This window comes from Alnus glutinosa, chromosome 2, assembly GCF_958979055.1.
Source record: "Alnus glutinosa chromosome 2, dhAlnGlut1.1, whole genome shotgun sequence".
In the NCBI taxonomy this organism is placed as follows: Eukaryota; Viridiplantae; Streptophyta; class Magnoliopsida; order Fagales; family Betulaceae; genus Alnus; species Alnus glutinosa.
The window spans coordinates 7,488,691-7,632,869 of NC_084887.1; the positions used below are offsets into that span (position 1 = coordinate 7,488,691).

The 144,179-nt window shown below is 36.7% G+C and overlaps 9 protein-coding genes and 1 long non-coding RNA gene across 19 annotated transcripts; 6 read left to right on the top strand and 4 right to left on the bottom strand.

Moving 5' to 3' along the window:
• Window positions 1–2,076: 2,076 nt before the first annotated feature.
• Window positions 2,077–9,121, bottom strand: LOC133859591 (uncharacterized). Of its 9 annotated transcripts, none has more exons than XM_062295038.1 (10): window positions 8,971–9,121; window positions 7,471–7,573; window positions 6,251–6,354; window positions 5,797–5,865; window positions 5,195–5,310; window positions 4,453–4,507; window positions 4,166–4,286; window positions 3,540–3,587; window positions 3,317–3,411; window positions 2,077–2,476 (listed from the first exon to the last, which is right to left on the bottom strand). In XM_062295038.1, exons 3-10 carry the CDS (start codon window positions 6,344–6,346, stop codon window positions 2,375–2,377), a joined length of 702 nt encoding a protein of 233 aa, XP_062151022.1. In that variant the 5' UTR covers window positions 6,347–6,354; window positions 7,471–7,573; window positions 8,971–9,121; the 3' UTR covers window positions 2,077–2,374. The 9 variants fall into 9 exon arrangements, with proteins under 9 accessions (XP_062151022.1, XP_062151025.1, XP_062151019.1 ...); XM_062295041.1 differs by having other exon boundaries at window positions 6,251–6,370; XM_062295035.1 differs by lacking the exon at window positions 8,971–9,121 and adding an exon at window positions 8,403–8,637.
• Window positions 9,122–16,611: 7,490 nt separating this feature from the next.
• Window positions 16,612–17,610, bottom strand: LOC133859275 (uncharacterized). Its single transcript, XM_062294615.1, has 2 exons — window positions 17,290–17,610; window positions 16,612–17,085 (listed from the first exon to the last, which is right to left on the bottom strand). Exons 1-2 carry the CDS (start codon window positions 17,381–17,383, stop codon window positions 16,802–16,804), a joined length of 378 nt encoding a protein of 125 aa, XP_062150599.1. The 5' UTR covers window positions 17,384–17,610; the 3' UTR covers window positions 16,612–16,801.
• Window positions 17,611–27,096: 9,486 nt separating this feature from the next.
• Window positions 27,097–28,104, top strand: LOC133860814 (NDR1/HIN1-like protein 6). Its single transcript, XM_062296439.1, has one exon. The coding sequence runs from the start codon at window positions 27,392–27,394 to the stop codon at window positions 28,091–28,093; it is 702 nt and encodes a 233-aa protein (XP_062152423.1). The 5' UTR covers window positions 27,097–27,391; the 3' UTR covers window positions 28,094–28,104.
• A 2,802-nt stretch (window positions 28,105–30,906) lies between these two features.
• Window positions 30,907–39,486, bottom strand: LOC133860815 (uncharacterized). 2 transcript variants are annotated; one of them, XR_009898934.1, is made up of 6 exons: window positions 39,381–39,486; window positions 37,375–37,575; window positions 36,635–37,068; window positions 34,941–36,160; window positions 34,585–34,788; window positions 30,909–32,657 (listed from the first exon to the last, which is right to left on the bottom strand). It is a non-coding gene; the product is annotated as an uncharacterized LOC133860815 (long non-coding RNA). The 2 variants fall into 2 exon arrangements; XR_009898935.1 differs by lacking the exon at window positions 37,375–37,575 and having other exon boundaries at window positions 30,907–32,657; window positions 39,381–39,469.
• Window positions 34,360–37,916, top strand: LOC133860813 (uncharacterized protein At4g04980-like). Its single transcript, XM_062296438.1, has 8 exons — window positions 34,360–34,639; window positions 34,729–34,824; window positions 34,929–35,058; window positions 35,367–36,285; window positions 36,666–36,831; window positions 36,917–37,081; window positions 37,179–37,331; window positions 37,416–37,916. Exons 1-8 carry the CDS (start codon window positions 34,502–34,504, stop codon window positions 37,581–37,583), a joined length of 1,935 nt encoding a protein of 644 aa, XP_062152422.1. The 5' UTR covers window positions 34,360–34,501; the 3' UTR covers window positions 37,584–37,916.
• A 20,516-nt stretch (window positions 39,487–60,002) lies between the features above and the next one.
• On the top strand, window positions 60,003–63,745 carry LOC133861016 (uncharacterized). The gene is made up of 6 exons (XM_062296711.1): window positions 60,003–60,486; window positions 60,570–60,702; window positions 61,566–61,669; window positions 61,806–61,977; window positions 62,090–62,224; window positions 62,351–63,745. The coding sequence occupies exons 1-6, from the start codon at window positions 60,446–60,448 to the stop codon at window positions 63,674–63,676; spliced, it is 1,911 nt and encodes a 636-aa protein (XP_062152695.1). The 5' UTR covers window positions 60,003–60,445; the 3' UTR covers window positions 63,677–63,745.
• A 12,294-nt stretch (window positions 63,746–76,039) lies between these two features.
• Window positions 76,040–78,543, top strand: LOC133861151 (ethylene-responsive transcription factor ERF053). Its single transcript, XM_062296868.1, has one exon. It carries the CDS (start codon window positions 76,582–76,584, stop codon window positions 77,983–77,985), a length of 1,404 nt encoding a protein of 467 aa, XP_062152852.1. The 5' UTR covers window positions 76,040–76,581; the 3' UTR covers window positions 77,986–78,543.
• A 6,135-nt stretch (window positions 78,544–84,678) lies between these two features.
• On the top strand, window positions 84,679–87,440 carry LOC133861170 (protochlorophyllide reductase). The gene is made up of 5 exons (XM_062296890.1): window positions 84,679–84,839; window positions 84,953–85,048; window positions 85,909–86,443; window positions 86,538–86,896; window positions 87,020–87,440. The coding sequence occupies exons 1-5, from the start codon at window positions 84,786–84,788 to the stop codon at window positions 87,173–87,175; spliced, it is 1,200 nt and encodes a 399-aa protein (XP_062152874.1). The 5' UTR covers window positions 84,679–84,785; the 3' UTR covers window positions 87,176–87,440.
• A 2,418-nt stretch (window positions 87,441–89,858) lies between these two features.
• On the bottom strand, window positions 89,859–93,293 carry LOC133860816 (protein STABILIZED1). The gene has a single exon (XM_062296441.1). It carries the CDS (start codon window positions 93,091–93,093, stop codon window positions 90,013–90,015), a length of 3,081 nt encoding a protein of 1,026 aa, XP_062152425.1. The 5' UTR covers window positions 93,094–93,293; the 3' UTR covers window positions 89,859–90,012.
• A 23,331-nt stretch (window positions 93,294–116,624) lies between these two features.
• LOC133861313 (probable polyol transporter 4) lies at window positions 116,625–120,568 on the top strand. The gene is made up of 2 exons (XM_062297063.1): window positions 116,625–117,045; window positions 118,141–120,568. The coding sequence occupies exons 1-2, from the start codon at window positions 116,823–116,825 to the stop codon at window positions 119,502–119,504; spliced, it is 1,587 nt and encodes a 528-aa protein (XP_062153047.1). The 5' UTR covers window positions 116,625–116,822; the 3' UTR covers window positions 119,505–120,568.
• The last annotated feature ends 23,611 nt before the right edge of the window (window positions 120,569–144,179 follow it).

Here is a 144,179-nt window from a genome sequence, read left to right on the forward strand (position 1 = left end):
CATCATAAGTGCACAGTTTTAACTGTGAGCTGATTTTAAAGAGTGCAACTTCAGGTGCATCCAACAATAATGAGCTTTTTGGGAGGATAACTGTCTTCTGGTACTTGTATCTCTCCCTCAAATTATTCCACAAGGTCAATGAATCTTTTATTATAAGGTACTCATTTTTATTTAATTCATCATGTAGATGATGGCGAAGAAAAATTATTGCTTTAGCGCAATCCTGCAGGGATGCTTGATTTTCATTCATTGCTTTATCACGATCCTGCTGGGATGTTTGATTTTCATTCTTAATAGTATTTCCAAAATTCATAACATCAATATTCATAGCATTATAAAATGATAACATTTTAGTTCATATTAATCGCACATGGATCATAAGATTCATATGTTTTAATATGATTCTTAAAACAATAAAAATTTCTAAGTATATGTTAGAATGTTAATTAACAAAATAGATAATAAGATTACTAAATCTTAAAGAGGCTTACAATGATTGAAGAATATCCCACGGATAGCTTTTGATGTTGAAGATCAAAAGAACACAACAACTGGCTAGAGCTTCGTGCTGATAACGTGTTGTAAAATTAATGAAAATAACAAGACAAGATAAAGAGATTGTAAATATGAAATTAGTTCTTCAGGAACTATGTATGATTCTTCTCTATAATTGTGTGTTTTACAAAGTATCCAATACTCCCTTTTATAGACATAGAATCATAGTGGGAGGTTAAGGAATAGGAAAGGATAGGACATGAATTAAAAGGCTACATCAATGTATTACATGAATGTTATGGAATTCTAAAAAATGACATGAATGTGTAGAATTCCAATAGATGAAACTAAATGGTCATCCACCAAATGCATGAATGCATTCATAACATAAAACATAATTTTATTATTTTAATTTTTATATATTTAAACCTAAACGTAATATATATTTAAATATATATTTTTATTATTTTATATATATACTCGGTTACTTATTATAATCGGGTATATATAATTGTTAAAACTACTAACCGCTCCGGGAGAGCCGGTTATAGGTTATTTCTAACTGGGTACCAAATCAGTTTCCTGGTTACCTGCCGGTTATAACCGACCGGATTTACACCCCTAGAAGCTGGTGTCTCGCGATGAGAAGGAGAGGAAGAGATCGAAGAAGAGAGAGAGAAAAAAGAAATAATAAAAAAGTAGAACAACAATATTTAATATTAAAATAAGGGTTAAAAACTTTTTTGGTACCTGTGATTTGAAAACTTTATTTTTTTATACTTCAGTTTCAATTTCCATCATAGACAGTACCTAAGTTTTGGAAAAAGGCTAAATTGATACCTCCGTTAATTTTTCCGTTAAAAAACAAACGGTTTGCCACGTGTCAACCTCTAAAAGTAGACATGTGTCATAATGAAAAAAAAAAAATGAAAAAAAAAAAAAAGGAGGTGGCCGAACCACCCTTATGGTCATTGAGGGTGGTTCACCCCCAAGGGCCAAAGGGCAAGAAAAAAAAAACAATATGTATTAAGGTGTTTTAGTCCTTGGGGTGGCCTAACCACCCCTCTGATTTTTTTTCTTTTCTTTTTTTTTTTAAAAAAAAATTCGTACTTTTTTTTTAAGCTTTATTATTTTTAATTTTTCAATTTTTTTATTAATTTTTAAAGTTTTTTTTTCCCGATACGTGTCTACTCTCAGGAGTTGACATGTGGCATACCGTTAGTTTTTAGACAGAAAAACTGAAGGAAGTACCAAATCCGCCTTTTCCCAAGACTCAAGTACTATTTGCAATGGGAATTGAAACTAAGGTATCAAAAAATAAAGTTTCCAAACCACAGGTACCAAAAGGTCTTTAACCCATAAAATAAATGATAGAATAGACAATCTGTTGAAAAGTATATAGAAAATATAATAGCTAAAGTAGAAATTTGTACTTTTTTAATAGCCATTTTAACTATTATTGCTGGAGATGCTCCGAGGTAGCAAAAGTTTAACATGACCTAGAATTCCAGTTTGTCTTGAGATGGAACCTCCCATGCTTAATGCAGCAGTGCCAAGGAAAATTACTCCAGGGAGACTAAATTAGACTGTCATCTCTTGTCCATTGCTGACCTAGAAATAAAGAATTACTACAATTTACGGAGTTACAATGTTCATTATAAATCCAGCCAACTCATTTAAAGTCCATTTAGAGTACAAATTTCAGCTATGAAACCTCCAAAAATGGCATGTATAAGGTGTACAGACTGAGATAGAAAACATCAGGGGAATATCTACTCGTTGTTCAATAAGCCTCAAGTGAACCCTTATCTGCATTCATAACAAATCTATCAAAGTCTGTGTAATATTTCTGTTCCTTTTGGAGGGCTGAAATGCATAATTACTGATACAACAAGTTGTAAGCTGGAAGATCTTGTATCCTGTTAACGTCTTCTAAAGACAGCTCTCTTTCCAACTGTGTCCTTGTTACTTGTAATACCTCCTGAAGAAGTGGAAACAACAAATAATTACTACACTGAGGTGCCAAGCAAAAAGAAACAAATGAAACTAGTCTAAAATTATTCCAGGATGTTGCTTATATTTGGAACTATTCCTTTGTAAAACACGACATAGACAAATGCTGAGAAGCAAGTTGCTTGGATAAAAAGGGCACTTAAGGACATACTGGACCTTGTTTGGGGTGAAAGAGGCAATGCCTGTTAGGGGCAAAGGGTAGAGGCATTTTCGCCATTGTGAAATTTATAAAACAAAAAAGTAGGCATTTGCTTTGGGGATCTTCTCAGACAGCTCATGCAGCATTACTTTATATGCCAGATATATTGTTCTAAACACTTGATTTGGTTGACATACTTCCACAACATGCCATGCTTTCTTCTCCTACTCGTCCGTTTTCCCATTTTTGTCTTTTATTTCCTTTTCATGCACCTCTAGATATGCATGTCTCAGGCTGTGCATACTGTCGTGCTGTTGTCAAACTCTATGAGTATGCATAAAATGATAAAAACTCCTATGTAGTGTATAAAGGGCTGTACACGTTTGCAATAGGAAGCTACATTTAAGGTTCCCAGAAACGATTTCCAGAAAAAGAGAGTTGTGCTTCTGGTTCCCAAGAAGACACAGGGAAAGAAAAGAGTACTTGGTTATTCCCATTCTGTTTTTTCTGCAAACCTGAGTAGTAGTATCTCAAATTGTTGGGAATGACATTGAACTTCTTAAATATTAAGAATTTCATTGCAGTGTGGGTGGGTGTGCGTGTGTTTGAAAGAGAGAGAGAGAGAGAGAGAGAGAGAGAGAGAGAGAGAGAGAGAGGGAGAGGTTGTACATTAAATTCCATGTAGGAAGCATGCATCGCAAGCCATTGAGCATCCATCATTTCAAAAGCAATACAGTATAGTACATCAAAGGCTTCTGCATCTTCTGCAATTGAGAACATGCAAATCATGAGTGGAACTCATTTGAATGTCAGAATAAAAAACCTGAAGGCAGACTTTTTCCAACTGTTAGGACCTTTGAGTGCCACCTAATCCGACCTATAGTAGATTTACCTCCTAATAATTTAACGAAATTGATTCCTGGAAGACATCGTGGTTTTACTGCAAAAGAGAACAGAAGAATGATTATAAAACAACATTATTTTCCCAGTTTTAAAATGTCGCAAAGAATGAGTGTGCTCAAACTTGATGAAGCTGTAGATTGCTTTTAAAGGAATCAGGAAGTCAAAATACTGATCCAGTATAGGCTGTGACCACCATTGAGAATTTTTAATAAATGCTTTTTTTGGTACAATTATTATATGATCAGGCTTCAGAGAAAGAATGACTTGTGAAGATGAGATTAATCAAAGATTTGAACAACCATAATATTTCTTCTAAATTTCTAGTGTCATTGAACACACAGGTACTTTGACCAAAAAAATAAAAATGAAGAATGCACGGTTCATCATGTGAATTAGTGGCAAAACAAATACCAAATGGTGAAAAAATGGTCATTTATCAAAGTCCTAAACCTACATGATTAAACCGAGTGTTAGGAAAATATACTCAATTAAATGCTATTAATGATGGAAGATATAGCATTTTCTTTTATGCTGTACACAAATGAGCACAATTAAATTTGAGGCATAAAAATGAAAGAAAATGGTATCAAATGATAATTAAATTTGTGTAAGAACCTGAGCATAGATCCAACATCTGAATCAACATGAATGATACATTAATGCCAGCGACAGCAAATGGATATTCCCAGTCTGATCGCCTCCCTTCTTGCTTGAACAATAACCTGTGGAAAGATGCCTTCATTTTGATGTGTCATATGATCAGTAATAACTCAGCTTTAGTGCAAAGACACAACTCAGAAACTACAATGGAACACAGAGAATAAACAAGAGGTGAGAGAAACAACAGGACATAGTTTTATGGTAAAATTTTCAGGAGCCAAATAATAGAATAGAAGGCATACCGGATAAGTCCTGGAAAAAAACAGCAAATTCTCAAGGGAAATAAAACCGCAACCCCTAGGAAGAGCAGGTCACTATGAGCCAAAATACTTTTGAATGGGAAAAGAACAGTAAGAGCAAGGATAAAGCATAGAGCTACTGTCTTAAATAATTTCATTATTCATTTATTTATTGATTTATTTATTGATTTATCTGCAACAAAACAGTTACAGTTAAAAGAAGCCAACAGGGAGCCAGCAAAATTTTCATTTTATTTCATGTCTATTAATTTCACCTCTCTTATGATTAACTTCTTGGATATCGACACAACCAAGAGCTACACATCAAGATTTTTTTAATATCTCCAGCAAAAACCACATGGATTTTAAAGCCAATGCCAACATTGATTATAAAAGATGAAATATTGTATCATGAAATTAATCCAAAAAAAATAAAAATAAAATCATACAAATATCTCAACAGCAGCAAGGAATTAGATGGACTCAAGTGCCACTTAGAAACACAATGGAGCTAATCCATCTTCATGTGCTGTCTATTCATGCAATGAAAGATGCTTCCTATTCTCTTGTTAATACAATGGTTATCCGTAAAAATTAATTAAAACATGAATGACAACATTTCTTTCCATCTTGCATGATTCTCAACCCAATTCATATGCTTAATAGTTGCTTCATCAATAAGAGATGGAAAAAGGTCCAGCAAAAATGCAAGGCAAACTACTATTAAAAGAGATATTAACTCTACCTAAAGTCAGTTGATGGATTAGGACCTTGCCACCCCATCTCTTTCCATTGCTCCGAAATCAAGCCTTTGAGAGCAATATTTGGAAAGGCAGCATGCCACAATGCCTGGAGGGCTTCCTGTTGATATGAAAGGATAATGAGATTATGGACATGGCATTGAAAACAGTGATAAGAGGCTAAAACTTATAACCATTTGCTTTCCATTAAAGAAAGCACGTGAGAAGGCAAAATATGTGGACATGAGATTGTGAAGTAATTACAGCTGAAGTCACTCCAGAAACAGCAGGAAAAATTTTAAAAAGGAAAAATGAGAAATTGATTTGCTGATTGTACGTCCTTGAGATGAAAATCTATGTGCATCATGGATTTTTAAACCTAATTCTAGAAACAGTAAATGAAGATGAGAGAGAGAGAGAGAGATAGTTTTGCCTATGCAGGTCAACTTTCTTGTTGATGGAGCAGAAAGGAAGATGATACCTAAAACAAATCGTAAAGTCTCATCGGAATTATTTGTATTTTGCATTCATTGAACCCATCAACAAGATAAAATTAGTAGAAAGCACTTAGAAGAAAATGAAATAGCCACAGCATGAAGAGAGATACTTGATGATCAGGGCGAGTCTCGTCAAATGGTACTTGTAATCGTTCTTGGAACCTCTGAAGTCTTCGTTCCTGTTAAGAAGTTCAAATACAAACTGCAGTTTAGTGAAGCTGAAAATGCCAGCTAAAGTTATATCAGCTCACATCATGGCAATGACCATACTTGACAAGTATGAATTAATATTTTAATGAACGCAAAACCAATTCCATTAATTCTTTCAGTGTGATGTTTTCAAACTAAAGTCGTCATGCAAGGACAGCAAAAGGATTTCGAAAAGTCAAAAGTGCAGAGGATGCAGAAATCATGCTAGAACCTCCACAATCTATAAGCAATTTCACATCATGTACAGAGAGAGAGAGATGGAACAGATGGAGCTGCCTTTGTTAATAAACACAAGATCAAAGCAAAGGTTGGCTAATCACAAAATGCAGAAAACAACTTCAGTCTCTCATCTACCTGAAGAGGACTCAAAGGGTAGTCAATAAACTTCTCATTACGCTTGTTGCCTGAGCGGGTAAAGAGTCCTCCTACCCACGATCGTGGTCCAACCATAGCATTAGCTACAACCACCAAATGCTGATCAGTGCAAGAAGAGAATTTTTGTCAAATGGAATGATATAGGTCAGTCACATCATATCATAATGACAGAAATACTATAAGGTGGTCTTGGACCCTTGACCTTAGTAACTTCAGATTCTATAATTTGTTCCAAGCTATATACTCTGAGACAGAGAAGGGAAGTGCAGAAATTGATTATATCGTGTTTCAACTTGCAAGCAAGCAATGAAAATAAAAGTCGCTTGCTGAAATAGTTGATAAGCCCACCAGAGGCTGAGCTACACAACAGAGGTAGCCCTCTCACTACACATAAGCCCACCAAACCATGGGCAGGTATAACAAAAGAATCATCAATAGAAACAAATTGAGATTTGGTTTGTCAAGAACACCTGTGAAACAATTTAAACTAATCATGCATACGATTGCACCCAAATTATGTGAGTTGAACTATCAAGAACAATTCAGAAACTCAAACTATTTCCAAAAGTTGGACTATAAAGAACAATCGTAAGACTTCAATCAAAGGTATATTTCCATTGCTTAGTTAGCAATAAGAAATAGGCTTTCCACAAAGGAGAGACAAGTTGAATGGGGCTACACTGGTTATGTCAAATACATGTTCTTCAGAACAGCAATTGTTAACAAAACCCACATATTCTGCTCTGACAAATTTTAAGTAATTACTTGCATTACCTGATTAATATAAAAGATTCTTACAAACCAAATTGGTCATACATTACAAAATCATTTGTGGCCCCTGAGTTCATTTTGAATGCCACATTACCTTCTAGTCAAATGAAATCCACTTTCAAGAGCCCCGAATGCGTGAGGTCAAGATTTCAAGCCAGCATGCATTACCTTAGAAGAATAAGGCTCCAGGACTTTTGCTAAGTACAAATTCTGATTACCAGGACAAATCATTTTAAAGTTATAGTACAATCTTAGTGATATTAACCTCTGCATATTGGAATTAACCTAGCATGTATTGGTAATCAAAAGCAGGAATTTATTAGATATTTAAATTATATGACATTGTTAAGACAAATTATAGACAACTAGTTCATTAACTAAAGGAAATTTAAAACAAAAACAGGAAGAGTAAAGCAAATCCTACTCACCAAAACATTGAGTCAACTGTGATATTAGATGAGTGGAACTATGTGACCATTCCAACTCTCCATCACCCTTCTTTTGTCTCCAGTAGATTTCATCCTCGTCAACCTACATTTCAAATTTGAAACCACCTTTCAGGATAAAGTTCATGCATAATCAAAATAATTAGATATAACAGAGTGACTAGCCCAACTCACAGACAGCTCTCGTGCAATAGGTTGAGATTCATTATCTAAATTTGCTAAATTTTAACAATCATGAGCCAAATAGTATGAAGAAAACAAATTTAGTAGTCTTATGCAAGGTTAAGAAACATTGTGTATATATGCGCTGTACAGTGAATAGAGCTCACAAACGCAAAGGATAATTGAGCTCATGACAAAGAAAAATGGCTTCAAAACTTCTAAGAATACTGAATTTCTAGAATTTCAATAAAAAAATAAATAAAAAAGCAACTCAAAACTCCCACAAGAAGAAAAAGCAAACCAAAACTAAGCCATGACGTGAAGTAAATGCCAAATGAGAAAACCCAGTTGGTATTAAAGGCAGAAAGCTAGCAACAACAGAAGGCAATGTCAACTTCTATCAATATGTTCATTTCAGGGTGCAAAATTTCTCCATTAAATTAGCAAGAGAGATCGTGTATCAATAGGAGTCTCAACATAACAATCGTATCATAGTAAGAAAAAATCAAAGAGGCTCATGCATGAACTGCAAAGCTGTAAGCAAAAAAGCAAGCAACAAACAAGTGGAAAGCTGATTATTGTAATTAAGAACTATTTTAATCAGAGGGCACAAAAGCATTACTAAGAGACATTATTAACAAGGGCACATCTTAAGCAAATGGTAACTTCTAAGAGGCTTCTAAACCATCAACGTTGGCCTGAAAATTTAATCTTGATAGACAGATAGCGTGAGAAATGTGGTGTGGGTTTACTCTGTGAAGAGATGAACAAGAAGGAAAGCATTGCCTACGCCTCCTTAATCTCATGAGGGGACCAAAATCAAGAATGAGTCTTTCACCCTTTTTAACCGAAAGCAAAAGGCATAAAGATAAATATGTTTTTTGAAGAAATGGGTGACATATCATTGCACCCAACTCATGCTCTCCTATTTTTCAACCCCCATCATTTAAGCTTCCCCCCTTTCTCCCTCACTCTTCCTCTCTACCCATTGAGAGAGAGAGAGAGAGAGAGAGAGAGAGATTCAAGAAAATTGAAATATTGTATAAATACAGGCGTACCCAGAAGCTATAAAGAAAGTTTTTTTTTTTTTTTTTGTTAAAAGGAAAAAAAAATTAAAACCGCAATTAGAGGACTACTTTTACTGTTTTACATCACTTTTGCTGCCGTAAAAAGTTTGAAAAAGTGTAAGGTGGGTGTCTCTGCTCTACAGAACATACATACAAGACAAAACTAACATCCCCACAATCCCACACGCCGACACGAACAAAGCTAGAGAGAGAAGGAATATAATACAAGACAGAAAGGCACACAGAAAAGTACCTGTTATGGCGTCTAAGGAGACATCTTGATGGTGGTGCTTTTCTTGATGAGGTGGGGTCCACTTGGAGAAAGTGGTGGGGCCAGAAGTGGTACAGGAAGATGAAGAAGAAGAAGAAGATGGAGGAGGATGAAGAGGAAGGGTTGAAGGAGAAGAAGAATGACATTTTTCTTTCTTTTCTTTCCTTTTTTTTTTTTTCTTTTTTTCCAGAGTGATTCTGGCATACAAAACAAAGACAACCGTTCAGATGGATTGAGTTTGGAATGAATGTCGAGGGGATGCTTTGTCTTTCTTTGTCTAATGGCATTGAAAACCAACCAATTTCCTATAAACCTGGCTGAACCGTAGCGCTCGGGGGTTGCTTCTTAATTTGGTTGTTTGTTTCTTTCTCCCTGGCCCATGCATCCGCGTGCCAATAGAGTGCACATGCATTAGAGCTGATTGTTTAACATTAGAGAAATGATATTTTTAAATTTATCTTTACATTTATGGGATCTAGATTGGACTCACAAATTCAATAATGAGTTTAAATCTTAGTTGTATGTAGATGTACAAAAGATATATAAGAAATATAAGTGTATCTCTTAACATTATTATATAATTTATATGTTTGAGTTTAAGATAAGATACTAATCAAAATTAGTGACAAATTCATGAATCATGATGGGTATTTATAACTTATAAGAACAGTAATATTATTCTTTTATATAATATATCATCCTTTCACGTCCCGTAATATTTATTTATTTAGGTGGTTTGGAAAGATTGGCTTAATGAACCGGCCAGCAGCACATTCACAATCACATGCAGCTTGACCTATTGCCATTTTAGCAAATACATTGATTGTATCCAACGTACCTAGTTACCATCTATATCATATCAGAGCCTTAAGAACGACAAATTAACGCTGTCTTTTGTTTTGTTTTTGTCTAACCACCACTCTTTGAAGCTTTTTGTCAAACAACTTAGCTTCTCCCTTTACCGCTGCTCATCGAACACCTTATTATAGCATGGATATAGCATGGATGCAGTTACTGGCAATAACTACATCTACATCCCCATTATGTAGTAATCAATTTCAAATAACCACGTTTGCATCACGTGGTTATTAACCATTATCCGCATAATTTTTGAAATTCGGTTGGTAATTATTATTTGAATATCAAATAATAGGCATTTGGAGCCTATATTAGTCTTTCGGGCCTTCTTTGGACCTCTATTAGGTCATATTTTAAACAATTGAGGTTTGTAGTGTTTAAGGCTTGTTTTAGGGCTTTTTTTTTTTTTTTTAAGCATTAGTGTTTTAGATAAAATTTATATCTCGATTCCACATTACAACTTAAAAATAACAAAGAAATTACAAACACTCCATGATGAGCTCATCGAGAAAATAGAAACATGCACAGAGAGAGTGGTTGAGATAGTGAGAGATTTGCAGCGCAGTGTGAGTGTGAGAACTGCCAAAGGTCCAGAACGAAGTCGTTTTGGTGAATTTGTTTTAAGTGTTTGTGTCTATACATGTGTCTACATATATGTATGTACTGCCAAAGGTCCAGAACGAAGTCGTTTTGGTGAATTTGTTTTAAGTGTTTGTGTCTATACATGTGTCTACATATATGTATGTATTGTTTGTGTGTGTGTGTGTGTATATATTTTAAAAGGATATGTGGATGTGGTTATTAACCGCATTCTTATTCTAAAACTTTTATCCGCATTCGCATACGGTATTGCAGAAAGCAGTCAATTGTGGTTAATAACCGTCCACTTGTACAACCCTACAGTATCGCCCTATGGCCAGTGCATCTTCCTCCTCCGTTTCACCCACAACATCAACAACCCAACCACACCACAACACCAAAATCTCATCCCAAATATTTTTGTTAGGTTCTAGAAATTAGCTTCATTTGGAGTGCAAAATCTTATGTATAATTCATTTCATTACCAAGTGTTTCGGTATGAAAATATAAAGGGTTTGGGGGTGTTTTGAAGAGTTACTGGGTTGTCCTGTTCAAAGCCTGTCACGGCAACCAAGTGACGAAGAGCCATAGAGAGGTCTCAGCCTTCTTCCGTGCAAAGTCCGTCACAATGGGAACGTGACGTGAAGCTCTAGTGATGTCTCAGGTTGATTATGTTGGAAGCCAATCAAGACGGAAACGTGAGAAGAAGTTCCAGTGAAGCCCCTGCCTTCTTGTGCAAAGCTCGTCACAACTAGAACATGATGAGAGATCCTAATGAAGCTATTGCCTTGTCCCGTTGGATGCCCATCATGACGTAACCAAGCAACATGCCTATCTTAGTTTCATCCCATGAATTTTCTTCCCATTGCTCTTAAAATGGGCTTGAACATGCTTACAAAAGTGTTGCAGAGAGATACAATATTTGGACATCACCTAGCCATCACTTGGGGATCATCTGGAAGTCTTGGCATCATTTAGGAATGTTCTTCGCGTTATGTGAGCGTCACGACGCGCTTTGAATGCAGCTAGGCAGTAAGTTTCTGCCTTAGGGCTTTACAACGGGCTTGATTCACGTCACGACACATGCGCCTCTGCATCTACAAAATCTTGTAAGCCGTTTTTGACATAGCAAACATCCGAATTTAAAAAAGCTTGTGGAAAACAAAGTTTTAGATCTAGGCATGCGATTTTCAATGCTGTTGAGTTTGCATCAATTGAAGTTCGGGATACAAAGTTATAACCAAGATACCCTGATTGGTTTGTATTCCATAACAGCTTTTCAGCCTCTTTTCAACTTATCGTTCCCCTTCCTATAAATAGAATAGGTGCCCCCTTTGTTTATTTGGACCACTAACGTAGCAGAAAAGACTTGATAACAACAATTAGAAGCATCTGCGTCTTCTAATCAAAAGATAAAACAAGCTCTCATGCTTAAAGGAATAATAAACTCAGCAGAATGTTGAGAAATTCTCAAGTTTGATTAATAAATAGAGTTGAGTTTACATGCTACTAACTCTTATATTTATACTAAAACATTACTTGAAGACAAAGTAAACCTACTCCTAATAGTAATAATAAACCTAGTTTTAGTAAAATACGAAGACCTAATCCTAGTAAGGAAAATAAATTATTACAATCCCAAAAGGAAATAAAGTGTTGAATTATAAAAGCAAATAAAATCTTCACCTTGGCGGGCACGGATTCCCCTTCTAGAATATTCATCATTAATGCACTATTAATGCGTTAGTTGTATACGATCTACTTGTATCTTTCTTCTCAGTCTCGATCGCCTTTCAGGATTGCTTGCACTTGGCGATCGTCTCTTATGTGAACCCTCGAAAAAAAAGCTCTTGGGAATCGCTACTCGGATAAACACCACTCGGGAATGGGCTATCGGTCTGACGATTTAGCAATTACCTCTCATAATTTAATTTGGTGATCACCTATCGAAGCGTCCTACATCAACCACCAAGAACAAAATTAAAAGGGGAAAGGCTCTAGAGACGTTCCCTGCTTCTCCGTTGTGAGCCGAAAGGGTTGTCGTTGAGAGCCATAGATTTTCCCCCTCTTGATTTTTGTGAAGACTTCCTTCCTTCACCATTGTTATTCCAAGAGACGATGTGGAAAAAGCCTTGAGTTATGCCTCTCTTAATATGTTGATTTTGTTTTTGATTTCAAACCACACCCATACACATTCTTCGTCTGCCAAAGAGTCTACCGATAAATAGATGAGGAAAGACACTTGAAGAAGATTGTCGAACTTAAAGGCAAGCAGGTTATAACTTGTTGTCATATAGAGTCTAGGATTTACAACGGGTTGTAAGTATTCCTGTTGTCTATAAACTAGATCTTCTTTGCTAGTAATTTTTTGGGTTTAAATGCCACGGAGTGATTTTTCTCTTCAAGGTGCTCAAAGGGTTTCCACTTAGTCAATAAAATCTTGTGTTGTGGATGTTCAATTGATTTTATCATTATGTGCTTTATCTTTCAACAATCTTATCTTGTGATAATTATTGCTTTTGGGTGTGTTGCTTATATTCTCTACTTCAATAATTTTAATTTGATATTGCTTGGATTGTTGATTTGAGGTAGAACCAGTCCTTCTGCATCTTTGTAGTAAACTTCATAGTTCGATCAATAAACTTGTTTGAAAAAGTCCAAAATTAGTTGTTGTCTGCCTGTCTCGTGACTCTTTTCAATACGCATTAAAGAAAAGATAATGCTATAGAAATATAAAATGAAAAGCGGAATAAAGAAAATAAGAACAAAGATTTTATGTGGTTCGGTCTATAACTTACGTCTACAGGGTAAAGCCCAAAAATGGTTACATTGTTGTTCTTATTCCTTAATGAGTTTGCAATACAAAATACTCTATTTATAGAACTTACAAATGAAATATAATCCTATTCAAATCCCTTAATTTAGGGTAATTCAATATCATCAAATCCCTAAATTCAAGGTAATCTAATTTTTATCAAAGGCAATACAATTCTCATCAAATCCCTAACTTCATGGTAATATAAATATACTCTAACATCCCCCCTCAAACTCAAGGTACAAAGATTTTGGAAGCTTGATTTTGTTATAAGTTCTTCTTCTTCTTCTTCTTCTGGAGATGACAAAGATCGATGATGGTCGATGGTCGATGGCTATGACTAGAGGTGGTTGGCGATGGTGATTGGAGATGCACTTTAAATTTTAAGGGCATAGGTTTTAAACAAGGCCAAAAGATGGGCCAACTATAAGCCAAAATAGAGCCAACTATGAGCTGAAATAAGAGTCAACTATGGGCTGAAATTGGCCTAGGTTTTAAACAATATCACAAAGGCCAGATTTGGATCTTTAAACAATTAATATTACAAAGACCAAAAGAATGGGCCAACTATAAACCAAAATAAGAGTCAACTATAGAATGAAATGAGAGCCACTAATGGTTGAAATGGACAACTTAGCATCTTTTGATTTTAATTTTTTTTTTCTTTTGCTTTCCAACTTCGTCCTACGCATGCAGCCAAGAGAACTACAAAGGAAAATAGACATTATTGAGAGACAACTAATGGATACAAAGCAAAATATAAGAAATTTTGCATGTCAATGCTGCCGCAAGGTGTAATTGTTATATTAATAGCAATCAAATCTTCATCCTTGATGAGCATTCCCTATTTTGCTGGATCACGTTGAATGCTTGCATGTGCTTTGCGGTTTGTAACCAAATCTGCATTATGTTTTTCTTCACTAAAGAGGTCGCGACAAAAGCAGCAACTCTGCAAGAAATCTACTCCGAAAGAATTTAACTCATTGATTTGACAAGCAACCTTGATGGAGTCCCTAAACGTACAACTAGTAGTTTAGGACCTCCTTTTTTTTTTTTTTTTTTTTTTTTTTTTCTTTTTTTTTCTTTTTTTTTTTTTTGTGTGTCTATGGTCTCCAATCGAAAAGGACTACAGTAGGCAAAAAGACAAAAATTTGTGGACTCATAGATGGATTTGTTATCTAATAATATATGTGAAGATCAGACATAGATGATGAGGAAAAAAATTATTGAAATTCCACAAGATTGAAATTGACAGCTTGCTACGATGAAAGGAAACATAATGTTGTAAAAATATAAAATTTAAAGGAAAATAAAGAAAATAAGAACAAAAATTTTATGTGGTTTGGTCTATAACTTACGTCCATAGGGTAAAATCCAAAAGGCTACATTATTGTTCTTATTCCTTAATGAGTTTAATTACAATACAAAAGACTCTATTTATAAAGCCTACAAATTAAATATAATCTTAATCAAATCCCATAATTTAGGGTGATTTAAATCAAATCCCTAAATTCAAGGTAATCTAATATTTATCAAAGACAATACAATTCTCATCAAATCTTTAACTTTAGGGTAATCCAAATATATTCTAACACGCATCTTTTAAAAAAGTGATTGTTTATCGTCTTCTTGACTTGTTGAAGGCAAAAAGTTGTAGCTCTTTGAAACAAACAAAAACATTGTAGCTGTAATCGGCGACGTAGTCAACCTGTGACCTAGGTCGTGCTCCTCCTAGAAAACTTGCAGCTCAATGGCAAGGGTGGGTAACGAAGGCATCCGGGCAAATGCCCGCTCTCGACCCCTAAGCTTCACCACTACCTCACATGAACCGAAATAAATAGATTAATGTAGTTATTTCACGTGCCTTTGTTCTTAAATTTCTAACATTTCTTCTTTCAATAATAAAGCATGCTACTAGAGCGATAACCATATTATAGTGTTAAGTTCTCCACACGTGCACCCTCAGAAAACCAGACAAGGTAAGACATTTTCACATGCTTAATTGCAGTGTACACAGTACGTACCGGATCGATGTCCCTCTTGAAAAGAAAAGACTTAATATCAAATTAAATATAATCTTAATCAAATCCCATAATTCAGGGTGATTTAATATCATCAAATTCCTAAATTCAAGGTAATCTAATATTTATCAAAGACAATACAATTCTCATCAAATCTTTAACTTTAGGGTAATCCAAATATATTCTAACACGCATCTTTTAAAAAAGTGATTGTTTATCGTCTTCTTGACTTGTTGAAGGCAAAAAGTTGTAGCTCTTTGAAACAAACAAAAACATTGTAGCTGTAATCGGTGACGTAGTCAACCTGTGACCTAGGTCGTGCTCCTCCTAGAAAACTTGCAGCTCAATGGCAAGGGTGGGTAACGAAGGCATCCGGGCAAATGCCCGCTCTCGACCCCTAAGCTTCACCACTACCTCACATGAACCGAAATAAATAGATTAATGTAGTTATTTCACGTGCCTTTGTTCTTAAATTTCTAACATTTCTTCTTTCAATAATAAAGCATGCTACTAGAGCGATAACCATATTATAGTGTTAAGTTCTCCACACGTGCACCATCAGAAAACCAGACAAGGTAAGACATTTTCACATGCTTAATTGCAGTGTACACAGTACGTACCGGATCGATGTCCCTCTTGAAAAGAAAAGACTTGTGTTTGTCATTTAATTTGTAAATAGTGTACGAACGTCTCCCACTATCAAATATTAATGAAACGATGACATTGAGTGCAGTCCTAACTATTTTACGACCTGCACATCGTTTTGCTGCCTGTTGCATGTACATGGGCTCCATAAGTTATTATATTGACACTAACAAATAATTTTTTTGTCCTTTGGACTCAAAAAGGACCATTATTAATTAAGAGGTGTACGTATGACCAAGCATAACCTTTTTGAATTTTAAGAATATTATATTCTTACCTTTTTATCAATTAACAATTATACCATTCAAAACAAGACATTTAAATTATATAAAATAACAATCATTTTCAATTCGCAGAACGTGAGTTGCCATTTTAACAAAATTTAATTGGTGTTAAGAAAGACAAATTCAAATTTTTACGGTTCTCGACATTGTGCCCATCAGGCCTGTTTTAGAACGCTTTCAAGAAGTGGTATTGTGTCTCAACAATCCCTCATTTACGATAATAATCTCGGAACTTCTCGACTCTTTTATTATTTGATTGGATTGTGAGCTATCATTTCACTTAAAACTAATTGGTGTTAAGAGAGACAAATTCAAGTCTTTTACTGCCCTCAATATTGGGCCACATGCTGGCTGTTTTTAGAGCCTTTGCAGGAAGAGACATAAAGTCCCAACACCAAATACTATACAAAAGAAATTGAAGTACTTGAAAGCTAGAATTTTGTTAATTTAGATAAACAACTCACCAAGCAGAAACTATCTGATTACAAGCTACCTTGCAAGGCCTAGGCTGCTCTAATTGGAGGGGCTCAAAAAAGGAAAAGTTAAAAAGGAAGAAAAAAAAAAAAATGAGGACTATAATGTTACATTTGGTTGAATGGATTAACCAAGATTCATGGAACGGGATAAGACTTGTTATTACACATGCACTTGTAAGCCATGGGACATGTCTCAGCCTCTTCAAGCGATGCACAAACGAAGCTCACCATGACTAGTCGACATGGTGAGCATGAGCCACAAGCGTGAGAGCAATCGGGCAAGCTTGACCCTGCAATTTGGAGCGTATCGGGTCCCTTTCGCTTCAATATTGGCCTTCTTTCCGAGTACAAGTTGGGTTTTCCCACCAACCCTTCTTTTGCTTTAGGTTCTTTGTCGTGGGTATGGCTCTCATGACCACCTGTTGTTTAACATGAGAATGATAAGGATACATAATAGGAAAAAAAGAAAAATATAAGAAAAATTAATTAGATAAACCTTCCCTATACTGCTATTTTTAAATTAATATTATTTCAATATTTATCCTTTTACAAATATTTAAATTTAATCTAGAGAGAGAGAGAGAGAGAGAGAGAGAGAGAGAGGGAGATAGAGAATCTCGTACGTGAGTGTCGCCGGCCAACGTGCCTCAGGGACATAACTTCTGGAACAAAAAGGAGAACGATGACAAGTACAGAAGCACAAACAAAACCCTTCATGTCGATGATCTTTCTCTTTTTGTTTGTGTTTGTGTTTGTGTTTTTTTTTTTTTTTGGGTGTGTGTTTTTCTTGAGCAAGAAATTAAAAGCTTGAGATCGATCGAGAACGATATTGTGAAGGGAAGAGGAGAGGAGTAGCTGTATATTTAAAGGGGAGCTTGAAAGCAGACGGTATTGAAGCAAATCACAGGCAAGGTCTGTGAGTGATAAGAGAAGGTCACATGAAAGAGGGTGCACACGAAGCTTGCTCACAGGACTCAAGCTTTTGTAGTTCTATGGAAGAAGAAAAGGGATAATGGTGGTGGAAGAATTTACTGAATTAAAAGAGCTTCTTTTACGTGACCTCTGGAGCCATAAATGCAAAGGGGTTTTGTAAATTTTATTGCAACTTTTTGAAGCTTAGGCTAATAAATTAGCTATGTGGTCCGGTATGACCGCCATTAATATTGCTTCTGTATGCGATCGATGCTCTCGATCACTAACGCAGGCAGAACTTGTTTTGGTGTTCACTCACTTGGCTACTGTCGTACGCTACTATATACCATACAATCAAAATGAAAAATGACCTATACATGTACAGTACCTGCCCAATACCAGGATACCAATTGCGGGTCTTAAGCTTACTTACTACTGTGTGACATGCAGCCATAATCAACTCGATCTTGGATCTGTTCTTGTTAAAAAAAAGAAAAAAAAAAAGAAAAAAAAAAAAAAGAAAAAAAAAGAAAGGGTTAGGAATTGGGGTTAAGACTGTTTGGATTGGCATTTTGAGATATTTATATCATAAAAATGTGGTATATAAAAAAATATTACCCGGCCAATGAAAAATAGGTATTCAATTTTTGTTACAATTTGCTAATAAACTGATATGGCCGGTAGTCCATAATTTGTAAAATAATTAAATGTGTATAGTGAAAAGTTAGTCATTAACTAATTAAATAAACTGATAAAAAATTTTGCTTAATCATTCAATTGATTATGGGCTACACGTTAATTTGTGAAAAATATTTATTGTAAAACCAGTATTACCCTTCTACCCCTAAAAGTACTCACGTTATATCTAATAAGCTAAGGGTTTAATACCTTTATGGTCCTCGTGGTTTAACGACTTTATTTTATGCTTTATGTGGTGCATTTCGTATCGCAGGTAGTATCTCGTTTATAGATAAAGACGAAAATGGTACTTCCGTTCAAAAATTGACGAAGGTCAATATCACATGCCTTAAAAAAAAACAACACGTGTCCCAATGCATAATTACAAATAAAAAAACTTAAAAACCCCTCTTTCTTTTTTTCCTCTTTTTTTTTTCAAAAACTTTTTTAAAAAAAAAAAATTAATGTTTTTTATTTTTTTAAGTTTTTATTATTTGTATTTTTAATTATACATAGGGACACGTGTCAATTTTTTGAAGGCATGTGACATAAACTCTTGTCAATTTTTAGACGGAAGTTGGATGGAGGTACCATCTCCGTCTTTAGCCATAAATAAAGTATCATCTACAATACGAAATGATCAAATCAGAGGAGGCAAAAACTAAAATCATTAAACCACATGGAGGTCTGGAGTGTTTAACCCATAACACTTGGTCATCCTATTCTCAATGTTCCGTTTAACATGAAATCTGTAGGGACCTATGATCATAATTGATACCGTCATTTTTTTTACGGCGCATCTTACACAAGCGTCGGGAAAATATGAGCCGAGATGGGTCATCTTTTAGTAGCGACATCATCTGAAGGCTGATATAAGAAGAAATCCTCTCTCCAGAACTTTCGTGATCTGTGTTGCTTGTTTGTAGGAAATGTTGTCGAAACTCCACCGTTAAAAGGAAACAACACATACCATTTTAGATGACATAATAATGAAAACAACACATAACATTTTATTAAAACCCACGTCTATAGACGTAATGAACGTAATGAACGGTTAAGGCTCATTACAAAAATCAATCTCATAATATTTATACTTAATGAGTTGTGGACTTATGTAGTTACTTTCTTCTACCTACCAAACATCTTGGTACTGTCTTGCAGATTAGCAGGTTGCCAGGCCATAGAGTGAGAAATTTGCTGGAATGGAGATGCTAAGTGAATGGCTTGCATAGTTGCATTGTTAGGTTTGCTTAGATAAATTTAGTTGTTTAACTTTATAGAAATGTCTGTTTGGAGGCTCAAAGTCTATAACTAATGATACATATTTATGTTTAAAGATTTAGAGTTAGAATTCTCATATTATTTTATTCTGCTTTCTGCTATAATATACTCTGATAATTAGTGTAGCATAGTAGATTAAGGAAATTACAAGTTAATTGGCTTGAAAACATTACAAGTGACACTCCATGTTAAGTAAATATAATTATTTAATTTTTGGGGAATTACACAAAAGCAAAAACTTTTGATGGAATTGTACTCATGGGCAAAGAGCTGGTTAATGGATATTATACGATGAGGGGGGTATTTGGAAGTAATTATAGAAGTCTCTCATGTGTCACTCTTGTGTCCTTCAAAAAATGAAGTGGCTTTTAAAATCACAATTTGATCAAAATTCAATAGTGATCAATCACAAGTCCAACGGTGATTTTAAAAGTCACTTCATTTTTGGAATTAAGGACACAAGAGTGACATAAGAAGGACTTTTAGCATTACTCAGATTTTTGGTCTTGCCTATAAATTATTTCTTTGAGCCTGGACGACAACGTTCCTTTGGAAAAGGGGGAAAATGCTAAACCACAAGATGTTCAGTAGTAGATATTGATAGAAGCAAGTCTCTCATGAGCAATTGTTTAGTTGTAGCAAGATTAGGATTATGAGATTGTTTTGGAATAAGAGTTTACTTCATTTGCTATAAAGAGTTGAAGATTGAGATAAAATAGGCAGAGATGGGCGGAACTTGACTTTTAGGACAATTTTTTTTTTTGGGAGGAGGGATTTTTTTTTTTTTTTTTTTTTTTTATTTTAAAAAGATTATAGAGGTAATTAAAAAAAAAAAAAAATTGGGGAACGCGTTAGGGCTTAGGAGGGTTCAAAGTAGTTTCACCCTTGACACACACAGTATTTTGTAATCAATCGGTATTCTCCCGTCTTAAGTGAAGTTAGATCAGTTATTCTTAGTGCTTCTTCTTCTTAAGGGGTAGGAAACCCAACAAGAGTCCCAAAATAGCCGGATGAGTGTAAAAGAACAACATAGAAACTATTGGGAATTAGTCAAATAATTAAACGGCTTAACCCATTGGGTTGGCCGGCCGCCAGAAATAGCAGTTTGAAGTGGCAAAGCAGTAGCATAACTGCCTACACGACAACAACTCTAGCAATTGTAAAGAAATACCACAGGGTAAAAAAAACACTACTAATGGCTGGTAGAGGGGTGTACATGTGAGCAGATATTCAATGATTGCATTCGCTATCAGCACCTATCCGCTTAGCGGAACTATTATTTGCATACCCTTTATATATAACTTCCACTTATAAATGTGTTATATTTAGACAATTTATGTTATGAATTTGTATTATTATCTTCTTCTTTTTTGTTGGATTTGTAATTTATGTTTTTTTATGTTTTGCTAGCTTGATGTTATGCTCATTGAATCATAGATAAAAAACACAAGGGAGTTTTTCGTAAGCATTTATTAGTATGAATATTCTTGATTCCACATATTTTCGATGTTGCATTATATTTTTAAAACAAACCCAAAAGACTAAAAACCGGTCAAGATTATTTTTAAAAATATTTAAAATAGGCTCAGTAGCTATTTGCGGATAGCGGATAATAAACGCGCGGATGTAGATAGTAAAAAAGTGATATCCGCATTTTGCGGATCGATGCGGGTGCGGATGTTGCAAATAACTTCATCTACACCCGCATGTACACCCCTAAATTGGCTAGGTCAAATTCGTCATAGTAAAGCACCACCATGGTCTCCAGTAAGAGAGATACTCGAAAAAAATAAATAAATAAAATAAAATTGTGGACGCCAAATTAAAACAAAAATTACAACTAATTTTAGGATTTTCCACCGGAAAAAAAAAGAAGGTACCAACTATAAAGATCTAGTTTAGAAGAAAAGAGAAAACCAACAATTTAACGCGTAAACCAAAAGAAAGTGATGTAGGTAGTGGGGCGTACAACACGCATGCATGCCGGGATGGTGCGGGGTGTTGCATGGCGGGGCGGCGAACGGTGATAACCTTAGGAGCGGAGACCAGAAAAAAAATTACTAAGTCACTGTTCTACTAGTGCTTTTAATGCATTGTTATATACCATAATGTTTACGCAGTTATATATATATATATTGGATGAAATTGTTCATTAAGCTTAAGAAGATGGTACACTCAGGACTCAGGACCAATGATAGACATAATAAATGCAAGTCCAGAAGTTATCTAACCACTGTGGGAGTAGGTAGGAAAGTCTTATTCGATCGGAAAGTCAACTATTTCCAAACGATGCCCTAGAGGTTGTGTGAACAGTTTGATTCTAGATCAACGCAGGCTTGGGGGTCGGACCAACTTTCATCCACATTCAACATTATGCTATCTTATTCAAAAATCTTTTACATGGCCAATTCCTATAAAAAAATCCAAAATTTCTTCCTGATCATCATAGACCCGTCTAAAATTTAATGGTAATTTCTCTTACAAATAATGAATCTCAAGTGTATGAGGAATAATCAAGCAGAACTGAGAACTACTTCTTGTAATTTTCTTTCAGGAATCTTCTTTGGGTTGAAAAATATATCTTTTTGGCCGACCATACGTGGGTTTTTCTTTTTTGTCAAAGGTCAATAATGGGAGCTCGAAGCTGTGTGTGGTTGAGGTGTCCCCTTATAGCAACTGATAATAATGTATACAAGAATTACCGTCCCGTGTATGAGCGCCGGCCGGGCAGGGAACGAAAAGAACAAAACTACGGTCAAACACCAATTTAAAAACGTGTTAATCAAGAAGAAAATAAAATATTTTAAAAAAATAAAAATAACTTCATCTTCACATATATATATATATATATATATATATATATATATATATATATATAGTGTGTGTGTGTGTGTGTGAGCAACCCCAAGATCTTGTTCAATAAGGTGTCTAGGTAAGTTTGTGTAGCCATGAACACCCTTATCCGCAACGCCACCAGGTCTCTGAACGGCGGATTCGATGGTTATGAGCCACTGGATCAGAGTGAGGAAGATAAGCATGGCCGAAGAGAGCTTTGTCATAACGTAGTGCAATATTCTTTAAGCTACAAACGTGACCGAGCCAAGAAACGGCAGATTTTTCTGAAATCGTACAAGTTGGCGCCATTGGAAACATTGGGAAGATCATCAAGGCCTGGGAAACTAAAGAAGATGGTGGTCAAGGTGAAGAGAGTCGTGGTGTCGGTGGTGTCGTTCATGCGAATTGGCTCATTAAGACCTTGTAGTAATTGTCGTTTGTCCATATACACTTCCTCTCCAATGCCGCGAAGGAAATGTTGTTGAGTTTTTTTGGTGCAAATTTAGAACGACAGAAGTTTCAGCTCAGAAGCCATCGATCTCAGCCATCACAGAGTCGTTGGGGGTTGTTATTAAGGATGTAGTTGCTCTGTTTTACGTTATGGTGTTCTGTTTTGTGTTATCAACTAAGAAACAGTTCTCTCTATGTAACGATGTAAGCTGGATTCTTATGGACATCAATAAAGAAATTGTGATACTCAGTGAATAGTTGCTCGAGGAAATTAGTCCATTAAAAGTATCAATAAAACAGTTTCTGGTATGATGGGATTGGGCAACTCCAAACTTGATCACCCACAAACGAACTGCTATATCTAGAAGAGGGAAAATAAGCAAAGAGCTTCCCGATAAATTCCAGCTGATGATAGCTCAAATGCTCAAGTCAAATATGATCTAAAGATAATAAGTGATAAAGATTTGGAGAAAAATTTCATACTTAGGAAAAGTTGGCCTGAATCCCCCATACTTTGGCCAAGTGTTGTTTGTATAGGAGTTTTGTGGTGGTTGTCGCTATGATCACTACAAAAAAATCACCATTTGTAGACGGTTTTAAACCGTCTATAAATGGTAAAAAACCGTCTGGAATAAAGTCCAGACGGTTTTTTGTGGACGGTTTAAAACCGTCCATGATTTTCCGTCCAGAATTCAAATTCTAGACGGTTTGGGCAAAACCGTCCAGAATTCTAGACGGTTTTTTCCAAACCGTCTATAATTAATTATAGACGGTTTTGCCCAAAACCGTCTAGAATCTGATATTTTTTTAATATATATATTAATTATTATTATTATTATTATTTTTTAATATTTTTTTTTGTCCACCAAAAAGCATCTCCGGTCACCACTGAAAAGCAGCTCCGGTCACCATCGAAAATTAGATTCGTTACCACCGAAAATCAGATCCGTTACCACCGTCCACAATCCAGCCGCACCATACCCCCCACCGAAACCCAGAAACACAAAGCATGCCTTCTTCATGCTTCTTGTTTGCCACGATTTTCTTCCAAAAAAAATTGTATGCCTTCTTCATCTTTCCCTGCATTTTCACTCAGCAACCAAATTAACAAGTAAAAAGAAAAGAAACGAAGAACATAGCAAAATCTTCTGCTAGATTTTGCCCACCCCGGAACCACCGCGACACCACCCACCCCGGAACCACCACGGCACCGCCCACCCTGGACCACGCCGCCGCCGCCACCTCCAGCATGTTCGAAACCCATCGCATCCTTTGAAAAACCACACCAAAATCGCCTGGCCAAGCAGGTGGTTTTTCAGATCTGTAAAAACCAGATCTAAAAAACCTTCAGATCTGAAAAAAAAAAAAAAAAAAAAAAAAAAAAAAAAAAAAAAAAAAAAAAAAGAAGAAGAAGAAGAAGAAGAAGAGAGCAGATCTGTAGAAAAACCAAAACCCAAAAAATAAGAACTTTATGAATCTATGCAAACCAGATCTCTCGCTCAAGCTGTAGGCTGTAGACCTCGGAGAGCATAAAAATTGGGTGAAATCTGGAATATTGCCTGGAGATTTGAAACGCTGTAATTCTCAACGTAAGATGACGAGGAAGCACCGGTTTGGTTGGGAGATTTGAAATCTGGAATATAAAAGAGGTATTTTTATTTGTTGTTAAGTGACTGGGAACTGACCTGCAGGGACGAGTAGAGTGTGCGGCATCTTGGAATCAAGGATATAGGGGTATTGAAAAGATAAGGACGGTTTTGTAAAAAACCGTCTATAAATTGCTAGACGGTTTTATAAAAACCGTCTAGAAATAAAAATTTTCAAACGGTTTTAACAAAACCGTCTGGAAATTTTTAGACGGTTTAATGAAACCGTCAATAATAAATTTTTATAGACGGTTTCAAAAAAACCGTCTATAAATTTATAGACGGTTTTTTTTTCGAAACCGTCTAGAAAACAAAATTTCCAGACGGTTTAATTAAAACCGTCTAGAATTTTATGGACGGTTTAATCAAACCGTCCATAATAAATTTTTTATAGAAGGTTTCAAAAAAAACGTCTGTAAATTTTATTTTCTAGACAATTTTTAAAACCGTTTAGAAAAAAACCGTCCATAAATGTCATTTTTTTAGTAGTCGATGGCTCATTCCACTACCTCCCTAACCCTTTTGACTTAGGGTGAGAGCATTGGTATGGCTTGATGACATGTGTTGCCAAATTATGGTGCTTATAGTTGAATGATGGGATTGATGGGACATTTGCCATCTTCAAGCACTTTGTAGCGCTACGTGTGTTACTGTCATACTCTAAGTTTGCAGTGCGAAGGAGATAATCATACTCTGAGTTTGCAGTCCAACAAAAGAGATAATCCACAGATCCCTTTTATAATGCGAGTCCAATCAATCATTGTTATAAGTTCGTAAATTAAGTTAGTAAGAGCTTTTAGTCGTGAAAGCTTTTTTGGTCCAACTCAAGATCAATTGGGAGCTTTGGCGGTGAAGATGAGCGGTAGTCCTAATCAATGTTCGGTCTTATAATGGATGAGCATTACTGATGGGCCCGATTGGTGATGGGCCAAACTGGATCGATTCCCTCATGACCCCTTTTTCTCCTCCGATCCAAGCCTATCCACCTCATTTGCGAGGGCCTTTTTTTTTTCTTTTTTTTTCTTTTTTTTTTTTTTTAAGAAAAGACGAGATCACATGTCCAATAGTGATCCCGGCCTAAATTTATTAGATAAAAGCCTCACTTTTGGCAGAGGAAAACCATGATAACATCCAAAATTTCAAAGATTTACAAAGAACCATCATCCCATGAAAGACAGACCATAACTTACTTCATTCTTAAGCAAGGTAAACCACAGTTATCTATCCATAATATCCATTTGAGTTCCTTAGGAATATTATTCGAATTATATTCATACGTAATCCCCGCACTACCTTGTTTACTGAGCCAGTCCGCAGCTTGGTTACCCTCTCTAAAAACACGGTTAAACCGAATATTCAGGCCACTGATGAGAAGGAAAATTTCCTCCCAAAAATCCTCCAAGTACCAAACCCGACAACTACCTTTCTCGAACCAAGTCACAATCAGGGATGAGTCAAGTTCAACAACAATATTACGTAAACCCATCGCCTTGCATTTTCGCAAATCAATTAGAACCCCCAATAATTCAGCTTTATTATTAGAACCAATACCAAAATACTCCGAAAATGCAACGTTCAGATTACCTTTATGGTCTCTAATCAGCCCCCCGCACCTAATTCCCCCGGATTCACCAAACTAGTACCATCCGTATTTAATTTGAACCAACCCAGCTCTGGCTTCTCCCAAGATACTGTAACAAAGTTGCTTTTCGAAAAAGAAACAGCCGGCAAATTTAATTTTTTAAGAATTGCTTGATCACGATTATGCAAATTTAATTCTTTAAAAAGCTTATATGGACACCAAGAAAGAGACGAGAGGAGGTTATCTGTGACATCTTTCACCAAACTCTCATGTGCACAATGCACATAGATTTGTCAAAATTGTGCGCATTAAACAAACACAAAAGTCGAATGCACACAGCGCCAAGGATCAGACTGATTTTTGTGGGGATTCTAGAGAGAGAGAGAGAGAGAGAGAGAGAGAATATTGGTTTTTCTTTTCATGGTTGTCGTTATGAGGTAAAGCTTTTTGGCTTTTACAATTGCTTGAATTTTTTGGGGATCAAAAGGGAATGATTTTTCTTTGTCCCTCTGTAGCTCTAGTGGAAGCGACTCAATCAGAGATGGGTGTGCCGTCACTGCCGTGTGCAGTTGCCAATCAAAAGGGACTGATGAAACTTCTAAACCCCTTCTTGTTAATGCCCACTTGAAGTTGCCTAAAATGATATGATGATACTTAATCTTAGCAAGAGGATTATGATTCACATAAATTACTTAATCGAATTGCTAACAAGTTGGACAGGTAACATGAGGAATCTCATATAAAACTTATATGTCTGGTAAGTGACCAAACAGCTCAAAATTAATTTGGGCAGGCAAGCTTTATACGAAATCTTTCAAATTACTAACAATTCGGACATACCAATCCCAACAGCGAATATGAGATGCGAGTGACATGGCCAATGAGCTATCCTTGGATTTTTGTTTTTTCAACAGGTGTCATATACTCATTGGACAGAAATTAGAGGAAATGGGAGGCTCCCTAACAAAAAATAAAAAATAAAATAGACCATGTTCAAGTTGGCAAGAATGCCAAAAAAGAAAATAGAGCAAGACATGGTAGAAAATTAGAAAACCAGTTTGACCATGCACCTGGAAACCCGGTTAGACAAACATCCAGACCCGCAATGTATGTGCCCTCCATGTCCGCACATATCTAACAACATGCCCTTGAACCAATGCAAACCATCCCCCAAAAAAAGAACACTTTCTCTCTTCTTCCCAACCATCTTCCCTCCAGATTTCATTGGAGAAGAGGAAAAGAAGTGCCTCTCTTTCGTCTTCTCTCCTACTCTTATGGCCTTTGCCCACCAAAGGGTCCACCAGAACACCTCTATCCTCATCATCAGCATCATCATTCCCCATGGAATCCATTGGCCATCCATACCCACCACCAAAGTATGTCATGCTCTCACACAACCATGGAAGCCTCCGGCCTCCTCCTTATAGGCGTAACGTACCCCGGTACCCGTCGAAAAGGTCAAGCAGTAGTTGCTTTAAGTGCATGTGTTGCTGCTATTGCTTTCTCTTCTTCATCACTGTCCTCTTGCTTTCCCTTATTTTCTTCTTCCACGCCAAGTACAAGCCCCAAATTCCGTCCTATAAAGTTGACAGCTTCAGCGTCCAGGCTTTCACCTTCCAGTCTGACATGAGCCTCTTCACTGAATTTGCCGTGACAGTAAAAGCTGAAAACCCAAATGAACATATCAGCTTCATCTACGGCGAAGATAGCGAGATTATCATATCTTACACCGGCTCAAATCTTTGCTATGGAAAACTCCCAGCTTTCTATCAACCCAGAAAGAATACAACAATGATAAATATTGCCTTAGCAGGGACAAGCCCGTTTGGCTCAGGGCTGCAAGCAGCCCTCATGGAGAACCGGCATACAGGGAGAATACCTTTGCTTGTAACAGTGTATGCTCCGGTTAATGTTGTGGTCGGAAATTTTAAGTTAAGGAGAATTAAAGTCTATGTAAACTGCACGTTGGTCATCGACAACTTGCAACCAAACAAGAAAGTTGGGATTTTATCATCCAAATATGATTACAGCGTGGCAATTTAATTTGTATTGAATCTTAGTCGTTGATGTTTGTGAGTGTTTTTTTTAATGATATTGGGGTGGAACTAGAGACACGGGAAGCATTTCTTTTTTTGGTGGGAGGGGGGCCTAAGCCTTTAAAGTCAAGAGTTATTTCTACTACTGTTCCTCATGTAATGTTCTCTAGTTGCATGTTCTATAGTTGCATATACAATATTGACATAATATGTTGACAAATAGAGCCCATTTCAGGTCTAGCTTTGTGTGATATATGCTTTTATTGGACTAGAACCAGTTTCTTAGTTGCAGAGAAACAATGATGTGTGCCCTGAATGTCATTACATATATGCAGTTTCATTAATCCAGCCCCCCACCCTTTTTTTTTTAAAAAAAAAAAAAAAAAAAAGAATAAAAAAAGTAGTCTTTTCAATAATTTTTTTATTTTAGTTTTTAAAAGAATAAAGGTATTATCAGAAAAAGTAGCATTTCTGTCACACCTTAGTATTTTAATGAGTCACTTTAGCACACTTAAAAATTCATGGGACTATTTTAAAATCGGTTGTTAGTTGAATGAGCTTCTTTTTTTTTTTTTTTTTTTTTAAATATATATTTTTTTAAAATATTTTTCATTTATTAATATTATAATTTTTTTAGTTTATTATTATTATTATTATTTTTAAATGAGCATATGGCCACGTGGATTTCTGTTAATTTTATGGACAGAAGTACCATGTCTATTTTTAGCCATAAACGAAGTGCTATCTACAATACGAAATGAAACTGAGATAAAAAAAAATATAGTCTTTAAACCAAAGGGAGGCAATGAGCGCTTAACCCTATAAATATAACATTACGTCCTCGATAACCAAAATTTAACATTTTAAATGGTTTTGAGGTGGCTAAAATTGTTACATAGGTCAGCAATCTCATACTTGTGAATATACGTTTAGTAGCTTTGCAAAAATTTCACTAACAATGGTTAATAAAAAGTAAATTGAAAAGGAACCAAAATTTAATATATAAATGGTTTTAAGGTAGCTAAATCCAAGACAAGTAGCATTTTATGACTTTTCTTTTTTTCTTTTTTTCTTTCTTTTCTTTACTTTTCTTCCCTTTTTTTTTTCCTTTTTTTTTATTTTTTATTTTTTAATGTTGGTTTCATTTGATCCACCCAACCAACAGCTTTTTGAATTTAATAAATTCATCTATAACCTTTTTCTTTCTTTCTTTCTTTCTTTCTTTTTTTTCTTTTTTTTTTCTTTTTCATTATTATTATTTATAGTTGTACTATTCTTCTCTTAGACGTTTCCGCAAAAATATATTGAAATTAAATTATAATGTAGTCATTAAAAAGAAACGTGAAAATTGAAAGAGGAATAGGTCAACTGAAAGCTAAAGGAACTTTCTTAAGCCTAAATATTTCAATGAGAATCATAAGCGTTAGTACTAAAGAGAAATTTGTTAAATAATGCAGCAAAAATAATAATATTACCTCACCATTAACCAAAATTTAACATTTAAAAATAGTTTTAGGGTGGCTAACATCGTTAAGTATACCAAAAATTTCTAGCAATTTCATACTTGGATGCATATACGTTCAATAAATTTGCAAAAATTTCACTGGCAATGGCTAATAAAATGTAGGTTAAAAAAAACCAAAATTTAATATATATATATATATATATATGGTTCAAGGTTGGCTAAATCTGTTACAAGTAACATTTTATGACTATTTATTAGGGGTGTAAATCTTACCAGTAATCGGTAACTGGGAAACCGGTTTGATACCCGGTTATAAAATAATCGATATCCGGCTATCCGGAGTTAGTTACCAGTTTTACCCTTTTCAAAAACTTGGTTATAACCGGAAAACCAGGTATCTATATAAATAATAAAATATGAAATTACTAAATTACCCTTTATACCATGATTTTACCCTAGTTTTAGACATTCTTTTCCTTTCGGCTTTCGGCTTTCACTTTGCTTCAACCGACACCTTCAGTCTTTCAAAATACGAACTTAGATCATTGTCTCTCAATCTTTCAAGATAGAAGAACTGCTCAAAGACTTGATTTAGCAAATCGTCGGCATCATTGAACCCACTCAACCCAGTCGCTTGTTGTAGACGACGATAGCAGCCATGTGGCCGAAGATCTAGCTTAAGATCTAGTCGAAGATCTGGTCGAACATCTAGCCGAAGCGGCCGAAGATCTAGCCGTCAACGATGCGCATGGGGTTCTGGCCGAAGATCTACATCTGGCGTTGGTGGCTCTCGCTCATGCAGTGGCACTTGAAGCCGTTCTTGTCGCGGCACATCTGGTAGTACCACCGTCGCCTCTGGCACATCTGGCAGTACCACGGTAGCTTCTATAGCCACTTCACTTTGATCCGGTTCGCAATCGCTTTTGGCGTCAGAAATTCGTTCTTCCCCATCGCTCAAAATATTCTCCACCAGAAGATTTGCAGTGGTTTCAATGGATTTTGGATCAGAGGGGCGAGAGTTGCAGAGATTTGGTACCAGTCCGAATAACCAGGTACCAACCAGGCGATTAACCGGTTACCGATTTTAACCAATAACCGAGAATCAGCTCCAAGTTTTCACTCCTACTATTTATTGTGGTTTAATGTTGGTCTAATTCGATTACTCAACTATCACTATAAGGCAAAAATCGACAATTATTCAAATTTAATGAATTCATCTATAACCTTTATTTTCTTTATTTTTTTTTCTTTTAATTACTATTATTATTATTATTATTATTATTATTATTTATATTTATATTTTTACTATTCTTTTTTAAGACGTTTTTGCAAAAAGAAAAATAAAATTATAATAAAAAACCCGCGCTATAGTTTTAAGGAAAAAATGTACTATTAGTCCATGTGGCTGGCCTAAATTACAAATCGCTCACTTTAACATCAAAATTAATTCAAAGATCCTTGTAGTCGGATTAATTTATAAATCGCTTCCCAGTGTCAAATTCCGTTACAAATTTTAACAAATTCCATTAGGCACCACGTTAGAGCCAATAAGATGGCTAGACGTATCGATCATAATAATAAAAAATAAATAAAATAAAAAAAAATCTATTAAAATATAAATAAATAAAATTTAAAAGATTATTCAAAAAAAATGAAAATAGAAATTGGGTGGTTGCCTCTTGAGCCGAATTTGTCAAGATTTTTAACAGAATTTGACTCTAAGGAGCGATTTGTAAATTAAGTCAACCACAAGGATCTGTGAATTAATTTTGATAACAAATGGAGCAATTTGTAATTTAGGCCAACCACATGGACTAATGATACAATTTTTCCTAATTTTAATAACTATGAAGATTCATTTCATGGAGCAATTAGCTAAGATAGTGGTATTGCATATAATGACCCCCTCTCTTAAAATTGTGGACCTAGTGATACCTAGCATGTTATGTGCCTACTCTCATCTTTTAGAGCTTAATCATGTATTTCAATATAGTATGGTTAATTACATCCATTTAAAACGAAAAGCCACATCATGAATGACAAGTGTGCAAAATAAATAGGAAATATTTTGACAAAAAAATGGGTATATGATTCAAGCGAAAATGTTTGGAGTATTACCACTTTTGCTATCTCTTTACAAACTGACATGACAGTTCATAACTGATAGAATGATTAAGCATGTATGATTGACAAATCAATTACAAACTAATTAATGTATGAAAATTTCCAACAAACCGGTTGTAAGAAACTCCTACAAACCCGTCTCTAAAAGTGATATGTGTCCTTTAAGCATGTGAAAAACATATGCTATTAAAAAAAACATGTCTTTCAAATGCCATAAACACATGTCATTTTTAAAAGTTGATTTATAGAAAATTTCTTACAAATTCAGTTTGTTGAAAATTTCTGTGCCTAATTAAATTGGCAAGTTACATTTTTCGCTTAATAATTTCACTAATTATAGACTGTCACGTCAGTTTGTAAGAAAAGTTGTAGTAAAAACTATAGTACCCCTAACAGCACTCATGATCGACATCCAGTGATATCGATCGTGGGGATGGAAATTTGGAACCTACATGAATTGGCTAAATTGCCATCGTTGTGCAGTTCCAAAGAAAAGGAAAAGGGTGGCAGGGGGTTCTGATCCTTCTGGAAATGCTATCTAGTAGTTATTTTAGAGCTGAAGACACACAAGTGGCAATCTCTCAACCCATCACTTCCTAAATTGTAGAGGAGGATTATTCCCTATATTAAGGTCCAGGCACCAAAGAGGCTTGCCAGGCAAACCTACACGGTTTGCCCCTTAAAAGGAGGAGGGGCTGGAGGGGACAGAGGACCTGCTGCTATTTTCTCTCGAACCCCAGCGCTGCATCATAGTTTCTCGAACTTGGCCTTTTCTCTTGGTTGCTTTCAATCACAGCATTCTTACATATAAGCCAAAGATATAGTTGCAGAGGTGATTTACCTTAACTAGTCTCAGTTTCAATTCGTCATCTGTCTTCTTGATCCTCGGAGGCTAAAATGGCGGGTTATTGAAACTTTGAATATTGTCATCTGCAACGAAGATGGCGACTGGATTATCAGCAAAGGCACCATTATTCTCCCACTGCAATGAAAGTGGAATCCGGGTAATGATGAATGATTATAAAACAGAGCATATGAGTTTTCTTATTTCTAATTGGTCATATTTTCTGTTACGTACAGAAATTTTAAAGATGAAATTAACCTTCTGATCAAGTGGTAAGATAAATGCCACAAAAGAATGGGCATTTTTAAAGCAAATATTGTAGAACTACAGAGATGTAAAACTTGGTCTGTATATTAGTTGAACATTGGCCTTCTATATATAACTGAGCTTTCCCTATGAACATGCTGAATGATTCTTGAAATTGAGAAACAATATGACATACTTGTTAAACGCAAGTTTCTGGGGGTGTCCTTTTACAAAAATCTATTCCTCGTATAACGGGAACAAAAGTTGAGAGATGCTTAATTGAGCATTTCAGAATCTGCTTCACTTCGTGATATATACGTAAATGAACAAATAGTTCGGAGAAAATATACTTTTGTCCTTTGAACTATCACCACATTTTTAAGTTTTTAAACTTTTAAAAGTGACATTAGGCCCTCCATATTGTCATCACCGACTGTCAAATTAGGCACTCCATTAAAAATTGGTGTTAAAATGAATGGAAAAGTAGTCAAAGTGTGTGGAGGTAATTTGGCCACCCAAAAATGAAAATAGGGCGGCCGAAACACCCCCATAGACCGTGGGAGGTGGTTCGGCCACTCCAACAAAAAAAAATCCCCTAAATAAAAGGAGCAGGTGGCTGAACCATGTACATTTATGAGGAGTGGTTTGGCCACCCCAAAAATGAAAACAGGGGTGGTTGAACCACCTCCATAGACTGTGAGGTGCTTCGGCCACCCTAAAAACTAAAGTTGGGTCTTTTGTATTTTTAGTATTTTTTGTTCTTTTTTTTTAATTTTTTTTTTAAACGGTCATTTATTAACTTTTTTTAATTTTATTTTCTAATAACTTTAAGGATATTTCGGAGAGAAAAATGCAAAAGACGTCACTTGTGGCCTCTTTTCGGTCTATTTTGACATCAAATACCAACATGGTGTCTACTTTGACACAATGGTAATATGGGGGGGGCCCTATTATCATCTCTTTTGACATCAAATAGTAACCAAGTCAATATAAAACACTGATTTACATGATTTGGATAGCAAGCCTACATCCACAGTAAAAGATTTGGATTTTCTTGTATTGTCTCTTTGCAAGTTATATCTTTTATGCTACTTAATAAATTAGTCTTTGTATCTAGAGAGTGTATTTAGACTATTTAGTAGATTAAACTTAACTTGAAAGTTGTAGAAGAATTAATACTAATAGTATTATATATATGCTATGTGAAGGAAGAGTGAAAACAACATTGAAAATCATTATTTATTTTTGATATAATAGAAATTTGGTTGAGTATAGCTTCCTTTTTCTTCTCCTTTTGTTGTAAATTATTATTCTACATTGTCCCTTTCTCCGTCCTAAACCCTATCCTCATCAAAAAGAGAAATTTTACAAAAAAGTAATGCTAAAAACAACATTTTTATTCTACAATGTTCGTGTGACAGTCTCAACTAACCATTGGATTTAGTTCTTGTAGAAGAAAAAAAAATCCAAAAATTGGTCGCAACTGTCACGTCAGCACTGTAGGATAATTGTAGAATAAAAATTTGATTTATAGCTTCTTCTTTTTTTTTTGAGTTATGCTGGAAACTACATTTTTAAGAAAATAGGGAATCTTTTGAGAATGTGAAACAAATTCGTGAGAGTTAAATAACAAGCCGTTGAAATATATATACTTCTGCATAAATTATCATTTTTTGACAAAGAACGGTTAGTTCATCCAGGCAACAAGCTCAGATGTATCCTACAACCTGAAGAATATGGCAGGCATGATGCCAGACAATTCGAGTGGATGGAGAGGAAATTTCATCTTTATGATAGAGCTCCGGAAGAAGATACTAACCTTTAGAGACATCATTGACCTTCCACCTTGTGATGGTTCGAGCCCCATCCATGAGGTACTCACTATTTAATTTTGCAGTACCAGAAATACTGTTCATGTCAAATTGCACTTCATTTCTCTGTCCTGTTTTCCACCTTCTGGCAGCTGGTGATGGGAACAGTAGAAGATCTCCATAATCTGTACCCTAATGTTGTTCCCTGCAATCTGAACTCAGAAATTAAAGGATCTTCAATAAATCAGGTTCACTTTCCAAGAACATGAAGTAATTAAAGATGCTTATTTTATAAATTAATAGACCTGATTGCATCAGTCTATGAGCTAATGAAAACAACATATTTACATAGGGATTGGAACACCTTTACACTGCTTTGAAATCTATTGGAGATTCATGGGCAAAGAACCACAAGTGGATAACCAACTGTGGAGATGAGACAGAGGACAGCTTGGTCGACAACATCAGTTTGGAGCAACTCGGTAGGATACCTTCGTTCTTGTTAAAGCATTAAATACTCTTAGAATATATGATATGGTATATATTTCTTATAGGATAATAACTTTCTATGATTGATTCCATAATTAATTTGATTACTATACATTTTTTTTTATCTTCACCTACCCCAATTTTCTTATAAATAAGAGTCTTTTGTACTATAAATATTATCAAAGAATACGAGCAAGATGTAGCCTTTTTGGGCTCTTCCCGTAAATCTTTGTCTACGTCTTCTCTCTTTCTTTCGCTCATATACTGTCTTCAGAGAGTTGATAAATTAATTGTATTGAAGGAGAACTTGTACAAGCAAAGCTCAAATACATGACTAACATAGCGAAAAAGATGTTCGATGTGATGGAAGAAGACGAGAAGGGCTCCACCATCGGGGACGTTTTGTATAGATCCTACTCAGACAACAAAACCTACTGCCCTTCCCCAGATACTCCAACTTCATTCCCTCCTGAGCTGACCTTTGCTACGAGACTTGGTGAATTGGCTGCTGTTTCCTGCTCCCGACCTCTTCTTTTGCCTCTCAGACTTCAGGCAATGGGAAACTTGATGCCCACCGACATGAAATGCCTCTCATCCAACATGTACCTTAATGTATCAGCTGAAGGTTCCAGCCCCACGAGAGGGAAAAACAAGGCTGCTGTTGACCAAAATCCAGAAATATTGCAAGAAATTGCTAAAGAATCACAAGATAAAGTAAGTCATGAGAGGCTAAATGATTCCAAAGCTACAAACACTTCACCAAAGTTTCCAAATTTTAGTTCAGATAATATGATGCCTAAAGCAAGAGAGTTAATAGCTGTGCCACTTCCACCTCCAAAACCGCTGTTCAATACTCCTCCAACTATACCAACAACGGTCCCATCACCACCGTCCATTCCGCCTTCAAATCTTGCTGCAGCGCCACCTCTACTTCCACCTAAAGGATCCGCACCAGCAGTATCGCCTCCAATGCCACTGAAAAAGGGAGCTGCACCACCACCTCCTCCTCCACTTGGTGTAGCAAAGGCCTTACGCCCAAAGAAGGCAACTACCAAACTGAAGAGATCAACCCATATGGGCAACATGTATCGGATCCTGAAAGGAAAGGTTGAAGGCTCTAGTTTAAATGAAAAGGTTACAAAGAGGAGTAAAACTCAGATAGGAGTTTCTGCTGGGAAGCAACAGGGAATGGCTGATGCATTAGCAGAGATGACAAAAAGGTCTTTTTCCACAACCCATAACTATAGAATTGTTAAATCACCACTTATCCAAAAGTTTTAGTTGATACAAAGGGTTTAACATGTTATCAGAGCAGAGGTCCTAAGTTCAAATAATATCTCTAACATTCATCTTCCATTTTAATTAAATATTTCATGTGTTAAACATCACTTATTAAAAGGGAGTTTAAGTCCGCATGCGAGGAGGAGTATTAAAGTATTGATTAAATGATTAAATTTACCCCTTCTTATTAATTTAAGCTTTTAGGATAAGTGATAATTTAACAAGAATTCGATCTCTTGCATTATAATAGTTATAGAATTTACCAGATGAAGAGGGCTGGTCTCTTACCTGCTACTGTTTCCCTTCTTTGTTTCCTTAGATCAGCATATTTCCAGCAAATTGAAGAAGACGTTCAGAAGCATGAAAAATCAATCCTGAACATTAAAGCTGCCATCAATTCCTTTCAAACCAAGGACATGGCTGAGCTTGTTAAATTCCACAAATATGTGGAACAACATTTAGAGCAGTTGACTGATGAGACCCAGGTGATGCTCATACCATATGGTCCAATCCATTGATCCTTTTCATTCTTGGCTCTTTGAAACAAAAGCCTAAGTCCTTGTAATGCAGGTGCTGGCAAGATTTGAAGGTTTTCCCACAAAGAAGCTCGAATCATTGAGGACTGCGACAGCACTGTACTTAAAATTGGAAGGAATAGTTACTGCTCTGGAGAACTGGAAAGTAATGCCTCCTTTGGGCCAGCTTCTTGACAAGGTTGATTCCTATTTCAACAAGGTAAACTATTAGGACTCATGGAAGAGTCTAAAAAACGCACCAGAATTTTACTGACACAGCAATTTCTTCCCCTGGCTGATAAATTTGTTGCAAACAGATCAAGGGGGAAATGGATGCATTAGAAAGAACCAAAGATGAAGAATCCAAGCGGCTGCAGAGCCAAAATATTCATTTTGACTTTAATATTTTAGTGCGAATCAAGGAATCTATGGTAGATGTTTCTTCAAGTTGCATGGAGTTGGCACTTAAGGTGAATAGCAAAACTTACTGTTTAGATTTCCCAATTTAATAACCTTTTTATGAGTCTGTATAAGACGTTTGGCTTTTACTTTAGGAACGGAGAGAGGCAAAGTCAGCTGCGAATGGACACACAAAGATGCTTTGGAGAGCCTTCCAGCTTGCATTTCGGGTCTATAGCTTTGCAGGTGGACAAGATGATCGGGCTGACATGTTGACCCGGGAATTAGCCAATGAAATAGAGGCTGATCCACAACCTGAGTGATGTCTTTTCCATCAAACAACAGTATAATACAAGAGCCAATATTGAGCAATGTAGTTTGCATAATCAGAAGCATTGCTCAGGATATGGCAGCAAGCATATTGCAGTTACCTTTTTTGTAAAATATGGTGTGCCACTATAACTATTTTATTTAGTATCTATAATACAAAAGACTTGTTACTATAAAAGGTTAATTTGGCTTTCATTGCTCCAACTGGTGACATATTCCCCCACCCCCCCACAAGTGACTGCATACATATATGCAGAGTACAGAGACTTGAACATGTGCAATAATATTGTTATGATAATAAAGTGTAAGGAATTAGCATGCCGTAATATCTACTTTTGTTGTGAAGTCAGTGTTGCATTAGGAGTACTTAGTTAGTATCTGTTCCTATATTTTATTATATGCCAGTGTTGCAGTCAGATTACATATGATAGTCATGTAGTTGATTACATATTGTAGTCATGTAGTTTGTTTTATCTTTATTATTAGTGTCAGTGTGGTATTAAGATTAAATGTTAGAGTCAATTGGGTTGTAGCACTACGGTGCATTTATTTGTGTGTAAGGGGTGAAACTCTAAGTCGTGTAAGAGTTATCTCCTAGCCGAGTGTGATTTATCTCCAAGTATGTGTCATTAAGGAGTTCTACTCTAAGTCTAAGTCTTGTGTTCCTTCTACTTAAACGATGTCATTGAATGAATAAACAAGCAAAAATTAATTCCAAACTTTGTATTTGAAAAGATCTAGGTTTCCTCATAATCTAAAAGGTCTAAGTTCCCTCAAAATTTAAGGTCTAAATTCCCTCAGAACCTATCAAATTATCCTATTGTGTGTTTGCAAAATCATTCACGTAACAAATACTAAGACACTATTTTCAATAAAACGATGCCATTTAAAGTTGTGCATCTAATAGTGTACATAATGTCAATGTTGGCACGTCTTTTAAATAATTTAAACAATATGGCATCAAAAGCACCGTTAGATGCACCAACTTTAAATCCTAACTTTGAAATAGAGAGGATCATTGTCCTGACACGAGGGACTCATCCCTGCCTTTATGTGGAAAATACGCCTAATTAATCTGTTTATCTAAACCTATAAATGCCCATGGCTCACATTTGGATCAATCAAACAACTAAATTCAGGAGTGCCAATATAGAACAACACCAACTGGTAGATTTTCCAGGCAAATGTATTAAGACTTAAGATTGGTTCCCATTCAATGGCGGAGGCAAGACTTAATTCTTGAGGATCGGACTAATAATTAATGAAAATAAAATAATATTACATAAAATAAAGTTTAATACTACATGAAAAGAAAATGTTTTCAAAAATTCTTTATATATCAATATCTTAAAACTAAAGAAGAGTACACAAAAATATATCTTGTCAACTTGAACATATATATATACAAAAAAGGAACACAAAAAATTCGTAAATCATCTATTAGCATTTCTGTACTAAAAGTTTTAGCGATTTCTTTCTCAATGTAGATAACTATATAATTTGGAAGAATGTCTATCTCAATACAAAACTAAATATATATTTCTATATAAAATGAAATTAGCATATTCTAATCAAATTCTTAATATAACAAATCATTAAAGAATTTCTGAATAAAAGGAAGAAACAATAACTCAATAAGAATAAATTTTAAAATGAAAAAAAAAAAAAAAAAAAGTACTTGAAAGTGTACAGAGAGTGCTGTGAGAGTGAGTCTGTGCGTATGTGTGTGTGTGTGTGTGTGTGTGACTATAAAAATTACAGACTTGAGATTTGTGAGTTGTGAGGCTGACCGTGTACTGTGACGCTGTGAGCAGAGGCCGACCGCGTGAGCTGTGAGGAGAGACAGAGTGGCAGACCGAAGAGCGGAAGAGGCGACCTGCGAAGAAGAAGAAGAAGAAGAAGAAGAATAGACGTGTCCTTCCTTTTATACGAGATGATAAATCACTTTTTTTGCTAGGCCTTGTAAAGAATGATTTTTTATTTTTTGGTCGGGCTTCGGGCTTCGGCTTCGGCTTCGGGCCTACTAGTTTTGGGCTGGATCTAAACTTTTTCGGTTCAACCAACTATAAATTTTTGTCTAAAATTTTTAGGGAGTTGACCAAATAAATAAAGAGTAATGCTACACATCATCCCTTTGTCCTCTTTTTGTCCCCCCAAAATTGATGTGGCTCTTAAAATCACCATTGAATTTTTGATATATGACTATTAGATTTTGATCCAATGGTGATTTTAAAAGCCACATCAATTTTGGGAGGACAAAAGGAGAACAAGGGGATGATGTGTAGCATTACTCATAAATAATTATTATGAAAAAGTTTCACATATGTTCTTTAGCAGTTATGATCGTAAGCCATTTAAAAAAAAAAAAAAAAAGTTATGATCGTAAGCCGGGGTGGAATCAGGATTTGAGATAAGGTTAGACCAAACTAATAAATAAAAGTCTTTGAGGGTAAGAAATTAATTTTAGGGGGTCAAAACTCATAAAAAAAATAATTATATATATATATAATTTAAGAGAATCTCAAAAAATAAATTAAGGGTTTTTAATAAGAGAAAATCTATTATAAATCTCTGGGTAAAAGCGCGATGTGAAATTACTCTCTCATTTTATAAAATTTTATTTTCTATTTTTTTTAAAAAAAAATTGAAAATAGGGGTTTGGAAAGTGGCCTGCAAGCCATTCCAAAAGCTGGCCGGCACCACAAGGGGTGCCAGCCACTTCCAAAACCCCAATTTTCATTTTTTTTAAAAGAAATTAAAAAAAAATTAAGTTTTTAAATAATATAATAAAAAATAATATTTTGAAATTACTCTTTCACTTTTTAAAATTCTATTTTTTATTTTTTAAAAAAAAATTGAAAATAGAGGTTTGAAAAGTGGCCTACAAACCATCCCAAGAGGTGGCCGGCACCACAAGGGGTGGCAGCCACTTCTCAAACCACAATTTTTATTTTTTTAAAAAAAAATTAAGTCTTTAAATAATATTTTAAAAATGATGTGGCAAAAAGGTTGACGTGGCACTAACGGAAGTTGTAAAAATTAACGGAAAACTCACAGAGTGACTGATTTCAAATCCGCAAAAAAACTTAAGTAGCAAAAATTGATTTTTAAAAAGTGAGTGATTTCAAATCGCGCTTTTACCCAAGAATTTGTCATAGATTTCCCTTTTCATAATTTTAGGGGGACTTCTATCTCCCAATCCCGAGAGTAGTTCCGCCCCTGGTTGCAAGTGCAGAATATGTTTAACGATTCTTTTTCAAAGATCGTAGTGCAATTAAATAAAGGTCTGGTGATGGCTTGGGTCACCTTTTTTTTAATTTTTTTTTTTATTATTGTTATCAAGGGTATTTTTGTCATTATGGAATGAAAATTTGACAATTTTTTATAGTTTATGGATGGCGTTTAGGAGGAACATTGACAATCAAATAGTAGTTTGAGGGAAGTATCTAGACTTTCCCCTAATTCTAAAGTAATGTTAGACCTACAATTCGTTTATAACTTTTTTACAACTTACTATACAATTAAACCCATGTTAGCTACTAAAAAAATATTTTAACACCCTCCAATGGCACATTAACTAGTACGACAAAAATTAATTCAACGATCACCAAAGAAACAAAAAAAAAATAATAGAATAGTTTATAATATAATCACACTAGACACCAAAATTTATGTAATTCAACTTAAAGAGCATACATCCACCGAGACAATTTAGAGAAAATTTACTATCAAAATGATGGAGTACAAAGAATAGTATATAGAAAATCACTCAAATTCAAAAACCCAAATACACTCAAATCTCACTCTCGCATAAAAATAATAATAATAATAAAGACAAAAAAAAAAAAAAAAAAAAAAAAAAAGGCTTCTCTTAATTCTCAATCTGTCGGCACAACAGCTTATGAGAATACAAAGTGAGACACAATCTTCTTCTTGTTGTTCTCTAGAAGTCTCTGCTCTCTTTTCTTGTATATGTCAAAATAATCGAATGGTCTATAAAAATAAATAATAATAATAATAATTGAATGGCTCTCTTCTTTAATGAAGCCAACAATATATGACAGATCAAAGCTTCTCTAAAGCATGAGATAAAATGTGGCCAAGGAAAAAACCACAAAACAACGTACGTCAAAGAATAGCCCACCATGACTTGTGAAAGAGAAGCCAAAGCGTGAGACAAAATGTGGCCAAGGAAAAAACCACAATACAACATCAAAGAATGGCCCACCATGACTTGTGAAATAGAAATACAAAGTCAATTAATTAATGGCTCTAACCATAACATAGTCGACAACACAACAAGGGTCGGGGGTACGTGTCCCTCAAAAATTTAGGAAAAAATATGTATAGTTAACTTTTAAGCTTAATTTTGTCCCTCCAAAATTTGGGTTGACCTTTGAAAAATATGAATACCACTAACTAAAAGTTATTTTGGCTAGCCAAAATATAAATTTTGGTCAAAATATAGCTGCATCCGACTAGCTACTTTAGACTATTCCTAATGAACTTTTCAAAATTTCTTTAAATTTAATTTTAAAAATCTACTTTAGTTGATTTAACTGGCCGCTTTTTAAAATTACTAAACATCAAACTCTCTAAATATTTTTATACTTTAACTAAATATTTTATTTTATTGATAAGAGGAAAGAAGAAAAAGTATGAAGGTAAAAAAAAATATATATATATTAAAAAATCTTTAACTTTTGGACTCTTTACATTAGAGAGTTTTACTTACCAAATTAAAGTTAAATTTAATATTGAGTAGAAAGTTTACTAAAAGATGTATTTTGTGAGTTTTTATTAAATTTTTAGACAAAAGTTAGAAGTAGAGTTAATTGTGAATGCTTTTTATCCAAAAATTGGTGAGTTGCTACGATGCATACCAAATTTGGTGAAGCCTGTAGATGACCAAACAAAAAAATAAATAAAGAAATTACTCTTAATAAAACATGTACATGACTTTGCAATGTTAGTACTTTGAAAAAATAAAATATTTAAATGGAATTATAAAACTGTATAGTTAAAATAGGAGATGTGCTATACTATGCATCTTTCTCTTGTCCTTTTCTTATTCTCTTAATTTTAAAAATTAATATTAGATTTGTGAGGCCCATAGAGGGACTTATATGGACCCTACAGATCTAATGATAATTTTCACAAATGAGAAGATGAAAAAAGTGCCGAAAAAAAAAAAAAAAAATTAATGAGAAGCACAAGAGAGTAAGATATAAGTAATTTCACTACAAAAAAAAAAATTGTGATTCGCCACTTGCAAATTACAACGTGTATGGGGCCCATCCACGTGGCAAATTGTTTGCCACATGTCATTTGCGACGTGTGGGCAGCATGGCAGATCCGGTTGTTGCTAAATGTGCAATTCGCAACGTGGCCACGCTGTCCACGTTGCCACTATGCCACGTGGCATAATGGCCACGTGGGACACATGTACAAACCGCGTGGACCACGCGTCAGCCACGTGGACCTAATCCACGTGGCACATTAGACACGTGGATTATGGTCCACGTGGCCACTGTCGGCAACGTGGTTTGAAACCACGTGGTCGACCGTGGCCGACTGTGGCCAAGTGTATAATGACCACGTGGCCGACAGTCGGCCACGTGGTTGCAAACCACGTTGCTGACAGTTGCCATGTGGACCATAATTCACGTAGCCACAATCGACCGCGTGTCCAAGACCACGTGGTTTTTAGACACGTGGTAAACTTACCATGTATCATCTGCCACATGGATTGTTGCCATGTGGCAAAATGCAATTCTTTTTTCCAAAAAAAAAAAATTAAAAAACCACAATATATAAACCGTAAACCCTTAAACCCTAAACCCTTAAGCCCTAAAACCTAAACCCTAAAACCCTAAACCCTAAACCCTTAAACCCTTAAACCCTAAACCCTAAATCCATTTTTCTGTCCCCAAATATCACGAAAATATTAGACAACATTTGAAATTTACCATAAACACAAAATCAAATTAAGCACTTCAATAATTATAAATCCAAAACAACCATAGATTAGGTACTAAGAAACATTATTGTTATTAACAAACCAAAGTTACAAAAACCCTACAAATCTAAAGGTCGTCGTTCTTGGGGATCACGAATTCCCGTACCAAGCGTGGGCTCGCCAACAGGCGATTGCTGCGCAAGGGACGGTGTAGCAGACGATGGTGTCCTAACCGGAGTGTGCTGGCCCAACAGTGAGGGAGAGTACTGGCATCCATGAGGCGACAACGGACCTATCATCGTCGCATTAACTGCAAGTAATAAAAATATTAAAAAATTAGAATATATGCATATCAAGTCCATATCATTGATTAAAAATAAGCAATTTACACAATTGTAATCATACTTGCAGATGCACTACTAACAGACGATGTATCACCTCCGTTTGGAGGTAGAGACTACTAAGCACCAGAGCTCATATGTGATACTCCCATGGAGGTGAGCACGGCCTCAAAGTGCCGCATACGCTATTCTAACGTCTCAAAGTGTCGCATGCGCCTCTCCAAAGCCTTATTCCTCTCAGTTTGAGCCTGTAGCAATGTCTCCATTGTCGTAATCCTCCCCTCATCTATGGAGTAGCCCCGAGATGTACACTGAGATGGTCCTCCCTGTGAGCGAGCCCGATATCAGAAAGACATCTCCCGTACAGGAGTAACGTTCAGCCCAACCTGCCGAACCCTCCCAGCGTATTCAGGCCTCCCCAACGCCTGTTTGTATGTGTCGTTCAGTGCCCAACGCACCATGTCTTCTGACACGCTCTAAGTAGCAGCAAAATCACTCGATAAACTCTATGTCATCCTCTCCTGTATGTTGTGAATATATAATACACATGTAGTCAATATATACGTTATCACATGCATAACTTAGAAATATTAAAAAAAAAAAAATTAGTAGCATACACATAGGACCCGTGTACGTTCGTTCGGGTGAGTCTCGTCCTTCCTAGTGTGCGTCTTGACGAACGACTCCGCTCGAGTGGGGGCCGTGCCAGAAGTGCTTGCCTGTTGCCATCCAAATGAAATAAATAACAAACAGTAATATTATTTTTATAAAAACAATTAGATACAAATAGTATAACATCTACATATATATGTCCATACCTCATCATGATTAAATCTGGCATAACTTTTGGATCCTAAGCAAAGGGGGAGGTCGTTCTGCTCCCACATCCGCTTCATCCATTCACAGGTCGCCTACGCAGTGAACATTTCATAATATTTAAGCATTGACACACTTAAATTTGACATAAAATTAATTGAACAGTTATTGAAAATACACATTAATAGTAATACAATCAAATACCTACGTACCTTTTTCGCTCAGTACACCAATCCCTCAGCAGGTGCTCCACATCTGTTTTTCCATACTTATCAAAAAATTTGTCCAGCACTCTTGCACGTATACTTTCGGGCGTGTCACCATCTCGAATATGTAGCTCTTTTTTAAATGAATGCTTCCACGAACGGTGCTTACGTCCAATATCAGCCCACGCTTTGTGTTGTGCCTTGCGCTCGTCTACAGATATGGGGAGAAAAAACTCCTCCTGCACATGCAATTTAAACATTTTGTTTATAAGTTCAACAAAAACATAACCCTAAGTTTTTAAAAATAAATAAATATTCGAGTTTCAATACCAATGTGTATTTTCAATAACTTTCTTAAACATACAATCAACGCGTCTCACATAGCCTTCTTAATCTGCTTATCTACCCTCGCTCATTCGTCCCGCATATGTATGTGGGACCCGCTCCTCACAAGCATTCCTATAGTAGGCCTAAAACAATTACAGTCTCGTCCTACGGGTTGTGCCGCAACATTGTACTGCAGTACAATCTTTTTCCCCCTCAAGAGCACCCAATTCCTCTCAGTGTCTCTGACCACCTCATAGTAAATGCTCCCATCTGGATTGTACCCTACCCAAAAGAAAATAAAATATATAAGTTAATATAATAAAATAAATAAATTATATTAAACAATGATATAATTTATGTTATTCATATTAGTTGGTAATATAATATAGGATTTAATGATGTATAAATCTGTATTTACCCATCAACCGAATTTGGTCAGTATGTATGAGTTGGGTCGCTGGGTCATCTGCATGCTCCTTGCCAACCCCTTCCCCCGAGGGAGGCTGCTGGTCGTCGTCTGAAGGCATATCCTGGAGGCTATCGGGGGATGACTGTTCGGGACCCAACATCGCGAAGTCCCCCTCTGGCTCTCCCCTAGATCCGGCCCCTGACTCTCCCCCGATAGTGGGATCTGGCTCTCCCCCGAAAGTGGGATTTGGCTCTCCGTCGGATTCGACATTTATCTCTCCCCTATAACCGGCATCTAGCTCCCCCCCAGAGCCTGTATCTGTCTTTCGCTCGGCTGGGTCAGTAGGTGCCCGTAGTCCAGCGTCTCACTATCAGAGCCACATGGCGTAGGTCTAGACCAGGGGAACGCAGTGTACTGCATGTTAGCCTAAAATGGGCTAATCCCATCATGACCCTCTCGTGCCCACCATCGAGCCACATGACCCAATGAGGTGATCCCTACCTGTGAGAACGTCGGCGGAATAGAATATGGAGAATAAGAAAATCCAGTGGAGCCGATCTGCCAGTGATCTGGCTGGTACCCCGTCGTACCCGGTAGGAATGGTCTGTAAGCACCATCTGGGTGGTGTGGCCACGGCGCTATATACAGTGACCCCTATGTTGTGGGCGTGGATGTGGACATCACGGGTAGGCGTGGTGCCTAGTGTGTACAAGGACGAGGTCTCTAGTCCATCGAAACCTGCAAACAAATGTTGACAAATTATTAAACAAGTTAAAAGTATAATTACCCAGTTATATATTAGTAAGGAACATGCAAATTAGACAATGAGATTTATGCAAATTAGACAATGATCGCACTTATTAATTATTATATGTTACAAATTAAAAATGTGTATTGAATTTAAGTGAATTGTACCAAAAATAATATTTATTCATTCAACGAGCGCTTCAATCGGATCTATATCGGGCCTATCATGCTCGAATTCATCATTCATATCATATATGTTACCAGTGGTTAATACGAGCGGCTCGCACTCGTGATAGGGTGCACCTGCATCATGACTCCCTTCACCCTGACCAACGTCGTATACGTTCCTCGGTTTAGTCCTCACGGCACAAACCCAATCTGGGTTCCTTTCATCTTCGACATAAAATACTTGATCAACTTGAGATGTAAGCACGTAAGACTCATTAGTAATCAGCTCTCCCCTGTGGACAAGGTGATTGAAGTTGGCAAACACTAGGCCATAATCGTCTATCCTGAATCCCCTGTCTCTCGTGGGGTTCACTCAATTGAACTTGACTAAGACGTACTGAGTCCTATCATAGTACTCGACCTCAACTATATCAGTTAACTTCCTGTAATACGTTTCTCCTTCAACGGTTGGCACACATACGCCGTTGTTCTGAGTCCTCCTTCCCACATCATAGGCAAGCATGCAGAATAGTTTGCAATTGACCATGTACCTGTTATACTTGAATGTTGTCTCCTTTAGCCCTCTACAATGCATAACCAACTTGTGATCCAATTCCTCCTTATGTTGATCGTCTAGTCCAACAACCTATATGTGTATTACAAATAATAGAAACCGCATTGGTTAATTACGGCATGTAAATCCTATCTTAAATTACATTGAAATACCACTATTCCTTACATATGCACGATCTCATTCACAGAACTGTTCATGATGTTGGGCTTCAATAAGATCGTCCGTAATACAACCCCTAGTGCATGATTGCCTAAGCGCGTCCTTGTGCATCCTACATTCAGCGGATATAATTATTTACTAATTATTATTCAGAAATGTATTTGAATCAACATGCTGTATAAGCACTACTTACATTTGCAAATGAAGGAACTTGTTAGAGTTGAACACAATATAACGATGAATCTGGTTCATTGTCAAATGGTACAGGCTAACTCGCGTTCCCGCCACCTTTGAATCATCAGAATTTCTCTGAGGTCTGTTGTGAAAAGTTAGTGCGTTATATAGATATCTCGAACAGAACGTCACCAGCTCGATCGCTATATAACCCTCCGCAATGCACCTCTCAGGGGTCGCTCTATTGCGCACATTAGACTTGAACCCCCCAAGGTTCCTGGTGTACACACATGCACAACAACTTAATTAGAGTTTGTCAAACCAATACCTCCAAATAACTAATATATATATATATTCACATTTTACCTCTCTGCCGGGTACATCCACATATACTGCACGGGTCCGCCGAGTCTACATTCGCGTACAAGATGCAAGACCAAGTGGACTATACTGGTAAAAAACCCTGGGCTAAATACCTGTTCCAATGATGAGAATGTAAAATGTCGTATTTTTCCCCTTAATATTTAATCTCTTATACTTATTTAATGCCTAAATGTACTCATTATTCTTATATTTTGATTTAGGATGCAAATTGAGGCATTAAATGCAAAACAAAGCTAATTGGGCGATTTTGGACAGATTTGACATCAGTTCGTAATCTGGGCATAACTCTCTCATAAAAGCTCCGATTGAGATGATTCAAGATACTGGGAAACTCCAAGAAAAAGATCTACAACTTTTATGTTTTACGTTTTGAGAGATGCCGGATGAATCAAGGTCGAAATTGGGCTTGAAGTTGACGTTCTGATGTGGATCTGATGCGATTTATTTTAGGAAGTTTTCAGATATGAAAATTTCTTTACTTTGAACCTCTTCATAATCATCCAATCAATTCCAGCCAAGCCAAGCAAATAAATGAAAAGTTAAAGCAAAAGGAAGAAAATGAGAAAAAAGATGCGTGGAGGACCATGGAATTAAAGAAGAGATTTGTGGGGACCACGTGGAAGAAGACAACATGAAAGGAGCATCTCTTTCCATGACAAGGCAAATTGATTTTCTCTCCATACGTGGCTGATTTGTGGGGACTTAAACAAGGAAAGAATCGATAAAGCATATAGCAACAAAAGTCCCCATTGAAATCATCACCTTCCTAGTCATCCTAGTTATCCTAGCCTTTATTTTATGTTTAATCTTTTCCTTAATTAGTAGATTTGTGTATTGTTATTTTAGGATAGTATTTACAATATCTTTCTTTAGGAGATTTCCTAGGCTTCTAGCATATGGGCTGAAACGTGTATAAAAGGGGGGAACTATGAGACGACACACCTTACACCTTCTACCTTACATCTTCTATCTTCTTCCATCTTCTATCTTCCATCTTCTCCCCTCTTCTCTAAACTTTGGTCGAAGGAAACGGATGCCTCGGAATCAATAAAACTGTGAGATCTAATTTGTTTTCATTGTTCGATTTATGCTTTGAGTATCAGATGTCCTTCTATACTTATTTTTATGATTGTCTCGTTTAACAACTAAGAATTAATGATTTGACTGAGTTTCTGCACTGGCGATCATTAAATCCTAGGAGGCCAACTAGTTTATTTAATGATTTGACTGAGTTTCTGCGCTGGTGATCATTAAATCCTAGGAAGCCCACTAGTAGCCAACTAGTTTATTTAATGATTTGACTGAGTATCTGCTCTGGCGATCATTAAATCTTAGGAAGTCTACTAGTTTGTTATTCGTTGCAATCTATTGCTGGGTTGGATATCAAATCCGTAATTGTTTGATCCCTCCAATCTATGAAGCAACTGAGATTTAATGATTTGCTGCTTCTCAGTGATTATTAAATCTTAGGAAGAACATTTGACGAAATTAAATGCAACTGCTTGTGCTTGTGTTGTTTCGCTTCATCAATCTCTCTAATTCTTAAGGCTGCTACTAGATTAAACCTATAGCGCTTGTCTTAGGTTGTTTAGTAGTTAGGATTAATTAGAGAGCTTGTCTTCTAATTAACTACGACTAAGGAGAGATAGGAAAACAGTTCGAACGGTGAATATTCAAGTATGAATTGATATAAATTTGTATCGATGATCAGTTGCCAGATTTTGACGGTGGAAGTTGACTAAGACCAATGTTTGTTCTTTTCCTTTATATTTTTATTTTACATATTATTTTTATTGTCATACTTAAAACCCGCCCCCCCATCCTTGATCACTTAGCATAAAACTCGACTAATCACTCTTTGTGGAATCGACCCTTACTTGCACTACTACATATATTTTAGAAGTAAGGTTTTTATTTTTGGGTGCTCGCGACAGCACGCCATCCAACTTGCACAAAGTGATACATACGTCACCCTGTAGTCGGTCCATCTCATCTTATGTAAGCTTGGTTGAGTATATGCCTCTGAAAAATGCAGACATCTCTACAAGAGGTCTAACCACTTTATCTGTTAGTGACTGGCGCAATGCAATTGGGAGAAGCTGCTGCATCAGTACGTGGCTGTCATGGCTCTTCAACCCCGAGATCGTACGTTCCTTGAGTCGAACACACCATGAAATGTTCGAGACATATCCGTCTGGGACTCTCACATTTCGAAGAACCTTTAGAAAGTTTTCTTCGTCCTCCCTGGACATCAGTGGCAAGCTGCGGGCATATATGTTTTACCATTTGCGGCTGTAAACTGATGCAATTTATGTCTCAACCCCATTTCCTGCAAGTCTAGTCGAGCTACCAAGTTGTCCTTCGTTTTCCCTTTGATGTCCAAAATAGTGGCAAGTATGTTGTCCATGACATTTTTTTCTATGTGCATGACATCAAGATTGCGCCGAAGCAAATTGTCTTTCCAGTACGGCAGTTTGAAGAAAATACTTTTCTTCTTCCGCACTACGTCATCAGAACCTGCTGCACCCGTCTTCCGCTTCTTCAGTTTCTCTTTACCCACGTTCTCACCTCCAAATGCAATTTCGTCCAACTATTGGAGGATCTCGTCCCCGCATGGCACATTTGGAGCACATTCTAATTCTTCAGTACTGTCAAATGTTCTTATGTTTAGCCGCCACAGATGCTCAGTTGGTAAGTATCTCCTGTGCCCCATATAGCAAAATTTCTTGCCTTTCTTCAAATATCTAGACCTTGTCAAATGCATACAGTAAGGACATGCCTTCACACCCCCTGTCAGGTGGGCAAGAACGTAATCTGGATAGTAGCGTTGGTTATTTAGACAGTACCTACACGAGCATAAAATTTTACCATAGGCAGCCGTACAATTACTAATGGCAAATACTACGAACACTCTACACCCGTCATTATACTGTGTTGTACCCATGTTTGTACAGTTGTTCGTCAACACAAATTACTCATTTAGGATCATTCTAGACTTCAACATATACAATATGCTTTTTTTCTTTTCTTTTCTTTTCTTTTCTTTTTTTTTTTTTTTCTAATGTAGTTAAGCTATGGACAAGAGTTGGATCTCAATGCTTAGGAACTCTAAAGAGTTTAGGAATGGTGTTTTGGACTTTATTGACTTTGCACTTCAAAACACAAAAACACCTGGAAAAATTAAGTCTGTGTAAGAAGTGTTGTTTTCTCAATACATTAGTTCCCCGTGATGTATACGATCATTTGTTGTCGGGAAAGGGAGGGCTTTTGAAGGGTTACACAACATGGGTCATGCATGGGAAACAATATCCAAGCGTTGCTCCCATTACTAACACTCTCGTTATCAACGAGCCAATACATGAAGCTTGCACTAGTATGGCTCCTGTGCCAATGCTTGAAGGTTCCAATGAAATGCAAGAACTATTGCATGACGTTTTTGCCATGCACGATAATCGAGAAGATGAAGTTGGGTCTCAGATAAGTGTGGAAGCTGGAGTTGTACAGCAAGAGGAACAAGGTCCTACTGAGGATGCCAAGAAATTCTTTGACTTGTTGAAACAGACAGAGGAGCCATTATGGTCAGGGTGCACAAAACATAGTAGATTTAGTGCAATTGTTGGTATTTTTAATCTGAAGTGTAAAGGTGGATGGAGTAACGCCTCATGTACAAAATTGCTTGGATTTCTCGAAGATATTGTCCCCTTAGATGCAAAGCTACCTAATGACACATATAAGGCTAAAAAATTCATGAAGGACTTGAGATTGGGATATGAGAAGATCCCATCATGTCCCAATGGTTGTATGCCATTTTGGAAGGACAACGAGAAGCTAGAAAGATGTACTAAATGTGATGCTTCGAAGTGGAAGCAAACCAAGAACGGGGGTGATGATTCGTCGCAAATATCAAAAAGAAAACCAAAGAAAGTTTTGCGGTAGTTTCCTTTGAAACCAAGATTGCAAAGGTTGTTTATGTCACAGAAGACGACTTCGCACATGAAATGGCACGCTGATAAGTGCACAAAGGATGGGGTGCTAAGGCATCCTGCTGATGGACTAGCGTTAAAGGAATTTGATGAGCGGTACCCGGAATTTGCCTCTGACCCATGCAATGTAAGGCTTGGTTTATCGTCAGATGGATATAATCCTTATGAAACATGAGCACTTCTCACAGTACTTGGACAGTAATGTTAGTACCGTACAACTTGCCTCCTTGGATATGCATGAAACAACATTCACAAATGTTATCTTGATTATCCTAGGCCCTTGTTCACCTGGAATGAAAATTAACGTCTACCTAGAACCCCTTATTTCTGAATTGAAGGAATTATGGGATGTCGGACTTTTGACTTATGATGCATCCTCCAAAAGTAACTTTACGATGCGTGCGGCCTTGATGTGGACAAAAAATGATTTTCCTGCATATGGTGATTTGTCTGGGTGGAGTACGAAAGGGCGTGTTGTGTGCCCTTGTTGTATGGGTAATACATGGTCTAAGTGGTTAAGAAATGGGAAAAAAATTTGCTTTATGGGCCATAGAAGATGGTTGCCAATGGATCATAGTTTCAGAATGATAATCAATCATTTGATGGTACGCAAGAATGGATCCTCCGCTTATTGTGCCAAATGGCGATGAGATCATGTCATAGTTAGAGGAAGTTGATTGGGTTGCAAACCAGCCTTATATTGCGAGGAAGCAGAATATTGTTAGGACAAGTCCTGAAATGCCAGTATTTTGGAAAAAAAAGAGTATTATTATTTTTTTCCGCATTGCCATATTGGAAAGATAATTTGTTGTGCCACAATCTTGATGTGATGCACATAGAGAAAAATGTGATTGACAATATTATTGGCACGATATTGGACATAAAAGGGAAGACGAAAGATAACATCAATGCACGTTTGGACTTAGCAGAAATGGGTTTGAGGAGTGATCTTCACCCAATTCGCTCCAATCCAAATAAACCTTTTTTGCCCCCAGCTTGCTTCACAATGTCTAACAAACAGAAAGATGACTTCTTGGCAGTATTGGAGAATGTGAAAATGCCAGATGGGTATGTTTTAAATGTGTCACGTTGTGTCAAAATTAAGGAGCATTGTATTAAGGGTATGAAAAGCCATGACAATCACATTCTCATGCAACACCTCATGCCAATTGCACTGAGAAAATCATTACCGAATAAGGTTGTTAAACCTTTAATATAGTTGTCTTGCTTCTTTAGAGATATATGCTCGAAAACACTTCATGTAGAAGATTTGAATCGACTAGAGAATCTGATCCCCTACATATTGTGCGATTTGGAACAAATCTTCCCACCAGGAAATTTTACAGTGATGGTTCACCTTGTTGTACATCTGGTTGGCGAATGTAAGTTAGGTGGACCGGTTCACTATTGGTGGATGTATCCTATCGAGAGGTACGCCATACATCATTCAGTCATTAAATTTTGTGGTTTGCTTAACTAGGATGTTATACTTTTTTCCGTAATATATATAGGTGCCTACATCGATATAAGACAAACGTTCGTAACAAAGCTGCACCAGAAGAGTCTATTGCGGAAGGGTACATAATGGATGAATTACTAACCTTTTGTTCACGGTATTTGGAAAAGGCGCCAACGATTCATAATAGGCCGTGCAGAAGTGTTGATGACTGTAGAGGGGCGGTCCATACAGTCGAACTTGACTATGCAACATTGAGATAGGCACATCAATATATCCTCCTAAACGCTGAAATGTTTGCTCCATTCCGAACGTAAGTTGTATTATGTGTAGCAGGATTAGATGTATATATGTTTATATTGTAAGGCCATCACAACATTGAGATGTATACATATGTAATATGTACGATGCACATGGAGGCGCTACGTCTAACTAATAATGGGGACAAACTTTCGGACAGCGGACTATATAAGAAGCATAGGCTTGAATTTCCTGACTGGTACTGGGATTATGTAAGTGTTATGCAACACTTGGGAGATGTGGTTAATTTAATGGTTGCCTTGTTGTGAAATTATAATCATTATAATGAAGTTTAAACATCAATCAAGTTCGAAACATGGATGAGATCCGCAAAAATGAACTAGGGGAAAAGCTAAGGTGGCATGCAGTAGGGCCGGCTGGACCTGCCTTAAATTTAAGCGATATATCAGTAATGGTACATTTTTTTGCACTAGAAATAACGATCTAGGAAAGACAACTCAAAATAGTGGAGTAAGTGTATTGGCTGAACATGGCCTGACCTACTACGGCTTACTAACTTGTATGTTTGAGTTGCAATATTACGATGGATCTCGTTATGTGATGTTTAAGTGTGATTGGACGAATATCACCCCAAACAGGGGATACAAGAAGGATGAATATCGCTTCGTTCTTGTGAATTTTAGTCACCTAATACACACGAGTGAACAGATTACTGATGATCCATTTATATTGTCTTCCCAAGCATCACAAGTATATTATGTTGCGGATGAAAGGAACCCGAACTGGGTTGTCGTCGTTATGACAAAACCAAGAGACGTATACGACGTTGGCAAAGGGCAAGCGAACAAAGATGATGTATTCTTATGCTTTATTTCAAAACTTTCGACACTTCCTATATTAATATATTGTTTATAAAATTTGGGTTATATTGATAACCCGTTTTTTGAATTATGCAGGTATTAATAGCGCCAAGGAATTACAAACGTATAAGAATTGAATCAATATATGTACCAAATATGTCTTCAATACCCACAGAGGACGAGGAGACGCAAGATCCACGAACATAAGCTTTCATTTCTCAGGATGTACCTCCTTTTGGCCACCAACATGACTCATATGATGATGCGTAGATACATCCCTCCTCCACTAGTGATCTTGAGGCAGAGCCCAACCCTACAACACAGGCACTGCCACATCACTATCGACCGGGAGACATAATCGCTAGAGGCATGCTAATTACAATTTTTTTTAATTATATTTTACACATTATAACCATGTGATAGTTTTTTTTTTTTTGAATTATAGATGAAAATGGATTTCGCCAGACGATTGGCATGCCCTCACCTGGAGACATATGGGGGTTGCGTGATGGGCTGCAAGTGCTTATTCAATTGAATAATAATGGTCAGGCAATAGCAGTGGGTAGTGAGAAGTTAGCCCGCTTTGGTGATTTACTTGTTAAAAAATGGGGTCTTTGCCCCGTGGGTAACCCAGACTAGAGGACAATACCCGATGAGCAAACAGATCCTATGTGGGAAATAATGTGGGTAAGATATATTTTTGTAAGTATATTTAAGATATTTCATGCGAATCATGTAGTACTAACATTGTTTTGATTCTTACTTGGATTGTAGAGAAAATTTTATTTTGATACGAGCTTGCCGCCAGAAGCGGTCAAAAAGATAATCATCCAGGGGTTGGGAACAAGAAGGAAGGAGCATAAATACGAACTAAAGCATTCGTTGAACATCCAGTCGGGTGAGACTGCTCAAAGTCTCATTGCGTCAGTAGCGCCCACATCCATGGAAGACCCTGAGGAGTTCGAAACTATTACTAAATATTGGACAGATCCCAAAGTACAAGTAATTAACAATGCATAGTTTGTACCGTTTCCCATTTTTTATACATCTATTTATCACTATCTTGTTGATAATATTTAGGCCAAAGTCAAGAAAAATAAGGAAAGCCGGGGCAAACAAACATTAGTCCACGCTTGTGGGTCAAAGAGCTTAGCCAGGAGTTCATTTGAGGATGTATTTATATATATAGGCATATTCATTACATGGTTTTCTTAATGCGATATGTGATAATTATTTTTTGAGCTTAATAATATGTAAGAGTCGAAATCAAGGAGGGCTCTCGATAGAGGCGAGCTATTCATAAAAACTCACAAGCACAAGGATGGTACCCCAGTTTCTATAGAGGCCGCGGTCAAAATTGTATGTGTCATCGTTGTTTTAATATTAATAGGTTTATTGATGATATTTTTCTATTTGCTTTTTTGTACAACATTAAAATGAATGATGGTGAATTGCTAACACTTTTGTCATGTACGTTGCAGTCGCAGATGGAGGAGTTGATGGCACAACAACCGCAATCGACTCGAGGGTCCACACAGGGGACAATTTCTTGGTATCCAAATGATGCATACTCCAAGGTTTTTGGCAAGGAAAAGCCTGGTCGTGTACGTGGTCTAGGAAAAGGTATTCCACCTAAGTCATCGGCATGGACTTCGTCATTGATGCAAAAAGGTACCTGCAATGATCCTGCACATTCGCATTTTGATGCATTTAGAAAAGAAGTGGCCTTGGATTTCGAGAAGGTATTTTAGCAGTTGCATGCAGTTGGCTTGTCGTAGGTAAATTCAAAAGATGCTTTTAGCATATACAATGAAATAAATTTTCCTCTTATTAACCAATATTCTAGTCTATGTAGAATGGAGGTGCGTCGAATGTTAACTTTGATAGGGATAAAGATCCGGACCATGATGATGAAGAAGATGATGATGAGACGAAAGGCTAATGATTAGGTATACTTTTTTCTAAATCTGATTTAAGCTTATTTCATTAATTGCTCTTAGAGTCTGAAAATTGGGAAATATTGTTATGATATTGTATGGTTCCACTTTGTTAAGAATGGGACCCCACGGGAGTAAGTAGCTAGGAATTTGGAAAAGAAATTAGTGTATGGTTCCACTTTGTTTGGTCAGATATATTTATTGAAGAAATGGACAGAGAATCTAATTGGATGTTTGGCCCTTGTTGCCTTCCATGTTTTCATATATACATAGAAAAAGCATTGGTAAGGGGAGAACCTTCCTAAAATGAAAATTGTCTTATAAACATTGATGTACTTGTCCATGAATATGAATATGCAGAAACATCTTTTTTGTCCTCCCATTTTTAGATGTTGAAATGAATATGTAGAATCATAAACATTATTTGAATTAGGAAAAGGTAGATGATAAATGGCCAATGACTATAATTGTAGTGTTAGATGGGTTAATTGTTGAATGGTGACAAATGAAATATTTGTAGGGGTCAATGGACATATATAGGCTTCTGTGAATTAAGGGACACATTTCAAATGCTTCTTAAGTTTGTCAAGTGTCTAAAATAATTTTGCATAGGATCAATGCCACAGAGACTCAGTTTGATCTCTCTTGTTGATGTTTCTCCTTTTATGTCAATGTTGACATCAGGTTGTAAAAGTTGATGTTCTAACGTTACATGCTTGCGATGTTATCTCAATTTTGTCCGAGTTTTGTGTTTGATAGTCCTACTTTTGCTACTTCTTCTCTCGACAATGTATGTGGACCGTCCATACTGCATTTTGATGGTGGCTATTTTTGCTTGAACATGGTTTGAACCACCATGACTTTTGTCCTCGAGTGTGTGGGGTTTTGATGGCTACTAACACGACCATTTAGAGTCTGATTTGCACATGTTGGATTGATAGGTCATGGGTGTATAGGACAATTTGTTCAATATATGTATGTTGGCCTACTTTATAATTGACATTCATTTTACTTGCTACTTTCCACCATCTCAGACTAATGTGCTTCATATGAAAATGCAGGAATGGGCATACATGCTGGGAAATATTTTGCAGACAAAATGCAGGGACTTGGGATATACGCCTTCAGGAATGGGGAGACACAGTCTGAATTTATTAAAAATCTAACTAAATACTTTTGTAGCTTGTTACTGACTATGGGATTGATCATATTAATTTTTTGTAGCAGCTAGTATAGTACTTGGATGTTTCTTAATTAATAGTTGGGATTGTTTGATGCTATTTTATTATATTAATTAAATATATAATATGTTTTCCCTTTATTATTTGTCAATTTTGATTATATATTTTATAAGGTTTTAAAAAATTTGATTATACTGGAATAATTTCAGTATAATCAAATTTTTTAAATTGGAAATCAACTTTCCTGGCACATGATATATGTGCCAATAAACCAATGGAAACTAAGGTTTCGTGGCACTTAAATCATGTGCAATGAGAAAATTAAAATTGTTGGCACATAAATCATGTGCCATAAAACACAGTTTGCTGGCACATATTTATGTGCAAAAATTGTGTTTCGTGGCACATATATATGTGGCAAAAAATTGAATTTCTTGGCACATGATTTATGTGCCAGCAAAATTAATTCCCTGCACATACATCATGTGTCAAAAAATCAATTTTATTGACACATAACTTATGTGTTAGGAAATTTTCCTGACATATAAGTTATGTGCCAAGAAATAAACTTTCTCAACTACGAAGCTGTGACATTAGATATATGCGAGGAATTAAAGGTCAGGAATTATTTTTTGACATTTAATACCTATTTTTTGACACATAATAAATGCCAAAAAAATGCGTTTTTTTTTTTTTTTTTTTTTTTTTTAGTGATTATACAGTAAAATTTAAATCCCGTTTAGGGGCAACCTACGGAAAAGTCGATCTGTTGGGATCCCACCTGCCCTGTCGTCCAACCACTGCAACCTTAAGTACAACTTCTGAACTTTTCACGCACTCGTAAGCAGGACCTTGGAATTAAAATAAATAAATAAATAAAGTCGATGATAGTTGGGTCCAGATTCTTTTATATTGCTCGATTAGTCGATTGCATGCTATGCCATGAGTTGGTCACCAGCCCACGAAGAGAAACAGAGAGAGAGAGAGAGAGAGAGAGAGAGAGAGAGAGAGGTGGGTTTGATTACCTGTTTTTTTGACTCAAACGCTAACAACCACGCAGTCTTTTGTCTGTCGGATCGAGGTTGAGTATATGTTCTTGTTTTCACTTTCATCCCACAAGAAAGAGCATGATCGAGCAGGTTAATCATCACAGTGTCAGCGTCAGTGGCAGTGCATGTTAAGGATCGGTACAATCATGTCGATCTGCCTGCCCCTTTAGCTTTCGAGGTGTGGTTTAAAGCCTATAGCGTGCAACCCCTCCAATACATATAATGATATAATGAGCAGTGATATTGTGGTGTATATATATATATATATATATATATATTTAAATGTGGATTAATCCGAACCTGTGTGAGGCGCCTCTAATCAGATCGGGTAAAACTCAACTTTGTTGTGGGAGTGACTTCAAAAAAAATTATTTGTATCTAAGGAGACTCGTACCTTAGATCTGATGAGGATACCACTAAATCTAAAGTTTTCACCACTTGAGCTAACCTTTTCGAACTTGGTATGTAGCATATACTCATGCTGAAATCAATAATTAATCCTTTGAAGAGCAATAAGACATACTACCCCTTTATTTCACCTCTATTTCACCTAGCTGATGTTGTAATGCTCATAAACCCTTACACTAGCCAATATTAAAAAATAAAGGCTGATTGACATTGCTACATTAATTTTATATAATAAAAGTGAAATGAAAATATAGTATTTAGCATTTCTTATCTTTTGAAATTTTAATTCAAAACGATTTCAAAACTTTCTTCCAAGTTTCTAGCCCCCCAACACTAAACAAAAAAATGAAATAATATAATATCAAATGTACCACATTTAGGAGGAATGCTATAAGGATGATTTTTTAGTCTTTCTTGTATCATTCTAAATGTCTCGTAACTTTTAAAATTACTATTAAATTTAAAATTATTATTATTAAATTTTGATCCAACGATAATTTTAAAAGTCACGTAACATTTAGAAGGACACAAAGAAACTAGACTCCTATTCAGAGATAAGGCAGTTGGGCTTTTATGGTTGGGGCTGGTCCTTTGACTTAAAAACCTTCAAACCTAAAGCTCCACCTACCTTTATAAGCTTTTTTCACATCTTAGAAATATCCTAATTGACTCTTATCCGTCCTTTGTGCTCCTAAATTCTTGCCATTAATTTGCTTCTTTTCGCCCTTTATTCCCCTCCTTCTATTAAGGTTATCCCCAAACCATATGCCAACATATATATACCACTAGATTTGTGGAACTTAACCTTGACAATAAAATAATTTCTTTCCATTTCACTTGAAAGGAAAAAGGAAGAGGATGCTATCCGAATCTTCTCCATCTCCTATTGTTTCTTTTTCCCCTCTCTTTTCTCTCCCTTAAGTAGGCAAAAAAAATCCCTTACCATATTATCCATAAACAAATAAAACCAAACAAGGGAGAAAGTCTCCCTTTTTGTCTTGGTTTTGTTATTATTATTATTATCTTTGTGTTTTTCTTTCTGGGTTTTTCTCGATCATCAAGCAGCTAGCTTTTGAAGAAATTTGACACCCATTTGCTGTTCCGTTTTCAATGGGTTTATAATGTACGTTCATACGTCGACAGGTGTCCGAAGAAAGGGTGTAGTGGGGCAGTTTTTCAAGGGAACCAGAAGCGTCTCGCGCCTCGCTCTCTCTCCCACTCCCTCATTCTCAAACCCACTCCTCCTAAATATAACACCCTCCAAAGTAAACCAACTGTCATGGTGTTTCTTTCTATACCTTTTCCTCCTCTCTTCCTCTGTTTTCCTTCTCCTTCTTTTGCTTTCACAAGCCAACTAAATGATATCATAGAACCAAAGCTTGAGCTCCACGTATCACCATCGCTTCTTCTTCTGCTGAAGCAGAAAGAACCCAAGAATTGTTGTTAAATTCTAGACATGTTTGACATCTTGTTCGGTTGGAGAAAAGCTACAAAATGGTAAAAACCATTAAGTTCAACAGTGTAAAGGGTTAGTTGTTTGCAGGCTGCTCATACAAGGTTCAATGTTTTTCTTGTTGCAGCAAGAAGCTGATCAACCGAGCTCAGTGCCGGATAAAGCTGCTGAAGAACAAGAGGAATTCAATTGTGAGGCAATTACGCGAAGACTTGTCTCAGCTAATCAAAAGCGGCCATGAACATATTGCTTTTAACCGGGTATGCTAGTTATTCTCCACTATGAGTTTATTGATGAGCTCCTCTGTTATTTCCTCTGCTTTTCTCTTGTAAAAAATGCTAGACAATAGGGTTAGATTTCCTCTGCTTTTTTCTTGTATTGCTATCTAATGGTGTGGAGAGAGGTTTACTAACAAAAAGTTGGCAAGTTTCCCGAATTTGCTGAGAAATGTATGGAATCTTGAGAAGGTTGAAAGCTTACACCTGTTACAGGAGGTTCTTATGTGAATAATGCACTTTCTGGTTGTTAAATTTCTGGCAGTTTGATTAAGGTCCCAATCATTTAGCAAGTTTAATGATAGGCCTTGTGTTAATCATTAAACAGAGCATCATAAAGATTGAGAGAGTATAAAACAGGGAAAAAAAAAAAAAACAAGAAGTTAAATAGTATCAACCCCAACTTCAATCTAAAAAATAGCTCAATTTTATGCGTGGTTTGGTTTCGAAGACTTTACCAGTGTATAAAATTCTGCAAGAAAATAGCAAATTGTGCAGTTTCACGTTTGGTAATCTGTTGTGAAATATAACCAAAATAGGTAAAAGTAAAGATAAATAATAATAACAAGAAAGAGTTGATTGATAAAAGCAGAGAACTATCAGATACAGGGTCTAGGACTTCTGGCGACAAGTGGTTAAGGAATCATGAAGCCTTTTCTCTGTTTATTTCCGTATTGAATTACAGGAATGCAATTGTTGAACATCCCAATTGCATTGCTAAGAGTATATTTTCTTTCTTGTTTATGGAATTAATTTCTAGTCCAATTGCTACTGCAACTTTTGCTAAAATCTTAGGAATTTGTTTTTGCAGCCTTAGGCATGTGATCATTTCTCTCATTTTTGTTTAGGTTGAGCAGCTTGTTAAAGATGAAAGCATAGCAGCAGTGTATGAATTGTTGGACAATTTCTGTGAATTCATCCTCACCCATCTTTCTTATATCCGAAGACACAAGTATGGAGCTAAAGATAACTAATCTCTTTCCCAAGTTTTTTTTCTTTATTCTTTTTTCTTTTTTGAATCCCTACTCTGTTCCTGTTCTGTGATCTAAAACAAGGACCTTTTCTTTTATTGTAATTGGTGGATTCAGGGACTGTCCAAATGATATTAATGAAGCAGTTTCAAGTCTTATATATGCTTCTGCAAGATGTGGTGATCTGCCTGAGCTTCGGGTGATCCGGAAGCTCTTCGGAGAGCGTTATGGTCAGAGATTTGCAGTGACTGCTGTTGAACTATTCCCTGGCAATCTTGTGAATCGTGAGGTTATAATTTGTAACCATTTGCAATCAAAATTGATGATGGCGCTTCCGTTTATTCAAGAAAGTTTTGTCACTAATATGTATGAATGAAAATTGATGATATCTAAACCTGCAGATAAAAGAGAAACTCTCCATGAATTCAGTACCAGATGATGTGAAGAATAGATTGGTCGATGAAATAGTTCGAGAGTGCTGCCTGAAATCGGAGGTTTTAGCACTTGAATACTACCCTGGATGGCAAAACCAGCAGGTGATTCTTTATGCTTGAATCAACACGTTAAAAAGATTCTTTATGCTTGAATCAACATGTTAAAACAAATCCATGATGCCTTTGCTTACCAAATCTTCATGTGCTTTTTTTTACCATGCAACTAAGGTCAAAGAAAATAGTGGACATCAAGTATTGGATAAAGATGTTCAAAGTTTCTGCAACACATCCAAAGGATCTGAAATGCAAGCTTCAACTGTGGAGGAGATAGAAAGAAATGTCATATATGTTGATTCATTATCAACTAGCAAGAACATGTTGACAGAGCTGTGCAACTCTCCTGGCCACCAAGATTCTGAAATAACTAGTACTTTTAGTAGTTGTTCTATTGTTCAGCAGTCATCCCTAAATGTAGAAGAACCTCCTATGCATATAAAAACAGAGAAAGAAGATAAAGCCAAGCTCAATTCTCCATATAAATGCACAGTTTCTGGTTTGGAACACAATGAAGTCAGAAAGATTACGGCATCTTCTTCAGAGAGTTTGCCTCAGTTTCCTGCGGAAATAATAGTTTATCTTGATGATATAGAGGAGTTTCAGTCTTTCACAAAAAATGATGGAGATTGTCAAGACCAAAGACTATTTAAGTTCAAATCATCAGTCCTGCCTAAGAGTGAAAAAATTGGAATCAGCTGTGACCAAGGAAATGTGGATCATTATGAATCATGGAGTGAGAAGTCAGGCTCAAGGAGCTCTAGAAAGAGTGGGAAGGCATCTGGGAAAAGACTCAGGAGGAGGTCAATGTCTCGAGAAAATGAAAGCTTGAACGATATTGAATGTGTAACATATTATGGCAAGCCGTCCAAGAGTTCCCCAATTCATCAACCGAGGAAGCATCAGAAGAAGAGACTGAAGAAACCTTGCTGTTTGGACAGCAGCTCGGGACATCCATTTTATTTTTGTACTTCTGATGACAAACACAACCAGGAAGTTTTACCGTGGAAGCAAAAGAGAGGGATAACGACTTTGGTGAGCTTCCCAACTCCTGGTCCTGAACAACAACTTTTATCTCATGAATCAGATAAGGAAATGGAATGGACTACCATCCCTCAGAAACAAAATAGGAGAAGAAGTTATGACAGTGATGCCACTGTGTATAACGTTTTCACCTACCCAAATTACCAGCCTAATGAGCAGAACAAGGAAATGGAAGGCAAAGCAGACAAATCTGATTCACCAGGCAGCTGTGTTTCTTCTAATGTTTCCTGCGAAATGGTGGCTAGTTCTTTTACAAGAGCTGAGACAATGCCCCCGGAACGGTCTAAAGAAGATCTCAAGGAAACCATGCCACGGTCCAATTCTTGCCCTTTTCAATATCCCAAACATGTTCATCCCAAGTTGCCTGAATATGATGATATAGCAGCTAAATTCATGGCTCTCAAGAAACAGCATCTGCAAAATAAGACAAATCTTCTAGAGCACAAAGCTGTCTGAATTATATAGCACCAGCTCCTGTAACATTTCTGTTTTCCTTTTTGAATGGCCCCTCATTGAATTTTCCCCTGTTTATATGTTTATCATCTCCCATTAGTTATTGTAGAAGTTCATTTTAGGCTTTTGTTGCTTGCTAAAACTATTTTTTATTTTTTTATGTTGTGTTTTGCATCATACACAGCTCAGAGATGAAGCAAAGAATTTTATAAAATACAGTGTAGTGGGTGGGAAATTTATTCATCTTTGGGTCTATTGGTGGCATATTCCTGATGTTGTGTTATATGATAAATATGGATTCAGAGATGTTGCAGGGAGTATTTTAAATGATAAACTAGATAAGTGTGTTAAAAGATGGTGATTGCTTTTGGCCTCCGCCCTCCGGCAAGATACGATGATTTAGTTGCTATCCAAAAGTAAGCTTGATATGGTTGAAAGGAGCGTGGAAGATGAACCGAAGTGGATGCTATCCAAGAAAGGTGCTGAGACTTGGGATGCCATTAGAACAAAGGGAGCAGAAGTCAAATGGTGGAAGTTAGTAAGGTTTTCCTTTGCGGTTCCAAGACATGGGTTTATACTGTGACTAGCAATCAGGAAATGCCGTGTCCACTGGTGAGAGATTGCTGCATTGGGGTTATAAAGGAGAAACTTTGTGTTCCTTTTGTAGAGGTTTTAAGGAAGTGTTGAGGTGGAGAATCCCAAAATTATATGGGATGAGTTGGTCGAATGGGGAGTCACAGATTTGCAAGGGAATCGTTAAGAGTTATTTTGTGAAAACTCGCACTTGGGATTGTGATTTGTGACATTTAGAAACATAGGAATGCTCCCATTGACATTTTCAAAAAACGCTTTGAGAGAAGAGGGGTGTCCATAGCTTATAAAGCGTCCATGTCATATATTTATTGACAATGTGAAACACTTTAATATGTCCCCTCACGTGTGACAACTTTTTGGCCAAACACGAGTTCAACTGGGAGGGAAATGTCTATCATCATCCAAAGAACCTATTCTGATACCATGTGAAAAGTTCACGGGTTTATTGACACTCTCAAAATATGCCTTGAGAGAGGATGGGTGTCCATGGCTTATAAAGTGTCCAAGTCATTTATTTATTGGCGATGTTGGACACTTTAATAGTATAAGTATGGTAATAAGCTGAAATCAGACGAACATGTAATGCACCGACTTTAAAATACATGCCGTAAGTGGAAAATAACTGATTTTCCAGATGACGCTACTACTTACTAAAACTCACCAGCAGCGAAAATTACCAAGTACTAAAATTTGTAAGCAAGTTATCTTTCTTGAGTTTGGCTGTGTGAAAAATAAGTGTGGAGATTGTCAAGGTCAAAGACTATTTAGGTTCAAATCATCTGTCCTGCAGTCCAAGAGTGAAAAACTTGGAATCAGCTGTGACCAAGGAAATATGGATCATTATGAATCATGGAGTGAGAAGTCAGGCTCAAGGAGCTCTAGAAAGAGTGGGAAGGCATCTGGGAAAAGATTCAGGAGCAGGTCAATGTCTCGGGAAAATGAATGCTTGAATGACATCGAATGTGTAATATATTATGACAAGCCGTCCAAGAGTTCCCCAACTCATGATCAACCGAGAAAGCATCAGAAGAAGACTCCGGGAGTAGGAAGGCAACAATCATATAATGCCCAGAAGAGAGGAACTAGGAGGTCAGATGCATAATTAGTTTGGGGAGATGCATGTTATGTTATGTTATTATGTCCCATTAAAATTAATTAACCAATAATTAACTCCATGGTTTATTTCTCAACCATATTCTTTACGGAATAAGACTTAAGAATCCCACACTCTCCAAAGAGAGCCAGAAGCGGAAGACTTTTCACTAACATCTAAAGATAGCTCACTAATTTAAAAATCCAAAATCTTAAAATCAACCAAAGCAAACTAAAATATCATGACATAGATAATTTTTCCGAATGTTACATTCAAATACCAATCTCCAACATAGCATAAGTATTACAAGGCAAGTCTAAGAGTCATAAATAAACATAAAGATTTAAGGCTTAGTTTTGAGAAGGTAGACCAAAGGAAGGATCTCCAACATGTCACGGCAAGTATCCCCATCGTCGTCTTACATGCCCTTCAACAAAACTAGATCTAATTCCTCAAAGATAATCCAGTCCAAGTCCTCCAAATATACCATCTTCAAAACATAAATAACAGCACATGTTTTACATGTGGAAAAGATACAAGCATAAGTCCATGATTTAGTGAGCATAAATAAGCCTGGTACACATGTTATCACATGGTGAACTCAGATGTTTAAGATATAAATCACTTGCAATAATGTACCATGTCATTCGATGCAATTTAATATTCATCGTCTTTTACATGTATGTTTTTATAAACTCATTATTTTCATTATTATATTATTCATCAATTATTTTCACAAAATAAAGTTCAAAGTAATCAAAAATATTTCTTACGTTAGTTGTAAACATGCATGTTTGGCGCACAAAATAATTGTTCTATGCGAAAAAAATAATAACAAGTATCCATGTGAGTTATTACTCATTTGCGCTATAGGGTTCTTCCACAAGATTCACTTGAGTCTCATTAGCCTCGAAATTTGAGAAAATACCTCATATTAGTTATAAACCCAAGCTAAACAAGTTCTAAAACTTAATATGCTCAAAATAGGCTCACTGCTCAACCGTGGAACATTCGGACAAGAAAGGTTGTGGGATCCAAGGGAGGACTCGTGGAACAAAGCGATCTTGTACCCACAGAGCGGTACACTTAACACCCCAACGTTCGGTCTCTATATCGAAATTTTGTCCAGAGGAGGGTCAAACGTTTGGTGCTAGGCAGATACCCATTTCCAAACCAAAAAGGCACAAAACCTGTTCTAGTAAGTCCTAAGGTCTTAACATGTTCCCTAACAGAGTCCTAAGCCATAATAACGAGTCCATGCAGAAAAAGATATGTTAAACATCATTAAATTGTTAAAACAAACAATAGCATTGAATTAAAACCAAACACTAGCTAGAGATAGAAAACCATAAGCTAATGCATGAAAATACTAACAAAAGAGTAGAACAACAATTAGATAAACGAGTTGGGCCAACGTAGTTACCTTCTTAGAAGCAAAAGGACTAAGAACCTTCTCCACGAAAGAACTCTCACACACACACTCTAGAACAAAATTGATTGGAAATGGGATGGAAATAGGCTGAAGGGGCAGAGGAGAAGGGTATTTATAGGCCCAAACGTCTGAGGATAAGAATGAGCTGCTTTTGCATAGTTCTGCCATCTATTGAACGTTCGGTCTTCTTTTGTCGAACGCTCGATATACTGTTTATCCAACGGTCTTAGGATTTTATCGAACGTTCGTTGTACTTTCTGACACAAGGCCTGGTCGCCTGAGCTGTGTTGTCCATCATATGATCAAATGTTTGGTGTACTATAATGACCGAACGTTCTTGAGACAGAAAATCAAAATTTTCCTTTTTAACAAATCCTAACATTGCCATTAATTTAATTAAAGCTTACTTAAACTTAATTAATTAGTTGGGGTGTTACATGTTATGTTTCATTTCATTTCATTTTCAATAAGTGTTTAAGGGCACAAGAGAGAATTTTAAGAAACTCTTTGTTGAAGTTATGTTTTATGACTTTATGCATTTAAGTTCAATAAAGTTTTTAAACTCGTGCATTTATGATGCTTAATGCTCTGGTTGTTCCATTTAATGCCTTTGCGCCTCTGAAGTTTCACTATAACAAACCAAACTCAGGTCCATCCTTTGCATATTCTAAAGAATCAATAACCACGATTGAAAATTTCTGACAAAATGAAGTAATAAAAGTTAATAAAAATATAATTTTTAGGCCAACCAAATAAAAATTTTGCCCTCTAAACTTCATTCTTTAATCTTTACAAAAACATAATTAAATTTCCACTTCGGGTTTAACATGAGTTCAGTTTCAATTAGAACTGGATCTGTTGAGATTGAGACAGATCGAGACACAAGTCCCATAACAAGACACAAAAGATAAGTATTAGAATATTAACGAATCTAATTCCAACTGAATCACAACCCGACCCAAATTTGTTATGCTGACAAGTGGCAGAAACTATGCATTCATAGACATTTAATGAATGCATGGGGGCCATCCCTGGACGACCTTTAATGAGTGCTAAACATAGTTGAAGAGAGTGGGAGGGAAATTTCATGGGAGGCATTACCAAAATGGGCCAACCAGGATGATTATCATAATACTAATTCATGTCAACGCATAGACTTTCTCTAGGCCAGTTGGGGGTTGACTTTAACCCTCACATCCTCTCAAAATGAATAATCTTTCATCAAAGTTAATTTTGTCCTTCGGTTGATCTCGAGGAAAACGATGTTGTTTCAGCCAATCGTAGCACACCAAGTACTCATAGTGTTCCTAGTCACTTGCATAATCACCATTGTAAATTAAGTATTTAGAGTGGTCTGTTTTGATAAGTTCCACTCGAAAGATTAGGATAATTTAATTTAATTTAATGGGTTTTCATTCTATGTTTCTCTTGCTAATGATTATCCATCGGGTTGAGAGCTTCTGTTATTTGACTGACCAAAATTTAGACAGTTTAAGAGAGAGACTAGCGCCGAGCTAGTAGAGCTCACTTATTCCGAGCAGGTGGGCTATTCAGAATGAAATATAATACGTTGACAACTCCTACAATTTTTTTTAAAAATCAACCGTTAATTATGTAGAACCCACATGTAAAAAAACAGATCTAGTGATTAGTTTGAAAAAAAAAAAAAAACAAATTGTTGGAGTTGTACAGATAAGCTCTGCAACCTTCTTTCTTAAACTATCCAAGTTTTTATGAAATTTGAATATCCTAATATTAATAACAAAGGACGGCTCTCATTCTTATCCACCAAAATAGCATTGATGTAAAGCATATTCCATTAGTTCCACCCATTTTTATATTAATAGTAATTATAATATTATTGTAATAGCATATAGTTTGAACCAATGACACGTGACCAATTATAAAATATAGACCCTAACATGATTGATTTAATCAAGATATACATAATTGAACTATTTTTATTGACAAAACCATGTCAAACTTGGGAGCCATCTTTATCAAGAGCTAAGATTTACAAATTTGCAAATGAAAATTATTTGATGTGCGCCATGTCATGTGCGCATATTATAAGTTGACCTTTTCATTTTGTATGCTGTGCTCCATAGAATACGATCTTCTTCATTTCATTTAATAAAATGGATATTATTCATTTCAAATGAAATGTTGGGATTTAAAGTTTATTCATTTAATGGTATACATGATTTCACATTATTTAAATGTGTCAACATTAACTTCACATACACTATTAGATGTATCAACTTTAAATTCTGACCATAAAATGGATAGTATTCATTTCATTTGAAATGGAGAGGATCATATTCCGTGCTCAATCGATCGAGTCCCCTTTTGCAAGATAGAAATGCATGAAAGAAATTAATCAGCAAATTCAATTTACTTTCAAGTGCTTACTTAAGGGATTGGGAGCCTCCTGTTTACTCTTATTTGTGAATAAACGTTAATCAAAATCTAAGGATGCAAATAAAGCTATCGGGCCACCCCACCTCTAAGATGATCGCATGCCATCCTCTTTTTTTAAAAAAATATAATTTGTTAGGTTTTTAGTTTATATATATATATATATATATATATATATATATATATTAAGAATGGCATATGTTATCATTTTATTGGTTCCGACATGGCACACTAACAAAATCCGTCAAATAAAATTTGACCGCAGGGATTAAATTGTTATTTTGTCCTACCCCAATGACCTCTGAATTATTTTTAAATTTTTTTGTACTTCAGAGAGCAATTTATAATTTAGGTCAACCATATGGACTGATTTTGCATTTATCCAATTTTTTTTAATTTAAGGTTTTTTATTTAATTCTGAAGTTTTAATTTTTTATTTATTTTTTAAAGTTTTTAATATTGATATTTATTAGGGTATTTTTGTCGTTTGACGAGATATAACATTTAAAAAGACTTAACAAAATTTCCTAACGGGGAAGGATTTTAGTAAGTAAATAGTAGTTTGAGGTAGTCAGGTAGTGAGAGTGTCACTTTATGGGGTCATATTGACGAAGGTTAGTAGTTCAAAGGGAAAAAGCTAATTACCCCTCCTTAGACTGATGAGCATTGTCACATCAGCCTTTGAATTCGCCCTTGTTTAAAAGAAAAAATTAAAAAAAAAAAAAAAAAAAAAAAAAAAAAAAAGACATAAATTTATATAATTTGAGAAATTGTTGTAGGAATCCTTGTCCTAAAGTGGGTTTTGGAAAGAGTCGTAAAATTTGTGACAAACTCATGAATATTTTCCATTTGGCATGAACTGAACAACAGGGATGTCAAAGAATCCAAAAACCTCTTCATGACATATTCATGAATCATGCATGTGTTCCGAAATTAATTTGTGTAGAGAGAAGTTGGTGAATTTGAGTGTTGTGGTCAAAGAAAATGACCCATGTTGTCGCCATGCACTTGAATGGGTCTACAGATTTGGTGTATAGATATTTTCCAGTTTTCTAGATAGATATCCCAGCAACCACAGTTCAGGAATACAGACCACGTGTCTTACAGTGTCCTATTCTTCAGAGGAAAGGTTTGTTTATGCACCCAATTAGTCCCCAAGGTGGACTGATATTTCTCCACAATCAAAAAGAAGAAAAATGTTAGGATGAGTTCATCTTATCATAAGCTTTTACAACTTTCCCTTATCTCCCTTTAATCTAGCCTTGCTTAATGATTAACAAAGGAATTGAAAATTGTCCTATGGTGTCTGATAAATTAATTAATACTTTAACACTATACGTACAAAATCTAAAATATTTTTAATTAAAAAATGAAAATAAATTGTGAAATTAATATTCGAATTCAAGACGGAACTCTGTCAGATACTATGTTAAATCGTCTTTATCCCAAAGAATAACGCTAGTGCGTTATTTAGTAGACTGGTATATAACTGTCATACAACTTGATGATGTAATAGTGAAAATCAGCAATTAAATCCACAAAATTAAAAAATAAATAAAAAAATAAAAGTTGATTTTTACCGCCATATCATTTCAACTGTATGACAGTCGTATAGCAGTCTACTTTGAATATCATCAATGAGCTCTCCATATTTGGCTTGATGCCTATAAAGCTCTAAGTTGTATGAGGTTTTTTGTAAAATTTCTCTAGATTAATTTCGACTAAAAGTGAGTTTTAGAGATTAACCAATACTCTTATACTCGTGTATTCAGAGTAATGCTATTAACTTAGTAAACTAGTATACGACTCACGTTAACTTAATGATTTAGCAGTTAAACTCAGCTATTGAATCAGCACCTGTAAAAAAATAAATGAGGACGGATGATTTTTACTGTCACGTTATTCATATTGTATAAAAGTCATACAGTCTACTAAATAGCATTAGTCCGTGTATTATATGCGGGAGATTGCTTAACCTTTTGGCATGATGAAGCATGTTAAATGTTGTTCACAAAGCATGCTTAGAGAGTGTTGTACCTAAAAGGATCAACCGTGACAAAACCAATGAGGATGTCCGTGTGATAGTGTTGCCCCTGACTTGGAGCCTGAGGGTTATGAGATATTTGTGCACAAAGACAAAAGCCAACGAACTTTCTGTGTTGGGCGTGGACAAATACTAAAGGGAGAACAAAATGATGAGAAATAAGTTGTGGACCACCGACACGTGCCGATTCCCACCGACAACGTTTATGTTGTTGACTTTTGTTGGGACAGACGGTTCTGACCTTTATGGAACCCTCCACCGAAAGTGAAAGTGAAAGTGAGAGACGCAAGTCTTACGATGCGCCACGTCTCAGCATGAAAAAACTCTTCTTGTAAGCAAGGGTTTAAGTCCAAGCCCCATCAGAAGCCATTCTTTACCATTGAGTTTCAGCCTCGAAGCTTCCACAAGATAAATAAAAACAAAAAATATGTATATATATATATATCTTTTGACGTGACATAAAAATGAAAATTATTGTTGCTATGTGTTTTTTTAGAATTTTTTTTATTTGTTAATATTTTTGTTTTAAGAAAAAAAACAAAACAAAAGACGACAAAAAAAAAATAAAAATCAACGAACGAAACTGGTACTTTTGATGATAGGATACAGTTTAGGTTCAACAAAAAAAGTTTGTAAATAATACGCAGTTTAATAAACTAAAATAAGCATACCAATATTTCTAAAACATCTAAAATCAAGTGATGAACGCAAGCGCATAATGATTTTTAAATTCACTAAAATAAATTATTTTTAAAGTCTTAATGTGGCAATCATGTTCGAGTGCTTTATCGGAAGTTGTCGCACTGAATTGTTAGACCACTCCCAGCAGCTTATCTAAAATTTTATTTAAAATAGCTAACCAAAATCAACTTTTTCTAGTTTAGCTAATCACTTTTCAACCCCTTCTCCATCAGTTTATCTAAACTTCTTCTTTATTTTATAAAATAATCAATTTTAATATTTTTATTCATTTTAATTAAAAATACATCTCCACCATCTAGTATTTTGTTCTCTACCATTTCGGAGTCGCCGTTCATCGATCGGGACCCGGAACTGTTCTTGATCCTCCTTTCGCTTCTCCGAACCGGGAATCTTCCGTCGAAGGCCAAGGCTTTCGACATCTAGGACCTGATCGATGAGGCGCAGTTCTACGGCGTCGAGCCCCTTTTGGTGAACTCGCTCTCGAACCCGTCCCAGTTCGACGCGTTCAACCTCGAGAAGTCACTGGTTCTACCGCTTAACGGCCGGGACTCGCCTTTGGCGATCGCGACGACGCCGTTCGGGTCGGTTCATGTCGCGCCGGACTCCTCTCTCTCGATCTCTCTCACAACTCTCTCTCCGGCCCCATCCCGTCCCAAATCGCTGCCCTCAGAACTTTGAGGATCAGGGGCTCCATCACGGCGAGGTAAGGAGGAGCTGCATCGTTTGAGGTTTTATAGGGAAAGGGAGAAGGCAGGAGAAGAGTTGGAGAGGAAGGTAGAAGTTTCGAGAGACTCAAAGGGAGAGAGAGAGAGAGAGAGAGAGAGAGAGAGAGAGAGAGAGAGAGAGAGAGAGAGAGAGAGAGAGAGAGAGAGAGAGAGAGAATGAAAAATAATAATAATAAAATAATTATAGGTCTGTGAACAGTATCACGCCTCATGTAGCATGATACTGTTCACAAATGCAGCATCCCTCCATCCTGGCGTTAGGTTACATAATCTGATGGAGTTGGCTTTTTGTTGTTTTGCTTGGCTACTTTAACTAAAAGAAGGAAATAGCTACTCTGCTGGGAGTGCTCTTACACAAGAACCAATTCGGAGAAAGAAGAAGCATGGAGATGTGGTGTCCATTCGGATAGGGCGAGGTGAAAAGGATACGGCATGCTTGGGTGTTATGGAAGTAATCGATTATCCACTCGCCCCCTTAGATAAGGTAGGTTGGGTGCCTCGATAAGTGATTTCTGATGGCCGGAGTTTTCTCATTCTGGGTGGTTGAATGTAGCTCCCCGTCGGTGCCCCCGGTATCATGTGGCTGCTACACATAATTGACATAGTAGCATTTTTTTTTTTTTGGAATATTTTAATGTTATACTTGTTTGATTAAAATAGGTCGTTTTGTTTACAAATTTTCGTTGAATGTAAGAAGAAAGGAATACAAAGTTAAAGATGTCAATAAATTGTTTAATTAGATTCCCCTTTCCCCTTCACCATGCAGGGTTGGCTTTGGTTGGACCTCTCCTATTTGATCCAAGAGGGATTTTAGTAATTTGGTCCTCGCATGTTGATACAATTGCTCAAGCCAAGTTGACTAGACTATTTCCAACCTAATTAAATCTAGTCTAATCCTAAATCGGTAAGGTATGGTTAATAAAAGGATAAATTTACTTTACGAATAATTATGTGATTTCAATTTAGTATTTGAATTTTTGAATTCGACTTTAAACTCTTTAAATATTTCTTATTTTTCATTTCACTCATTCCATTTAAAATTACTTACATGGCATTAGCTTTTTAGTCTCGTCGGAAAGAAATTTTTTTTCATTAAAATATTATAATAAAAAACTCACCCAAGGTGGGTGACCAATCCCTTTGCTAGTGTTAGCATGCATGGCCACCCCCAACAAATGGGGTTTGTGGGCCGTGGTACTTGGAGTGGTTGAGTAAATTATCTTTGGGTTGGCTATGCAAGCCACCTATTTGTAAGGGGTGGCTGCGCTAGCCACATGTCTACTAAGGGTAGCGCGAGCCACCCCTCCGTCAAGGTGTTTGCTTCCCACGCGGGGCATGGAAAAGCTGCTTACGAATAACTAGGTTAAAGCTACATAAGCATTTTTAGATGGTTTTCAATGGAATGAGTGAAATGAGAAATAAGAAAAAGTTAAAAAGTTAAAAATCAAATTTAAAAAATTGGAGATTAAATTGAAATTGCGGTATAAATTGGGGAGTAAATTTGTATTTTCCTTCTTTTTTCTTTTTTTTTTTTTAACGACATGTCCACACAAAAAGAAAATGGGGGATTCGAACTAGTGACCTCCGCTTCATGAGGTGTGGTCCCAAGCCGATTGAACTATTCCTTGAGAAACAATTTGTATTTTCCCTTAATAAAAAGACTAGTATATTTGACAAACTTAGCGAGAATGAAACAATAATTTAGTCTCAAAAAGACTTTAGACCTCTTAGCGCCTAGCTTCTAAGATCACTCACATCGGAGGTTGCTAGGGTGCCAACCACCCCCATAGCGTACAATTCTACCCTCAAATTTTATTTTATTTTATTTTTTTCTTTTGTAATCTATTTTTATTTATTATAAATTTTTAATTTTTATAAGGTATTTGTCCAAAAAAGATCAAAATTTGTACAAAATGATCATTTTGTTAAGTAGACATTCCACATGGATATATAAATTTATTTGTTTAAAGATCTAAACTATTTTAAGTTTTTAACAATTTCCCCCTAATTAATTGATAAGGGATTTGCTCAAATTTCATTTGGTGTGAATTGAGGTCGAAGGTTTCAAACAACTTTGTGAGCATTAATGCTGACGGAATCAATATCACCCTCCCCATCAGGTAATCCAATAAAGAAATGGTCAATAACTTCTGAATGAGGTAAGAAGTTGCAGGGTTATGCCCTATTATGACAAAGTCAAGGCCGGAGTGCTTATCTGTTTTTTTATTATTATTTTTTTTTTTTGGTAAAAAAATTAATAATAATAATAATAATAATAAAAATGTGCAGCTCAACAAAGACTCTAATGTTATTAATACAATACAATAAAAGTCTAAAATTTATTGAAAATGGGGCAAAATTAATGGTTCAGCTCATTAAATTCTTAACTCACTATGATTTGAAGGGATTAGAATTTTCTATAATTATTTGTCTAAATTTGAGAGAATTCAAGTAAGTGATTATGAGATATCACTTTGGGCTGCCCAACCACTTATCCTGTCAGGTGAGTCCTATAAGTGATCTCTCACAATTACCTGCCCGAATTCTCTCAAATTCGAGCAAATAATTGTAGAGGATCCTGATCCAATTTGAATGAACAATTCAAAATCGAATATGTATGAAACAATGTTAATTTGTGTTCGCATGTCGAGACATGAGTATAAGATTATATAGATTAACCATAACCCTTATTAATTAAGGTCTGACCGTTAATTTTGTTGGGTTTGTATCGGGTTCGCAGTTCATGTTAAAAATTGTCGTTCTAAATGTCGTGTGTTGAGTTCGGATTGTGTCAAGATATATATGTCAACACTAACTTCGACCTATTTCATAAACGGTTAGACTCCTCAACTATAACTTACTAATTTCTTATTAAATTCATATATCTTTTTATTTTTCCTTTTCAGTCAGCTTTGAAAGAAGAACCTAGTATCTACGACATGTATTTATACCATGGGCTCTGTTTTGTACTAAGTACAGACAGAACCTTTTATTTTTAATGGTTTTTGGAGAGAGAGACTTGAGAGGGCATAGTTCAGTTACCAATAACAGTCTGCCACGTATTCATACGGACACAAAACAGTTATTTAACTGTTTTATATTCTCAAACCTGCCTTACACTTGTGCCCTCTGAGCCTCTCTGATTTTGCCACAGAAGAGAGGGAGAGAGAGAGAGAGAGAGAGAGAGAGAGGCAGAGGGGAATTGGAGTGGAAGCGACGAAAAGAAGCAAAGAAAGAAACGAAGCCGTGTGGGTCCCAAACAGAGCCAACCAACCACGAGACTTCAACATATTCTCTCTCTCCCCAAAAAAGTGATTTCAAAATCTTTTTCTGCTCTCTTATAAACCCCTCTCATCCCCTGCGTCTCTTTACCTCACACATAAGAAAAACTCCAGCTCCCCTGCCTTTCACCTCCTCATTCTGCTCCAAAATCTCTCCAATTTCACGCCACAGACAAAAGAAAGCACCAACACCCAACTGGAATTTCGTTTTTCTTCACTCTGAGCTCCCTCTATCTCTCTCTCTTCTGCTAGGCTGCTCTTTATTCTGAGATTTGGGATGGGTTACTTGCACATGAACACTTTTGGTATCCGATTCTGTTTTTGGTTCAATCGGATTAGCTTTTGAAATCAAACCCAGATTCCAAAATTCGGTCTTTCGTTTTTTTTTTTATATCCATTTTTTACCAGATTTGGATCCGGGTATATAATTTTCCTTTCTCTTTTGTGTTTGGGATATCTATTCATTTGATTCGAATACGTTTCTGTTCTGATACCTATTTGCTTTGGTGACCCATCTCAAATTCTCTTCAATCGCTTTGTGGATAGATTAGCTTCCAGTTGGTCTTATATATTCGATCCTTGAGAGAGAGCATAGTGGGTAGCTAGCTATTGGTTTCCGATGGCTGCGGCTAAGAACAGTGGCAAATCCAAGAAGGGTGTTGATGAATCACGCATGATGGCCAGAGATTGGGAGATTGACAAAGGTAAGGATTTTGATTTTAGCTCCGAGAGGCGGCGATGGAAGCCGGTTTTTGATGAAGCGTCCATGTCCAATAGGCCTCTCAAGAAGATCCGAAGCCCGGAAAGTCAAGACCCAATTCAGTCCTCTGCTTCTTTCGCTCACCAAGCACCTCCTCCCTTCTCAATTCCAAGTTCTGCATCTCCTACTTCTCTCTATCCTCCTCCTCTTTCAAGAATCGTGTTTCCTTTTGCTTTTGACGGGTCTCAACAACAACATTTGCAGCTTCCCCACCAATTTAGTACCACAGCTCTGCCTATGTACCGCCCAGCACAGCTGCAAGCACCACGAAACCAGCAGGAGATGATTTCTTTTGCTTCAAATCAACAACATGGCATTGCTTATCCCCCATTCTTGAGCGGAGAAGCGGTGCAAAATCAGCAACAACAGCAGCAGCAGCTTCTTCAGTATTGGAGTGATACGCTGAATTTAAGCCCAAGAGGAAGGATGATGATGATGAATGGTTTGGGGCCGGACGGCAGGCCGTTGTTTAGGCCTCCGGTGCAGCCTCTAAACACGACCAAGCTTTACAGGGGAGTGAGGCAACGACATTGGGGCAAATGGGTCGCTGAAATCCGCCTCCCTCGCAATAGGACTCGCCTTTGGCTCGGCACTTTCGACACGGCTGAAGACGCCGCCATGGCGTATGATCGCGAGGCCTTCAAGTTGAGAGGAGAGAATGCTAGGCTCAATTTCCCTGAGCTCTTTCTCAATAAGGATAAAGCAGAGTCCACAGCTCCAAATTCAACTCCCTCTTCTCCCCCAACTCCACATGAAAGTTCAAGGCTAAGTCAGTACTCGAAGCAACCTGAACAAGCTCCAGAAGGCCCTAATTTGCAGCCTTTAGATATGGAGATGATGCCACCACCACCAACGCCACGGCCACCGCCACAGACCCGAGAAGATAATCCCGACAGTGATTCGGGATTCGGGTCGAGCGAGGCCACAGTGAGTGATGAAGTTCAGGCAGTTGCGGCAGGTGCTGATGTAGGAGAAGGTATTTCACAGTCACAGGAACTGGTATGGGGAGAAATGCAAGAGGCATGGTTCAATGCAATTGCAGCAGGAGGTTTTGGGCCGGGTAGTCCTGTGTGGGATGATTTGGACACCACCAATAATCTTCTGCTGCAGTCACAACTTCCCTTTGGTAATCAAAATTATCAACAGGAATTCAATGATCCTGATTTTCACAGGCAGCAAGGGAACTTAGGCTTAACATCCTCCTCATCATCATCTTGTCCTATGAAGCCCTTCTTTTGGAAGGAATCGAAGGATCAAGATTGAAAGGTTGGAGAGTTTAAGTCCACCTTTCCTTCTCACTGGTTGCACATTTTTCACAAAACAACCCGTGATTCCAATAACCATATATTAGGATCTTTGAAGCTTCAAAATTCAAACACTCTTTGGCTTTGACTTCTTCTGAACTACTAAACACTTCCTCCCAAAACCCCAATTATTCCTTAGATTCTCATCCTCCATTCCATCTGCTGCAAAAGGCTGCATATTTTTCCCGGCCTTTCAGCAGTGACAGCACAGCTCATTCCTCATGGGCCATGCCTTTTGTTCCTAGTGGAAGTAGTATCATATCATATATGTCTGTAGACTGTAGGAAGCACGTTTTAGCTTATTATGTTGTTATGGACATGGAGACATGCATGGAGTACTTGTAGTTGATCTAGTGCTAGACCAGCGCAGGAGGAGACGGTTTTGTGATCTCCTTCAACTGGTCGGTCCATCAGGAGCTTTGTTTTTCAGCTCCCAGGATGGAAGCAATTTGTGATATTGTACATTGTGCAGTTTTTTCAGTAATAGTTGTAATGATAGACCAAGCAATTTGCAGCATTCTCTTTGTTATTATTGTGTGTTGTTGATATTCCACTTTTCGTTGTATACTACTTGTGCATAAGCTTCCTAATTTCAACTTAACATGCTACAATTCAAAATATCAAGTTTCAAAGTGTGGGTATTATGCTTGTCTGCACTCTGCAGTGATTTTCCAACTTGATAAAAAAAAATATTTTAAATCAATCATAGCGAATGACTTTTGCCTGCAAGGGAGTGTTGCACTGATATTCCTTTACTGCTACTATGATCATTTACGAAAAAGCGTTGGTCACATTTGTACTATTACTTTAAAAGAATTAGTCAATTTGGAGATATCTTAAAATTCTTTTTAAAACTCAGTTTCATCTAACTAGAAGTTAAGTAATGTGTGACTTAGCATTTATGAGTATCTTTATAAACCACAAACTCTACGTTGATTACTCATTCTTTCTCAATATGGAATCGGGGTTTTACTAACTCCTTCCTTAAAACTCATAATGTCCTCGTCGTGCTCCAATACCACATGGCTAGCGTTAGTAGGTGGCTCTAATACCATTTATGCTCTAACATCATTTTAACGATTCAGGGAAAAACGCTAGCAACATATGCGTTATCACCCCAAAATGCTAATCAATTTGAAACTTTCTATAGAATCCCTTAAAAAGCCTAGTTTGACCTAATAACTAAGTAATCTGGTACTTAGCACCCATAAGTAATCTTTATAAATCGCACATCTTATGAAGGCTATTTGGACTATTCATCTCTTCCCAATATGTGACCGGGGTGTTACAACCACGTTAATAAACAATAAGAAATTCACGTTGCCGAGATATTTTATGGCCGAGTACCATTATTAGTAATATAACTTTTTATTACAAGTCTTTTTATAAACTCATATGCCAGTTCATGTGACACTTATCACGTTAGCTATTAAAATATGGATTATCACGTGGCAGTCCACATGATACTTAACACTTTTACAAATTCCCATGTCAATTATCACATCAGACACTCAAATGTTGACTACCATGTGGCACTAAGCTATTGTTAGATTTAATTAAAATAAATTATCTCTTCAACCATAGTATGTGTAGATCAAGTATCAGAATGACATACCTCCATTGTTAGAGGACAAGCTTTTTTCATTGTGTCTATTTGGTGGAAGCCCTAAGTGCATAAGAAAACATTGTTGTGCGTGTAGAGACCTACTAGTACCTAAACCCTAATTTTTCAATTATTGACATAAAGAAGTCTAATGAGTCAACTTCAATTATATATATATATATAGAGAGAGAGAGAGAGAGAGAGTGAGAGTACATACTTCCTCAAACGTCCACAGAAATTGGTAAGTGCCATTATAGGCCGAAAAAACTAAATGACAAAGCCAGTTCACACAAAAGTAAATAAATACAACAATATTGACTGCTACGTAAATTTCTAAAGAAATTTTAGTACGACCGCTATTTCCCCACTAAATATGGATGTGGAAATGGTGTTTTGAAATCATTGATAGCTAGATTAATACTAGTAGTCCAAGAACAGGGACAAGGCAATAGCTGCAAAATTAAAAATGAAATGGACCTTGGGGCATTTAAGTAGCACCAATGGTTTTCTAGGCCAAGTACAAAAACAAAACAAAAAACATTGTTCATTTCCTATGATTGCTAAACAGTAGAATGCATAGTGGAAGACCATTAGTCGATCACCATGTTCTGCTTAATTAATGTGATTAGCAATAACAAATGCATAGTTTTCTGGACTCTTGTAATGTGGGGAGGCTGATAACCGATAAGCCTTCCATTTTCTTTGTGAGGGAATCTCCCCAGTTTAGGAATTGTTTATCACATCTCCAACATATTTATATATATAATAAAAAATAAAAAAATAGGAAAAACAAAATCGGGAATAAATAAATAAGGCAGCACATCCTGAAAGACAACCTTTCCACTGTTGCATATTAATTAATGCAATTAACATTTAGAGATAGGTCATTGACTGTGACAGGGAAGGTGGGGGCCAGTCGCCGGCCCATGAGATCACCCACATATCTTATTTGCGACGGCACGATAACCATGAAGTAGTATTCATAAGAAAATGACATAATTAGGGATGATTAAACAAACATGATATGCTTTAGAAATGATGCAGTTAATTAAAAAAATAAACTCAATTATCTGAGATGATGGAGCAGTCAAGGACAAGCTAATTGATCCTTTCTTTAATCAACAAAGTTTTCCTCAAAAATTTGATTTTTAAAACTCTTATAACCCGGTCTATTAAATTGATATTTATCTTTATAGCTTATAAAAATGCGCATGAGAATTATATGCTCTAAGGACATATGTTAGTTTGTTAGACTGGATTATGAAAATTTCTTCGACTCAACACGACCCCGAGCCAACCCACTGACAATGAAACCTACAAGCCGGTTGAACCTTATTTAGGGTGCGTTTGAGATTGTGATTTTATAGACAATAAATGCGATTTTAAACCAAATCGCATAATATAAATCGTTTGAAAACTGCGTTTTTAAAAACTGCGATTTGAAAAAGCAGAAAACCTGCCTTTTCAAATCGCATGTGAGATTGTGTTTTTTTTAAAACTCAAAATTTTAAAGGCTAATTTGCGATTTTAAATGTTAAACTGTGATTTTGCAAAACGCTTAAGGGGTGCGTTTGGGATTGCGATTTCATAGACAATAAGTGTGATTTTAAACCAAATCACAAAATATAAATCATTTGGGAACTGCGTTTTTAAAAATTGCGATTTAAAAACGCAGAAAATCTACTTTTTCAAATCGCAGGTAAGATTGTGCTTTTTTGAAAACGCATAATTTTAAAGGCTAAACTGCGATTTTGTCAAACCCTTAACTGCGTTTTGAAAAATCACTTTTTTCAAATCGCAGATTTTAAAATCGTTATTTTAAATCGCACTTTTTGAAATCGTAAACACAAACGGACCCTAACTGCGTTTTTAAAAATCATTTTTTTCAAATCTCACTTTTTGAAATCGCAAACCCAAACGGACCCTTATTCTAGATTGACATGATCCTACCTCATCTAGGTCGGTTGATTCAGAAAAACAAGTGCACCGAGCATAAAGAGAAGCTGCTTCTATTATATTTTGGTCCTTAACATCTAGATTACTGACATTTTATTATTATCGGATAATGATAAAAGTGTGTACAAGATAGTGAATGCCATAATCAAATTCTGTTAGCTCTTGAGCCTCTCTTTTAACCAACAACGGGCGAGAAATCACTCCTTAAAAGAGAAGGAAGCTGGACCATTTGGAGGTGTGCCAAATTCTAGCCAAATATTTATTATTCTTTAAGCTACTTTCATTCTCTATAGTAATGAGTTACTAAGCATATACAGGGAGCGACTCCACTTAGGGTCCGTTTAGATTTGCGATTTCAAAAAGTGCGATTTAAAATTACGATTTTAAAATGTGCGATTTGAAAAAAGTGATTTTTAAAAACGCAGTTAAGCGTTTGGTAAAATCGCAGTTTAGCATTTAAAATCGCAAATTAACCTTTAAAATTCTGCATTTTCAAAAAAGCATCATCTTACCTGCAATTTGAAAAAGCAGATTTTCTGCGTTTTCAAATCGCAATTTTTAAAAACGCAGTTCCCAAACGATTTATGTTCTGCAATTTGATTTAAAATCGCACTTATTGTCTACGAAATCCCAATCCCAAACGCACCCTTAACCTTGATGGGACACTTAGAACTTACTCCCCTTTATCTTGCAAGTAATCTTGACTAAAGGTTTGAATTATCATCTAATGGTAATTCACAACCAAACACAGTATTTGATGTCACAGTTTAACTGCTATCGTTTTACTTGTGCAAACAAATAATAATTAACTTGTCAATTAATACAGATTATACTTGGCTGGTCATGGATGTTTTGATTTTAAAATAAGAAATAATATATATATATATATATATATATATATATATATATATATATATATATATATATATATATATAAAATTCAAGATGAAAACGACTACCATATAATTATATGAAATTATGAATTATAAGATCAACCGATTTCCAAGTTCTTAGGCCATAGACAGAATATCCTGCCATTTTTCAATCAAAAATGAAAGGAACTCGATGAAACGTGTACAAATTGGAGCCAAGTAAACTGAAAGTACAAGCTAATAAAGCCAAAATAGCTATTGAAAAAACAAAACTCTCTACTTCAGCTACTTTTTTTTTTATACTTTTTTCAACAAATTTTCTATTCTATTCTTTATTTCTTTAAATATTATTTTGTGTGAAAGAAAGAGGGAGAGAGACTGTGAAAGAAGGAAAGGAAGAGAGAGAAAATAATAATAATAAAAACTGTTTGTAGTGTAAATAGTAAATAGACGAAAAATTATATTCTGCTGGAAATGAAAAATGGCTCGTAATAGTCAAATTTGACTACTATAAGCCATTTATCTATTCTGTTGGAGATGTTCCAAAAAATAAATAAATCTGATTTAGCATTACTCATTTAGTTCAAAAGAATTCTGAAACTTATCAGTTTAATTTTATACTTTAGTATGTTTTAAGTTAATAGAAAATAGTAAATCTAATTATTTATTATTATTTTAATACTTCTCGTTACATATGGATTCAAACTTCTCATTAAGAAGTAAGGCTTAACATGTTCGAATTTAAGACCTCTAACCTCTACTCCAATACTATGTTAAACCACCACTTATCTTAAAAATTATACGAATTATAAATTTAATATTTTAAATCTTAATAATTAATTTTAGTTAGATGATTTAAATTTTTTCATAATAACAATACAAGCTTTAAAGGTCTTAATTTTTCCTTAATTCATTGATGTCACTAAGTTGTATAGTGAGATAGTAAAATATTATATAATTTAACACTCCAGTCGAACATTGAAAAGATGAGTAATCTACGTAAAATGAATAACTTATAAAGGCACTCATCGATACCAAATACAATGACAAACAGTGGCCACTAGGGGTGGGCATGGGGCGGGGTGGGGCGGGTTTTCGCATTTTTTGGCCCCGCCCCGCACCTAATTTCCAACCCGCAAACCACACTTATTAAAGAGTAACCGTGCGGGGCGGTTCACTGCGGGGCGGGGCGGGTATTTTGAGTGGCATTTACGTAATTTTGATTTTATTTTGTAAAAAATAAAAAATTCAAAAAAAATACTGGTTTTTTAAATAAAAAATTAAATTCATATTTCCATTCAAGAACATTTTTCATGGATTAGCCTTTTAAACTAAAAGTCCTATTAATTATAAGATAAAATTCTAAGAAACATGATTTCTATTTTCTCCCATCAACAAAGCATAATGAATAAATGACAAGAATAAAAAGCTATAATATTTCACTATTCTATGTCATCAATTTTCTTGTTTTTTCCAAAAGTAATGAAAAGATTATTTCAAATAACAATACAATAAAAATGTGTACACTTTAACATCCCATGAAATTGAACCATAAAAATTGTATTTCTCACATAATGAATTGAGTCCACTAGTTAGTAAACAACTAAACATGCAAAAATATAACAGTCCATTGGTTAGTAAACATGCAAAAATATGATAGTGAACCAAAACAATTTAAAACAAAAGCAAAAAATGAAGAAGATGAAGGGAAAGAGAGAGATTCCCTCTTCTAGCCTTCTAGTTTTCTTTCTTTCCCCTTTTTTTTTTTTTTCTTTTTTCTTTTTTCTTTTTTTTTTTTCTCCTCCTTTGTGCGGGGCGGGGCGGGGACCCGCGTTTTTTAAAAGTCTAAACCCGCAACCCGCCCCGCCCCGCATAAATTTCTCAAATTAGGATCCTAACCCGCAAAAAATCTCAAAAATCATGTCCTCTGCGGGGCGGGGTGGGGCGGGTGCTGCGGGTTTTGTACACCCCTAGTGGCCACAGCAGCATGTGAAATAATAGGATGAACAACACCATTCTCTGAGGCTCGGCCCATGATTATTTCTAGAAGGCTCTGGAATGGCCAAGAGGCCTCAACCAAGCTGCATGAACCCAAGCTAGACATCTAAAAGAGAATCCAAAACTCAAAATCTGATTGGACACTAGAAGCCCACGTGGCTGGTTATTCAGCAACTCCATCACTATCTTATCTCTCTTAATAGTTAAAACAGAAGAGAGAAACCACTCCAAATGTTCCTCTTCCGTTTAACACAAAGGTTCCAGCAGTTGGCATTTGGCACATAATCGAACTTCAAAGCAAAAAGCCCAGCCAGCTCCCACTCTAGTCTCATGGCTTTCCAAGCAGCCCTTTCACTTCCTTCTGCCATCTCCATCCACAAAGAGGTAACAGTTCAACCAGGCTGTTTTCACTTTTCATTTCCTTTTTGGCAAATCTTTGTGGGTATTTTATGATTCTAAGAGCTTCTTGGTAATTTTCTTGTTCTGCTTCTGGACAGGGGAAGTCTAATATTTCTCTTAAGGAGACAGCTCTGTTTGGAGTTTCAGTCTCAGAGCTCAAAGCTGAAATCAAGTCTCCTCTGTTAAGGAGCCAGGTGCTAGATTTATCACTCACTTTCTCTAAAATAATCTCCCTTTTTTATTTTTATTTTTTCTTTCCCTGTTTTACTCATAAGATTTAGCTGGAAAATGCTGTTCAGTTCTTGCTGTGGTCCTGTGGAAGTTGTGTAAGTGCCAACCATAGTAAATCAAATCATCCCCTTGCTTGAAACACTGCAAAAAGTAAGGCTCGAAGCATTCATAGAATGAATTCAGGAGTGGGAAGTCAACAAAGATGACAAAAACTCTTGATTTCATAAAATGATTTTTCTTCTCATTTAGATTGCTCATGTTTTTTATTTTATTTTTTTCATTAAACCTCCAAGCATTGCGTGAAAAAAGAGGGAATTAGTTTTGTATGTATAATATAGCTAAAATGTATAGATATATATATTGAGAAATTTTGAAAATCGATGATGTAGGTTCGTCCCTGATCCCAACAATGACCCTGGTTAAATATATCATGTTAAATCGCAACTTATCCAAAAGTTTAAAGTAATACTCGTGTGAGCTCAAATTTTTTTTTAGTAAATGAGGCCCAATACGTGAAATATTTAATTAAAATATGAGGTAAATTGTGGAGTCAGAGTTCAAATTCAGAACATTTAGCTCTAATATCATGTTAAATCAAACTTAAGCAGATAAGAAAAAGCAAATTTAATCATTTAATCAATACTTTTAACAACTCTGAGCATCGCAAAGAATGCCCGATTTGAAACATTAATAACAAGATACACTAATTCAAATGCTGTGCAGTACATAATAAGATGAATTTCAGGTTCATACAATGAACTAAGCAATTCAAGATGGTAGGTTATGATTTTGTGTTGATACAAATAATGGGTTTCATGTGCAGGAAGTGGGAAAAAGGAAACTACAAGTTGGAACCATTAGAGCCGAAACAGCAACGACAGCTCCAGCAATCAAACAGGCTGCACCAGAAGCAAAGAAAACTTTGAGAAAAGGCAATGTGATAATCACTGGGGCCTCCTCCGGGTTGGGCCTAGCCACAGCCAAGGCTTTAGCTGAAACGGGGCAATGGAACATAATAATGGCATGCAGGAATTTCCTTAAGGCTGAGAGAGCTGCTAAATCAGCTGGCATTGCCAAGGAGAATTACACTGTTATGCATCTCGATCTTGCCTCCCTTGACAGTGTCCGGCAATTCGTAGATAGCCTCCGTCGTCAGGATATACCGCTCGATGTGCTGGTTTGCAATGCTGCTGTCTACCAACCAACGGCTAAGGAGCCATCTTTCACAGCTGAGGGGTTCGAACTGAGCGTAGGGACAAACCATCTGGGACACTTCCTCCTTTCTCGGCTGCTGCTTGATGACCTGAAGCAATCAGATTACCCATTCAAGCGTCTCATCATTGTTGGCTCCATTACAGGTAATAGATATTTGATGGAAACAATTTAGAACAAATTTTCACAATGACAAGATTATGCATTCTAAATGTGGTTTTGCTATGCATGCAATTCTAGGTAATACAAACACCTTGGCTGGAAATGTGCCTCCCAAGGCAAACCTTGGGGATCTGAGAGGTCTTGCAGGAGGCTTGAATGGACTAAACAGCTCAAACATGATAGATGGAGGAGATTTCGACGGTGCCAAGGCTTACAAAGACAGCAAAGTCTGCAACATGCTCACCATGCAAGAATTCCACAGGCGCTACCATGAGGAGACAGGAATCACCTTTGCTTCTCTCTACCCTGGTTGCATTGCTACGACAGCCTTGTTTAGGGAGCACATACCCCTCTTCAGGCTTCTTTTCCCTCCTTTCCAGAAGTACATCACCAAAGGCTATGTTTCTGAAGAGGAAGCTGGAAAGAGACTTGCACAGGTCACTTGAAATCTGCATAATGCAAGGATGAACATATACATATTCATAAATTACATATGTTTATGCTTCTGTAAAATGAAGTTCTATGTTGAACACAAACTAAATGAAACTTTGGTGGTTCAGGTTGTGACCGATCCAAGCCTGACAAAATCAGGTGTTTACTGGAGCTGGAACAAGGATTCAGCCTCATTCCAAAACCAGCTTTCCAAAGAAGCCAGCGATACAGAGAAAGCACGCAAGCTGTGGGAGATCAGTGAGAAGTTAGTTGGATTGGCATAAATGAGAACCAAGGATAAATTTCCTCAAACAATTTTAGTCAAGAAAGGATGTATCTTAAAGAGTCTCCAACTGAAAAGAAGTACCCCAGTGATGTTTCCCCTTGCAGATGTAGAAAATTTTAGTTTGCATAAGACAACAAGGAACAATTGATTTCATATTTTCAGAGGATCTAGAAAAGTTGCAACTGTATGACTAAGGACCTGTTTAGTTTGTGGAATAGACCCTGAAAATGAATATCAATTCCTATAGAATAATTACTCTTTTATTTGGTTGCACACCATTCATAGGAATAGTTATTACTCTAAAAAACTAATGAGTAACCAAAGTATTGAATTGTACCAAACAAAGAAATACATATTCAGTGTTCTATTCTAGCTTTACAACCAAACCAAAGAATAAGAATAGTTATTTTATTCCACCTTCTTCTATTTTCAGTAATAACTATTACTTCTTAATGAAATAGCCATTCTGTGAACTAAATGATGCCTAAGAGTAGTTAGGAAATCACAACAGTGCAAGAATTTCAATTGCCTCATACAAAAATGTTTGTGCAATAGATTTTATAGTAAAAATGTGAAATCCTCCGATAAATACTAAGCTTGTTGGAAATTTCTGTCATTTCTTTCATACACAAACTCCTTACAAACTGGTTTTTAAGAAATTCTTATAAATCAACCTTTAAAAGTGGCATGTATCATTTAAACAATTAAAAAAGCATATAAAAAGTACATGCTATTAAAAAAAAAATATGTATTTCTCACATGTTAAGAACACTTGTCATTTTTAGAGACTGATTTGTATGAAACTTCCTACAATTATAAGAAATTTTTTTCCATTTTCATACGGAAGATAAATTACTTTGAACAAAAAGCGTAGGAATCCAAGTATTTTCTTTAGAAAAACACTGGCAAATAACTCATAATAAGCTCACATATTAATAAGCACATTATACTAGGTGAAAGTTGAGCAAGCATGTAATGATCCTTGGAGCAAACGATATCTCCTTCCCCTATGGGTGGAGGCTGGAATTTCAGATTCAATCCCAAGCATGTGGGTGAGTTGTATTAACCTACCAGAAATGTCTCAGGTCATGTTAATGATATTTTCTTCTTCCTGAATTTAAAAAATGCAATATATCATCTGTCATTTGAAAAACTCTAGGCTGGAAAATCTACACAATTATCTGGAAAAAAAAAAAAGGTGGGGTTTTCCTTTCCTGTTCCTCATTATGAGTTTTCCTTTCTCTGGAAACTCAGAGAGGACAGAACAGTAGATTCAAAAAAAGTTCAGTTCCTATTTACACCTTAAAAAATATTGGGTTATCAGTGCCTACTGACCTGCACTGTGCATCGGTAAAAGAGGAAAGAAGGTAGTTCCAAGCTTAAGAGTTCTTATGCAAAAGGGAATTAAGTACAGAAAAGAAACATATTTGCTTTATTCAAAACTGCGACAGGAGAACATTCCACCAATGAGAGTTATTAGAGAACTCCATAAGATTTGCTCATCGTTACTACGGGCCACTGAACAATTTAGTATTGACTATAAAATTCCTCCCACCCCCTCCTAATTTTCTTCTACAGCCCCAACCCCATGCTACCCAATGAATCTCATTTGAACAACAACTAGGAGGAGAAAAATAAACATGAAGTAGGTAGGTAAATTAGATAAAGACCTTTTAATTAAGGTAACCCTCCCAACCTTCGGCAAATACATTATCTTCCATCCAGCCAAGTGGCGCTCTATCTAGGCCTTCCGTTAGGAGCTTCACGAATGTCGAAGGTCTGTCATCCCAAATAGATTTGGCCTTAAATAAAACTTCCAACAGAAGGCCTAAATATTTCGTCGGAGGGGAAGAGACCCTGCAACCCAATATGCTAGTAACGAATGTTGACATTGCCAATGGGGACCGACTTTGATTTAGCCAGAGTAATCCTCAAACCTAAAACCACTTCAAAAGAACAAACAGTGCAAGTTATGAAGATGATCTCTACTTGCCCCCACAACATCTTAACTGCATTCAGAATACCATCAATTGCAATCGGATAGCTCTTACTCGAAGGCCCTACACTAACACTCAAAGCCCCAGCATCATCTCCATCAACCACAAAGTAGCATAGAACTGAGAAGCCAATACATAATTAGTAAGAGATCACAAATCCAAATCTTTGCCAAATGGCCATTAACATACACGTTGAAATACAACAAGCCACGCGAAATACTAGCAATATCACAAAAATGCAACCGAACAAGATACTTAAGCCCTCCCATCACTGGAAACACACATGTAATATTGACATCAGGAATTGAAGCATTCCTACTACGAATCAAATGGGCTGTATTATACACATTATCAAGAGCAACCTCACAGCTCACCGCCCTGCCCATCATCTCCCACACGAAACACAAAGATGTAACAAATGCATAACTCATCAAAAAACCTACCAATCACTGTCTCGAGGTCCAAATTCACCTGATTCAGTAAAGCGAGATATGGTATTGAGATGGACTAACAAATGTCACATCATACCTAGCCAACAAACTAAGGCACAGAAACATACAGGCACAGAAAGACAATACATCAAAACATAAGAGGAAAATAACAGAAGCTCCACTGTAATAATTCAACAATCAACATAAGCGAAGCTTAATCATTCATCAATCTCAGTGCTTCAAAACTTTCATGTGAGGAAATGATATTATCATTAAAGCTCCTAAGGTACAGTAACACAGGCTAATGTAGATAAGAGGCGGAATGTCCAAGTCTATCTCTGTATAAATACACATTTCGAGTACATAAACAAGAAGAGAAGATTGCAAGGCTACAAGCTTACTGACAATTAGTGTTTGCTATTCTCGGCTGCACTCTCTTCCTTCCCAAGTGCAACAACTACTTTCTTCAGGATGGCTTCAGTTGGTTGGTGTGAATTCTCCACAGCCTTCGAAATTGCTTGCCATTTCTCACCATGTTTAGGTTCTGCAGCAGTGCATCTCTTTAGCACATCCTTCTGGTTCTCCTCACTCCCATGCTGAAGTTCAAATTTGTAGTATAAAGCCCAGAAATCGCCAAAATCTGGCGCAAGTGTCACTGCCCTGTTGAGCCAAGTCCTAGCTTTATCCACCTTCCTGTCATGCCAGAACAACTTGGCTACAGCAGCAATGACATGAGGATCATGATCACATTTCTTGAGAGCATCCATACTCTTGGATTTCCGTTGGGGCCGGGGGACCATCTCAATCGAAGCCGCCCACAGAATACCACTATTGGGGCATTCCTGCAATGCCTTCGCCATCAATATATCAGCTTCCTTCTTATTTCCATGCCTCATTTCAGCTCGAACCGCAGCAAGCCAGAGTTCAGGGTTCTGGGGATTCTTCTTCCTGGCCATGGTGAGGACTGCTCGAGCTTTACTCAGCCCATTCATCTTTTCCTCCAGATTAGCAAGAGAAAGCCAAAGGTGTATACAACTAGGGCAGTGCTTCAGACCCAAGTCGTAAGCTTCCTTAGCTTTCTCCAAGTGACCAAGCCTCTCCTCTAGCTGTCCAAGCATCAGCCACAACTTGAAGAACGAAGGGAAGCGTTTCAACCCTTCGTCCAACAACCTCCTCTCCTCCTCAGTATTCCCCAACTCTCTCTCCACAATGACTGATTTCATCCAGACTCTCTCTGTCCCTCCTCTCTCTCGGGCCTTAGCAAGAAGCATTCTAGCTCTCTCAGGCTCATGATTCTCAAACTCAAGTTTAAAAGCCGCAAGCCAAATCTCCTCTGAATTGGGAATCGCAGCATAAGCTTCCTGCAGGATTGCCCGCGCAGCAGGCACATCCCCAGCAAGCCACTTCTCCTTGGCACCCATAAGCCACAAAACCTCGGCCTGTGGCCGATAAGTAACTGCCTTACGAAGCAAAGCATCAAGGGACTCCCTAGTCCCATGGCTTTTCTCAAGCTGCGCAGCTTTGAGCCAAATGCTCTTCTTGGTCAAGAACACACTCAATGCGTGAGCATATATAGCTCTTGCCGTCTCAATCGACCCCCTTTTCTTACACTCCTCCGCATCTGCCACCCACGTCCTCTTCCTATCCTCCTCCTCCACCCCAATCCCAATTGTATTCCCTATAATAGCCCGGCAAGTTGCCACGGACCCAGCCCGCTCCGCAGCCTCGGCCTCCTTCATCCAAGCCTCCCTATCAATCTCCAACCCCTCTCTCTGCAACGCCCTTATACCTCTCTCTATGATCTTCCCCACCATCCCCGTATTCCCATTGGCCTCCTCCAACTTCGCCGCCGTTATCCAAATCGCCGGCTCCTTTGTCAGTCTCTCTCTTGCCCTATTCAACACCTTCTTCGCACTCTCATACGTCTCCAATCTCGCCAAAGCCAACCACAACTCCACGTGCAAGGGGCAATACTCCACAGCCCTGTGCAGCAACAACCTCGCGTCCTCCTCGTTCGCGAGCTCCACCACTGCCTTCCAGAGCCGAACTGAGTCCGGTATGTGCTCCAAACCTTTCCTCAACACCCTGCTCTTCTTTTGCACATCATCATGCTCCAATTTTGCCGCTTGCAGCCAGAGCTTGACAGAATTGGGTATCGATTTCACGCCTCGGGCAATGACTGCCTTGGCCTCATCAGGGGTCGCCAGCCTACAGGCCTCCAGCCACACGTCCTCGCTATTCGGACACTCCTCACAGCCCTTCTGCATCAGCTGCCTCGCTGCCTGGATCTTCCCGGCGACCTCCTCCAGCCTCGCTGCCGCGATCCACCCTGGCGGATGCTTCGGATTCGTCTGTGTCACGCTCTTGAGCAACAATCTAGCCTTCTTAATGTCTGAAATCTCGGCGTCGCTCGTGATCTTCATGCTCTTCAAATCGGTGAGATAGCCTTTTGGATCGACAACGGTTTGTCCCGACACGGAATCCGACAACCGATCGAGCTTCAATGACAGCACTGTGCCTCTTCCTTCACCAACAGCGGTCAGATCAGTGACCGGAGTTTGCGACCAGGGCGTCTCGGTGCCGCCGGCAGATCGGCTCTTCGGGTCCAATGCGGTGACGTGCTCTTTCTCCTGCCGAGCTTTTTCCAAAAGCGTGTCCGGCACTGGGACGAAGCTCTCGAATCGCTTCTTCTTGTTTCGGAGCGAATAGTCTCCAATTTCGGGGATGCTCTCCCACTCCTGCGCCGATACAGTGTACAGCTTCCTCTTCAGATCGGCAAACTGCTCGGTGATCTTCGGGTTTGAAGCTCGGTACTTCTCGATCTCCTCCTTCAACCTGGCTTCCCTCCGGTCCTTTCGGCGCGAGTCCATGCGCTTGTCGATGGCCTCCCAAACGGCGTCAGCCTCCTTATCGTCCTCGTCGTACTCGGTGGAGGCGAAGAGACCGACGTCGTTTCCTTCGAACTCGTCGAACTTCTGGTTCTCGTCGTACCCCTTGTCTTCAGCGTCGTCGCCACCGTCGTCATCCTCGTCGGGCTTTCCGCGGCCCCGGCCCTGCCCGGGAGGCCCGCCTACTGTGGCGGCGGAGCGGTCGGGGAGGTCTGGGGCGGCGCGGGCGGGTCCGATATCGGATCGGGTGGTGAAGCCCGTGGCACCACGGCCGAGACCAGCGACATAGTTGGCAGGGGGCTTGGAGTTGAGGAACTCGAGCTTGGGCTTGGAGGGAGGAAGGGAGGGAGGCTGGGTCCCACCGAGGAGAGGGACGTGGAGGGTGAGGGTGGAGAGCGGGGTGACATGGAGGTGGGAGAGGAGGACGGCGTCGTGTTGAGGGGGCAGAGGGTGGGTGTGGGAGAGGAAGAGGCGGTGGAGGAGGTGGCTGGGGATGTGGGTGTGCTGCTCGATGGAGAGCTTCAGGGAGCGGAGGGTGGTGGTGGATGGGTTCAGGGTTAGGGTTAGGGTTTTGTGGTTTGGGAGTGTGATGAACACCATGATTATCAACTCTGCGTTTGGATTTGGGGCAGTCACTGGAGTGAACCGAAACGGGGCTCGGCTCGTTCGGACGTGTTTGGCACTATTCTCATAAAATTGTGTTTTTCTGAAGATGAAAGAAGAAAAATAGTGAACGAGATGACCACCTTGGCCTCGTCGCCGTCGGCGATTCCTGATTCGGGTTGAAACTTGTTTCTCACTCAAAACGACTACACAGAAACCAAACGACCTCTTGAATTTTTTTATTATTATTATTTTTTAACTCCATGTATCCTCAAACAATTATTTTAGGATTAGGATTTTTCATGCGGATATAGTAATTGATTATATTCAAATCCGTATATGCATAATACAGTTATTACTTTTAAGTATCTGCATCTATATCTATACCATACGGTTAATAGTTATTGCTGTTATTGAATACGGTTATTAACCGCTATCCACATATTAAGTTATTGTTGTTATTGAATGCGGTTATTATCCGTTATCCACATATTAAATAATGAATAATGATTCAATGCCACCCAAATATACAACTTTTCACCACCTTGCCTATGTGGCAAAGTGGTCCCCCACTACTTTTTGAGTTTTTTTTATTTTTTAAAAATAAATTAAGGTGGGGGACCACCTTGCCACATAGACAAGATGGTGAAAAGTTGTATATTTAGGTGGTAGTGAATCATTACTGGCCTTTTACTTGAAAAATGTTTTCTTGTTATGAATGCATTCATGCATTTGGTGATGACCATTTAGTTCCATCTCTTAGAATTCTATACATTCATGTCATCTTTTAGGATCTTTTAGGATTTCATAACATTCATGTAATACATTGATGTAGCATCTTAATTCAAGTACTACCATTTCATATTCATTAACCTCTCATTATGATTCCATGTCTATAAAAGGAAGTATATTTTTTTATTTTTTTTTTAAGGGAAAAGAGGAAATCTCATTAATCACTCCCAAAGGGTAACAAAATTACAATCAAACTGAGACAAAGCTCAGATACCATCAAACTGAGACAAAGCTCAGAACATTACAGGGACTCACATTATAGGTACCCCGTTACAGTTACCCTAGAAACATAGATCATACCAACAATTGCTACAAATAAGCCTAGCCAACAAAAAGGTGTCTCTGCGGTAATATAGAAACTACTACTTGCGCTATGGAATCGGTCATACAATCTGTGCACAAAGCAATGACTAGGATAGATTGACACAGAGTAAAGTGTTAAGTACAATCTGAAAAAACAAGAAAACACCCAAACAGAAGCATCCGTCGGAGGAGTTGCCATCGGCGACGGCGCGTGTGGCACACGCGCCACTATTGAGTCTCACCCTCCCATCTCCCATAACACCCCAGCACACTGGAAGCCACCAAACACGGCAAAAGGGACGGAGCGTAGCTCTCACGCGAGGCCGAGGAGAGAAAACACCCTAGCACGTGAGAACCACGCGCCGAGCTCCGGCGATCATTTCGGCCGTTACGACACCGCAGCTAGACCAGATGGCGACGGCGAGCAAGGCTGGAGTGTGCGTGTCAATCTGAGGACGGCAGAACTTTGTAGATCTGGAAATGAAAGGGAGACAAACTAAAGCACACCAAATCCTTGCCGCCGACGACACGAGCGGTGGATGCATCCCCCTAGGAGCTTCTTTGAAATGATTTCCTGTCATCCAACAAATAAGAACTGGAAAAAACATTGCACAAACCTCCCAAGTCCCAGCGGACTAGGAGGACCAAAACAACCACTGCCGGATCTGAGACCGGGGGGACAAAAAACCATCGTCGGAACTAGTCCAGGGGGAACAAAACTCCCCAGTCATAGAGATTGGGAACCTCTAACCTCCATTGAGAAAACCCAAGGAGGACCAAAAAGACCCCTTAGTCCAAGAAGCTCTAACCAATTGTTGTGTTCTTTTAATCTTTAACATCAAAAGCTATCTGTGGGATGTTCTCAATTCATTGTAAGTCTCTTTAAGATTTAGTAATCTTATTATTTATTTTGTTAATTAACATTCTAACATATGCTTAGAAATTTTTAGTGTTTTAAGTATCATATTATAACATACAAATCTTATGATCCATTTGAGATTATTATGAACTAAAATTTTATCATTTTATAATGCTATAAATATTCATGTCATGAATCTTGGAAATACTATTAAGAAAGAAAATCAAACATCCCCGCAAGATCGTGCTGAAGCAATAATTTTTCTTCGCCATCATCTGCATGATGAATTAAAAAAAAAAAATGAGTATCTTACAGTAAAAGATCCATTAACCTTGTAGAATAATTTAAGAAAGAGATACGAGCACCAGAAAGATAGTTATCCTCCCAAAAGCTCATTATGGTTGGATGAACCTGAAGTTGCACTCTTTAAAATCAGCTCACAGTTAAAACTGTGTGGTGAAAAAGTCACTTATGATGATATAAACCATATTTCATGCCTCGAATGTGCTCCTGCAACAGCAATATCGAGAGCTTAATTTCATAAGATATTATGAATTAATATCTTGTCTTATAGTGGCTGATAGGGGTGGGTATCGGGTAAGTCGGTGTCAGAAATAGCATTTCCGATTACCGACCCGCCCTTGTCGGTAAAGTCGGATAATTACCCGATATCTTTTCGTTAAACTTTGATTTCGAAATTGTCGGATAAATCGAGAAAATCGGAAAGTCGGTAATAGTCGGTCGGATGAATCGGTAATACGAACACATACAGATATGCCCATAAAGGCATAAACACAGGCAAACATCCAGAAAGAGTCGAAAAGGCCAAGTAAAACTCAAAACATGAAAATAAAATAAAATAAAATTATGTGAAATGTGTAATAACAATAACTACAAGGATCTAAATCAGTCAGAAAACGATAACAAAGAGTTTTGTAAATCGAAAAACAGAGAAAAGTATAAACGACATAGATCTATCATCTATGCTAATTGCTGTACCTGGTTTGCAAAGAAGCAACCAGAGGGAGTCAGGGAGAGTTTGGTAGAGAAGCTAAAAATGGAACAGAAGCGAACGGGCCATGGCAGCCTGGCAGGTGAATGAGCTTTATGAACCCCCCAAACGCAGTACTTCCGGTCTGTTTGGTTGCTGGGGGAAAGGGGGAAAGTTAATCGAGGCAAATAAATAAAAAAGCATGGAATCTGAGACTGAAAGACGTTTAAACGGAGGGGTGGACAGCTGAACTGGTGGAGGGGCGAACGGGCAAGGATTTCTGGTTCTGGGTTTGGGGGGGAGGGGGGGGAGACGGCGCTGTGGGTCTGAGCTTAACCGTGAAGGTCAAATGGAGTGGGGAGAATTAACTTCAAGGATGAGTACCTTGGAAGAGGCAAAAATCTAATGGTGGAGAATGGTTAAAAACAAAACAAAAAAAACATGGGAACGTGCACCGCAGCACCTTGAAAGAGGCAAAACCTGCTGAAATTACAAAATAAAAATGTAGAAAACGATTTTTTTTATTGGCTTGGATGATGTGTAAGAGAAGATGGGACAAATGCTCAGAAAGTGCTTGGGAAAGTGGAAACATGTGCCTACTGCCTAGCCTTAAAACATATAGAATACTAAGAATAGCAGCAAGTGGGTTTTAGTCTTTTAGACTAAAAGAGAACAGGCTGAAGCTGAACAGCAGCAAAAAAAAAATTAGTTCTATATGCACTGTCGCCTGTCGGTCGGTCGGTAACCGACGAAATTTTTTTCTTTTTTCGATTACCGACCGACAATGTATTCGAAAATAAATTTAATTTCGATTTTCGATTTTTTTTTTTTCGGTAGGCGGTAGGCGGTCAAAGTCGGTTCGGTAGCGGTCGATGAATTTTCGGTAGTCGGTAATCGGATAATTTGCCCACCCCTAGTGGCTGAGCAAAACAACGAGTTATTAATAAAAAAATCACCAATCTCGTCCAACGGATTTTACACCATTTCCTGAAGCAAATGGAACCTCATTTCATGGTAATAAAGGAAACCGTGGTCGTGGACGTGGACGTGGACGTGGTAGAAAAAACAAATTATAGAGGCCAAGGAGAATGTACTCATAATTCTTACAAAAGAAATGTTCATTTCCACCAAAAGTGGAACAACATTTAGGCAAAAGCAAATAAAAACAAAGGTTTACATAATAAACCTACAAAGAACTATAAAGATAAATTGTAAAGGTAATTTCTAGGGAAGTACGGGAAAATGGGAATGGCAAGCTGGAACTGAATAATGCAAATTGTACTGAAGGGCTCTTGGAGAGGCCCGATCTCTCAACAGTCGATTACAATATAATTCTCAGTCTGCCTACTATCAACCCTTCCCCTCTCTTAAATAGGCAATTCGGTTAGAATATATTCTAACCAAATTCTAGATTTTCCCTTTCCATAAATGACTAACAACAATTGAAAAGCAGCTAAAAGATGCTTCTAGACGCATCCTGATCGGTTATACACGCAGATCTGTTAAAAGGCTACAACAGTAATTTAACATAGGTGAGGTGGATTCTTCTAGAATCACTCCTCTACTAACCGAATGCTTCCTTCCTTCGTGGGCCACTGTGCAGTAATGCAGTCCATGTTAATCTAATGCGTAGGCCCATAACAAGGCCCCACTCGTTAGAGCACCTTGCCCACAAGGTGAGGGTATTGACTTTGTAAAGCCCACAGAAGCTCCCAGGTGTCATCATCGGAATAGGCTCCCCACCAGCAGATGAGAACTTCTGTGGCTGCACGGCCATGGCGTTTAACGAGGCGGCGATCAACTATAAACTCCGATTCCGGTCGGATTTTGCCCGAGCTGTTAACCGGAGGTAGGGTTGACAGTGGAGAGGAAGATTGGCCCAGCTTCCGTTTCAAACAGGATACATGGAAGACGGGATGCAGGTGCGACTCTGGAGGGAGATCCAGCTTATACGCCACGGTGCCAATTTTGCTTAGTATTTGGATAGGCCCAAAAAACTTTGGGGAAAGCTTCAGGTTCTTCCGCACAGCGATGGATTTCTATCGGTAAGGCTGAAGCCACAGGTAAACCCAGTCCCTAATATTGAACTGTTGTTCTGATCTGTGGCGGTCAGCATAAGTTTTCATTCGATTTTGCGCCTGTTGAAGATGCTCCCGGAGTAAGGTCAGCACGGTAGTACGATCCTGCAACAGAGTATCCACTGCTAGGTTGGCCGATGTTCTCGGAACATATGAGAGGAGAGTTGGAGGGGCAAAACCATAAACAGCTTCGAATGGGGTGACCCTGGTGGAAGAATGGGCACTGGTGTTGTACCACCATTCGGCCAATGGAAGCCAGTCACTCCACGCCTTCGACTTCGAGCCCGCATAGCAACGGAGATACGTCTCGAGGCACTTATTTAGTGCCTCGATCTGCCATCCGATTAAGGGTGGTAGGCCGAGCTGAAAGCTAAAGTGATGCCCTGGAGATGAAAAAGCTCCCACCAAAAGGAACTCATGAAGGCTGGATCCCTGTCTGAGACAATAGTAGAGGGCATGCAATTTGAAAATATTTGCCAAGAAGAGTTGTGCGACCGTGGAGGCCGAGTAAGGGTGAGCCAACGGCAAGAAGTGACCATATTTAGTCAAACGATCAATGACCACCATGATGACTGAAAACCCCTAAGAAACCAGGAAGCCTTCAATGAAGTCGAGGGAGATGTCTGACCAAACCCGTGAGGGAATTGGGAGGGGATGGAGTAATCCCGCCGATAGGACCGTCTCATGTTTATTTTCTTGACAAACCCGACATTCTCGGACAAATTTCTTGATGTCATTACGCATACCCTGCCAAAAGAAATTGGTCCGAGCACGATGGAGGGTCTTATGATACCCGGAGTGGCTTGCAGCCAGATTTGAGTGGATGAATTCTAGTAGTTGGTGCATGAAGGGAGAATCCTTGATGATCCAGAAGTGGCCCTCGTGCAGGAGCAGACCCTACTAGAGGGAAAACCCTTTAAGGCCCGCAGCACCTGATTGCAAAAGTGCCAAAGTCTCAGCAGTGTGCTGGTTTGACTGATATGAGGATTTCAAGTCAAAGACCTATGACGGGGTTGGAAATTAAATCAAGGAGATGGAAAATTCAGCTTGACCAGAAGAGAATTCAGGCTGGCAAGACAAGGCGTCAGCTATCCTGTTGTCCCGACCTTGCTTGTACTCAATGACGAAATCGTACCCAAGGAGCTTGGATAACCAACACTGCTGAGCAATCGTTCCGACCTGCTACTCCAAAAGAAATTTGAGTGCCTGGTGGTCACTACGGACCACAAATGGATGCCCTAATAAGTAGGGACTGCATTTCTGGACTGCTGTAACCAACGACAGCAGCTCCTCTAATAGGTAAAGAGTAGGAGAGCTCGGTCTTTCAATGGATTGCTGAGGAATGCAATTGGCCGCCCTTCCTGCATTAAGACCGCCCCAATGCCACTGCCACTTGCATCACACTCAATGACGAATGTCTAAGTAAAATTCGGAAGGCGGAGGACGGGGGGCGAAGTTACGACTCACTTGAAAGCTTCAAAGGCTGCTGTAGCATCCGGTGTCCAAAGAAAGGAATTCTTCTTTAATAATGCAGTTAAGGGATAAGCCAGAAGACCATAGTGATGAATAAACTTCCTGTAGTAGCCAGTAAGCCCCAAAAAACCGCACAAGGACTTGAGAGAATGGGGAAGAGGCCAATTCACCATAGCTTCAATTCTGAGGGGTCTGCTCGAATCCCCAACTAAGAAATCCAATGTCCGAGGTACTCAATTTTTGTTTCAGCAAATTGGCACTTTGAGAGCTTGGCAAAGAGCTGATGCTGAGCTAAGACCTGAAGAACAGACTGTAGATGCTCCAAATGATCCTCCCATGTTCGATTGTAAATGAGGATATCGTCGAAGAAAACAAGGACAAAGCACCGGAGGAAAGGCTTGAAAATATCATTCATGAGTCATTGGAAAGTGGCTGGGGCGTTGGTGAGGCCAAAGGGCATCACAAGGAACTCATAATGTCCCTCATAAGTCTGAAAGGCCATTTTAGCAACATCCTCCGAGCATATCCTAATCTAGTGGTAGCCTGAATGTAAGTCCAGCTTGGAAAAGAGGGCAGCTTGGTAAAGTTTGTCAAGCAACTCGTCGATGACGAGGATTGGGAACTTGTCCTTGACCGTATCATGGTTGAGTGCGCGATAATCCATGCATAATCTCCAACTGCCATAAACTTTTCTAACTAAAAGCACAAGGGCAGAGAATGGACTCTGGCTGGGGCGGATGACACCCGAAAGTAACATCTCTTGAACGAGATTTTCAATTTCAGTTTTTTGGAAATATGGGTATCTATAGGCACGAACATTGACAGGTTGGTTTGTGTGTAGGGTAATTCAGTGGTCTTGAGCTCGAGGAGGGGGTAGGCCAGTAGGTTTAGCAAAAACAGAATTAAAGGAGTGGAGAATGGATTGGATGGCAGGGTGATGGAAAAGGGTGGAACCCTTGGCATCACATGAGGTGATCTTTAATAAAAACCCTTTGTTGGCAGATTTATCAGACTTCAGAAAAAGTGGCTCCCTTCTTCTAAAGACAAGTCTGTAGTGCCCACACCTTTCAACAAGGTCGTAGTTCCCATGCAAGGAAACTGCATGGTCATGAGGGAAAAATCTCAAAGAACCGGTCCTAGGGTTTGCAGCCACTGAACCCCGAGAACCATATCGCACCCTCCTAAAGTAAGGTAGAATTCAGCAACAACAGAATGGCCTTGAACTTTGAGAGAAAATGACTTCACCTTCCCAAAACACTAAAGGGTATCCTCATTAGCAATTTTTACTTGCAACAAGGGAGTGGAAATAACAGGGAGATGGACCTTGGATAACAATGCTAGATCCAGGAAGTTATGCATACTTCTTGAATCGATGAGGATGCTTACACGCTGAGTTTGCAAGGCTCCTAGTAATGCATGGATTTTGAGCCTAAGGTCCTTGAAATGGCATTGAGGGAGATTTCAGGTTCTTTGCATTCGACCACGTCAAATTCAGGAATAGGTTCTGCCAAATCAGTGGAATCATAATAGACATCATCAATTGATTCGTTTGCGGGTAGCTCCAATCCAGACATAAGATAAAGTCTAGGGGACTTGCGCTTATGGCCCGGCAACCATTTACCATCACAATAGTAACATAAGACTTTTTCCCGTCTCTCCTTCATTTGGGCAGGGGAGATACGTTGGATGGGAAACCTGGCAGTAAGTTTGGCAGGGAGAGCAAGTGGGGTAGATGATTGAGGCAATTGGGGAACCTAAGTGTGAGAAGGTTGAACCCAAGATTGTTGGCGCCCAAAGGAGAAAGATGATGAAGTCGAACGGACTGGCCATCTGTTACCAAGTTAGGTGGATTCAACATCCGCACCGACAAGTGGATATCATCCTTCAAGCCACTAAGAAAACAACTTAATCTTTTTTTTTCTTTTTCTTTTTCTTCTTTTTTTTTTTTTTTTTTTTTTTTTTTTTTTTTTTTTTTTTTCCAGAAATACCCCACAATCTATTTGAAATAGCTTCAAACTGGGTTGTATATTCGTGGCAGATTGACGGGGTGTCATCAAAGCCTCAATTGGGTCATCAATGGCAGGCCCAAATCTGGTGAGAAGAGCTTGCAGGAAAGCATCCCAAGTAGGGAATTGTCCCAATTCATCAGCGTCTTGAAACCAGACGAGCGCTTCCCCTTCCATGTGGAAGGAAGCCATTCTGATGCGTTGAAACAGGGGAGTTTGATAATACTCGAAAAACTGCTTCACCTTATAGGACCACCCCGCAGGGTTCTCGCCATCAAAACGTGGAAAATCTAGCCGTAATGGACTAGCTTGGAACATCCGATCATCACGGTGAGGCTCTGGAAAGTCATCATCATAATGAAGACAGCGGTCATCACGATACTCCTAGAGGTCCTGGCTGAATTGGCGGTTGTTATTACGATGCATGCGGAGATCATTACGGCCGTCGTGTACCTCACGTGCCTAAAAGCGAAGATCGTCACGGCCTTGGGCAACAGGAAGCGAAAAAAGGGGGGTTTTCCTCCAAAGGAGGACGTTGAATGTCCACCAGAGGAGGTCGCTTCGGAGGAGGTTTGGCCTGAGTTGCCAAGAAAGTTCGGAAGGACTCATTGAGTTCTGTTAACTATTGTTAGACAGAAGTGTTTGTGGTCTCCTGAAGGGCGATATGGTCTTCATAGTTTTTCATGGACTCAGTGAGAACAGCCAGACGAGTGCCGTCAGCCATGAGAATAAAAAAAAAATAAATAAAATAAAGGCAAGCAAGAAGATGGGAAAGCAGTGGGTGAGGATGAAAGGCTCTGGATACTACTTGTAAAGGTAATTTCTAGGGAAGTACAAGAAAATGGGAATGGCAAGCTGGGATGAACTGAATAATGCGAATTGTACTGAATGGCTCTTGGAGAGGCCCGATCTCTCAATAGTTGATTACAATATAATTCTCAATCTGCCTACTATCAACCCTTCCCCTCTCTTAAATAGGCAATTCGGTTAGAATATATTCTAACCGAATTCTAGATTTTCCCTCTCCATAAATGACTAACAAACAATTGAAAAGCAGCTAAAAGATGCTTTTAGACGCACCCTGATTTGTTATACATGCATATCTGTTAAAAGGCTACAACAGTAATTTAACATAGGTGAGGTGGATTCTTCTAGAATCACTAATCTACTAACCGAATGCTTCCTTCCTTCGTGGGCCACTGTGCAGTAATGCAGTCCATGTTGATCCAATGCGTAGGCCTATAACATAAATGTTACAGGTGTAGTATGAAAGGACATTTGTCGAGAACCTGTCGTACACCTAAAGATCTAATAGACTTATATCAAGCCTCCATAAAAGAGAAAGAAAAAGGGATTGAAATGAATTTTGCTAATCCCAGTAATCTTGTAGTAATATATATTTTTTTCAATATGTTATGTTTACATTGTCAATTTTAATTGTATTTTGTTATTTTATTTTGATTAATGAAGTTTAATATATATTTTATTTATATATGGAGGCATGAATCATACTGATGGAAATCATGGAATGATTAATTCCAAGATGATTGTTGAAGATTTGTGTCTAGCAGACAGTTGTACAACACACACAATTCTTATAAATAAGAAATATTTTTAATACTTAATATCAAACAAAGCTAGTGTCAATACAATATCAGGTTCATCAAACCTAATTGAAGGCTCTAGAAGAGCAAATATCATATTGGCAAAATGAACAAAATTTTGTATTGACAATGCTTTGTATTCTTCTAAATCTAGAAGAAATTTAATCAGTTTTAAAGATATTTGTCTAAATGGTTATCATGTTGAAACCACTAATGAAGGCAGTGATGAATATCTTTATATTACTTCAATAATTTTGGGTCAGAAGCTCATATTGGAAAAACTGTCTGCTTTCTTTTCTAGGTTGTATTATACAATAATGAGAACAATTGAATCACATGTTGTGATGCATCAAAAGTGCTCTAATCCAAAGATGTTTATGCTTTGACATGATTGTCTTGGACATTCGGGAACAATTATAATGCGTCGAATAATTGAAAATTCTCATGGGCATCCATTAAAAGACCAAAAGATTCTTTTACAAAGTGAATATTTTCATGCTGCATGTTCTGAAGGTAAACTTGTTATCAAACCATCCCCTTCTAAGGTAATTATTGAATCTCTATCATTTTTACAAAGAATTCAAGGGGATATATGTGGGTCAATTCACCCTTCATGTGGGCCATTTAAATATTTTATGATTTTAATAGATGCATCAACTAGATGGTCACATGTTTATATGCTTTTTACTTGTAATGTTTCATTTGCTAGACTTCTTGCCCAAATAATTAGATTACATGGACAATTTCCTGATTATCCAATTCAATCTATTCGGATGGATAATGCGGGTGAATTTACATCTCAAACATTTTTATGACTATTGCATGTCAATCGGTATTAATGTTGAACATCATGTTGCTCATACTCATATTTAAAATGGTTTAACTTAATCGTTTATTAAACGACTTCTATTAATTGCTCTACATTTGTTTATGAAAACAAAATTTCTTGTTTATGCTTGGAGACATGCAATATTACATGTTGCATCATTAGTTGAGATCAACCACAAAATATTTTTCATTTTCGCATTTTTGGTTGTGTTGTATATGTTCAAATTGCTCCACATCAGTGCACTAAGATGGGACCTCAACATAGACTTGGGGTTTATGTTGGTTTTGTTTCTCCCTCTATTATTAGATACATTGAGTCTTTAACTGGTGATATTTTTAAAGCACGTTTTGAATATTGTCATTTTGATGAAAATATATTCCCATCACTAGGAAAAGAAAAGTCGTTGCCAAAAGCACGGCAAGAAATCACTTGAAATAATTCAACATTATCTCATTTTGATCCTCGTACAAATCAATGTGAACTAGAAGTTCAGAAGATCATTCATTTGCAGAGTATTGCAAATCAATTGGTAGATATATTTACTAACAACAAGAAAATAGTTAAGTCTCACATTCTAGCTGCTAATACTCCATCGAAGATAGAAGTTTCTATAGGACAATCAATTAATATAGCAGCAAATGAGTCTAAGGCACACTTGAAATGTGGAAGACCTATTGATGCAAAGGATAAGATTCCTTGGAAGAGAAAAGCACAAGAAAATGAAATCGGCGCTCCTGAAGAGGCCTTACCCACAAAACAGGCAATGAAAATTGATCCATCAAAACTTTCTCCTGGAAACGAATCCCATGAAGAGTTACCCTCTGAAATGGAACAGATACCTGAAAATAATGAGATTTCAATAAATTATATAAGTACATGAGAAATATTGGATAGAAAATTGTTGTCGACAATATATTTTCATTTAAAGTTGCATTTGACATTACCAGAAGTAATGATGATATTGAACCACAATCCGTCGAAGAATGTCGACGTAGAAATAATTGGCCAATGTGGAAGGAAGCAATTCAGGCAGAACTGAATTCACTAGCAAAACATGAAGTATTTGGACCTAGAGTCCAAACACTTGAAGGTGTATCGTCTGTTGGATACAAGTGGGTATTTGTATGAAAACGTAATGAGAAAAATGAAATTGTGAGATATAAAGCAAAACTCGTTGCACAAGGTTTCCTGCAGAAACCTGGTATTGATTATAAATAAACATATTCCTCTGTAGTGGATGCAATTACATTTAGATTTTTGATTAGCTTGATAGTTATAGAAAGTTTGGATATGCGTTTAAAGCATGTGGTTACAACATATTTATATGGATCACTTGATAATGATATATACATGAAAATCCCTGAAGGATACAAAATGCCTAAAGCATATAATTCCAAATCCCGAAATATTTATTCTATCAAGTTACAAAGATCTTTATATGGGTTAAAGCAATTCGGACACATATGGTACAATCGTCTTAGTGAATATCTATTGAAAGAAGGATTTGAGAATAATCCAATTTGTTCATGCGTTTTCATTAAGAAATCAGAATCTAGATTTGCTATTATTGCAGTTTATGTAGATGATTTAAATCTTTTTGAAACTCCAGAAGAGCTCACAAAAACTGTCACTTATTTAAAAAATGGGTAATTACCTTTTTTGTGACGTCCCACATCGCCTGGGAATGAGGATGTGCTTATATGTATAAATGCACCCTATATGACACAACGCGTTTTAAAGCCGTGATGGCAATGAACCTATCAGAACTCCGCAGTTAAGCGAGCCCGAGAGCAATCCCAGGATAGGTGACCTCCTGGGAAGTGAGAAGTCTGATATGGGGAGCCAAAAGCGGACAGTATTGTGTCATTGGAGGTGGGTCGTTACATTTTTCCCCCATGAACTACCGGCCTGTGTCATTTTGCCCCTACGAACTACCACTTCGACCAAAAAAGAGCATCAAACTACCATCTTTACATACTTTGCCTTCTTTCGTCAGGGAATCCCGTTAACTTGGATGGAATATGCCATTTTTTACCGTTAAGTTCGATTTAAAGACCAAAATGCCTTCTATAGTAATTAATAAAAAAAATATTAAAATTAATATATTAAAAAAAAAAAAAAAAAAAAAAACTGAAGGAAAAGGGGTGGTCGCAGCCACCCCTGAGGTGGCCGGGTGGCCTGCGAGCCACACCCAGAGGTGGCTCCGGCCACCTCTGGGGTGGCTCGCGGCCCACCCCAACCTAAGGGGTGGTCGGAGCCACCTTTAGGGGTGGCTCGCGGGCCACCCACGGCCTCTGGGGTGGCCACACGGCCACCCTAGAAAAGACCTAGGGTGGCCGTGCGGCCAACCCAGGTTCTGGGGAGGCCTTTTCCTTCAGTTTTTTTTTTTTTTGTTTTTGTTTAAGAGGATGATATTTAGGTAATTTTTGAAATTGAGTTAGGGCATTTAAGTCTTTGCATGAATTAGACTGACGGAAAGGGACAAAGTATGTAAAGATTATAGTTTGATGCTCTTTTTTAGTCGAAGTGGTAGTTCGTGGGGGCAAAATGACACAAGCCGGTAGTTCATGGGGGGAAAAAGTAATTACCCCTTTAAAAAATGAGTTTGAGATGGAAGATCTTGGAAAGACAAAATTTTGTCTTGGCTTACAGATTGAACATTTTCCAGATGGAATCTTGTTCATCAGTCAACATACACAGAAAAAGTCCTAGAGCACTTTTACATGGAGAAAGCTCATCATTTGAGTACTCCAATGGTTGTTCAATCACTTGATGTGAAAAAAGACCATTTTTCGCCCTTGAGAAGATGACGAAGAAATTCTTGGTCTTGAAGTACCATATCTTAGTGCAATTGGTGCTTTGATGTATTTTACAAATGAACTCCAGAAGAGTGGTGATATTGATGTGAAGCAGACACGATCAAGTGACAATTTTGCAAATTTATGTACCAAAACATTACTAACTGCAACATTTAAAAGTTGGTAAATAATATTGGAATGTGACGACTCAATGATCTTTTATCAAAAACAATTGAAGTTCGTCATGCTAATGAGGGGGAATAAAAAGATTATGTTGATTGTACTCTTTTTCCTTCGCTAAGGTTTTCCCATTGGGTTTTCCTTTGCAAGGTTTTAATGAGGCAGTCCTAAAGCATACGACGACACACAAGAATAATGTAATCTTTTTTCCTTCGCCACATGTTTTTTTCCACTGGGTTTTCCTTAGCAAGGTTTTAACGAGGCATATTCTTAGTGTATGGTTATCCAAGGGAGAGTGTTATGAATGCATTCATGCATTTGGTGGATGACCATTTGGTTCCATCTCTTGGAATTCCACATATTCATGTCATCTTTTAGAATTCCATAACATTCATGTATTACATGAATGTTAAGGAAAACCCTACACTAAGAATTCCATAACCATACACTAAGAATATGCATCGTTAAAACCTTGCATAACATTCATGCATTTGGTGGATGACCATTTAGTTCCATCTCTTGGAATTCTACATATTCATGTCATCTTTTAGAATTCCATAACATTCATGTAATACATTGATGTAGCCTTTTAATTAATGTACTACCATTTCATATTCATTAACCTCCCATTATGATTCCATGTCTATAAAAAGGGAGTATTGAGTTGTATGTAAGGATACACAATAATAAAGAAGAATCATACATAGTTCCCGAAGAACTAGTTTCACATATTGCAATCTCTTTATCTTATCTTGTTCTGAGCATGTTGGATAACTGTGTATGAGCATGTTGGATAAGAGATTTACTAGCTTTTGGAGTATCTTTGATTGTGTTATTTTAGATAGATAGTTATTTTTGTGTTATTCGCTGCTGGGAGTTCGTCTATCTGTGAGACTAGGGTCCAACTCCTCGTCCCACATGGCAATTTCTTTAAACTTTTTTTTTATTAAATAAAAAAAGAAAAGAAAAAAGAAATTTAGAGAGTCAACTTGTTTAAACATACCATTCTCTCCCAAATTTTAAAATCCCCAAAAATCCTTCCCTCCATCTCCTCCCCACGGACCGCCACCCATTGGAGCACTGCCCACCGCAGTTCGCCACCCACCTCCAACCAGGAGCACCGACCATTGTCATTCTCTCTCTCTTTCTCTCTCTACGGTTAGCCACTAGTTTTTGTTGTAGTTTTTTTTGATTGTTCAAGATGCTCGTCGGGTCTTCAACAAAATGTCTGAAAGGAATATGCATTCTTTGTTTTGGTCCATTTAGTCACCGTTGAAATGGGTGTTTGGGGAGTGATTCTTTTGAATTTATACACTAAGAGCTGAATGTGTTGAATTTATAAATGTCGTGGTTTGCATAGATGTTTGCCACAAAAATTGTAATAGGCAACTCTTTCATATTTATTTGTTGCTGCCAATTCATGATAATGTTCCTAACAGGATGCTCCAAATTGGAAAATTGTTATCTTTCTCTCACTCACACACACACACACAAACTAATTGTCCTTCAACTTTGGACTTGTAGCTTTGTCATGCCATGGTCATCTTGATTACAAGTGTGGGTGAGTAATTTAAAATCCTTTTGTTACAAAATTAATCATTGTTCAGAATTAATAAAAAAAATGTAATTGAATTTACTCCATTCATCTATTCACGATTTTGGAAATAAATGAGAGAAGAAAGAGTAGCCAAAACTTTTTTTTTTTTCTAATATGCACGCTCATATGCCACTGTTGTTCGTGTCATTTTGAGTAACCAAAACCATTCATCTAAAATAGTATGTGTTTTTTTTTTTTTTTTTTTTTTTTATATGGTTTTTGTTGTAGCAGCAAAAGAGATAATATTGTGTTTTGGAAAAAAGAAATTAGGGTCACTACTTCAAAGAGATAATAGTGTAGAGCTTCTTCCACTACAAAAAAAAGAGCATTTATGGACGGTTTTTTTCTAGACGGTTTCTAAAACTGTCTAGAAAACAAAATTTGCAGATGGTTTTTTTTGAAACCGTCTGTAAAAAATTTATTATGGACGGTTTAATTAAACCGTCCATAATTTCTAGACGGTTTTATAAAAATAGTCTATAAATTTATAGACGGTTTTTATAAAACCGTCTGTAAATATTATTTTCAGACGGTTTAGTTAAAACCGTCTGAAATTTTAAGGACAGTTTTTACCGAACCGTCTGAAATTCACTTCATTTCATTTCGCATTAAATGTTCTTACAGTACGTACATTCGCATTAAATTTAAAGTTTGAAAACAAGTTTCTCTCTCCCTCCGCGTTCCCTCTCCCTTTGCGTTCTCACTTTCTGCATCCATGGTTGTTTTCTCTCTCTCTCTCTCTCTCTCTCAGTTCAGCCACCAAGGTACCGCCGGCCGCCGCATAAAGCCATCACCGTCGTTTGAAGGTATGTGGTCTGACTTTCTCTCTCTCTCTAGCTCTCTCTAGATCTGTTTTTCTCTCTCTCCCTCAAAGTACTCTCTCTCTCACACAGCTCCGGCGAAGGTTGAGGATCGGCCACCAACTTCCACCGACGACCAGAGGTTGCTCTAGCTCCTGTTGCATTTTTTTTTGTTTTTCTTATCCCACCGACGATCGATCTGTACTATCTTTTTTTTCTTTTTTTTCTTTTTTTTTTCTTTTTCCTCTTCTGTTGCTCAAACATTGTATTTTTTTTTTCTTTTGTTCTTTATATATTATGTTTATTTTTTCCCGATGATCATCAATTTAGATTTTTTTTTTTTCTGGTGCAGGTGGACCTTGTTGGCCAGGGAATATTATGATGCCGGCTTCCCAGAGCATACCATAGGATAAAAAAATTAAGGCTTAAAAATTAAGGACAAAAAGGATAAAAAAATTAAGGCTTAAAAATTAAGGACGAAAAGATGAACCCAGAAGCTATGACCGCCCGTGGGACAAAAAAAAAAAAAAAAAAAATATTCATGATCATCCAGAATTAAAATAATAATAATAATAATTATTATTATTATTAATTTTGGACGGTTTTGCCCAAACCGTCTAGAATTAATTCTAGACGGTTTGAGAAAAACTCATCTTCATCTATTAGAATCCGAATTCTGGACAGTTTTAAACCGTCTACAAAAAACCGTCTGAGCTTTATTCCAGACGGTTTTTTACCATTTATGGACGGTTTGAAACCGTCCAGACGGTTTCTTCTTCTTCTTCTTCTTTTTTAATGTGTGTGTGTGTACCAATTATCTTATTTTCTAATAGATGAAGATGAGTGATCCATCATACTTAGGAGAAAGTGTCGCCAATGACAGAGTGCCGTTGTGCTTTTGCAGAATTCCATTTGTGATTAGATGTTCATTCACCAAAGATAATTTTGGTAAAAGGTTTTATGGTTGCGCAAATTTTATAAGTAGCTAGCTCCTGATAAAATTGAGCTTTTGTTCATCATAGAAAGTTTACTGATTTTGTTTAGGTTGGTTGTGCATGTAAAGATTTTGATTGGGTTAATGATCCTTCCATATGCGAGTATGACGAAAGAGTTTTGAACCAGTTGAAGAATAAAATGATAAATACATGTGCCTAAAAGATGAAAAAAAAAGAGGCTATAGGCTGTAGTTGCGAAGAGTGACACAGTGGAAAAGGAGAAATGCTAGTGCAATGAAGAAATGAGAATGGAAGTTATTAAATGTCGAATGAAGTTGACGGTTGAAAAAGAGAAGTATCGATAGATGGCGAAACAATATCATGTTGTTTTAACCTTTTTAATTTTGTTTATATCATTATATATTACTAGGATATGGTGAAATCAACATAAATTGAATAATGGATAAGCATTACAAGTGTTGTTGGGGTTGCATCGAGGCCTCATAAAATTGGAGGCGTTAGGCAGCCACTAGTAAAAATGGTGAGTGATGTGGTTTGAGGGAAAGCGCTCGAGCGCATGAAGGATCCCTTCAGGCGCTCAAGCGCAAGGGCTTCTTGAGGAGTGCAGGAAGGGAGGTATCCCTTTCCTGTTATCTTTCCACACCGCCATATCTTTCTACACAGAATACAAACACATTTCCCAATTCCAAATACAACTCCTGCACTACACAGAAGAATGATCCAATAACATCCATAATGGAATTAAAGCAAAGCTAAAAATAATAGATTGAGATTTCCTAAAATTGGGAGAATCTCTCTTCTTAGTCATGCAATCTGCTCCCTCCTTTTTATATAGGTAGGCTATGTGAGAGGGGCTCATGCCACTTAGCTATCGAGTGAGTCTCCTCTTAATATAGGATAGCCTTTCTCATAGCTCCTTATGCTCCATTTCTTTCGAAGTAAAATGATTTTTGTCGTAATATGATATTCGGTGTTTGGCTCGTACGGAAAATCATATTATATTTTCATTCAATCATATTAACTTATAAAAATCAATTTTTATTCACAACATAGAAATATATAATATAAAATAATATAATGTAAAATAATATAAAAATCATCGGTGACGAGATTCCGTCACTGACCGGCAGGATTCCGGCTACTATTGCCAAATTCTGGGATAAATGCCGGAATCTAGCAATTTTGTGCTGGAATTCGGGTATGAACGGCTGGAATCTAGCAAAGAACGGTTGGATCTCCGCCAGTAGGCCGAAATTCGGTTGTTCTGGCCAGATCCCCGCCAGCTGGCTGGAATCTGGCCGTTCTGGTCGTTGGAATTTGGGTTGATCAAATTCCGGCGAAGGTGGCTGGAATTTGGCGATAGTGACCGGACGTAGTTGGATTTTGGCATCGGCTAGATTCCGGTGGTTGTCGATAGTGAAGGTTAATTGCGTCGTTTAAAAGAGGGTCAAATGCGTCTGCCGTTTGGGCTGGAATTTACTAAGCATTTTTTGTCAAACGGAAATCATTTTTCGGTTGACTATTATTTTTGCCCTTACCAAACACTGAAAAATGCCAAAATCATTTTGTAGAAACCATTTTACACCGAAACAAACAGAGCATTATTATTACCTATATTTCTTTTTTTTCTTTTAGAGTTTTAGGAGTAGTTTCTTTTAGATTTTTCTTAAATTTAGGTAAATAAACTACTTTTTGCATCCCTATTCAAATAAATTCCACAACAGCTTTCTTTATCGTTTTCTTATATCATTTAAATATTTTTTTAAATTAAATTTAGGAGATAGAGAGAAAAAAAAAAAACATTTATATATTAAAGAAAATTGCACTATTGGTCCGTGTAGTTGACTTAAATTACAAATTGTTTTATCTGGTATCAAAATTAATTCAGAAATCTTCGTGGTTGGCTTAATTTAAAAATCGCTCACTAGTGTCAAATTTCGTTAAAATTTTTAACAGATTTCATTAGGTGTCACGTCAACGCCAATAAGATAGCGACATGTATCGATTAGAATAAATATATATATATATATATTAAAGATATAAATAAATAAAACGTAAAAAATTATTATTATTTTTTTTAAAAAAAAAGATTAAAAATAGAGAAGGGGTAGCCGCGTGCCACTCCCATTGGCTTGGGGTGTCTGCCGGTTCCGCAGCCACCCTTTTTTTTTTTTAAAAGAAAAAATAATTTAAGTATTATTTATTTATATTTTTAATATATTTATATTTTTTTATTATGATCGACACGTGTCGTTATTTTATTGGCGTTGACATGACGCCTAATGGAATCTGTCAAATTTTTTAACGGAAATTGACTCCATGCAGCGATTTGTAAATTAAGCCAATCACAAAGATCTTTGAATTAATTTTGATACCAGAATAAATAATTTATAATTTAAGCCAACTATAAAGTGAAATTTTCCTAAATATTAAATAAATGAAAATTATGTCTTAGACAAATAATAATAATAATAAGAAATCCGTATCCAAAAACAAGATTAGTGAAATGCCAATTAACTTGCTTATCAGCATTATGTGTTTTCTAAACTTTAAATATACGTATACGTATACGTATCCGTATCCTCATATACATATCTATTCGTCCTGTACAGACCGATGGATGATTGGATGTTGTCGCATTTGGAAGAAACACATCCTCTCTTGGCCACACCACGTGCTCCGAGGACCTTCTCATGTACTTCTTTTCCGTACTATCAGGATCCGAATCCAGCAGCAACAACATAAGTTGGTGGGTGGTGTAGCCCCACAACAAGAGGAAGGAGGTGACCACACACCTTTGGACCATCGGTGCAACATATAATTGGAGATATTATTAAAAAAAAAACCTCATTATAAAAATTATTGGGACAATGTCTTTCAAACTACCAAAAGTTTTTAATGTCTCCCAACGTAAAAATACCCTTAATAAAAAAATTATTTAAAAAAAAACCAATTTTTTTTTTTTTTTTTTAAAACAAAAAGTGATGGAAATTTAAAATATTTTCCTTTTTTTTGTTTATCAAAAGAAATAAAAAAAAAATTGTGTTGTTTTTTGTTTTTCGAATTTATAGGGGTATGTTTGTCTTATTAAAAAAATTAGGTCATTTTTCTCTTTTTTTCTAGCCTTGGGAATATTAACAATTTTTTGGTAGTTTTGAGAAAAATTTTACCAATTTAAAATTTAAAAGAATATTGTCAATTGACTAGTAATTATTTGAAAGGAATACGTAAACTTTTTTTTAAAATTATAATATCCTTAACATTACGTTTGAAAATATAAAATATTCTTGAAAAAATTGATGATAGACTCCCCTCCCCTGCCGCCAATCAAGGATCATAAGAAGTAAAATTTATTTTTGACATTTATACTACGCATTTATTTAATTTTTATTCTGCTATGTTAATGCCACAAAATATGATAACCTTTTGATAATAATAATATACCTGGCCACGTAAGCATAATAAAAAAATAAAATATATATATATATATATATATATATATGATATACAGCATTAATCTTTATTATTGATAACGGGTGAATTGCCGATCAGATTCAAAGGGCACTCGCCTGGTGGTGAACCGACAAAAGTGCGTTTCATACAAGAAATTACACGTAGCCCACGCGTGATTGGTGCCGAAAAAATCGTATCGGAGTGGCGCGCCACGTAACCTTCTCTAGTGCCGTATTAACTTTGGCAAGGCTCAATCAGGTCCACGTTCAACCATGTTCTCCAACAAAATCAACCCAAATTTTCAATAGCATTCCTAAAAGACAATTCAATACATTCTGCTTTAGATACTCCTACGCAAATCAACAGGAGGGATAGATAATGACAAAAATTCTCATTGACATCCCACTCCCCAATTAGAAGAATCTAGATTCAATCAGAATATATATATATATATATATATATATATATATGACTTTCAAACTTTTGTTCAAATTTGTCAACGTAACAGTTTATTTTTAGTTTTTATTTAAGAAATGATCTCTACATTCATTTTTCACAACAGTCCTATAACAAGCTGACGTGGCTGGTAATATTTTATTATTATTTTTTTTTTTGTTTTGTTTTCTTTTTGTTTTGATTGAAAATTGGTTGGAGGGAGAAATGAAATTGTTGTGGAGCTGTTGTGAGAAATGACTGTAGGAATCATTTTTCTTTTTATTTTTCAAAAAAATGACTTAGAATTTTCTTTTAAACAAGAATTGTGTCAAAAGTTGTACAACAATTATTTATTTATCTTATAATATTTATAGATATGATTATGCTACACCACCATACTTCCAAGTCTCAATTCGTAAAAAAGGAAAAAGAAAAGTAGGGGTGGCGCCACGTAGGATTGAGCATAAAAAGAAGAAGAAAAAATTACAAATATTCTCTTCAAACTACCACTCAATTGTTAATTGTTAATGCTCCAAAACTACCAATTGTGTCAATGTCCCCGCTAAAATCACTAAAACGGCAAAAATGACCCTAATTTTTTTTCAATAAGACAAAAATGTCCTTATAAATTCGAAAAAAAAAAAAAACCTAAAATTAAAAAAATTAACTTTTAAAAAAATGAAGGAAAAAAGGAAAAAAAAAATTAAAAGAAAAACGAAAAAGAACAAAAATAATAATAAAATAACTGAAAATTATATAAAAAAAAAGTTAAAAAAAAAAGAAGAAAAAAAGAAAAACCTGTTTTTATTTTTTATTTTTGTTTTTGTTTTTATAACTTTTTGTTATTTAAATTTTTTTTTTAAAAAAAAATTAATAATTTTATGAAGGGTTTTTTTGTCATTAGAGGAGACATTGATATTTTTTAATAGTTTAGAAATGGAGATTGATACAATTGATAGTTTGAGAGAACATTAACAATGAAATAATAATTTGAGAAAATTATGTGTATTTTTTTTCAAAAAAAAAAAAAAAAAAAGAGAACTGACGTCACGTAAGACTGAGTGTAGTAGAATCATATCTCTAATCTTGATTAGATGATATAACAGTGATTAATTTTCTAATATATTTGCTCATCAAATGAATTTTATTTTTAATAAGTTGTATCCTAATTCTGACCAATTCAGAAAAATGAAAGCAACAACGCGTCATGAGAGCTCCATGTTTCTGTTTCATTCGTATTCTTACACTTTCTTCTCTCAATAATTATCCACTATATTCGAGTTGATACTTTTAAAAAGTCAAAACCATTTACGCGAAATAAAAATTCCCCGAGTCAAACAAAGACCATTATCTCTTTAAATTCTTGAATGGGAAGCACGACCTTAAAACTAGCAACTACCAATGAATAATTAGCTACTATTCAAACAAAACAAAATTAATCGTATTTAGTAGATTGTTTTATACCGTTATAGTAAAAATAAATTCTTAAATCAGCACTCATTAAATAATATTATATTAAATAACAATTTTTTTTTTTTTAACGTTCCAATAAGTAGTTCAATCGGTTGGAGACAACACTTTATGAAGTGGAGGTCACTAGTTTGAATCTATGCTTCCCTCTCTTGTGTGTACATTTGAAAAAAAAAAATATATATATATTTTTTTAAACAAAGGTAGAAAGGCTTCTATATTTAAGGTCTGTTTGAATTTGTGATTTCAAAAAGTGCGATCTGAAAAGAGTAATTTTTAAAAATACAGTTAGCGTGCGTTTGAGATTGCGATTTCCTAGACAATAAGTGCGATTTTAAACCAAATCGCAGAACATAGATCGTTTGGAAACTGCGTTTTTAAAAATTGCGATTTGAAAACATAGAAAATCTGCTTTTTCAAATCGCAGATAAGATGGTGCTTTTTTGAAAACGCAGAATTTTAAAGGTAAATTCGCGATTTTAAAGGCTAAACTGCGATTTTGCCAAACGCTTAACTGCGTTTTTAAAAATCATTTTTTTTTAAATCGCACATTTTAAAATCGTTATTTTAAATCGCACTTTTTGAAATCGCAAACCCAAACGGACCCTTAATCGTTTAGCAAAATCGCAATTTAACCTTTAGAATCGCAAATTAATCTTTAAAATTTTACATTTTCAAAAAAATACCATCTCTCTAACAATTTAAAAAAGTAAATTTTTTTTATTTTTTAAATCACAATTTTTAAAAATATGGTTCCAAACAAATTTATGATGTTCAATTTAGTTTAAAAACGCAATTCTCATTCGAAATAACCATTTAATCTTATAATTTACAAAGGTAGGAGGACGAGGTCAACATCTCCTGATGCTTACCGTTTGCAGATGTTAAAAACAAATGCAAGTGGGTTTGCTTGCGTGACCAAAAGAAAGGACCCCCTTGCTGAGCCTTCTCCTTCCTTCTGTTCTCTTTCAGATCTGAAACCCAATCCATGCTTTAGTCTCCAGATAGTTTGGCAGTCAAAACCGCACAAAACAACTTCTGGGCTGTCTTGGTTTTTTTGTTTTCTGTTTGAAAACAGGAAAAAGAAACAAAGGGAAGTGAGATGGGTTTGGTGGGTGTCCAAGAAAACGGTAATGGGGAAATGGGGTCGTCTGTTGTTTCATTGGGGAGTAAGAATAAATACCGGAGGATGGACTCTCAGCTCACTGAGGATTGTGATGATGCTTCACTCCACCATCATCAAGAGGACAGGAGTAAGAGTATCAGGAAATTTGTTTTTGCCTCCGCCGTCTTTGCTTCTCTCAACTCTGTTCTTCTTGGCTATGGTATGCTTTTCTTTACCTAGTTGTTTAACGTTTGTTGTTGTTACTTTTATCAAACAAGTCTATATGATCTACTATTTGGTTAAAGACTCTTCATTTCTTTAGTGGGAGAGCACCCAAATCATCAGAATCAGTCATTTGTACATAATTTGATTTTTTTTTTTTTTTTTTTTTTTTTTTTTTTTTTTAATTTCACATTTTATCTAAGGAAGGAAAAAAATAAAAAGGCACTTCATTTGGTTGTCTAGATTAGCAGGGAAAGGTAATCTCGGTATCCTATGACATGTTAAGGAACAGAGCGAGGCTCTTCATCATGTACTGCCGAATGAATTCTTTATGCTTGACACTCTTGTATAAAAATTGAAATAATTGAGGTTGTTGTTTTGATGGGTCCATTTTCTTTGTTTGGGTGAGTAGTAGATTGCTGCGTTTCAGGTGTTATTCTGGCTAAATTTCTTCGGAGACTTCATCAGTGCATTGCACGATCTGTTTGCTTGGATCTGTTATTATATATTACAAAAAAAAATCATTGCACAACTTTATTGACGTGGATGAGCATTAGCTCGTGAAGTTGTGAGACACATCAGGAGCAGAACATATTCAGTATAAGAAAATTCTACGAAATTGTTTACTTTTAATTTAAGTTTTATCTTAAGACTGCATGACCCTCACATTCAGATATTACTGGGGAGTTTCCATGAAGGGAAATGGTTAAATAAGTCTTTTTTTTTTTTTTTAATATATATATATATATATATATATATATATATATATATATATATATATATATATATATATATATATAGCAATTGTATTGGTCTGTTGTCATCTGTAATGATAATTTGTTTTATTCATTTATATTTATTTTTATTTTTACTATAGTCTGTTAAACGTGAAATATTTAATTGAAATATGAGGTGAATGACGAAGACAAGGTTTGAATTCAGAACTTTCACTCTAATATCATGTTAAATCACCACTTATCACAAAAACTTAAGTTATTAGGAACAGATGAATTTAATCATTTAATTTATATTCTAATATAGTCCCACTCGTACAACTGATTAATTGATGCATTTGGGGTTTTTCAATATGCAGATGTAGGGGTCATGAGTGGAGCAATTATATTTATTCAAGAAGATCTAAAGATAACTGAGGTACAGGAAGAAATACTTATTGGGATTTTGAGTGTTGTTTCACTTTTTGGAAGTTTAGCTGGTGGTAGAACATCAGATGCTATTGGCAGAAAATGGACAATGGCCTTAGCTGCTGTTATCTTTCAAATAGGTGCTGCTGTAATGACTCTTGCTCACTCATTCGAAGTATTAATGTTTGGAAGACTCCTGGCTGGGGTTGGAATTGGGTTCGGAGTCATGATTGCTCCTGTTTATATTGCTGAGATATCACCCACCATTTCAAGAGGTTCACTAACCTCATTCCCAGAGATTTTTATAAACATCGGGATTCTACTTGGTTACGTCTCAAACTATGTGTTTTCTGGCCTTCCAGCACACATAAATTGGAGAATAATGCTTGGTGTGGGAATTCTGCCATCAGTCTTCATTGGGTTTGCACTTTTCATAATTCCTGAGTCACCAAGGTGGTTGGTGATGCAGAATCGAATTGATGAAGCGAGATCAGTGTTGCTGAAAACTAATGAAAATGAGGGAGAGGTGGAGGAGAGACTTGCAGAGATACAATTAGCTGCTGGAATGACTAATGGCGAGAAGTACGAAGAGAAAGCCGTGTGGCGCGAACTGTTGAGCCCGTCTCCGGCACTTGGCCGGATGCTGGTCACTGGTTTCGGAATCCAGTGTTTCCAACAGATCACAGGAATAGATGCCACTGTGTATTACAGTCCTGAAATCTTCAAACAAGCTGGGGTTGAGGGGAACACAAATCTCCTTGCAGCTACTGTTGCTGTGGGTGTCACAAAGACTGTTTTTATATTGGTTGCTATTCTTCTTATTGACAAACTGGGTAGGAAGCCTTTGCTCTATGTGAGCACAATTGGAATGACTATTTGTTTGTTCACTTTGGGACTCTCTCTCTCCTTACTGGGGCAAGGACAGGTTGGTGTTGCCTTGTCAATTCTTTCCGTTTGTGGGAATGTAGCTTTCTTTTCAGTTGGAATTGGCCCTATTTGCTGGGTTGTAACATCTGAAATCTTCCCTTTAAGATTGCGTGCCCAAGCAGCTGCTCTTGGGGCAGTGGCTAATAGGGTGTGCAGTGGCCTGGTTGCCATGTCTTTCCTCTCTGTTTCCGACGCAATTACAATGGGCGGAAGCTTCTTCACCTTTTCTGCTTTTTCTGCTCTTTCTGTTCTCTTTATCTATAGACTTGTTCCAGAAACTAGAGGAAAATCATTGGAGCAGATTGAGTTGCTATTTCAGAGTGAACATGAATGGCAAGGGAGGGAGGTGGAGCTGGGAGACGTTGAGCATCTTGTGCAGAAAGAATGACTGGTTTGAGGAGGTTTACAAGATGAGCCACTTCCAGGTCTGATGACTAACTGGTTTGAATGAGAATGCTGAATGGTTTCCAGGTGATCAATCTGTTCACATAACTACTGTTGAAAATAATTGTTGGAAATAGAATGCGGGATATTCGGAATCAGAAGAAAGTAGTGCAGAAATGAGAAAACTGTGTGGGAATAACTGAGATCGAACAGTAAGGCGAGTTTTGATTTATCTTTTTGACAAATATTCTCCCACTTATATAATAAGTTTTGTAATGGGAACACAATAATTTCGTCCTCACGAAATAGTATTGCCCGAATATAGTGTGTACATTGCAAATTCTGAACATTATTTTGAGCAAGAAATGTGTAACAGCAGAAGAGAGGAAGAAAAAAAGAAGAAAAAAGAGTAGTAGTTCGAATTTCTGAAATCATTCTTGTATATAGAATCAAAATATGACAGTTAGAATTGCAATTGTATGGGTTTAAAAAATTGTATGCCAAGTGTGCCTAAAACACCAATGCAACGCGTGCGGTGGTGATAGTGATACCACGAGCATGTGTCTACCCAAAAATCAATTTAGATTTAGTGAAAGACAATCTCTTATAAAGCACAACAAGTTCTTCTAACTTTTCAATTTGGAACAAAGAGAAATGCACTAACAGGGACGAATCAAAAGGAGGGCTGGAGCTCCTGCCCATAAGAGTTTTTGGCTCCGTCTCTGTACACAAACGGATGAATAGTTGAAAATTTAAGAAAATGAAGGAAATGTTTAGCAAAAGCTTATTTTATTGAAATAATCAAATAGCTTTACTGGGTTAATTCTTGCAGAATGTGGGTTTTCAAAGAGAACCTTTGCTGGCATGAAGTAGTCTGTGTGTCAAGAAAGATTCAGTACTCTTCCTTCAGTTAGCACCCGGAGGGTGCACATACGATCTTATTTGATATATTCTTGTTGGTCTAGTGAAGAGCAGACCGGAACTTACCTGAGTTGTACATGTACTCTTATTCAATTGGTTTACTTTACTGCTGTCATTTTGTAAATTACTAAATCTCCAGTTTGCAGTTGTTAAGGTCTCTGGTAATTATGTTGTTCGAATTACTTGCAATTTTAAGAGAGTTCATATAAAGATCACATGCTTGAACAGATCTAAAGCAGTCTATCCAACTGTTAAGATAGGTGGGCTCTCTCACATTTTCTGCCTGAATTGTTTGAAATTTGAATTGGTTTTTCTAAAGCCTGTTCTTAACGTATGACTTGGAAAACTCGACCTCAAGGACAAACTTGCTGTGCTATTTTTATACTTATCTAGATGGGAATATGCCTTCCATCCATTGATGCACGTACTATTATGAGTATTATTCAACGGTCAACCATTATCTAAATAATTTCACGCTTACAAATATCATTATGTTCGATGAAAATCAATTAATTTTACTCAAAATAAAAAGGCTTAGATTAATGAGTAAAAAAAAAATGATTTACACAATTGACATTTGACATTCGAGTTGTATCGTATTGGAAACTAAACCTGCTATATTTTGATGGACAAAGTTTTTAGGATTAAATAAGTCTGACTTGTGTGGTTTAATGTTTTTAATTTTTGTCTTTTATGATTCATTTTTTTGTCATAGATGGTACTTTAATTATGGTTAAAGACGGAGATGGTATTTCCATCCAACTTCTGTAAAAAATTGACAGAAGTTCACGTCATATGTCTTAAAAAATTGACACGTGTCCCTATGTATGATTAAAAAAAATTTGAAAAAAGAAAAAAGGAAAAAGAAAGGGGGCTGGCTGGAGCCACCCCATGACTTGTTTGGGGGTAGCTGAACCACCCCCATGGCCTTTGGGGGGTGGGTTCCGCCACCCCAAAGGGCCAAACCCTAGCTTGGAGGGGTGGCTGAACCCACCCTAGGCCATATGCAAAGCTCTTGGTGGTGGTTTCGGCTACCCCAAACCAGTCAACCACTCCTATTTTTTTCAATTTTTTTAGAGTTTTTAATTTAATTTAATTTTTTTAAAAAAAAATTATGCATATGGCCACGTATTAATTTTTTAAGGCATGAGACGTGGATTTCAGTCAATTTTTAGACGGAAATTGGATAGAAGTATCATTTTCATCTTTCGCCATAATCGAAGTACTATCTATGAAAAGAAATGAACCATAAAGAGCAAAAAATAAAATTGTTAAACCATGTGAAGCAAAAAAGTATTTAACCCAAGTTTATGTTCCAAACTAAGTTGAAAGATTTTTTATTTTTATTATTAACTCAGTCTATTAAAGTGTAAAATAAAGATACATATATAATTCTCATATTTGTCCTTCTTTTTTCTTTTTTTCTTTTCTTTCTTTCTTTCTTTCTTTCTTTTTTTTTTTTTTTTTTTTTTTTTTTTTTTTTTTTTTTTTTTTTTTTTTTTTGGGTAAAACGTCTGAAGATTTGACACCATTTTCGGTCTAGTATAAATTTTGAACTTTTTTTTTTTTTTTTTTTTGTTAGAAGTAAGACAAATAAACCAGAAAAGAACAACAAACTTAAAAAGAAAAAGAAAGAGAATTGCATGCTAGGGGGGTCCTTCCACTTTCTAGGTGGGTTGAGAGACGCAAGTGAGGGATGACGAAAATTCTACCAGAAAGAAGTTTAGAAGCGGACCAATGTGCCACTGGTGGGTCAAAACTTTGTATTTATGTTAACTTTTATGATTTTTCACTTACAAGGAGAGGAAATATAGGATTTAATGTCCGAAATTATTAGAGTGATGTGTCAATCAAGAGTGGGGAGAGGGCTGTTGATGGCTAGCAGAACAACATGTTACATGTGAGTCTCCTAGAATAAAGGACTAAAGCTTGAGAGACAACCAATTGGGCTGCAAGGATGGCAGCAAGGACTTCTCATGTGTTGGGGTCACATGGGAGCCCTATAATTGATTTAGCTGTAATAATGTTTGAATTCCTTACGCGAACAAAAAAAAAAAAGAAAAAAAGAAAATTAAGGTGGTTGGGTTAAGTGAATAAAATATGCACATAGGAATCATGGCAGATGGCTGCCTGCATTGAGAACCCCTCTCTGATGGCTGTGCAAAAGTTTATCTTGAAGACATTTTCTGTAAGGGATTCCCAATGACGAAAGGAGGAAGGAAAGGTGTTCAAGAGAGAGGTTCTTAATCTGGGTGGCCAAAGTGATGGCATCAAGCACAAGGTTGCCATGGATCAATTTATTTCGAGAGAACCAAACCATGTCACATTCAGAATGTATTGTTCTTATTCTTATAGAGGGAGAGAGAGAGAGAGACCCTTTCACATCTTCTTAACCCAAAATGGTTGGGGAGAGGAAATGTTCTTTTTTTAGGATACTCCCATGAACAGATTCAGTGGAGACGGCGTGGGGCCAGTGGCTCAGAGTATTAGAGCACGTGGCTATGAACCACAGTGTCGGGAGTTTGAATCCCTCCTCGCCCACAACCGGCCAAAAAGGGAAGGGCCTTTCCTCCTGGGGGTAGGAAAATCATGATCAGGATAACGAACCCAAAGCTATGGAACTTACCAAGCCTTTGTTTTGGGTACAAAATGTTATGGGTTCAAATCCTATCATCCCTACTAATTACTTATATTATGAGCCGTAATGAGGGATTAATTGAAATCGATTTTAATTGGGTATAATCAATCTTTAATTTTACAATATTCTATATAATAGTAGATGCATGCAAAAATATATTAGGGTTACAAAATATTTATAAAGTGCTCTTAGTTATCCTCAATAAGAAAACCCTTAGGCTTGTTATCTAGGAACTTGTTCAAAAATATTGTAATGAAAGGAACATAGGAGTTTTCAGCTAGATATTTTACCAAATAGGATCGTTCAATTCCTATATAACTTATCATTTAAATACCCCTAGAGGGGGATAGGGCTAAGCGGAGCAAAAAAGGTTTTCTATGAGATGGGAAATGAAAACTATTTGCCCCACATGAGGTTTGTGAATAAGTGATTGTCTGATAATGAGCAAGGAATATAGGTCTGACCTCAAAATAACAGGGCACTACAAAAAATTTGCTCATTAGCGGCCAACAAATTTGGCCGCTAATAATGTTATTTTGGCCGCTAAAGAGTGGCCGCTAATAGTCCGACGCTAAAGACTATTAGCAGCCACTTTTTTGACTCGCCGCTAATAATTGTTTTATAGCGGCGAACTTGGTGGCCGCTATAAATAATTTTATCCGCCGCAATTTTTTTGTTAACCGAGTCTAAAGTCGCCGCTAATACTAGACTATTAGCGGCCACATACGTGTGGCCGCTAATAGTTAAAATGTTCTAGTATTATTATGTGGCCGTTAATAGTCTAGTATTAGCGGCCACAAATGTGGCCGCTAATAGTTAACATACTCTAGTATTATTAGCGGCCACACATATGTGGCCGCTAATACTAGACTATTAGCGGCCACATATAACTATTAGCGGCCACTATTAAAAAATAGAAAAAAAATTTATATATATATATATTATATTTTTAAAAAAAACTTCAGATCCATTCATCCTCACTACATTAATTAAATATCTATATACAACTAATACTATTAAAAAATGAAGAAAAAAAATATAAATATATATATATACTAGTTAGATGGCACGTGCAATGCACGTGCTTGATTCCCGTTGTTATGTATCACTATAATTGTTAACATTATAATTTTAATATCATACATATATTGTATGATAGATTTAATATCTAGATTATTGAATAAATATACATTGAATTTTCTTAACAAATAAAGTAAAATTGTAAAATTATAAAATTGAGTAAATGTAATTTACCAAAAGAAAACGGAAGAGAGTTAATTTAGATAGCACACATAAGTTACTTCAAACCAAAAGGTACATACAATTGTAATTCTATTAAATGTTTCTTCATTATAATGCATCATGAACCTTAAAAAGCATACACGTATGAATTATCACCATAATAGCATATCTATTTTTATATTTTCTTTTCAATGGTCCTAATAACCTATACATAAACACTACCAAATCAGTCTTATAAACAACAATTCCACAGCTCCATAGCTGATGTATCACTTTTTAATTTAACATGTTAGGGTATATTTGTGACAACCACTAAAAGAGTAAGCATTGCCTCTTAATGCTCTTATTACCAATTAAGGACTTCATTTTTTTTAGGGGAGCATGAATGACGATTTCATAGACCATATTCTTCTCTCAAAACCACCACCAACCTGCATGTGCAACAGCTCTGGTGGAGACCCATGGGTGTACTCCCTTGTAGCTTGTGAACCAAACGTCATGCTAGTATTATCTGTTAATCAAACCAAAACAAAATATCAATTTGCTAAAATAGTGATAGTTCTTGGGGAAAGAAAAAATAAAAAAATAAAAAAAATAAAGATATTTCCGTCAGTATTTGTTTCCTTTTTTTCTCCCTAGACTAAAGAGGCATGCCCTTATCTTAAATTCCACAAAGCTCTGCTATCAAATATTGAAACTATCATCATTCATCAATAATGAAACTATTATCAATTAGACAAATAAAATAGTTTCCAATCAACTACATGCACAAGAAAAAAAAAAAAAAAACCATTTCCTTGAAACAGTAAGAAAAATCCATCGAGGAAGTTGCAAAAGAAGCAACATGTCCATTTAAAGCAAATGTATCAGGTGCATTTTTTTTATTAAAAAAAAAAAATCATTTCCTTGAAACAGTAAAAAAAAAAAAAAAAAAAAAAATCCATCGAGGAAGTTGCAAAAGAAGCAACATGTCCATTTAAAGCAGATGTATTTGGTGCATTGTTCATCTATAGTATACTATTGTTCTCTTTCTGTGCAAAGTTAGTAGTAAAAATCAAGGGGCAAAAGAAAAATGAGCAATAATGCGTAACTCAATAAACCAAAAGCAATAAATGCGAAAATATGCAGATATTCAACCATATTGTTAGGACTTACAGCTTCAGAAGGAATCAAGACATTTTCATCAAATCAATGTAGTAGAATTGATGATAAATATTAGGATAGAAAAAGAGAAAAAAAAAAAAAAATGAAGTTTACCATCTTATGGGTTGATTTGTTTTCGGCAAAAAAATAGTCAGATTTTCAATGATCTAACTGATTAGAACCATATAATTGATGAAATTAAATTAAAGAAACAAACTGGGTCAGAAGCTAGGGAGGACATTATTAGTCAGCACCAAGCTGGAAATCATTTTGTAATTGCAATGAGGTAACCCTTCTCAGGAATAAGAATATCCATTAGCTAAGAGATCATTACACTAAAATTACTCCATAATGATTTGTGCACTGCCATACAAGTTTTCCAATTGGGCATTATACGAAAACAGAAATAATAAGAAAAAAAAAAAAATCAAAAAGAAAGCTATTGGAGATTACGTAGTAGAGGTAATTTGCATCATGCCCAAAAACATCAAAAGAATTTTCATAATTAAAGCCCATGAAAATAATAAGCTTAGGGCAGCATATGCATAGTTTTCCTCACACAAACATCAAAACATGCACTACCACACAAATTTCAACTGGGTATAATAGAAAAACCAAAAAAGAAAAATTTACCTATTGGAAATGACATAGTAGAGGTTGCCTTCTTTCAAATTAGCCTTTGATCTGTTCATATCAGATTGAATCTTCTAAAGGATTTCGGGGATTACTGAATTTTGGGAAGTTGATTATACAAGAATTTGCAAGAATGTAAATATATGAAGTTGATTATATATGAATTTGTAAGAATGAATCTCTAACATACTATGTATTATGCTATGTTTATATCACATCAATTACTTTTTACTGCTACTAAAAAAAAATAAAAAATCAACAATCTTTAGCAATTACACCCAATATCTTTCACATTTTTTGGATTTATGTGCATGGTGTTTAGTTCAACTACTCTAAAACATAGCCTCAAGCAAGAAATTTCTTGTAGGCCGAGTCAAGGTCGGTCAGTGAGACGATAGGAGATAAACTTCATCGTCGAGAGGGAAACAGCTCGGATCACCAGCCACTACAAGAAATTTGATCATTAGCGGCCACATTATTAGCGGCCAACGCATAGTGGCCGCTAATGATCATATTATTAGCGGCCAAACACAATTGGCCGCTAATAGTCGCCGTTATTTGTAAACTATTAGCGGCCACCTAATTGTGGCCGCTAAAAATGGCCACTAATAACTTGGCGGGGGAGGTGCGAAAAATTCCGGGAAACTATTAGCGGCGACGTTAGCCGCTAATAATAAAACTATTAGCGGCCAAAAGAGTGGCCGCTAATAATTGATTATTAGCGGCCATATAAAAAAGTGGCCGCTAATAATCCATTCCCCGCCAAGTTATTAGCGGCCACTTTTTTATATGGCCGCTAATAATATTTAGCCTTTTTTTTTTTTTTTTTTTTTAATGTTTTCAAAATTTTCATTTTTTTTTTGTTTTTATTTTAAATATATATTTTTCATTCTTAATTTTTTTTTTGTTTTTCTTTAATTTTTTTAATTTGTTTGTAAAAAATATGTTTTTTAAAAAAAATTGGTTTTTTTTTTAAATAATAAAAAGAAAAGTTAATTTTTGGTTTTTCTATCAACAAAAAAAAAATCGTTCTTTTTCCTTCTTTTTTTTTTTTTTTAAAAAAAAAGGATTAATAGAAAGCTAGTTTTTCTTTTTATTTTTTCGTTTGTTTTTTTTTTAAAAAAAAAAAAAAAAAATTTGTTTTCCAAAACTATTAGCGGCCACTTTTTTATGTGGCCGCTAATAATGGATTATTAGCGGCCACATAAAAATATTTACCCTTTTTTTATGTTTTCAAAATAATATGTGCTAACTTTTTTTCCTTTTTTTTTTTTTTTTTTTTTTTTAATGTTTTCAAAATTTTCATTTTTTTTGTTTGTTTTTATTTTAAATATCTATTTTTCATTCTTAATTTTTTTTTTCTTTAATTTTTTTTAATTTGTTTGTAAAAAATATTTTTTTAAAAAAATTGGTTTTTTTAAAATAATAAAAAGAAAAGTTAATTTTTGGTTTTTCTATCAAAAAAAAAAAAAAAAAATCGTTCTTTTTCCTTCTTTTTTATTTTTTATTTTTTATTTTTTATTTTTATTTTTTTAAAAAAAAAAGATTAATAGAAAGCTAGTTTTTCTTTTTATTTTTTAGTTTGTTTTTTTTTTTTAAAAAAAAAAAAAAAAAATTGTTTTCCAGAACTATTAGCGGCCGCTTATGTGGCCGCTAATAATTGATTATTAGCTGCCACTTTATGTGTGGCTGCTAATAGTTGATTATTAGCGGCCACTAATAACTTGGCGGGAGTTGCGGTAAATTTCGGGAAGCTTTAGCTACTAATAAAATTATTAGCGCCCACAAAAAGTGGCCGCTAATAGTTGATTATTAGCGGCCACTTATGTGGCCGCTAATAATATTTTTATTTTTTTCAAAAAAAAGTTAAGAATAATAATATAAATTTTTTTTTTTAATGTTTTCAAAATTTTCAGTTTTTTTTTTTTAAAAAAATATTTTGTTTTTTTTTTTTTTGTAGTTTTTTTTTTTTTTTTTCGAAAAATTGGTTTTTTTTTTTTTCAAAAAAAAAAAATTTTAATTTTTGGTTTTTCTTTCAACAAACAAAAAAAAAATCATTCTTTTTTTTTTTTTTTTAAAATAATAGAAAACTAGTTTTTCTTCTTCTTTTTTTTTTTTTTTTTTTTTTTTTTATTATTATTATTATTATTATTATTATTATTATTATTATTTTTCATAATTAATGCACTATGGTTGATCAGATGATTTATTAATCATATTAATCGATCAAACCTTTATTGTGTGAAGTTTGATCAGTTGAACTCTATCACGATCGATCAAATGATCTATCGATCCTATTGGTTTATCAAGATCGATCGAATGATCTATTGATCCTATTGATTGATTAGGATCGATCGGATGATCTATCGGTCTGATCGATCGATTGGATGATCTATCGATCCTATTGGTCTATCAAGATCAATCGAATGATCTATTAATCGTATTGATTGATCACGATCGATCGGATGATCTATCGGTCTTATCGATCGATTCGATGATCTATCGATCCTATTGGTCTATCAAGATCAATCGAATAATCTATCAATCCTGTTGATTGATCACGATCGATCGGATGATCTATCGATCCTATTGATCGGTCACGATCGATCGGATGATCTATCGGTCCTATTGATCGGTCACGATCGATCGGATAATCTATCGATCCTTTTGATCGGTCACGATCGATCGGATGATCTATCGATCCTATTGATCGATCACGATCTATCGGTCCTATTGATCAGTCACGATCGATCGGATGATCTATCGGTCCTATTAATCGATCACGATCGATCGGATGATCTATCGGTCTTATTGATCGATTGGATGATCTATCGATCCTATTGGTCTATCAAGATCAATCGAATGATCTATCAATCCTATTGATCGATCACGATCGATCGGATGATCCATCGATCCTATTGATTGATCACGATCGATCGGATGATCTATCGGTCCTATGATATATTGATCCTATTGATTGATTATGATCGATCGGATGATCTATCAGTCTTATCGATCGATTGGATGATCTATCGATCCTATTGGTCTATCAATATCAATCAAATGATCTATCAATCCTATTGATTGATCACGATCGATCGGATGATCTATCGGTCCTATTGATCGATCACGATCGATCGGATGAATCAATAGGACCTATTGATTGATCACGATCGATCAGATGATCTATCAATCCTATTGGTCTATCAAGATCGATCGGATGATCTATCGATCATATAGGTCTATCAAGATCAATCGGATGATCTATTGATCCTATTGATCGATCGCGATTGATCCATAGGATCAATAGATCATCCAATCGATCTTGATAGACCTATAGGATCGATCGATCTTGGATGATTTAACGATCCTATAGGTCTCTCAAGATCGATCAGATGATCTATTGATCCTATTGGTCTATCAAGATCGATCGGATGATCTATCGATCCTATGATCTATTGATCCTATTGATTGATTATGATCGATCGGATGATCTATCGATCCTATTGATCTATCATGATCGATAGAAGAGGTATGCTTTGTATTCTAGCGACCTTATGGATCTATCAAGATCAAGCGGATGATTTACCGATAGATCATCCGATCGATTGTGATCGATCAATAGGACCGATAGATCATCCGATCGATCGTGATCGATCAATATGACCGATAGATCATGATCAATCAATAGGACCAATAGATCATTCGATCGATCTTGATAGACCAATAGGACCGATAGATCATCCGATCGATCGATCTCGATAGACCAATTTTTCGAAGAAAAAATAATATTTTTTACAAACAATTTTAAAAAATTAAAGAAAAACAAAAATGAAAAAGATTTTTTTTTTTTTTTTTAAAAAAAAAAACAAAAAAAAAAAAACTGAAAATTTTGATAACATAAAAAAAAAAAAAAAAAAGAAAAAAATGGTAAAAATATTATTAGCGGCCACATAAAAAGTGGCCGCTAATAATCAATTATTAGCGGCCACTTTTTTGGCCGCTAATAATATTTTTACTTTTTTCGTGTCGCTCGGGACACAAAATTTTTTGCGTCCCGCGCGGCCCCTGTTATTTGGAAAAAAATTTCAAACTTTTTTAAACATTATTAGCGGCCACTTTTTTGGCCGCTAATAATACTTTTACTTTTTTCATGGCGCGGACACAAAATTTTTCGCGTCCCGCTCCCCCTGTTTTTTGGATAAAAATTTCAAACTCTTTTTTTTTTCCTCTTTTCTCTTCCTTTCTCCTTGGCCTGCCCTTTCTTTCTTGTTCTTCTTTTCTTTTCTTCTTCACTTTTCTTTCTCCTGGCTTCACATAGAGTGGGTTTGAGAAAGAGAGTGAAACAGAGAATGAGAGGGATCGAGAGAGTGAGAGATTGGAAGAGAGAGAGATGCCGAGAGAGGGAGAGTGAGAGATCGGGAGACAGAGAGAGTTCGACGGGAGAGGAGAGAACCAGGGGCGATCCGGCGACCTGGGGTTTGTTTGGGGTCAAATTTGTTTGGGGTTTTTCTTCTTCACGACCAAAAGGTAATTTATCACCGATCGATTTTTCATTTTCATGCATAATTTTTCTGGGCTCCTTACATCCACGAAATTTACTGTATTTTTGTTCTCTGTTCTTTTCGTTTTTGTACCATTACATCCGTGAAATTTGTTTTCTTTTTCTTGTTCTTGCTACAGAACCGAAATATAGTGTATTTTTGCTTAAAATTTCAAGATTGTAGTGATACCCCATGAATTTAGTATATACCCATGAATTTTGAGATTGTAGTGATACCCATGAATTTAGTATACACCCAGTTCTGTACCTGTTAGCAAAATGCTACTCGAGGTCTGTACACAGAAAGTGAATGGATAATGTATTCCAGTTGGATGATAGAATATTGAGAGAGAAGGATAGAGGAACTGGGTTAGCTCTAATGAGGGCCAAAAAGAGCTTTGATTTGTTTGGCTTTCAAAGTTCACTTTAGTTTTTTCATAGACAAATCTGGGTTTGGTTAGTGAAAGATGTTTAATTGCTGCTGCCAGTAGCTTTGTGTTTTGGTTTCATCCAAAATTGTCTATTGTGCTTTGATTTGAGTCTGCAGCTTGTTGAGCATTATTTGCTATATATTGTTGGCTTTTGTCGGTTTTCATTTCTTTGTTGCTGTCATTTGCTTCTGGTTTAAAGCATTGAGTGATGATCTGTGTTACGAGCTAATGTCTCTGAGCAATTTCTTATCGTAAATCTTTTTTCGGATTCCGAGAACATTGGGTTAGAGATAAAGAAAATGAAACAGAAAGTTGGGCATATTATTTTTATGTTGTTTTGTTTTCTGGGGTCTGGGATAATAGTCTCAACTAAGCCAAATGGGCGGATTAGTGACTTCTCAGTGGAGTGGGGTTTTGGTCGTGCGAAAACCCGATCTATCAAAATTCGAAATTTAAATGTGTAATTTGCTTTGTTATTCATGTCTTCTTAGGAATCAAGAGTATCAATGCGTTTGAGTTGGATATGAATGAGTTTGAGCTGGTTTAAGCTAGTGAAACATATATCTTGAGGCGCATATGTGAAGTTAGGAAGTTGAGTTAGAAAAATTTATTGTAAGACAGTGCGCGTTGAGTATGTATACGTAGAAGAATTATAAGTTGTCGCAATAGAGGGAGCGGATGCTGATCTTTTGCAAATAGAGGCAAAAAGCCCATCAGTATAGTGCCCTTAGGTGCTATTTGGGCCTGGTCAATTTTGGATTGGCAGACAGGTTTTGACTGTTACTACTTTCTTTATACCAACATTATATGAAATGGGATATGTCCGATGGTTGTACGGCTGTGTGTCTGCATGCCCAACTCCTCTATACCATGATACAAACACATTATTGAATACTTTCAGTTTCATTGTAGCACACATTGTTAAATGAACCTAATCATTTTTAAACATCCATATGACATATTACTGATTAGAAATGATAAATGCACTCGATATTGCATGCACTCACATAGGCACATGCATTGTTGTTCAGAAGATTCTATTTGTGATGTACATTGGTTTCTCATGTAGAAGTTCTTCATGAATACAATTTGTGCATGATTTACAAAGTTACATAGCTTTGGTGTTTATTAAACATGGTACATAAGCCTTTTCCAAAACTGAGATGCACTTTCTCATCCTGCAGGTTTCGATTATGTGCTACAAATTGTGAACCTTGTTGTTGTCGGTTTCCGTGTGAAATTATATATTGGTACTTGTGGCTCTCCCAAAACTCCTTTATGGTGAGGGTCATTGTTGGAGTATAGAACTGAACCTTCCAATTGTCTCAGAGCTGTATAAGTTGTACATTTTGTTATTTACTTCATTTGTAGGTGTTATATGATCAAGCTTGATACTGGAACAAGTGTTTTCTTTAGAGAAACGATTTACGCAAGGGTGTTTAGCATATAGAGATTTAATTAATGCAGTGAAGATAAATGGATCTATTTTTTTTTTAATATATATATATATATTTTTTTTTCGATTTTTTAATAGTATTAGCGGCCACATTTTAAAACAGTGGGTATTATTAGCGGCCACATATGTGTGGCTGCTAATAGGCTATTATTAGCGGCCACAAATGTGGCCGCTAATAATTAAAACAATCGGGTATTATTAGCGGCCACATACGTGTGGCCGCTAATAGTAGATACCCGACAGTTTTAACTATTCGTATGTGGCCGCTAATAGTCTATTATTAGTGGCGATTTTAGACTCAGTTAACAATTATTAGCGGCGGATAAAATTACTTTTAGCGGCGAACTTGGTGGCCGCTATAAAACAATTATTAGCGGCGAGCAAAAAAAGTGGCCGCTAATAGTCTTTAGCGTCGGACTATTAGCGGCCAAATTTGGCCGCTATTGAGCAATAGCAGCCAAAATAACATCATTAGCGGCCAAATTTGTTGGCCGCTAATAAGCAATTTTTTTGTAGTGAGCTAAGGTCCCTAAATGACGGCTTAGTAATAAAGGAGGTAGGGGTGCAGAGACAGCCAGGAGGTTTGCCTAGATGCAACCAACCTTGAAAGAGTGCATAATAGCTCACTGAACAAGTGCTCTTGCGTCGAAGATGAACGGGGCTGAGTGATCTGCCGAAGTCGTGGGATGTAAAAAGGCATCGGTAGGGGAGCGTTCTGCCTTAGGGGGAAGCACCTATGCGAGCAGTGGTAGAGGAAGCGGAAGCGAGAATGTCGGCTTGAATAACGCAAACATTGGTAAGAATCCAATGCCCCAATTCAATTATGTTTTCATTCATTTGGAATCTAGGCCCTTCTACTCATTTTATTTACTTATTTTTTTTGATTATTTTTCCCTCCCTTTTCTCTTTTTATTCCCTTCCATCATTCCTTAAGACTCATAGGTTTGATCCTATAGAATCTGGCCCATTTTCTCATTGAGTGAAAGGTATGAAATACCTCTTATTTTTATTTATTATATTATATTATATATATATATATATCAATTTATATATATATATATATATATACACACATATAAAATTTAAAAAATATAAAAAATAAAAGTAATTCCATTGAGATAAAGTGTGGAATTTCTCCATCTTACATAAAGGAGCCAAATGAAACCAAAGTTTCACAGTCGGTTTTGATTTAGAGACGTTAAAAATGATGAATCAACGTTGACTATAACCCCTAACCTTCCAAGCTAACGATGCGGGTTCGATTCTCGCTACCCGCTTATATCTCTATATTATCCCTATATTATCTATATATTCTAGATTTATTATATATATTAAATCTATATTAATTTCTTCATTTCTATTTATTATCTATTTATCATTTATTATAATTAAATAATTTAATTTAATATTATTCTATTTAAATATATTAAATAATAGAATGATTCAGATTAATGTAATTAATTTAATGTAATTCATATACTGAATCATTGAATTGAATGCACAATTCCTGGAAGTCTCTCACATATTCTTTTTTCTTTTCTTTTTTTCCAATTTGGCAGTTCGATCTATAATTTATCATTCATGGACGTTGATAAGATCCTCCCATTTAGTAGCACCTTAGGATGGCATAGCCTTAAAGTTAAGGGCAAGGTTCAAACAAGGAAAGGCTTACGGTAGATACCTAGGCACCCAAAGATGAGGAAGGGCGTAGTAAGCGATTGTCCTATTTTGATTTTTATCTAGATAGGAACATACTGTTCCAACATTTAAATAATTTGACTCTTATTGTATATGATGATGCAGAAATCTGTCTTGAGAATTTAGGATTAAGCACACCTTTGATGTCTGTGAGAAAAGAAGAATCAGCACAAAGGCTTGTCGGATCTGCCGGCGGGAATACCTCTAATGTGTAAGTTAATTGAATAAAAATCCCAAAAATGAACTGATTGCTCTCAACTTTTGAGAGTTGATGTACCATGTGTCTTAGGGTTAAATACCCTACACACCCTTGTGGTTTGAAAACTTTATTTTTTGCCCCCTGAGTTTTGTTTTTTTTATCATAGGTGGTACATGTGGTATGGGAAAAGACGGAAATAGTACCTCCTTCCAATTTTCCGTCCAAAACTAACATCCAGCCATGTCATCCTACAAGTGTCGGCGTATATGCGCGACATTTGTCCCCGTGCACACCTCAGACATCCTACGCACATAATCACATACTATTATTTCAAAAAGAGAGAAATTTAAAAACTGAACAAGCCGTTTTCCTCCTCCCCTATTTCCACAAATGTCTGAAAACCCTGACCACTAACCCTAACCAGCTCCAGCTCGACAAATCTCCCCAAATCAAGCTTAGGAACTGAAGCAGATAAGGTCGGCGCATATTTTTGTGGCATCCCACAGGTCCTGCACGACCGTTTCTTCCGAGCAACTGTTGAACAATCGGACAAATGGCATCATCAAGTCGTCTATGAGATTCGGGAGGGAAAGAAGTTTCCCGTTCTTCAGACATGGTGTGTTCTAAACCCATTAGTTTGTTTTTGAGTTAGGATTTTTTTTTAATCTTTTTTTTTTTTTTTTTTTTGTTTTGACATTTGAATCAAACGTAGTTATCAACTGGATCTTCCTCGGTGAGGCGTGTTGGGATGTTGTATATATGTTATTACGATTTACCAACACCATTAAAGACCTCCTGGACTAAGGAAACCCTAGAAGAAGATTTTGGGGTTGCGCCACCTACAACTCAAGAATAAGCAGTTCCAAGCAATTTCATGTATGCTTTGTTGTTGTTATGATTGAAGAACTTCCACAAGATAATTTGAGTGGGTTCTTACTAACTTCCTATACTTCAACATGCAGACAAAATCTGCATGCAAAATTTTCAAATGGCTGGACAAACCAACTTGTGCAAGGAGTGTGGAGGTCTTAAAGCAGATTATGAATAAGGTTAATGACTTGAAGGATGAAACTGGTACATTGGTGACAAGGATGAAAGACTTGGAGAATGAAATGGAAAGTTGTATGGAAAGGGCTAAGCAATTGGAGAAGGCGGATGATAAACACATGGAAATCATCAAGTGTCTAGAGAAGGAAAATGACATATATAGGGCAAGAGATAAAATTTTGATGTATGCTTTGTTGTTGTCAAGGTTTACAATGTTGTTAGTTGTTTGTGTTGCACTTCTAAAGTGACTTGGTAGTTTGACATATGTATGTGAATTATGTAAGTTTGAATTGTCCTATATCAAACTAACATTTTGAAACAAAACAATTTATCCATTTGTAAGCAAAAAATGAACAAGACACAATCAGTCATAATAAACAATTGGGAATACAATGTAATATGCATGGCCACTTAATTGTATTTCTATAAAATTTCTATACAAAAAAAAAAGGGTCAAATGTTTTTCAAGTTGTATCACAAATGCTCCCCAAGGTTTTTAAATGTAGCAAAACTAGTACCTTAGTTTTTAAAAGTTACAATAAATGGTACCTTAGTTTTGGTACATTTACCATAAATGGTACCTTTTTACACAAAATTATTTGCGTACGTTTGGTATGTACGTTTTGCAACATGTTGTGTAACACAAAGTAGCATTTTGAAACAAAATATGACAATGACACAAATGGTACCTAGGTTTTGTAAATGTATCACAAATGGTATCTCGATTTTTTACTTTTATCATAAATGATACCTATTTACACAAAATTATTTGCTTACGTTTGGTATGCATGTTTTGCAACATGTTGTGTTACAAAGTAGCATTTTGAAACAAAACATGTATCAAAGTAGCAATCTGAAACAAAACTTCACAGTGACACAAATGGTACCTGGGTTTTGCAAATGTATCACAAATGGTACCTCGATTTTTTACTGTTATCATAAATGGTACCTATTTAAACAAAATAACCTATTCAGAAACCAACCTGATGAAACAATTCATTCTGTAAACAAAAAAAATGAACAAAACACAATCAATCTTGATTCAAAAAATGACAAAAACAATAATAACATGTCCACATGTTTCACAACTTCACATTCATTCACATTCAATGTTTAGATCTCAAAATGTACATACACCACTTTGAATGACCAAAACCAATAATAACCTGCCCAACTGGTTCATAACTTCACATTCATTCACATTCAATGTCTAGATTCACAAAATTTACATTCACCATTTTGAATGACCAAAACCAATAATAACTTGTTACAATTAAAACTGTTCAAAAAATGACCAACTTGTTACACAGACTCAACCTGTTATACTTAAACCTGTTCAGAAAATGACCAACATGTGCGTTACTCTACATATCCATATCTTTTACAACTTCATAATCATTTGCATTCAATGTCTAGATCTCAAAATATACATACACCACTTTGAATGACCAAAACCAATAATAACCTGCCCAACTGGTTCATAACTTCACATTCATTCACATTCAATGTCGAGATTCACAAAATTTACATTCACCATTTTGAATGACCAAAACCAATAATAACCTGTTACAATTAAAGCTGTTCAAAAATGACCAACTTGTTACACACACTCAACCTGTTACACTTAAACCTGTTTAGAAAATGACCAACATGTGCGTTACTCTACATATCCATATCTTTTACAACTTCACAATCATTCGCATTCAATGTCTAGATCTTAAAATTTACATACACCACTAATGGACCAAATGTCAAAGACACAATCAGTTTTCTAATCCTGCTGCGATCCTCCTTGCAACTGATGCACTGAATTTCAATTTTATTCCCAAAGCTGCAAGTAATAAGTAACAAATTAATATTTTGTCCTTAACGAAAAATCCACACAAACTTTATGAGAAGCTCACCTGTGCCAACCTCCTGTATAGGTCAGAAACCCGCCTTTCTCTATTCTTGATGGGTTGAGATGTAATCTGAGAGTTGCCTGATGGTTGACCTGTAGTTTGAGGGTTGTGTGACTGTTGACTTGTAGATGGTTGACTAACAATGTTTCTAGGGGTAGTGTTTCTAGGGGTAGATACTGTTTCTGAGAGTCCTCCTTGAGACACAGAAAATACATAACATTCAATTATAAATCAATTTATGGTTATTTCGTAAAGTTAAAAAAAAAAATTATATTATAACTCACAGTTGTTGGCTTCGGCTTCCTAACCCTCTTGGGATACTTCTTCCTATTTTGATTTTCAGGTTGGCTGCAGCTTCCAGCATTATGACATTTTTTACCACAATTTTCACAACATACATCGTAGCCCTTTCGAGTGACCTTAATACTTTCATCTGGTTCCGTCTCATCAATGCCTCTTCTCTTGAGCTTTTTTGGCCTATCGCATTGTGGCTTGGGAATCGGTGGCTTTATAGGGTCTACATCACGGTTAATGGGCTAGTCACTGGGTCCAGGCATTGGATGAATACTGGGGGCATATAACAGTCTATATGTGTCCATTAAGTACCATTTGCTGATGTACTCTTCAGGGTATCACCTGCTTTTGTATATTGCACAAATTGCATGAGGGTAGGGAATACCGTTCAGCTGCCACTGGCCACATCCATAAGTTTTTGCTTCAAGGTCAACGATCCTCCTAGGCTCATGGTTGTGGTCAATCTCAAACTGGAGGTTGTTACTCCAATGACATATGTAATCATCAGCCTCCTTATTTCGCTCCAGCTTTTTCATGATCATAGGGCACATTATATTAGTTGCATTTGCTGCTCCAACCATTTTCTTATCAAACAGATTCATCAGCTGCCTCCGTATTGTCTCAAAACAAGATATAATCGATTGGTCCCTCGCTTCCATCACCTATGCATTGAAGCCCTCCGCAATGTTGTTCAGCAATATGTCATTGTAGCTGCTCATTCTAAGAGCATGGTGTGACCACATTTTAGGGTTAACCTTCTCAAGGTAGTTGTATGCACCCTGGTCCATTCCTTTGATTACCTTAAGGTAATACTTGAATTGTATCTCGTTGGGTGCCCTGGCTACACCCCAAAGAGCATCCTTGCACTCCTTCCCCTTAAAGCCTTTCCTCTTCAGGTTGGCATGCAAGTGCTTGACACAGTATCTGTGCTCCAAGCCAGGCATCAGTTCCTCTAAAGCCTGAATCAACCCCTGTTTGATAATATTCAGTAGAGACATGTTAAAATATTTTTGAGTACATTTTGTAGGAGCACAAGATAATTACACTAAATATTACCTTTTGACGGTCGGACATGAATGACCACATATGCTCACGAGAGTACCCAATTTCTTCCAACAGTGCTCGCAAGAACCAGGTCCATGTGTCCTTGGTTTCAAACTCGCATATAGCATATGCTATCGGAAAGATGTGATCATTTGCATCCCTTGCAACTGCTGCATGCAACTGACTTTCCCACTTCCCCTTCAAGAAACAAGCATCTACACAGATCATTGGCCTACAGCCAAGCAAGAAGCCTTGCTTGAGGCAGCCAACGAGACATACATCCGCTAGAAGAACACTTCATCTCGCTGAATGTACTTTGAGGAACCCTAATTCCAATGCAGTAATGCATTGGCGTACTCCTTGGTGTGCCTGTACTGCTCACCATCTATACCATCCAAGAGCTCCAACGCCATTCTTTTTGCACGATGGCAACTCAACAATTTCATCTCAACATGGTAATCCCTCCTGATCATCTCCCTCAAAGCTTTTGATTTCAAGTCTCTCTGGTAGGGCTGGCAAAACGGGTACCCGACACGACCCGGTTACGACCCGTTAAGACCCGCGACCCGTTTAAGCTAGACCCAAACACGACCCGTTTATGTTAACGGGTCGGGGCTCCAGACACGACACGACATGATTATTTCACGGGTCACCCGACACGACCCGCGAAACTTGTTTAACATAATGGGTCGTATCGGGTCGGCACGACCCGACACGACCCGTTTGAACATTCAAAGCTAAGGCAAGCAATTATCTCAAAACCAAATAAAAAAATCCACAATCAGAACCTCAAATTTCAATTAAATGTTCACTTTCAGCAATCAAAACAAAATCAAATGATTCAAATCAACAATCAAATATTCAGATCGCAAAATCCATCAAAAATTAAAACTTTGCCTACTTGTAAATATTGAAGTAGAAATTAGAATCAGTAGATATTGAAGAGGACCTAAAGGTACCTGTACTAGAGCCCAAACAGTGCCCTGAGTTCCAGCCTCCAAGCTCTTCAATTTCATGGCGCAATCCGACTCAGGCGTGGGGAGTCGGGGACTGTAGACCAAGGCCCGAGCTTGAACGAGACCACGAGTCCACGACCGGCGACTCGGCGAAGGGAGTTAGCAAAGGGCACTGGGGCTTCGAGGACGGACACACTGGAGAGACCGTAGGGCACTAGGGCTTCGAGGACGAAGAACCAGACGAGGACGACGGCGCAGCAGAGAGACTGGTGTTATGAGGGCTGTATCTAAAATCATAACAACTGGGAGAAGAAGAAGAAAATGGAAGAAGAAGAAGAAGAAGAAGAAGAAGAAGAAGAAGGGGGGGGGGGGACGGCGTGAATGAAAAAGAAAAGAAGAAGTTAGGGTTTTTTTGTTTTTGTTTTCTTATCTTAGCTAATAATAATAAATAATTAAATAATAATTTAAATATATATTAAAAAAAAAAACATAATCGTGTCTGGCGGGTCACCCGCGGGTGACCCGTGACACGACCCGTCAAGCCAAGATAAACGGGTCATAAACGGGTCGACCCGTTTAAGACCCAAACCCGTTTAAGGTAAACCCAAACCCGCTAATTTCGTGTCGTGTTCGTGTCGGATTATCGGGTCATGTCAAAATTGCCAGCCCTACTCTCTGGTCCCGAAAACTGTCTATATATCTATTAGCATCCCAAGGTATTGTTGCCCGCTTGTTGTGGTAATGGCTGCAACAATTATGAACTGAGTGGAAGGTTTTGATCTGGAAGAATGATTTGCAGTTGGACCAGCTTGCGTGTGTTCTCCATGGACAATTTTTCTTGCAGACTGCGGACACCTTCGTTTTCTCATTGTTCTGGTATTTGTAGTCAAATGAATTTTGCACTGCAAACACTTGTAAGGTTTTCTTGAACTCAGTAGGGTTACTGAACTTCAACCCTACTGATAATTGCACTATTTCTTTAAGGTCCCGCTTCGGCTTTCACTCGGGATACCTCCTCACTCTTCTCGGATGATGTTCACCTTCATCATCCTCCTTGCTGCCCATACTGTCAAATGTCTCACTATTTGAAGACATATCATCTGGGTCATTTATTGCATCACATCCCTCTTTTGATGTAGATGCTTTATCCCATGACTGATACCATTTGCTAGTTTCTTCCCTCGCCTGGCGTAAAACATTTTTATCACTTTCAGTGAAGATGTTTTCTTCTCCATCAGTGAATTCAAAGTCACTAAACTCAAGGTACTCATCCTCCTCCTCCTCCTCCTCCTCCTCATCCTCATCTTGAGGCTGCTGTTGTGGCTGCTGTCGAGGCTACCGGATTGGCTGCCTCCGAGGTTCCTGAGCAGACTTTCGAACAAACTTCCAGGCAGGCTATTGTGCTGGTTGCACAGTAGGCTGATCCGCTGGTTGTGAACTGTGATTTGGCACATCATCCTTGGAATATTGAATCTCCACCTCTGAAGGAGTCTGAGAGAGAAGTAACATTGGGGCCACCACTTCAATCGGGACCAGTTCTACTGGTTCCTCCTCTTCATGGTCTACAAACACATGTAACCTCTTCCTGCGACCATTTATGATCCCATTTACCATATTCTCAAAATCTTTGTTTGAATTCAGACAGTGTATATATTCGTTGCTTTGATCGTCGTACTTGTAGTACATTGCCGGTATGTCATTGTATCGATACCCCAAGTACTCTTCTAGTACATTTGTAATGTCTCAACTGACAAACTTGTCTGCATCTAGTTGTTGAATTTCCATAATGTCTCATCCTATATACTCCATCTTGTGTCCGAAAAGGGACCCATGATGGTAAATGATTAAATCAAACACTGGATCCATTTCTGTACAAAGTACAAAAATTATGTTATGAAGAATTGAAGTAGCACTAAGTTAACAAGTAATTAGCACACTTTTATACAGTAAATATAATCTAGGACAAGGACAAGGAGAGAAATACATAAATAGTTCATCTTGCAGTAATTTAACAATGTCCTAACAAGTTTCAATCTTTTGAAAAATTATAGTCTCCCAATAATCAAAAAGTTGGAAGTTAATGAGCATATTCCAATTGCAATACTAGGCAACAAATTAGCACACCATATTATACATTACATATGGTATCCATTATATAACAGGTGCTATTTAGTATTGAATGTGTGGATGAGCATCCACTTAATAGAATTTGTATTCTTGGGCACTTAACTCTAACAAATTGGACCTATTAACTAAAAGATCAGTCATTCCTCACTAGTCACTTCTCATTATTTACTTCCCTTTCAAAATGCCCCAATGAATTGACAACTCGACCAAAATAGAGCATTCAACTACCAACGTTACAAGTTTTTCTCCCTTCTGTCAGCCAGAGGGGTTAAATCTGACGGTCAACGCCTCACGTAACATTCACATGCCGTTTTACAAGTTTTTCTTCCTATTTTACCCTCATCTTCATTGTCAATTCATAGGGGCATGTTAGAATAGGGTGGTAGTTCATGGGGGGAAAAGGTAATTACCCAAAAAAATTAAAATCTATGCCAACAATTTTTGTACAGCTGATCAAGTAAAAAAAAAATGATTGTTGTACAACTTTCATACAAGTCTAACATTTTTATTTTTTTTTAATGATCAAACCATTGGATCTGTTTTCATACGTGTGGGCTTTAAATATCCAATGGTTGATCTTAAAAAAAGTTGTTAGAATTATACAAAAGTTGTACGAAATTTGTGCAAGAAACATTACTAAAAAAAAAAAAAGAATCCGATAAAAAAATGCATGTCGTCTCTTTACAACTGGTACCACATCTTTTATCATCCAACGCTATGGCAGATTTCTGGACACATGATGCTTTTTTGTTTGTACCATAAATGGGAATGTGTTTTGGAATTTTATTGAATTGGTTTTATTGAAGTGTGCATGGCTCATATATATATATTTAAAAGAACAATGTAAATATAAAAGTTTAATTATGTAAACTTAAAATTTTAAGATAAAAATATGAAGAAATCAATTTGAATTGTAGAAAGAATTGTTGGCGTTTACTTATCAAAAATAAAAATTGTTGGCGTAGATTCTAATTTTTTTGGGTAATTACTTTTCCCCCCCATGAACTCTTCTAACATGCCCCCATGAACTGACAACGAAGGTGAGGGTAAAATAGGAAGAAAAACTTGTAAAACGGCATGTGACGGTCACATGAGGCGTTGACCATCAGATTTAACCCTTTTGACTGACGGAAGGGGGAAAAACCTGTAAACATAGTAGTTGAATGCTCTATTTTGGTCGAGTTGTCAGTTCATGGGGGCATGTTGACAGGGGGTTGTAGTTCATAGGGGGAAAATATAATTACCCCATTAAATAACTAAACTAAGAGTAATAAAACATAAACTTACAATCATTTTCACTCACAAAAACAACAGTGCCTCCTCTGTTCCAAAAGAAAAAAAGTCAGATTGGGATGAGATTTGTCCTAAATAGCTTTTGTCGACCAATAATAACATGTAATATATATACTCTCTTTATTTTAATCTTAAGTGTAAAGTAATGGAAAGATTGGGATGCTAATCTAACACAGTGCATTGGGGACCATATGACATACGAATTCAAAACCTTTTATTCAAGACCTTTTAAGAAACATAATGTTAAACCTACCATACCCACATTGTTAGAACTAGCATCAATGAGTGGAGAAATTTTAGAGTCTCTCACTCAACTACATTCAACTTTTTGGAAGTTGGAAGACCTAAAAATTTGAAGCCTACACCCAATTCTTTACACATCATTCCCAACAACCTTTAGACAAGAACATGATAGAAAATGACAAAAGCTACAACCGACAAAAACACACAAAACACAGTGCATTGGGGACCCTACATAAAGCTCGACACTTTATGCTTTGCCCACAAAACCAAACTCATATATATATAAATTACTTTACCTAACAACCAATCCCAACACAAAAGATGTATATAAAGCTTCTTGGGTTTCCGCATATCACAAAGAATGTTCACACAAAGCATCATGAAATATTACATTCGGGTCTTAGAAATACCATCTGTCTTTTGCTGGTACTCTGTCGCGAGTGGGTTTCGAGAAGGTTGGCCAAGTGGGTTCTGAGAAAATCTAACTGCAAATCTACTTTAGCTACCTTCGACAACAAATCCGACCTAAATGCTAGAACTAGCTTTAGGGGTGATTGAACGGGGCGAGAAGGAACGAAAGAGATTTGGGGGGAAAAAAGGAACTTTGAGAATTTAGGGCTACAAATTATCGGAAGTTAAGAAAAATGGTACTATTTGCATCAAAAAGAAATATTTTTACTCTTTGTTTTTTTTTGAAAATTCCCTTTTAAGTGATGTGGTGATGTGGCAGTGGAGAGAGGCTGATGTGGATGTCTCTCTCACGTTGAGGTGTGCACGGGGACAGGTGTCGCGCATGTACGTCGACACCTGTAGGATAACATGGTTGGATGTTAGTTTTGGATGGGAAATTGGACGGAGGTACCATTTCCA

What these genes read in the sequence shown, in the direction of transcription:
- LOC133859591 (XM_062295035.1), bottom strand. Translation starts at nt 8,555, where the DNA reads ATGATATGTCACCCATTTCTTCAAAAAACATATTTATCTTTATGCCTT. An exon ending in CTTGTTCATCTCTTCACAGA is followed by an intron (nt 7,574 to 8,402) that starts GTAAACCCACAC and finishes TTTGAAATGTAG; the next exon opens with GTTGACGAGGATGAAATCTA. An exon ending in TTTCGTTAAATTATTAGGAG is followed by an intron (nt 3,412 to 3,539) that starts GTAAATCTACTA and finishes TCTCAATTGCAG; the next exon opens with AAGATGCAGAAGCCTTTGAT.
- LOC133859275 (XM_062294615.1), bottom strand. Translation starts at nt 17,383, where the DNA reads ATGAAGGGTTTTGTTTGTGCTTCTGTACTTGTCATCGTTCTCCTTTTT. An exon ending in CGTTGGCCGGCGACACTCAC is followed by an intron (nt 17,086 to 17,289) that starts GTACGAGATTCT and finishes GTTAAACAACAG; the next exon opens with GTGGTCATGAGAGCCATACC.
- LOC133860814 (XM_062296439.1), top strand. Translation starts at nt 27,392, where the DNA reads ATGGAATCCATTGGCCATCCATACCCACCACCAAAGTATGTCATGCTC.
- LOC133860813 (XM_062296438.1), top strand. Translation starts at nt 34,502, where the DNA reads ATGGCAGGCATGATGCCAGACAATTCGAGTGGATGGAGAGGAAATTTC. An exon ending in TTGATTCCTATTTCAACAAG is followed by an intron (nt 37,082 to 37,178) that starts GTAAACTATTAG and finishes TGTTGCAAACAG; the next exon opens with ATCAAGGGGGAAATGGATGC. An exon ending in GCATGGAGTTGGCACTTAAG is followed by an intron (nt 37,332 to 37,415) that starts GTGAATAGCAAA and finishes CTTTTACTTTAG; the next exon opens with GAACGGAGAGAGGCAAAGTC.
- LOC133861016 (XM_062296711.1), top strand. Translation starts at nt 60,446, where the DNA reads ATGTTTGACATCTTGTTCGGTTGGAGAAAAGCTACAAAATG. An exon ending in TGGAGAAAAGCTACAAAATG is followed by an intron (nt 60,487 to 60,569) that starts GTAAAAACCATT and finishes TTCTTGTTGCAG; the next exon opens with CAAGAAGCTGATCAACCGAG. An exon ending in TCTTATATCCGAAGACACAA is followed by an intron (nt 61,670 to 61,805) that starts GTATGGAGCTAA and finishes TGGTGGATTCAG; the next exon opens with GGACTGTCCAAATGATATTA.
- LOC133861151 (XM_062296868.1), top strand. Translation starts at nt 76,582, where the DNA reads ATGGCTGCGGCTAAGAACAGTGGCAAATCCAAGAAGGGTGTTGATGAA.
- LOC133861170 (XM_062296890.1), top strand. Translation starts at nt 84,786, where the DNA reads ATGGCTTTCCAAGCAGCCCTTTCACTTCCTTCTGCCATCTCCATCCAC. An exon ending in CATTGTTGGCTCCATTACAG is followed by an intron (nt 86,444 to 86,537) that starts GTAATAGATATT and finishes ATGCAATTCTAG; the next exon opens with GTAATACAAACACCTTGGCT. An exon ending in CTGGAAAGAGACTTGCACAG is followed by an intron (nt 86,897 to 87,019) that starts GTCACTTGAAAT and finishes TTGGTGGTTCAG; the next exon opens with GTTGTGACCGATCCAAGCCT.
- LOC133860816 (XM_062296441.1), bottom strand. Translation starts at nt 93,093, where the DNA reads ATGGTGTTCATCACACTCCCAAACCACAAAACCCTAACCCTAACCCTG.
- LOC133861313 (XM_062297063.1), top strand. Translation starts at nt 116,823, where the DNA reads ATGGGTTTGGTGGGTGTCCAAGAAAACGGTAATGGGGAAATGGGGTCG. An exon ending in CTCTGTTCTTCTTGGCTATG is followed by an intron (nt 117,046 to 118,140) that starts GTATGCTTTTCT and finishes TTCAATATGCAG; the next exon opens with ATGTAGGGGTCATGAGTGGA.